This window comes from Balaenoptera ricei, chromosome 13 (genome assembly GCF_028023285.1).
Source record: "Balaenoptera ricei isolate mBalRic1 chromosome 13, mBalRic1.hap2, whole genome shotgun sequence".
NCBI classification, from domain to species: domain Eukaryota; kingdom Metazoa; phylum Chordata; class Mammalia; order Artiodactyla; family Balaenopteridae; genus Balaenoptera; species Balaenoptera ricei.
In genome coordinates this window covers 13,227,765-13,371,943 of record NC_082651.1, presented here as the reverse complement: position 1 = coordinate 13,371,943, position 144,179 = coordinate 13,227,765, and the positions used below count along the sequence as shown (strand labels likewise).

Here is a 144,179-nt window from a genome sequence, read left to right as displayed (position 1 = left end):
CTGACAATCGAACCATCTGTGCTCAGCCAGCAAGGCTGCCGTGGGTTCAGAGGAAATGTTGAGAACTTATTCCCTTTTCCCTCCATCTCCACTCACACTGGGCTAGTCCCCTTGTCAATGAAGCCATTCGTAAAAAGACAACAGGCAGGGGCCCAACTCTCAGTGGCAGGAACTGTGTGTAGAACATGGCCCCTGGCTGATGCTGAGATTTCAGAGTCCTGGGGTTTCCCGGGGGCACAGTGGAGCGCCCCACTGTCTCTCCATCTGAACACCCAGAATGGGTGGGAGGAACTCGAGCTGGAAGTTGGGTACCTGCGTGGGAGCCTGTGCCCTGCTGGATCTGCAGCTGGACCCTGGGCCAGGCTGGTCCCTCGGCCATTGGCTGCCCTGGGTAGCTCAGGAGGAGACATCTGAGCAGGAGGTCTCAGTTCCTTAAGCCCCTGTGATGTAGGACCCTCTTGGGTAAGATCACGCTCTGGACTGAGCAAGCAATTTCAGAAGTAACACCCACGCGGAAGTGAGAGAGGCAGGGAAACTTGCCCTGTCAGCCAGAGCAGCACAATCTCCCAGGCAGGACGCAGGGACGTGAGCCACCCACCCAAAGGCCCTGAACTGAATGACTCTAACTCTCCAGGACCTGCATCCTCTGGAGAACGCGGAGTGAGACCTAAGACGAGAGCCAGAAAGAGTTAGCCATCAGGGACTTGCAAGGGACAGTCTGATCAGTCTCCAATTGAGCAACCATTGTTCATCACACACTCTGGTCCGGGGACACATGTGAATACAACCTGTTTCGATTGTCTGTAGAGAGCAGATAAGAGATCACTGCAGATGGTGAGAAGAAAATCCATGGGAGTAATGGGCTAAAGAGTGGCTGGAACTAGAGGGAGGGGGGTGAGAGATGGGAGGTCGGGGAGACCTTAATGAGAAACAGATAAACCAACTTGGCTCTCAGTTCAGAGCAAGACTGACATAGGCAAGGATCAGACAGGAGACCTGTGTGCTGCATGTACTGAGCAAGAAGAGGGCTGAGCGCTGAGAGCCCACCTAAACTAACCCGCGACATTGCAGTGGAGCGAGCTGAGCTCGTGGACTTCTACCGAGGGTGCCTCCCAAGCCCAGCTCTGAACCCATGCTCCCCAGTTCACAAGCATCCTGCACCCACAGACACGGACAGATCCCCAGCTGGAGGCAAATGATATCAGCCACCTAGACCGGCCTGGGATGAGCCACAAGGCACTCAGGGCCCTTCCGTGATCCCCTGATGCAGAAACCGTCTCTCCCCTTCAAATCCTGTCTCCATGCAGGGGCCCCAACAACCAATTCTTTATGCCTCCCTCTGCATGTACAATACCTTCCAGGTGCCCAACTAAGGCAGACTTCCAGAAGCAGGGAATTTAAAGTCGGGTTCCTCGACAGGGAAAAACCCCGGCGGTGAGGATTCTGTAGGGGCAGAAAATGTCTCCCTTCTTCCCTTCTAGGTTTTTTGGTCTAATAATAAAATTGACATCAGACAGATGAACAGGAGAAAAGCACGTTTAATTTTGCACGTAAATTAAATAAAAATACGAGACTCAAAGGCAGTCAGGCAGTTGAGGCTTCTATGACGTCCTGAGCTAAGGGATGGGAGAGGGGCCTGGGCCTTCAAAGGGGGGAGGGGAAATTCACAGGAAGATAAGAAGAGCACATGACTGGTCAACATGTTTGCCCTGCTACGCAGATAAACCTGTCAGATAAAAAAGTTATTTCTGGCAATATCTCTCCTTTTGATAGATGTCCCCTGTCTGAATTCCTTTACGTAGTTAAGGAGGCGGTGAAACCTTCTCCTGAATCAGCTGGGCCTCGATTGCCTTCAGCTCAAAATAATCCACATGTTGAAGTGGCAAGTTCTGCCGCCCTTCAACTCATTAAATGCATGCACACGCTCGGGGTTTCAGTTGACGGTAAATTTGCCTGACGTCTAGTAATGAGGACAGAAACGTGTCACCAGGGACTTCTGAGAGACCCCGGGACACGGTCTCAGCAGCCTCCCCCTGGCCTCCAGGTCAGGCTGCCACAGCTGCACCGGCTGCAGGTGACCTTCATCCATTCATTCAAGTCCATCAAACTGTCCTGAGCACCGGCCACGGTGGGACACTGCTCTGGCGTCTGGGGAAACTGCAAAGGCACCCAAGTCTCTGGTCTCGGGGATCCTGCATGAGATGGCTGCTCTGCCAGGCATAGGATGACCGCAGCTGCTTCTGCCACATCAGCCCTGGAGAGGGGACCTTACCCGCCCCTAAATCTCTGAGGCCACCTTCCTGCCTTCAACAGAGCTCTTCTGAAGGTGTGAGGATGAGGCGAGGCCACTCCCAGGTCCGCGGTCCACGCCCTCCTTCTCCTCTCCTCCCAGGGGGGTTCCCAGTATGAAAGGAACCAGCTCACCGCCCCCCCCCCGCCCCGCCCCACCTGCTCACCCCCCAGGTGGGCTCCAGGCAGGTCCCAAGCCACCATGAGGCTAACCGAGAAAGAAGTTTCCCCCATGCCCACCAGGGCCCTCCTCCTGCCCCGGCGCGCCCTCTCCCCGGCATGTCTGATGGTACCTCTCCATCCCCTTCAGGGTCCCAAGCCAGTGACTGTGGCCACATGAGGACACCAGGGCACCAAGGCCAGCCCCGCTCTTCCTCACAATCCCTTGCCCAGAGTGAGGAGGTGCTCACCCCACGCCTTTCCTGGTGCTCTCAGGTCCTCAGCTCTGCCCTGCAGTAAACAAGCCTTCCAGCCAGAGCCCACGATTTCCCCCAAAGCAGCCCAGCATGCAGCCTAGAGCACTCGAAGTCCACGGAGAACTGGACAGCGCTGCTCTCCCTCTTCTGGCCTGGCCGCGTCTCCAAGTGTGGACAGGAAAGGGAGACGGCCCCTTGGCGGCAGTTTACGTCTGCCCCGGCACTTGCCATATTCCATCCTAAATTGTGGACGTTTGCAGAAACTCCTTGAGGACAGCTACCATGTCTTGTGTAGTTTTGTTACCCTTCCCCTGCTTGTACACAAACACACACACACACACACACACACACACACACACACACACTCACACCTCAAACTGGGTGCCTGTGTTGAATGAAGGATGGACATTACCTTACCTGACCTGCCCAGCTAACCTTACTTACCATGACATGCCATCACCTCTGACTTTGTCTTTCTAGAATTCCTACATTTTCAGAGGAATTTGGAAAGCCCTCAAGAAACACTTCAAAATTGCCATACTGGAGAGACGGGAGCATCTTTCCAGGAATTTGCCTCCAGGGTATTTCTGGTGAGACCCAGGTCAGGAGAACACCACCCCTTCCTGGTTATAGTGGGAGCCCCTATCACCTCCCTGTCCCAAAAAAAACTTCATAAAAGGCTCAGAATTCCCCAGACAAGCATGTGGACACTGCACTGACTCAAGCCAGTGCCTTCGTGGCAGGAGCTGCGCTTCTCCAAGAGGATAAGACCGCTGACCGGGCCAGAACTACCCTCCTGCTCTAAGAGTCTGGGGAGCCTATTTGCTGCCCAGGAGTTTGTTCTGAGCTGGACCTTGTACTTCTGGTGAGTCTCTGCTTTTCATGCAAAGATATTCTTTTCTAAGGAAACATTTCCCTGTCAGAGGAAGTTAGCTCAAGATGGAAGCGGTGAGAGTGGTGTGGCGTGATCACTCCTGGCTTTCGTGCATGAGGTCAACCAACATTTTCGGAGCACCGTTATGTGCCAGGCACGGAGATCAGAGCTATAAGCCGAAGCCTGCAACAGGTACATCAACAGTAAGGGAGACAAGCAAATAAAACACAATGAAGGAGGTTTGCAGAGGGTGTTAGAGGCACACCACAGAGAGGAAGGGTACCTACCACCCAGCTTGGGAAGGGGCTTGTCATGGAGGAGGCAAAGCATGAGCTGAGTCTTGAAGGACTAGGGGTTGGCCAAGGTACAAAGAGAAGTAGGTTCCAGGCCAGAAACAACAGGTTGCGCAAAAGCACAGAAAGATCTTGGGCTAGGAGAGGAAAGCAGAAGATTCCATGGTGAGACTTGCCTGCCAAGCTCAGGAGCTTGGACTCACCCACAAAGGGGATAGAAAGCCAGTGATGGGATTGGAGCAAGGGCTTGGTGTCACCAGATTTACTTTGTGGAGAGATCTCTGTGGCTGGTGTGTGGGGAATGGATGGATGGAGTTTCCATGGCAGCAAGTGAACCAATTAGGACATGACTGAAATAACCTAGGTGACAAGGCAGGAAGGCTTGAACTGCAATGAAGTATGGGGATGAAAAGAAATATACAGATCCCAGGCATTTAGGAAGCACTCAAGAAAGACCTTTCCACGAACTGATGGTGGGTCATGAATGGATGGAGGGGTGAGTCCTTGGGTGGTAGAGACTGTGATACTTTCTGGTTGAATGCCTTAACCAGTGAGAGAGGGAGTGGGGAAGGGGGAGTGGAGGGCTTTTATTCTAAATACTTTTGTGTTATTTGATACTTTGAAAATGAGAATTATATTAACAAAAAGCCTAAGAAGGGTGTTGTTTAAATCGCTACTAGTTCTAACATATAACTTTCTGCTTGTGCACATCATAAGTTAACTTCATGAGATGTTGGAAGATTTTCTAACCCTCTAATATCAGGGAGAGAAAGAAACTCCAAGTCAGAGGTTAGTGAATTCTGTAATATCTACCCATTGTATTGAAGTTTTGGCAGAATTTTCCTAACACCTTTACACACTCAGGCGTCCTCATTCAGTAACTGGGGGAGATAACCACCCAGAGTCTGGGTACCAGACTTGACCAGTGTACCTAACAAATCCCAGGTGGCCTTGGTGAGAACTTCCTCTCCCAGAAAATAGAAAACTCAGTTCCAGCCAATAAGGAGGAAGTGAGTAAAGAAGTGAAATTAACCAAGCCATGGACGGAAATGGCCAAATCACCTTCGATTATGTAACAACCAGCGAGAAGAATGCAGACACAACAGACAGTTTAGGAGAGAAGCGTTTTATCAGAGATTCTAGGAGAGAAGTATTTTTCAGCATCATTTTAAAAAGCATAAAATTCCAGAGACAGAATCCCTAAAGGGATTCCTTTGACAGTGCTATAACAAAGTCTTAAGGAAATAGGAAAGGGCAAAGGAACTCAGGCAACAGAGCCACCAGGAGCAGGTGAGAAAGTGAAGAGGAATAAGAAAGAAACTCAGAAAAGGGAAGAGAGAGAACTAAGAACCGAGTTGGAAAGTCCCCGTGCTTCCCTGAAAGAAGGAGAAAGAAGCAAACTCACACAGCTTGTCACAGCCAGGTGGGAAAAGGAGGGCAGGCAAGGGAGACAATGTAGAAACGTTTAGGGACAGATACATGATCCGCCAGGCCAATGTCCTTTAGAATATAACCGCATCACTGAGGAAGGAATCTACAGATGGGCACTGTGGACTGCACAGGAGGGGGGCAAGAAACGTTCGTAACAATCAAAAGTGGTTAAAAAAAAAAGGTTCTGGTTTGGGTTCAGCGAACCCATATCTGAGTCATGATTCCAACATTTACTAGTTGCGTGGTCTCAGGTACATTACTTCTGTTGGCCTCAGTTTCCTCATTGGTGAAATGGGTGCTGTTTACCTCAAAGTTTACTGTGAAGACTAAATAAGATAATGAGAAAAAGCTGCCTAGTACTTAGCAGGCGCTCAATAAAGGACAGCCTTTTTTAAAAACACTTTTTTTTTCACATTGACTTTTCTTTGAGTTATAGTTGATGTACAATATTATGTAAGTTATGGGTGTACAATATAGTGATTCACAGTTTTTAAAGGTTATACTCCATTTATGACTATTATGAAATATTGGCTATGTTCCCTGTGTTGTACAATATATCCTTGTAGCTTACTTTATACATAATAGTTTATATCTCTTAATCTCCTACCCCTATGTTACCCCTCTCCCATCCCCTCTCCCCACTGGTAACCACTAGTTTGTCCTCTATATCTGTGAGTCTGTTCCCTTTTTGCTATATTCACTAGTTCGTTGTATTTTTTAGATTCCACATATAAGTAATTGCATACAGTATTGTCTTTCTCTGTCTGACTTACTTCACTAATCATAACACCCTCCAAGTCTATCCATGTTGCTGCAATGGCATCATTTCATTCTTTCTATGGCTGAGTAGTATCCCATTGTACATATATACCATATCTTCTGTATCCATTCATCTGTTGATGGACACTTAGGTTGCTTCCATATCTTGGCAATTGTAAATAATTCTGCTACGAACATTGAGGCTGCATGCATCTTTTTGAATTAGTGTTTTTGTTTTTGTTTTGTTTTTTTGGATATATACCCAGGAGTGGAATTGCTGAGTCGTATGGCAGTTCTATTTTTAGTTTTTTGAGAAACTTCCATACCGTTTTCCACAGTGGCTGCACCAGTTTACATTCCCACCAACAGTGTAGGAGGGTTCCCTCTTCTCCACGTCCTTGCCAACATTTGTTATATGTGTTCTTTTTGATGATACCATTCTGACAGGTGTGAGGTGATATCTCACTGTGGTTTTGATTTGCATTTCTCTGATGATTAGCGATGTTGAGCATCTGGTCAAGTGCCTGTTGGCCGTCTGCATTCCGTCTTTGGAAAAATGTCCAGATCTTCTGCCATCTTTTTCATCTGCTTGTTTGTTTTTTTGATGTTGAATTCTATGAGCAAGGACAGCTTTTTTAAAAATATTGTTTCTAAATTTCTATCCAATAAAAATGGTGTGATGGGACTTCCCTCGGGGTTCAGTGGTTGAGACTTTGCCTTCCAATGTAGGGGGTGCAGGTTCAATCCCTGGTCGGGGAGCTAAGATCCCATATGCCTCGGGGCCAAATAACCAAAACATAAAACAGAAGCAACATTGTAACAAAGTCATTAAAAGACTTTAAAAAATGGTCCATATCCCAAAAAAATCTTTAAAAAAAAATGGTGTAATATAATGGGGTATGACAGGCACTTGACTCCTTCAACCTGCAGGCCATACCCAGTTAAGCCCATCCATTTACGTATTACCCATGGCTGCTTTCTCGCAACAGTGGTAAAGTTGAGTGGTTGCAACAAAGCCTAAATTATTTGCTATCTGGCTCTTTTATACATAATGTTTCCAGGCCCCCGGTACAAGCTGTATCAGAGTACTATGTCTGTGGCCGACTCTCCTATACACATGATGTGTGCGAAAAGATATAGAGCACAAAGCCCTTGATATCCACCTCACCCACCCAGGGCTTTTCTGTTGGATCCAAAGGAAGGGTAAGTTTTCACTGGGCTCTCAGAGGTGAAATAACGATTGAGCCTAAGGGGAGAGGCCACTGGGGACCATATACCTCGCTGGACCAAGCCTCCTGCCTATATATCTAAGCCCTCCTTGTTCTAGACCTAGAGGAAGAATGGAGCCTTCCTGGAGCCTGTCTGTCGCCTCTCTGAGTACCTGGGTCCAGGGCGGGTAGGAAGCAGGCCCAGTTGAGATGATGCTGTGAGAGGAAGAGCAGAGGTCTCAAAATCAGGCTGCCCATTTCCAAATAATCCCCAAAGCAGAAGGAAAAGGAGTCAGGTATTCATGGAGACAGGCGTGGCTACACAGGACGTTGTTTATACTTTCAGATACCAGAAAGACCCGTGGAAATAATGGAAGGAAAAGGCAGACTCTTATGAACAATGTTAGGAAGTCAGTGCCAAGGATGAGAAGGGACGTGGGGAAAATGGGAGGGATGGTTGGGCCTTAGTTCTGTTCTGAGCAAGGGAGTGAACAAGGAAGGAATAGCCCACAGCGGAGAGCAGTCATCACTACATGTATCATGATGATATAAGAGGTAACCCATGATTATTTTGCTGGTCTTCTTGTTCAAAGTGATTGAAGACCATTTGAGTGAGGCCAACCTTGATAAGAGAGGTTCAAAGCCCAAGATCAGGCATAAGATGGTACCAAGGCGCTTGCTGCTCTGAATCAGTGCCAGGATCCTGTCTCAGAGGAATGACCTACCAGGGTAGAGGGCAACTTGCCGTTGAGAAGGGCTTGGGTGACTCAGTAGCTGAAGAATTCCCCAAAAGCTGGAGCTCCCTGTGACGTGCTGGCATTGCCAACCACCATCCCCCCAACTTCTGCTTGGTCCATTTCCCTGGGTGTCTGCATCTCCATCTCCACCGTCGTCCCTCTTCCAGGCCCTCCCTCCATGCAACTACATCTGTAGTGAGATGTTTTCTGTTTATTGGGCACCGGAAAGAAGTGCTGGGGCCTGAGTGGTCTCCTTGGAAAGACAGGGTTTAATACATGCATTGTGCAACCGGCCGGCTTGACACAATAAGAGGTTTCACTTCCTGAGACAGACAGGATGCTGCCAGGTTTTGGGTCTGGGCTACAGGGTCAGGATGAGACATGGCAGAACTGTAGAGACTACTACGTCAAAGGACATTGCCCCATGGCTCCAAAATTTCCCTCGAGGAGAAACAATGAGGACTCATGCACCCTGGATACTGGTGCATGAAGAGGATGAAGAAGTAGATTCATTCCTGACCTCTATCTCGACTCCCAGAAACAGAATGGATTCATTCAGAAATGACACATGAGTCCCTTGCATACCTGCCCTCCTGTCACTGGTTTTCGTTCTCCTTCACTCAGCTTGTAATCACATCAGCGTGATTGAGTGCCTCTCTGTGTTCTCTGTCAGGAGAACTCACAGAGTTACCAGACCGCCGGGTCCTGTGGACCCCCAGCATAAAGAGTCTGAGGAAGGCGGTAGTTCCTTCAGCGAGACTTGAGGACCAGGGGTTGCTTTCCAGGGTGGATCTTATGAAGGCAAAGCAGAGTAATCCACCAGGCTCCCTAGGCAGGGCCTCCGGGGAGTTTGCACAATCAGACACCCAACTTTATGAGGACTTAGGGACAATTGCTCCCCAAACTCCCAAGAAATGGATGCATTGAACAGGATGCAGCTTTCAGATTCCCTCTGAAACATATAACTTTCCAAAGATGGGATTCTTGTGTCTGCCTTCCTGTATCAAGATACTGGAAACCCAATCAGAAGGCTGGTTGGTGAAGGCACTGCATCATCCTTGCCCACAGGAGAGTCTTATTTCCCTCCTGCCTGTGAAAGTCAGGAACTCTCTCCCGTGAACCATGTGGTGCAAGCCCAGGACTTGGTACAGAGTAAGCACATCCTTATTTGAGTAAAAACACTGTCAAATTCCTGCTCACTCTTTCAGGCAGCAAAGCTTTACTGCCTGAACTTGCATGTCACACACTGTGCTAGACCCAGCTCTAAAAGAGTTCACAGCCTCCTAAGGGAACCAGGTCAGTGAGCCAGGTTTCGATTCGGTGTTATAATAAGTGCTATAATATTGATGTGACAAAGGGGGTAGAGAAGGCACCGTTCCCAGACTCCATGCCCCATTTTTGACCAGGTCATTCATTCCTTCTTCTAGGGCTACCCTGGGGCAGTACCCTGGGCAGGCACTCTTCTGGTGTCTGAGTTAAACAAAGTCTGGTGCATTTCTGTACACTAACGGCAAAATACCTAAAAGAGAAATAAAGAAAACAATGCCATTACAATAACATCGAAATACAAATAAATTTAACCAAGAAGGTGAAAGATCTGTACACTGAAAATTATAAGACATTGATGAAAGAAAGCAAAGACGCAAATAAATGGAAAGATATCCCATGTTTGGGACTAGAGTAACTAATATTGTTAAACTGTCCATACTACCTAAAGCCGTCTATAGATTCATTGCAATCCCTATCAAAATTCCAATGGCATATTTCACAGAAATATAACAAGCAATCCAAAAATTTGTATGGAATCACCAAAGACCTTGACGAGCCAAAGCAATCTTAAGAACAGCAAAGCTGGAGACATCACACTTCCTGATTTCAGACTATATTACAGAGATATATATCTCTATGTAGAGATATACAATATGTATATAAAAGAATATTATTTAGCCGTAAAAAAGAAGAAACTCCTGCTGTTTGTCACAACGTGGATGAACCTTGAGGGTGTTATGCTAAGTAAAATAAGTGAGAGAAATACAAATGCTATATGATCTCACCTATAAGTGGGATCTTAAAAAAAAAAAAGCAAAACTCACAAGAACAGAGAAAAGAATAGTGGTTGCCAAGGGCTAGGGGTTGGGAGAAATGGGGAGATGTTGGTCAAAGGGTGCATACTTTCAGTTATAAGATGAATAAGTTCTGGGAATCTAATGTACAGTATGGTGATTATTATTAACTATATTGTATCACTGTATCATATGGCTGAAAGTTGCTAAAAGAGTAGATCTTAAATGTTCTCACCACCATATATATATATGTATATATATGTATATATATGTGTGAGGTTATGGATGTGTTAACTAACTGCATTGTGGTAATCTTTTTGCCATATATATATATACCAAATCATCATGTTGTACACCTTAAACTTATACAACATTATATGTGAATTGCATTGCAATAAAGCTAGAGAAAAAAACAAAGTCTAATAACTCTTGGAGTTACCAAGGGATATAGCCTCAGCTGAATATTCTTATTTGTAAAAATTTTCACTTTTCAGAGTTAACAGAAAAAAAATTCTTTTAGGCAAAAAACATCTCTGCGTCTTAAAAAGAGGATGTGATCACGAAGCCTGACTTATTCACAATCTTTTCAAATATGTTCTCAATCCAGGCTCGTTCCACTGTTCACCAAACACTGATGTAGATTCCATATGCAATTGGCTAGGGTACCAGCACCTGGTCTGAATGGGTTGAATGAGCTTGTCTCCAAGGTTTCCCCAGCCCCATCTGGAGCCTGAACCCCTGCACAACTGTGTTTTCTCTGCTTCATCCTAGCAAGATCAAGTGTCTCCCCGGAGGCTCCGGTAATTGACCCGGAGCCCCCAAGGGAGAAAACAGCACGCTGGGTGCAGAACTGGCAGGGTTACTGTTACTTCATTAGGGCCATTTATCCATCTCCAAGTGGGAAGGTTCCTAAACTTATGTGCAAAGAGTGAGGGAGCATTTGTGTGTGTGTCTCTCTGCGTGTCCTCCACTTTACCCCAGAGATCCTAAATTAAAACGTCCTTCTAACCTAGGAAAACCCAGTATTTTTGATTGACATCATCTGCACAATAGTTGTCAGAAAAAACAACATATATTTGCATGATGACACATTTGCAAAAATGTGTCACAGTTTGCTACCACTTGCCCTTCCAAGGATTAGAGAATTATTTCAGTTTACCCTCTCCCAGAAGTTCCCATCCATCCTCTTTTTTTTTTTTTTTTTTTAACTTTGTTGTGAAATCAGTTAACCAAACAGGAAATTTCTCAGCTCCCGACTTCTGCTTTTGAAGGCCATAAAATGGTGAGGGAGAAACTGGCAGACAGCATACCTCTTGGAGGCACAACAAGCCACTCAGGGATCCTATTCTCTCCAGGCAGCCTTCATTGCCCAGGTACCACTTTAATTCTTCCTTATGACTAGGTCCTAAGGGAGTCTCTCTCTCTCTCTCTCTCTCTCTCTATCCCCCTCTCTCCCTCTCTCCCTCCCTCCCCCTCTCCCTCCCTCCTTCTCTCTCGGCCTGACGGCTGGGCTTTTTGCACAAATGCCAGGTGTACTATAATGCCATAACTCGCAAAATATTGCGGATTACTACTGCTTATCTCGCAGCTGGTGTCTGAGAGCTCAGCATCAAACCTCTGCCGCAGGTCTCCTAATAAATCCACTCCTGGTTTGGGCTTGATTTAGCAAATGCTTTACTCTGGACCCAAAGGATGACTCTTTCGTGCATTCACTCATGCATTCAAAGATCGCTTCTTTGCATGCCTGCCAGGTACTAGATGCTGAGGGCAATTCACACGTGAAGGCAGCCCTCGTGGGGACTGGCGCGGCAAATGGTCACTCATTTTCTCCTCTTTACACAGGTTTCTGAAGCAGCCATGGCAACAGTACCCGAGCCCACCAACGAAGTGATGGCTTACTACAGGTCAGTGGGAAAATTGATACCAGTAATGTGAACAGGGCTCCCCTCTCAAGAGTGCAATGTGTCATCTGTGTTTGAAGACCAGATTTGCCCCCCCAAACTGCCTCTTTCAGTGGCAAGCAGGGTTCCAAGGCAACCTGGTTTAAAGACTGATTTCCCACTCTAAGTCCGGCCTTGGCACCCAGAGGCCATCTAGATGTTGCTGCAAGGACTGCCTGCAGAGGGCAGACAGGAAGGAAAGATGCCAAGTGGACAATACAGGGGATCCCTTGCCACATTTGGCTTAAGTGAGAAGGAAAGCTCAGATTTTAACTGGGCTGGAAGTTAGGTCTCAGCATCCAACAGACAGCAACGGGGGTACCTGCCCTGCCTCATTTGCTTTTCCATTGCGTATCACCACGGAACCTGGAAGCTTCAGGCAGCCCTAAGGAACATGCTGTCTGCAGTTTCCTGTTAACGGTGAAGAGTGTTTGCAGGGAAGGAAAAATAATCTTGTCCGGGAGACGTAATTGAACAATCTCTCTGTTTTTATTACAGTGACGAGAATGACCTGTTATTTGAGGCTGACGGCCCCAAACAGATGAAGGTGAGTCCGTGGGCTTAGCTCCCAACACGTGAAGGGGCTCTGACGTGGGAAAGACTCAAGGAAAGAGGTCCACCTTGTTCCTATGGAATTTTGTGTTCGAATGATTCTCTCCTCTTCCAGTGAGACAGACGCAGGCTGGCCACTACACAGCTCCCACGCCACCACAGTGGTTCACTGAGGCCCGGTGATGGTGGCCATGCTTGCACAGGGTGAGGGGGAATTACAGTGGAGATAGTGTTTGCTGTCTCATGTTAGGAAGACGGTCCAGGCTCCAATGCAAATTTGATTCTCCTTTTAGAGGAGGCTTGTAGCCCTAAGAGTGATGAAACTACGTTAATCACTTAAGTCACACTCTGAGACCCAGAGAAGATGACCTTGAGAATGAACATGTCTGCAACCTTTAAGGGTGGAGTTGTTTTTTGCTCCCTGGGGTGGAGCTTATGATAACAGGGCATAGATGATGTACAGAAAAAGTTTAGTTGGGAGTGGCAAGAAAATTATTCACTTGCCAGTGGGTCTTGGTCAAGTCATTTTACCCCTCTGATCCTCATCTGAAAAATAAGCCTCATGAGCTGGATGATGTCAGAGACCCTAGCATCCCGCAACCTTCAGTTCTGAAATATTGTCAACAGGAGCTAAGTCTATCCCAGCAGAGGAGTATTTCTCTGACTCTTATCTTTACAGAGAGCCTTGTTGATGTTCCAGCTGGCTCTTCTCTTCTGTAAGAGGCCTGATAACTTTCCCAGGGTGTCCAGCCATCAGCCCAGCTAATGCAGTTGTACAGATTAGCAGGCAGCTACTTCTCTCTTACTTTTTTAGTTCATGACAGCCTCCTCCAGCCTCCTCATCCAGTCTCAGTCTTGTTAAAAGCACATTTCTTTAAAGGTTTTAAAACCAGCGTAACTGGTTTTCTCCAGCCCTGGGTGGGGTGCGGCTTCTGTGCCCGGCCCTCCTCCACTGTCTCTTCCAGGAGCCTGGCTTTCCCTCATCTGGGGCCTCTGCTCTGGGCAGGAACTTATCTCACACTCAGCTTTCCTCTGCACTGTTACATGTCTCTTTAGCTGTCCTTCAAGCTTTTAAACCATTATCGTGCCTTGGGGGCAAACTCAGTTAAGCCTTAATGCAGTTAGTTATACAGGTTCTCTGAATAAGGTGGAAATGGGAACCTATTTCATGAATAGTAACCACTTTTAAAGTATTGGCAGGTTATTTATGAGAGAGCATTAGAGAAAAAAAAAAAAACTTGTATAGAATAATTGTTGATTGAGCATAGATGTACTGAAAATATTATGATCATCATTGCCATGAAAGATTAACTACATAGTGTTAGTGCATTAGATTTATAAAAATATCAAAAGTGTGAGAAGGTATAAGTCTATGGTTAGGTGGAGCCTGTGTAAAAGAGATAAGGTAGAAATGGGATTTATTCTAGAAGGATACCATATAGGGCATCAGAAAGCCAACGTTTTAGTTTTGGGTCTGCCTCTCTCTTGCCACGTGCCCTTGGGTAAACCACTTAACCTCTCTGGGCTGCGGAGAGATGAACGTTTATCCTTAGAAGCTCTGTTACCCCCTCCTTCGTCCTCTCTCATGTCAAAACCGGAGTTTTCTGGCACAAGCACCTTCCCACGCTGACCTCCTTATTCTCTCCACAGTGCTGCGTCCAACACCTGGACCTCAGCTCCGTGGGAGATGGGAGCATCCAACTGCAAATCTCCCACCAGCTCTACAACAAGAGCTTCAGGCAGGTGGTGTCGGTCATCGTGGCCATGGAGAAGCTGAAGAGGATTCCCTGCTCACAGGCCTTCCAGGATGACGACCTGAGGAGCATCTTTTCACTCATCTTTGAAGAAGGTACCTAATGAGAGCTGAGGGCAGACACAAAATTGCTGGTCATTTCCTTCTCAGAGGCTGTAACCCAACGGTCAACTAAACTTCCCTAAAGCTGAAACCCTTTAAAAGTAGAAGGCCCAGCAATGAGAGGCAAACAGAGACACCTAGAAACCCAATTAATCTTCTCTTGAGTTGAAACTATTCTTTTTTTTTTTTTTTTGTCTTCCATCAGATTGCTTTATTCACTTAAAAGATTTTTTAAGGAATTCTTCTTTAATGAAATGATGGTGTAACTGGCTAATAGTGCTATTAATCTTAAGAATGGAAGCTTTTCCAGAATATATTTATAGTCATGCATAAAATGGTACCCAAAATGTTACATCTCAAGACACGACTGTATAAAATCCAATTTGGTGATGGTTTTAGTCTCATTTTTAGTTGTTGAAACTATTCTTAACATAGGACCTTGATAACTACTGATATTTGCAAAGCACCCAATCATTCTGAGGGCTTTCACTTATGTATCTCCTGCAAGTCTCAGAATATCCCTGTTGGGCCAGTTCCATTGCCACTGCCATTTTACATAAGTCGCTCCATGGCTCACCCACAGCCAGCAATAGAGCTGAGGCTTGAACCCAAATCTCAGGGTGCCAGGCCCAGTGTTCTGACCCACCCCGGCTTCCTCCCCACCAATGTTATAATCAAACTTCGGCTGTGCATGCTCAGATATCCTCCGAAGAACCAAATTCTGCTGCTTCACAGCGTCAGGCCTGCCCTTCTGAGCTTCTACCTAAACGACGTCTGTGCTCCACATTTTAGAGCCTGTCATCTTTGAAACGTACGCTGATGATTTTCTGTGCGACGCGGGTGTGCAGTCGCTGAACTGCAAACTCCAAGACAAAGAGCAAAAATCCCTGGTGCTGGCTGGCCCATGTGTGCTGAAGGCCCTCCACCTCCTCGCGCGGGACATGAACCGAGAAGGTACCTGGGGACATCCTGCTTCTTTTCTTGGCCCTCTGGTAGCTTGCTAATTCTCTACACTTTCCACAGAGCAGATGATTAAGGCAAATGACCAACAGCAGTGAAATAACATACAATAAAGGATATGTTTTTGTTTGGGTCCTAGCGATGACACCAGATCGAGTCCCTCAGCACATTTATTTTTCAGCAAGAGAGGTGACTCTGAGAAATTAGGGGACTCAAGCACGCTCAGGACCACTGTTCGGTCAAGTCATTGAATGGTAGTGCCATGTCAGTGCTTCTATTAGAAAGGAGTCATTTGATGGACAAGACCTAACTGCCTGTGGGTTCTTTCTTCCTGTTGTTGGAGTTGAAACTAGAATGGTGAGGAGATAATTTGTTCCCCCGCCTCATTCCCAGCCCCGCCCCCCTCGCCCCTAACATCTTTCCCGCCCAATACCAACCAGATGGTTCCTTAGAGGGAAACCTTACTGACAAGCAGGAACTTATATCTCTCTACTGTCACTGGCAATTGTCTCAAGTCCGGGGGGCCCGTGGGTTGTGGGAATCTGCCTGGCACTTTGCCACCATGGCTGAATCCTGTATGCAGGGGTGCGGTCAAGGGGGCAGCTGAGAGAAGCAGGCTGTTCTCTTCCAAGGCTGCTGACCTTGGAGAGAGACATCACTGGGGGAAAGCTTCCTGGTGTCAGCCAAGCCAAGACAGCCCTGTTTCTTTAGAATTGCACTGTGAGCGTGACCTTGGGGCCTCCAAGTGAGACAGCTATGACCGAGGAAGATTAAAATGCATGTCTCTCTTTGGAGTCACTTCTCCCAGCTAAGCTCCTTTCCCAAGTCCTTCCCACTTCCTTCTCTACGTTCCTGAAACAGATCCACGCCCGATGTTTTTCCGGGACCCAGCTTTCTCTCTTTTCTCGCTTTCTCACATTGATCAAATGGTTCTGCTCTTGTGGATGGACACATCACCCGTCAGGGACAAGATGACTTTCTGCAGTTTCTAAAAATCAGACCCCCTGATTCTTCATTGCCACTGTGGTGAGGCTCTGAGAAGCCCCTAGACCTTCTTTGGGGAAAAACCTGATTCAACCAACTGAACCTGCTATGATCTGTGAGATGCCAGATTACCCTGTCTGTTAAGCCATAGGAACCTCGGTGTGGGTTTCCACAGAGGATGCTGAATTGTAAGACTCTCTGCAGTGCTGTGTGTCCCTAACCATAAGACCCCTTTCCTCTCCCCAGTGGTTTTCTGCATGAGCTTCGTGCAAGGAGATGAAAGTGACGACAAGATACCTGTGGCCTTAGGCCTCAAGGAAAAGAATCTATACCTGTCTTGTGTGATGAAAGGCGATAGGCCCACCCTGCAGCTGGAGGTGAGTGGGTACCAGGGGCTGAAGGCCCTTCTCAGTCTCCTCTGAAGGACCCCTAGCCATCACTTTCTTCCAAGACAACTATCTCTTCCCCTTAGAAACTCTGGGAGCAGAGCTACTTGATAATTTTGCATAGATGTAAATAAGTTTCATTTAAGTGTTAAATGCATGCAACTTTCACTCCCACCACAGAAAATTAAATCATTATGTAGACGTTCTTGTGTCTTGCCATTGTTACCACCCAAGAGATTATACATTGTTAGGGTTGCTCCACTTGATAGATGATGCTTTGGGAACTTAATCTGTTCAGGGGACCTGTCACCTGTCATCATTTCCAACCCTCTCCCAAAATCACACCTCCCCTCACCCGCTTTCCCAGCAAAAGCTTCATTTCCAAGCTGAAGTCATTCTAGCCAGGGCCATGAGGAAATATACAGCGAAGTCCCTGGAAACAGATACGCCTAGGAGCTTTAACCTAATTTTCACTTTTGGAAAACTTTCCCGCCTATGTTATGCTCTCTAGCATTTGATGCTAAGTTTCAGAAAAGGATAAGGGGCACCTTCAGTCACCACACAGAAACCTGGGGTCTCAAAGATAACTCAGGAGTCTGGCTCCTGGGCCTGTGACCTGCGTATCCATTTTCTCTCTAGCCGACCCAGAGAACATCTTTGTCCAGATCAGAGTAGAGCGTCTTTGTCCCTGCCCTCATGAAAATGTGTGTTTCTGTTTTGCTGCAGGAGGTAGACCCCAAAACTTACCCAAAGTGGAATATGGAAAAGCGATTTGTCTTCAACAAGACAGAAGTCAAGAATACAGTTGAATTTGAGTCTGCCCTGTACCCCAACTGGTACATCAGCACCTCTCAAGCAGAAGAAAAGCCCATCTTCCTAGGACGTTCCAAAGGCGGCCATGATATAACTGACTTCACCATGGAAATCATCTCTCCCTAAAGGAAGCTGTACCCAGAGTCCATATGGGCTGAATGACCCCGAGGGCTGGCAGAAGGGGAATCGAAGAACATGGCTGCAGCCCGAACTTCACTGTTGTCTAATCAATGCCCAACTGCCCTCCGTATTCGTGCTAGGAGATCTCCTGCCCACCAGCCAGCAGGAATAACCCCATTCTTCCCCCTGCCCGTCCTCAGACCCCATCCACCGAGCCAGCCCTCTCTCACCGCTTCCACTCACTCAAAGCCAGCCTGCCAGAAACCATGGCACACTAGATTCAAAGAAATCCTCTGTCCTTTGCACACAGCTTCTGATGAGCGACCATTTAACTATTTATTTATTTATTTATTGATGGGTTAATCTATTTAATTTAATTCAAGGGGGCCAAGAAGCAGCAGAGTCTGTGACAAATCCTAGTCTTCGATATCTATGGAACCAATTTCATTTGGGCTAGTGTGCCATCTTTATATCAAGTCCTTTCACTAAGCCTGAAAACATTTAAGCTCAGATCATTTAGACAGGAATATTTATGAATGAGGAAGGATGATCAGATTGTTCAATGATTTTGAAATAAATTTCACTGAAAACAAATTTTTTGCCACGTGGTCATTGACTTGTCTTGGATCTGACATAGAAGGGTCAAGGTAAATGGGGCCATGAGCGTTCTCCTTGGGGAGTTAGAAGCCCATTCCTCATCACTGAATGCAAAATACTTAGGAACATCACTGGCCAGAAAAGACCAGCCTTGATACCTCTCCCCTTCGTTTCTATTGTTCATCAAAAGTATATCTGGTGCACAAGCTTCCTCTGATAAACAGGATCAACTAAAACGTTATGGGGAGTAAGCATTGGTGGTAACAGCTGCCAAGTATTTCTCTATTCGTTTATCCAACAAACATGTAGTAAGCAAATGCTATGTATTAGGGGCTGGGAGTACAGAAACCGGAAAGGTAAGGCGTTCCTAGTTAGATAGGAGAGGCAGACATATACAAACAAAAAAAAAGGCAACATAACAAGTAGACAAGACAAAGTATGAAAGGAGCAGCTAAGAGGGGTGGCAAGATCTGCTCTGGGGGATGGAGGGCCAAGTAAGGTGACGTTTCAATCAGGCCTAAAAGGATGAGCAAGAGTTCCCCACACAAAGGAAAGGAAAGGGTACTCTAGGTAGAGGGACCAGTATGAACACAGGCATGGAGGGTGTAGAAGGAATGAGGCCAGGAGTAAATTCTCAGGATTGCAGAAGTCACCAGAAGCCAAGTCAAAACACAAAAACAAGCCAGGGAAAAAAAGAATTGTGTTCTCAGACAAAGAGATAATTTGCTTACTATATAAAGAGTTCCCTCAAAACATTAGAGAAAAACAAGAACAAAAATCCACCAAAACAACAGGCAGAAATTTAACAAAACAGTGTATTAACAGGCTGTCCACAGAAAAAGGAAATACTATCTGATCTTGGACAGAGTAAAATATGTTCGATATTACTTATAATAAGAAAGTTGAATTACCAGCACCTTGAGATACCAACGTTCTCCTATCAGATTAGCAAAAATCAAAAGTTTAACATCAGGCCCTGTTGGGAAGACTGTGGGGAAACCTCCACTCTTTTATTTTTTTTTAACATCTTTATTGGAGTATAATTGCTTTACAATGGTGTGTTAGTTTCTGCTTTATAACAAAGTGAATCAGCTATACATATAACCCCATATCTCCTCCCTCTTGAGTCTCCCTCCCACTCTCCCTATCCCACTCCTCTAGGTGGTCACAAAGCAAGGAGCTGATCTCCCTGTGCTATGCGGCTGCTTCCCACTAGCTATCGATTTTACGTTTGGTAGTGTATATATGTCCATGCTACTCTCTCACTTCGTCCCAGCTTACCCTTCGCCCTCCCCGTGTCCTCAAGTCCATTCTCTACGTCTGCGACTTTATTTCTGTCCTGCCCCTAGGTTCTTCAGAAACTTTTTTTTTTTAGATTCCATATATATGTGTTAGCATGTGGTATTTGTTTTTCCCTTTCTGACTTACTTCACTCTGTATGACAGACTCTAGGTCCATCCACCTCACTACAAATAACTCAATTTCATTTCTTTTTATGGCTGAGAAATATATCTCTGTATACATGTGCCGCATCTTCTTTATCCATTCATGTGTCGATGGACACTTAGGTTGCTTCCATGTCCTGGCTATTGTAAATAGAGCTGCAATGAACACTGTGGTACATGACTCTTTTTGAATTATGGAAATGCCCACTCTTGAACATTACAGGCAGGAATATAAATGGGTACAACTCCTATAGAGGAAAATTTGATAATAACTATGAAAATTACAAATGCATATCCCCTACGGCCCAGCAATTTCACTTCTGGGGATTTATCCTACAAGTGGACATACACCCATGTGAAATAATGACACATGATCAAAATTATTCACTGTGTATCACTTGTAATAGCAAAAGATGGGGAAAAACCCAAATGTCTATCAACGGGAGACTGGCTAAATGAATTATGGGACATCCATGCAGTGGAATCCTCTCCAAAGTATTGTGATAACTCAAAAAGACAGGAGGGCCTTCCCTGGTGGTCCAGTGGTTAAGACTCCGCCCTTCCACTGCAGGGGGCATGGGTTCAATCCCTGGTCGGGGAACTAAGATCTCGCATGCTGCACGGTGCAGCCAAACAAATAAATGAATAAATAAATAAGAACAAGAGGCAGTGTTTATAGGGTGCTAGCTTTTATGTAACAAACAGCAGAAGAAAATAAGGCAGTCTTTTCCAATGTCTTTTATCTGATTTCGAAAATTCTGGAAGATACCTAGGAAATTTAAAAAGTAGCCGTGAGGGGTTGGGGAATAAGATACAAGGGGATAAGGGTGGGAGCAAGACATTTCTCTTAATACTTTTTATATTGTTTGATTCTTGAATCATGTGACTATATTACGTATTCAAATAAAATAGTACTAATTTTTTTTAAAGCCAGCAGGGCCGCTCCCCCAGCTCGGTCTGCTTCCTAACTGCAGTACAAAAGGATGGGATGGCTGTTAGGAGCAAGCATCCAAGTGGTACCCATCCTTAACACGTAATAAGATTCCTGGGAGGCAGGGAGCTGCTTTGGGGAGAAAGCAGAGGTGCCCCTGGGAGCCCCAGCAGTGATACTATCCCCTTTCCTTGGTTCAGTGAAACAATTCCACCCACCTCTCCCAGGCCCAAAAAGGAAGACACACCAGCCAAAATGACAAACTGTGAAGGCATCTCACCTCATGAGGAAGCCAGATTCCGAATCATCCATGTAAGAGAAAACTCGTATCTCCATTTTGGAGAAAAAATTGACAGTGTCTAATTTATTTCTAACATGACTTACTGTTCCACTATTTGGTGTCTTCCCTAAAGAAACAAATTTCAGGAGGTTTACTTTAGAATTGTTTAGGAAAAGTTTAACAAAATAAACTGGAAACAGCCTAAATGTCCTTTGGTAGGAAAAAGTTTAAATAAAACGGCAAATTAAAAAGAAAAAGAGAGCTCTGAAATGGAAAGAGATCCAGGCAAATCACTGTGAGAAAAAGTCAAGTTGCAGAACAATAAGTACAAAATGATACCATTTACATAAAAGAAAAAAACACTGCCCATCCAAAATGCATAGCCACGTGCTTCTAAGAGCACGGAAAGCAGAGAGCTCTGGAAGAGTATGGACTGGACTGAAAACAGTGGTTACTGGAGGTGGGATGGGGCTGGGAGGGGGTCGTCAAGAGGAACTTTAGCTTTATTTATAAAGTTTGAATTTTTTTACGAGAGGACTATATTCATGAATTACATATATATACATTTTAAGCTTTTGCATTAAAATATTCAATTTGAACTGTGTTTCAATTCCTGGACCTGAGCCAAAGACTAAAATAGATCCTCCAAGGGCTGTTCTATTCCTGGTTTGGGGCCAAATTATTTCCCTGGGAACAGCTCTCCTTTCTCTGCACTGGGTAGCCTTATCCTGGAAAAGAAAAAATGGCCTGTTTCTAAATGGAAGGGGTCAGATGGTTGAAGTGAGGAGATGCAGTGCCCTCCTCATGCCCACACTTGACCCAGCCCAGGAAACACAACCAGAAGTATGAAGTCTCTCCAGTGGGCTGGGAAGTCAGTTCGTCTGCACCACACCTGCACAGCTCTGACCAGCTTTCAGGGAGATCCCATCCACGTACTTGGAGAGTAAGAGGTCAACGCTTTTGAATTTGACTTGATGTCTTGGATTCTGTGTCAGGCAGACAGTAGGATTAGGGTGTGGCTCATCCCATAAGCTCGGACTGCAGTAAGCAGGTGGAGAAGGTAAGTGATGCAGTGGTGGGTGGGAGCACACCTTGTCTGAAGGACAGGTTAGGAGTCGCTGGCTGCTACAGCATCCTGGTGAGAGGGTCAAGGGTAAGGATGTGTGCCTTCTGTGCAGACCTCCTCCCCACCCCATTCCTCACTCCCCAGTACAGCCTTGCTGAACCACCTGCAACCATCTGATTCAACTGGACGCCGGGGTGAGGATGACCTAAAAAACTGGTAAGATGCCCGCCCAGGGGTGTGGTGGGACCACAGTTGGAGCCTCTTCCCGGTTCCTATCACATCTGACCCACATCTTGCCTCCTAATTTGGCAGTTTGGAAGCAAGCCAAGTGATTCAATTTTCTACCTGGGAAGTCCAGAAGCACTGCTTTGCTTATTTGTATAAGCATGACTGTTTGCTTACACAAGAATCATGAAAATTCACATCCCTCTCTGAAAGCAGGTCATAAAACCATGAAATGCAGCAAGTGTATCAGGAAAAGTAGGGCTGGAAGGGGCAAGGAGGGTGCCAGGGACCTGGGCCACCTTCTGTAATCAGGGACATCACCGTCTCTGAGAATATTTTCCCTTCTGGCAGATGGGGCAGCTAGAGACAGAGAGGTCCAGGTTGTCCTGGGCAGGTGGGACCCTCTGGGAACTAAGGTGTGAGTTGTGACAGTTATTCGGCCACTCCCTTCCAAGTCTTGAGTTCCCCCACAGGCTGTTTGAAAGGGCCAATGCTTTTCTTTCTCTCCAGCCCCTCACCTCCAGTACTTGCACCCCAATCCCACCAGCCCTCGGAGACAAAAGGTATGAAATCCTTCATCGGCCAGGGATCAGGTGGGCCGAGGGAGTCCCAGCCACTGCCTGAGGTTCCTGAGGCTATAAGTCAACCTGAAGAAGCACTGGCCAGAAGGGGTCACAGTGCTTACGTGTGAAGGTTGGGTTTGGATCAGTCCTTGGACCAGAAGGATGTGTGGAATCCAGGAGCATCTACACATGCTATGGTTTGGCTTTAAAGTAAAATATATCAGGAACACCTGGAAGAGATGTCAAACTTGGAAGGTGAGTCTCACTGTCCTCCCACCCTTGGGGGTGAGACCCTTGTCCCAAGTAGGTAATGTCCTCCTGCTGCACCGTCCACTGTGAGCCTCACTGCCAGAGCAGCAAGTCCAGTTCCCTTCCCAAAGGGCCTTCCAGGGCCGTAATCCTTGTGGAATGTTAGTCTTCTAATATTTTAGCTTACATGCTGAAACCAAGCAGAACCTTTTGGGGCTCCAGGTCACAAAGCCTTTCCATGTCCCCCATTTCTTTTATGTAGGGGCTCCAGCCTCCATGACCTTCCCTGAGTTCCAAAGGGCAGATTCAAACTCTTGCTAATCAGGGAAGGGAGGGGATGCAGAGACAAGGGAGGAACAGTCAAGAAATAAGAGTGCAGCCTTAGGGCAGGGTCCCAGATCACCCCAAGGGATACACATAACAATATCTTTGAGGTCTTTACAGAACTAAAACTCCCAACAAATGGAAGATGTCAGCATTCTTCATTCCAGAGAAGACCACCTGAGGCCAGATTAAAGGAACCAGAGAAGCTCATCAAGAGATTACCTGAGGGGCTTCCCTGGTGGCGCAGTGGTTGAGAATCTGCCTGCCAATGCAGGGCACACGGGTTCGAGCCCTGGTCTGGGAGGATCCCACATGCCGCGGAGCGACTAGGCCCGTGAGCCACAACTACTGAGCCTGCGCGACTGGAGCCTGTGCTCCGCAACAAGAGAGGCCGCGATAGTGAGAGACCCACGCACCGCGATGAAGAGAGTGGCCCCCGCTTGCCACAACTAGAGAAAGCCCTGGCACAGAAACGAAGACCCAACACAGCCAATAAATAAATAAATAAATAAATAAATAATAAAAGTGTTTAAAAAAAAAAAAAAAAAAAAAGAGATTACCTGAGACCAGATTAAAGGAGTGCAGGCCCTGCACACACCCTAATCTTATCAGCAACCCCAGCCTTGAACCATTGCTATAAAACTCCTCAACAAATTCCCCTGGGTTGCGATACACAGTTTTGAGAGAAACAAGCCTGCTGTGTCCCCCTTTGCCTGGCAAAGCAATAAAGTTATTCTTTTCTTTTTCACCCAAAATTCTGTTTCCAAGATTCAATTTGGCACCAGTGCACAGAGGCCAAGTTTTCAGGATCAATGCCACCTAAAAGAATTTTGAAAAATTGTGACCTCACCCTCTGCCAACTTAACATGTTTTATGTCAAAATCTAACATTTTTCATCATAATTTTAAATAGTTAATTGCAAATGTTCTCATTTCTGGAATATTGTAAATTAGACATTTTTAAATATGACATCATTTTGTAAATATATCCAATAAAATCCCAATACCAGAATGACTCTTTCCTACTATCATCCATCTAAAAATTACACTAACAAATTCTTCAACAGTCTTCAAATTCTTCAAAAATTCTTCAAATTCTTCAACAAATTCTAAAAATTTAGAATATTCCTTTTTCTCCTTGAACTGGATATTTCCAATCATATCCTCAATGAAATTTTATACTAATGTAATATATGTTACACTTAAAAACATTTTTCTCATCACCCTATGATACCGCTTTGCATCAACAAAAATATATATTGATCAAAACTTTTTATTATATTTTTAGTAACCACAGGATGCTAAATTTTTTAAAAATTGGTCTAGATTGAGTCATCATTACAATTATTGTTAGTACACAATTGATGAAAATAACATAAATATATAAACATACTACAAATGTTGATTTTTATTAGCAATATACCTTGATGAGATAAAGCTTTTTAAAGTTATTTCATATATTTATATATTACTCATAATTAGAATGAAGGCTCAACATTGATCTTATGCCACTCAATTCTTTGAAATCCTTCTAAGTTACTTGCCAAAGTCACATAGTCATCTATCATCAAAAACTATGTTTAATGATTTATTAACCAACAACTTATTTAGGTGCTTTTTCAGTTTTGTAGGAAATAGAGAAATAGAAACCACCAGAGCTGCAGGAGTCCTTAGGGTCCTTCACTGGACACTGAGAGAGAGCTTCCCTTTGTATGGTGCTTCAGGGGCTCTGATACCCCAGAGCAATGCAACTTCCTAAGATAAGAAATTAGCAGGAAGGGACTTCCTTGGTGGCACAGTGGTTAAGACTCCATGCTCCCAATGCAGGGGGCCCAGGTTCGATCCCTGGTCAAGGGACTAGATCCCACATGCATGCCACAACTCAGAGTTTGCATGCTACAACTAAGGAACCCGCCTGCCGTGACTAAGGAGATGGCGAGTAGCAACTAAGGAGCCTGCCTGCTGCAACTAAGGCCCGGTGCAAGCAAATAAATAAATATTTTTTTTAAAAAAAAGAGAGAGAAAATCAAAACCTAAAAAGGTAGGGGGGTGCACAAAATTTAAAAAAAGAAAAAGAAATTTGCAGGAAGCCTGCTGTTCTCATCTTTTGGAGCCCAGGAGATGGGCAAACACACTACTATATATAAAATAGATAAACGACAAGGACCTACTGTATATCACAGGAAACTATATTCAACACCTTGTAATAACCTATAAGGGAAAAGAATCTGATAAAAGAATATATATATGTATACATACATATATACACACATATACATAACTGAATCACTCTGCTGTACACCTGAAACTAACACAACATTGTAAATCAACTATACTTCGATTTTAAAAAATCTACGAAGGGCATTGTAGGTCACTCCAGCCTCCTTTCCACTTCTCATGGGGCTGCTGCCCTGGTGCTGTGTTCACTGGACTGGTTGAACGATGCCAAGAGTGACAGCCTCATGTCAGGGTGTCAGGTGATGGCAGTGACAACACCTAATCGAGTTCTGCTGCACAGTGAGGGGGAGAAGGCTGAAGTGGAGGCCTGGGGCCACTCTGACCTCTGGCTTCTTTTCTTCATCTGTAACGATGGGGGTGGTCTATGGTCATATTAAAAAAAAAATGATGGGGGTGCAGGGAGATCTAGCATCTGTGGTTTAGTTCATCATCAGTGATAGGAAAGTAGCTTAGCTTTCTTAGGATAGATAATAAAGGGTGGGTGCAATGAGAGGTGCTGTTTTATGTGAGATGGTCAGGGAAGGTGGCTTGAGCAGAGATGTAGAGAGGGTGCAGATCTTGCAAAGATCTGGGGAGACAGCATGCCAAGGGGAGGGAGCATACAGCTGTAAATGGACTTGGTGTGTATGAGGTATAGGAGAGAGAAAAATTTTTCCTCTACCCTTCCAGGTTCTTTTTGGCTGGTCTAACAATGAAATTGACATAAAACATCAACTGGAGAAAAACAACTGAATTTAATTTCACACATACAGGAACTCCAAAGATATGAGGCTCAAAGAAGTGACCAAAGTAGGCAGCTTTTATACCTTTTAGACAAAGAAAATGTGTGAAATTTTGACAAAACCGAGGGGTTTTTGCTTGGGGCAGCAGATTACTGACATAAAATTTGTTTGTTTCTACATCTTTCTTGGCCTTGAATTCCGTATTTCTGGCCATAAAGATGCCCCCTATCCTTCTGCTGTAGGTAGGATGTCTTCCCATGGGAGATTTATTTCCTGTTTTTGAGGGGACAAAAGAGGGTCAGAGCCTTCTTCTTGCACCGGCTGTTTCCAAAGTAACTTTATTTCAAAATAGTCAATATACCAAAGTGGCATATTTGGAGGCAGCCTGCTTTGGACCCCATCAGTTGCAGAGTAAATAGGCCGATGTGGTGGAAGCAGAGTGAGCGAAGGAGAGAGGGCTGGAGAGGCGGATGCGGGGCGGGGCAGGCAAGGGCCAGGTCTCTGTGTAAGGAGTTTGGACTTAGTGTGTTATGCAAAGCATCGTACACACACGGAAAGGATGACCTCATAGAAGTTTTATCACTCTTGCTGTTGTGTGAAGAATGGACCCTGGGGGCAGGAGGAGAGGGTGTCAAGAACGAAAGCAGAAAGACCAGTTAGGAGGCTGTGGCAATGAGCTACACAGGAGACAATGGTACCTTGGACTAGGGTAATAGCAGAGAAGGTGAGAAGGGAGGTGTTCTGGGCATTGTGACAGCAGAACTGGCTGACAGAGTAAATGTGGGAGGTAAAGGAAAGAGAGTCATCAAGGGGCACTCACAGGTTGAGAGCTGATTAACTGGGCAAATGGGGGTATTTAACAGAAATGGGGAAGACTTGGGAAGGAACAAGTGTCCTATTGGGGGGAGGGGATGCTCCAAAAGTCCTGTTTTGGCCAAGTTTCATTTGAGATATATATTAGACATCCATGAGAATATAAAATTGGAATCTCCCTTGAGATTCAGATTCAGGAGTAATTGGCAAGTAGAAGGCATAGAATACCATGGATCACATGAGAATACCTACCAAGAGTGTGTAGCTAGAAAAGAGAGAATGGCCAAAGAATGAGCCTGGGGCACTACGGAGAGAGGTTGGAAGGAAGAAATGGAGCAGCCAAAGGAGACTGAGGGTGAGTAACGAGGGAAGAGAAAAATCAGGATGGGGGGAGGATGGCGGGAAAAAAACAAGTAGAGGAGAAGGAGGTCCACCAGGTCCAATGATGCTGAGAGGTTGAGTACATGAGGACCTGGCCACTGGATTTGGTGAGAAAGAGGTGGTATGTGGCCATAACAAAAGCGAGGACAAAGCTGAGGACAAACGTGTGATTGCGATGGGTTCCAGTGAAAGGCAAGCAAGTGGGGCCAGTGAGTAGACAAGGCTCCTCTGAGTCATTTTGCAGTAAAATAAAAGTGGGAGCGAGGGGGACAGAGAAATGCCACGGTAGCTGGAGGGGACTGTGGGATCAAAAGTGGATTTTTTATGTTCAAGATGAGAGTTGTTATAGTTATATATATATATATAGTGGTTATAGTTAGATATAGTCAGTAGGAGGGAGAGAGAAAGAGGGTCAGAAGAGCCGAAGCCTTGGGTTTCCCGTAGGGGAGGTAATGCTGGGCAGTGATGTGCATGGGAACAGATGCAAGTAGGTCAGTAATTGCTGGGATAGAAACACGAGGCAGCTCTTTCCTGACTGCTCCCATCTTCTGAGTGAGACAGCTCAGAATGCTCGGTGATGTTAGCTGTCCAGGTCCTTGAGGTTGTTAATCCTGCCCAGCCTGCGTTCTCCTCTCCTGAGCAGGGCCATTCTCACTGCTTCTCAGGTCAAACAGGCTGAGCTGCCCCAGCCGCTGTCATCTTCTGCCAAACTCGAAATGCTACTGTGCTTTACCGTCAACCCCTTTAAGGTCCTACTGGCTTCCAGAAGAGTCTGAAAGGCATCTCCCCCTTATTCATTATTACACGACGGCTGCGAGCAGTGGCCATCACAGGCAATAAATGCATAAGAATTTATTCCATTGCAGGCATAAGAATGCTGAGATTTTAAAGCACCTGTTAATCAATACAATGAGTACAGAGTTGCAGTCATCAGTGAACATTAGGGAAAAAATCAGGTAGTAAAGAAACTAGTTGAGTCTGATAAAACAATGAGAGATATTAACTACAATCCAGACAATAGGCAAGATTCTATCTATCTACAACAGGTGGGGAAAGGTTGAAAGCGGTTAAGATAAAAATTGCGTGAGGGTGCCATTTGAAAGACGTCCATGGGACTTAGTTGTGACATCAACTCACAGCTTAAAAGCCCGGTCTGAAGGCTTCCCTCTGACTCAGCAGCCTGCATCCAACACTAAGGGTTGACTAAGGGTGTTACCCTGTGGTTTGCGTCAAGAGTTATCCAAGAGGTCACTAACCCTGTCTCAGATTCTCAAGCCAATAGCCCAAATCAAGTTGCTAAATCTTTGACGCAGGAACCTCAGGGTCAGAATCTCTGACCTAGGAGCCAACTGAGATGGTTCATCTGTGATCTGTGCCCCTGGGTTAAGTGGCTTGATAACACCATGAAAGTATTTAAAGGAAAAAAAAAAAAAAAAAAGCATAGCGCTGATGATGTAAATGAAACCCATAGCTTTAACACTTTTGTGTTTAGCTTAGAAATAAGTTTTGAGAGTCTCCTGGTGATCTGTCTTTGTTATTTAATGTGCCTGAAACAATTAAAGAAACTGAAACATTAAAGAATTTGACATTAACTTTGTAATTCCAATTTGAAATGTGCAATTGATATTAGGCTTCTGATTTTAATTTGAAGGACAGAAAATTTGATTGCGTTTGCATTTTCAGAGCCTGATTTACTACATTTTTTATTTGCTTTCTCTGGAGTTACAGGCATGACTTAGGTGTTTAGAAATATTTTGCTCCTTAGATTTTTTTAATCCACCCTGGCAGGTTTTTGAAATGTTTGAAAAAAAATCACATACTAAATTTGTAGATATATTAAATTTGTAGTTTAAAATATTTAAGGAAAGCACAATTAACTATGCTAGAAAAGAGAGGTATATATTTAGTGAGATTTAATATATTATTCTGTTGACAAAAAAAAATGCACAACGTGAGAGTTGCGAGTTAAGTATTATTATTATTTTTTACATGTTGTTTTTTATTTACTTTCTCATATAATTTTTTTTTAACATCTTTATTGGAGTATAATTGCTTTACAATGGTGTGTTAGTTTCTGCTTTATAACAAAGTGAATCAGTTATACATATACATATGTTCCCATATCTCTTCCCTCTTGCATCTCCCTCCCTCCCACCCTCCCTATCCCACCCCTCTAGGTGGTCACAAAGCACAGCAGCTGAGCGAGTTAAGTACTACTTGGGGCAAAATGAGGACTGCAGCCCGGGAGACAGCATTTCAGACAGCTCTGAGAAACTGCTCCAAGGAGGCAAGGGGGGAGCTAGGATATATAGGAGGTTTTGCACCAAAGGGCAGATAGTCCGGAACATCAAAATATTACTGTTAATTAAAGAAACCAGATATGTCAAGTTAAGGAATTTAGCGCTTTTCTATGTATGGGAGGATGCAAGAGTCTGGGCTCACTGAAATCATTCCTTTGATATGCACCTCAGCTATCTGGGGCCAGTATCCTGTATTTTCACATCCTGTGTTTCCTCAGGGCTCACCGTGGGGAATGACCGCAGTCTGATGGCTGCTAGATGGCAGGTATTCTTTCCTTCCTGAGCTCCCTCAGGGCTCACCAGCTCACCATCCGTGGTGGCTGCAATCGCTGATGACTGTGACATCCTTTGTTTACTGAAATGGCAGGCAATATTCCATTTATCAAAGCAATGAAATAACTGAGCATTAATTTTTAAAAGTGAAAGTGTTTTTTCTCATTGTTGCACCAAAAACTAGCTTTATAAATAGAATAGCAAGATTTGTCATTTGAACTTATTAAGAAAAATCTTGGTTTTTAAATTTATAATTGTAATAGTTTACTACACAAATTTAGGCTCAGGTAACTATAAATGCTTTTCTATGCCCACAAACAACTCTTGAACCTTAAAAAATTTAACTGACGTCACAGGAAGTCAGCCTGCAGAGAGAAGCCGGTCCCCAAGTAGTCTTCAGGAAGCTGTGCAGTGTTCTCCCTCCCAACACGTTAACAGTCCTGGAATGCTGCATCCTCATTGGTCCCTTTGAATCTCTGATGATGGACAGCTCTGCTGCCCAGTCTCAGGGCTGAGTCCCAGTAGAGGAAACATCCACCCACCGCGCACACACACACACACACACACACACAAACAAATATACATTTTGGCAACAAAAAAATCAATTTTCAAATAATTCCGATTTTTGGCTAATTTCCACAAACCTCGTGAAAAGTGCCCAGAGCACAAACACCATTTCTTTTTTTTAACTCTTTCTTTTTTTATTTTGAGAAAGTGCAAATAACATAAAATTTACTATTTGAACCATTTTTAAGTGTACAGTTCAGTGACATTAAGTACGTTTACACTGTCGTGCAACCGTCACCACCATCCCTCTCCAGAACGTTTTCATCATCCCGAAGTGAAACTCTGTCCCTGTTTAACATGAACTTGATGCCCAAAACTCGGCCTCTGCCAAGCACCATTTCTTAGAATGTCCCTTATCTCTTCCCTCCATTTACTTCACAGCTGCCTCCACACTTTCTCTTCCAAGCTCCCTGTTAAATCCCTACCCCTTGTCCCAGACCCCTTGCTCTTTACCGATTGGCATTACTAAAACCTAAACAACTGGACTTACTAAGGTAGAACTGGCCCCTTTGAGGGCAGGGATAAGAGAAAAAGGCTAAAACATTATGTTAAGAAAATGTATCCAAAACATGGTAAGAGGGCAAAAAAACTATTTACACCTTTTCAGTGTCTAACTAGCCTGCTGAAAAGGTGCCGGATGTTCTAAATATTTTTATTTTCTGGAAGAGGCCAGATAGTAAATCTTTTACACCTGAGGGCCATAAGCTCTCCGAGGCAACTACTCAACACCACTGTTACAGCATGAAAGCAGCCGTTGAAAATCTGTGACATGTGGACAGGCTGTGTCCCAATACATTTTTATTACAAAAACACACAGAAGGCCAGATTAAGCCCATGGGCCAATTTGCTGACCCACTTCTCTAGAGGAAAGTACCTTTGTTTGAATTACTATTTACTATTGATCAGGGCCCAGATGCTGTAGAGTTAGATCTTGACCTGCAGAACATAGATGAGTGGTGAGTCATTTTTGTCCAGTAGGATAGCAAATTATTCCTGTCCAGGAGAAATGGTGAACTCAACTGTTACGATATTATTACCCTGGTTTGTATCTAACTTTGCTGTATGTATTTGCATATATAATTATATATGTATATATAGATATAACATATATAATATATACATATGTGTATTATATATAACCTTCATTACATATATACACATGTAATATATGTACTCTGTAGTATAGTGTATATGTTATATGTAACATTTATTTTATATATATAATATCTGCTCTAAGAAGGAGAAAGATTAGACAAATGTGATGGTGAAGACAGGATACATCTATGGTCTGCTCAGCCTGGGGGCCTGGTTTTGAGTCCTCAGAGGAGGAAGGAGTTAGGACCAGAGAACAAAGCAGCTATTTCTTGAGAGTCTTTGTGTTTCATGCTATTTGGGGGAAGACAAAGGACAGCACAACTATTGGAGTCCCCTCCCTACTCAACTTACAGACTGGAGTAGCTTTGGGACTCCACCACCACCACTACCACCAGAGCTCAAGAAAGCCATGTGCAAAGGAGAGGAAGGAAGAACGTGTATGGACCTGCCTGGAGCTCATGGGCTGCACCATGACCTTGGGAAATTCCTGAAACAGTGGAAGAGACTAGGCGAGAAGGCAGAGGCCATGCATCAGAAAGTCCAGGCAGGAGGCCACATAACATAGATGTTTACCTCTCTGGCTGGTGAAGTCTAAGGACATTGGTCCCAACGTTACATACCATGAGAGATTTATCAATACAACCACAGTCCCTTGGCCACAAAAGGAAATTAACTTTGGCTTAGGGGGTGGGGATGCAGGGGGGAGATTTAAGAACGTTTTTGTAGGAGAGGTAGAAGTTAAGCTAGGCCCTGAAAAACAAGAAGAATTTATATTAACAGACATAGGGGTAGGTGAAAAAGAAGCAAAGACGAGGTGGGGGGTGGGGTGTAGGGAGGATGCAGGAGACAAAGTTAGACATGACCAGAGTGGGGTGGGGCATGGCTAGTGTGGAAGATAAGACTGGTGTTTGGAAGAAAGAGAATGCCACAGGACAGTTTGGCTTTAATTGTGGGTGAAATGTCCAATTAGTCACCCCCAAACCTTGTAACATGACTCCAAGACAACAGGGGTTTGTTGAATGTCTAGTTTCATCCCACCATTCCCTCCTTTTTACAAAGAAAAAGAAGGCTGAGGCGCAGAGAATGGCAGTGACTTGTTCCAGTAGCACTGTGATTTGGCACAAAACAAGGGCCAAAGCTCACACCCAAGTGCACTGACTTGGGCTCCCTTCATTGCTAACACATCTATTTTAGCCACTGTGGACTATCTTGAGAGCAATGTGTTTCACCAACGTCAGAGCTTCAGCTTTCTCCCCAAAATGCCCAGCGTTAGTCATGAGGTACAGTGGTAAGAGCACTGGGTTGGGATTCCCAGGTTTTATGCAAAGTAGCTGATTGACCCGTGACCACTCAAGTAACTTCTCCACTCCGTTTTTTCCACTTATGAGAGGAGATCAAGATGGCAGAGTAGGACGACATGGAACTCCCCTCTCCTCCCATGAAACACATCAAAAATACATCTACATATGGGACTTCCCTGGTGGCGCAGTGGTTGAGAATCCACCTGCCAATGCAGGGGACACCGGTTCGAGCCCTGGTCCGGGAAGATCCCACATGCTGCATAGTAACTAAGCCCGTGCACCACAACTACTGAAGCCCACGCACCTAGAGCCCATGCTCCACAACAAGAGAAGCCACCTCAGTAAGAAACCCATGCACTGCAACGATGAGTAGCCCCCGCTCACCATAACTAGAGAAAGCCCATGCGCAGCAATGAAGACCCAACGCAGCCAAAAATAAATAAATAAATAAAATACATCTACATATGGAACAATTCTTGCTGAAAACCAGCTGGAGATTGGCAGGAAGACTCCTGTACAACCAAGGCTGTAAGAAAGATCCACACAGAACCAGTTAGGAAGGGAAGAGAAGTGATCAGATGTGGACCTGTGCCCCTAGGAGAGGACTTAGAAATTACACAGGCAGAGACCCTCCCTGGGGAGTGAGTGATCTGAGCCACATATTGGGTGCCCCAGGCCTGGGGTCCGACCCAGAGAAGACAAGCTCCCTTAGCTAGACTCCACTTGTGAGGAGTGTGTGCACAACTGCTTGCTCCCAAAGCAGGTCAGAAAGGGAAGACTGAAAACTGCACCAGTGGCTGACCACCCCGGTGTGCAGCCCAACCTAAGCCAAGTGAACACTCCAGCTCCGCTTGCTTCGTGACACAGCTCCACACTGGGGTGATGGTTCAGCTTTAAGACACAGAGGTAGCTCAGACCCGAAGCAACATCTGAGCAGGGTGGGGATAGCCATTACTAATGCTTACACAGGCAGAGCATCAGAAGCAGCCCTGATCCTTGTCTGTGACTGGACCACCACAGCCTGGCCCTAACCCACCCCGAGTACCCCGACCAGCCCCTCTTGCTCCAGCACTCCTTCGCTCTGGGATGAGGGTGCTGGTGCCAGGAGAGGGGAGAGACCACACTTAAAGGGAACAAAGTCAACTCAGACCCAACCCTCAGAGCTTCTGCTACATTAGCTTGGGGCCTGACTCCAACCCGGATAGGGCAGTGATGGTCACAGAAGGGAAGCTCCAGCTCACACCTGGCTCTGATCCTAGCCCCTCCATCTCCAGCCCCACCTCCTACCAAGGTGATAGCTGCCAGCACACCCTTTAGAAAGACATGACTTGTGTTCACCTCACATCTGGTTCTCCCACCAAAGCCACTGGGCACATGCAAACTGTATAGGGATGCTCCCACACAAGGAAACCCCTTCGAGACCACAATAGGTAACTGTTTCACCCAATTTCCTAGAGACACAGAAGGTTAAGAAAAATGAGAAGAGAAATTTGATTCAATTGAAAAAGCAAGAAAAGAAACCTGAAAAAACAAATAATGAAACAGAAACAAACAATTTACCATATAAAGAATTCAAAGCATTAATAATAAGAATGCTAACTGAATTAGGGAAAAGAAGATATGAACACAGTGACAATTTTAGTGAGGAACTATAAAACACACAAAAAAGAACCAGTCAGAACTGAAGAATACCATAACTGACATGAAAAACACCCTAGAAGGAATTAATAGCAGGCTATGTGATACAGGAAAATGCGTAAGAGTCCTGGAAAATAGAATAATGGAAATCACCCAATCAGAAGAGCAAAAAGAGAAACAAATTTTTTGAAGTGAGAACAGTTTAAGGGATTTCTGGAACAACTTCAGGTGCATCAACATTCACATTCTAGGGGTCCCAGAAGGAGAAAAGAGAGAGAAGGAAGTTGAAATGTATTTGATGAAATTATGGCTGAAAAATTCCCAAACCTGAGGAAGAAAACAAGTATCCAGGTACAGAAAGTGCAGAAGGTCCCAAACAAGTTGAACCCAAACAGACCCACACCAAGACACATCATAATTAAAATGGCAAAAGTTAAAGATAAGGAGAGAATTCTAAAGGCAACAAGAGAAAAACAAAGAGTGATATACAGGGGAACCCTTATAAGGCTATCAGCTGATTTTTCTGCAGATACTTTGCAGGCCAGAAGCAAGTGGCATGATATATTCAAAGTGCTGAAAGGGAAAAACCTGCAAACTAAGATGCTCTACCCAGCAACATTATCATTTAGAATTGAAGGAGAGACAAAGAACTTCTCACACAACATTGTAAATTAACATTACTTCAATGTAAATAAATAAATAAATAAATAAATAAATAAATAACTCAGACAAGCAAAAGCTAAAAGAGTTCATCAATATTAAACCTACCCTAAAAGAAATGTTAAAGTGTCTTCTCTAAGTGGAAAAGAAAGGGCGATAACAGGAAGTAAGAATCTGTAGGAAAGGTAAAAAAAAAAAAAAGAATCTGTAGGAAAGGAAAAATCCCACTAGTAAAGGCAAATATATATAGTAAAGGCTGAGGAGCAACCACTTAAATGAACTAGTACAAAGATTAAAAGACAAAAAATTGTAAAAATCAACTACAACTACAATAATCAGTAAAGGGATAAACATGAAAATGTCAAATATGACAAAGTGTGGGGGAGGGGAGTAAAAAATGTGGCTCTTTTAGAATCTTTTTGAACTTAAAGGACCTCCAGTTTAAAACAAATAGATATAGTTATAGGTCAATGTATATACATCCCGTGGTAACCACAAATCAAAAACCTACAACAGATACACAAAAGCAAGAGAGGGAGAAACACAAGAACATCACTAAAGAATATCATCAAACCTCAAGGGAAGAAATAAAAAGAAGAAGAAAAGAACAGAGAAGAACTACAGAAACACTGGAAAACAAGTAATAAAATGGAATAAGGACATACCTATCAATAATTACTTTAAGTGTCAATGGACTAAGTGCTCCAATCAAAAGACATAGGGTGGCTGATTGGATAAAAAACAAGACCCATCTCTATGTTGCTTACAAGACACTCACTTCAGAGCTAAAGACACACACAGACTGAAAGTGAGGAGATGGAAAAAGATATTTCATGCAAACGGTAGCAACACTCATATCAGACAAAATACACTTTAAAACAAAGACTGTAACAGAAGACAAAGAAGAGCATCATATAATGATGAAGGGATCAATACAAGAAGAGGATATTATACTCATTAACATATATGCACCCAATACAGGAAAACCTGAATATATAAAGCAAATATTTACAGACATAAGGGGAGAAATTGACAATACAATAATACAAAATGGACTGAATTGAACCAAATGGCATCTGAGGTCCTTTCCAGTTATAAAAATAAATGGTACTAGTGCCTTGTTTTGTGTCTAACTTTGCTATTTTATAAAATAAATTCATTTTTGCCAATTTACTTCTTATCTCTGCTTCCTCTAGCCTTTTCTTAGAAGAAACCAGTATTGATCTTCTTCATTTCTCTCTTAAGAAAGTGCTTTATCTCCTTAATTACTTAGGGGATGAGAAGGGTCCAGATTACAGACTTGGAAAAGCCTGGAGGCAACAAAAAAGCAAGTGAAGTAGGCTAGTTATAATGGCAATAATAATAATAACAATCAACACTGTAAATTTTTTTTACACAAGAAAAATACTATCACTGAAGAGAAAGTAAAAACAAAAGAAAAAAGAAGATTAAAAATCCCCTGTAATGCCCACACAGTCATTGAATAGCCGTATTTGTATAGATTTTAATGTTATTTTTACAAACTTTACATTTTAGTCTTCATGGAGTGAGTTTAATTTTCAATCCAGCATTGGGCACAGTGCCCAGGACAAGAACTTAATTAATGTTCAATGAAAAAATGATCTCACTTTTATTTTTTGTGTGACTTTTCCAGGTTTATTGAGATATAACTGGCATATAATATTGTATAAGTTTAAGGTATACAATGTGATGATTTGATACACGTAGCTATCATGAAATGCTTACCACAATAAGGTAAGTTAACACATCCTTCACCTCACACAACTACCATTTTGTTGTTGTTGTTGTTATGGTGAGAACATTAAAGGTCTACTCTCATAGCAACTTTCAAGCATACAATAGAGTATTGTTAACTATTTTCGCCATGATGTACACTAGATCCCTGAAACTTATTCATCTTATAACTGAAAGTTTGTACCCTTTGACCAACATCTCCCCATTTCCCCCACCCTCAGGCCCTAGCAACCACCATTCTACTCTGTTTCTATGAGTTTGAAATTTTTATTTTTTATTTTTTTTAATTTTGAAATTTTTAGATTCCACAGAAGAGTGAGGTCATAGAGTATTTGTCTTTCTCTGTCTGACTTAGCATAATGTCTTCAAGTTTGCCCATGTTTACATATGGCAGGATTTCCTTCTTTTTATGCCTGAATAATATTCCATTGTGTATAAATACCATGTCTTCTTTATCCATTCATCCATTGATGGACACTTAAGTTGTTTCCATATCTTAACTATAGTGAATAAGGCTGCAACAAATATGTGAGTGAAGATATCTCTTTGAGATAGGACTTCATTTCCTTTGGACATATACAGTACCTAGAAGTGGAATTGCTGGATCATACGGTAGTTCTATTTTTAAAGGATGTTGATTTTTGTCAAATGCTTTTTCTGCATCTATTGAGATGATCATATGATTTTTGTCTTTTATCTAATATTGTGATGTTTCACATTTATTGATTTATGTGGAAACATCCTTGCAAGGCAGGGGTAAATCCTATTTGATCATAGTGTATGACCCTTTTAATGTGCTGTTGAATTCAGTTTGCTAAATTTTCTTGAGAATTTTTCCATCTATATTCATCAGGAATATTGGCCTGTAGTTTTCTTTTCTTGTAGTATCCTTAACTGGTTGTGATATTAGGGTAAAGCTGGCCTCATAAAATGAGTTTGAAAGTGTTCCCTCCTCTTCTGTTTTTTGGAAGGGTTTTAAGAAGAATTAGCATTAATTCTTCTTTAAATGTTTGGTAGAATTCACTAGCCATCTGGTCCTAGACTTTCCTTTTTTGGAAAGTTTTTGATTACTAATTCAATGTCCTTATTCATTATCAATCTGTTCAGATTTTCCATTTCTTCATAATTCAGACTGGTAGATTATACATTTCTAGGAATGTATCCATTTCTCTAGGTTGTCCAATTTGTTGGCTTATAATTTTTCACAGTAGTCTCTTATGATCCTTTGTATGTCTGTGATTTCAGTTGAAAAAGTCTCCTCTTTAATTATAATTTTATTTATTGAATCCTCTCTCTTTTTTTTTCTTAATACATCTAGCTAAAGGATTGTCAATTTTTTTATCTTTTCAAAAAAATCAACTCTTCATTTTGTCACTCTCATCTATTGTTTTTCTAATTTCTATTTCACTTATTACTGCTGTGAATTTTGTTATCTCCTTCCTTCTGCTAACTTTAGGCTTAGTTTATTCTTTTCCTAGTTTTTTGAGGTGTAAAGTTAGGTTATTTATTTGAGATATTTCTTTTCTTTTAATGTAGGCATTTATCACTATATACTTTCCTCTTAGCTCTGCTTTTGCTTCATCCCATAAGTTTTGGTATGTTGTGTTTCTTTTTTTGTTTGTTTCAAGATATTTTTTATTTTCCTTTCAATTTTATCTTTGACCCATTTGTTGTTCAGGAATGTGTTGCTTAATTTCCACACATTTGTGAATTTTCCTTTTTCCTCCTGTTATTGATTTCTAGTTTCATACCATTGTGGTCATAGAAGTTACTGTGTATGATATCAATCTTTTAAAATTTGCTAAGATGTGTTTTGTGACATAACATACGATCTATCCTGAGAGTGTTCCATACATGCTTGAGAAGAATGTCTATTCTGCTGCTGTTGGATAGAATGCTCTATATATCTCTGTTAGGTCCATTTACTCTAAAGCATAGTTCAAGTTCAGTATTTCTTTATTGCTTTTCTGTATAGATGAGCTATCCATTGTTGAAAGTGGGGTATTGAAGACCCTTACTATTATTGCACTGCTGTCTATTATTCCCTTCATATATGTTAGTATTTCTTTAATATGTTTAGGTGTTCCAATGTTGGGTGCATATATATTTACAACTGTTATATCCTCTTGATGAATTACCACCTTTATCATTAAATAATTAGCTTGTGTTTTGTTTCAGGTTTTTACTTAAAGTCTATTTTGTCTGGTCTCTAGGTGGAGTGAAAATGAAGTGGGTCCTTCATACAGTGCCCCACAAAGGGTGATGGGGACTCTTTCTAGATGGGGAGTTCCCTCTTGGTGCTGAACAATGCTGGCTTGAGGGATGGGATGAGGCAAGCTAAATGAAACTGTTCTTCCTTCCCATTTTGTGTAGTTATTCTCAGATTTTCTGTTCCTCTGTGTTGCTGAAGTTTCTTCAGGGGACTCCAGAGCTCTCGTAGAGCTGTTTTTGTTCATGGATAGCTGTCTAATTGTTGATCTTTGCTGGGGGACAGAGGATGGGTTTTCCTATTACCATCTTGGTGACATCACCTCAATGATTCCATTTTAGATGAGGAAATTGAGGCCCAGAGAGGATAAAGAATATAACAAATTTCACCTATTCATTCAATAATGTTTAGTAAGTAACCGTGCGCCAGACCCTGTTCTGGGTGCTGGAGACACAGGAGGCAACATTTTAATGTGTCAAGACAGACGGTAACCACGTAAGAAAATTAATTATTTCAGTTAGAGGTAAATGCTGTGTCAGCAATAAAACAGAGTGATGTGGTAGAGTTGAGAAGGGGGTTCCTCAAGGAAGCTCATCAAGGAAGACGTCTCCCAGGAAATGACTCTGAACTAAGCTCTAAATGATAAGAAGGAGCCAACCATGGAAAGGAAGAACAACCCAGCTAGAGAGAACTGTAAGTTTATCTAAGCATAAAGGCTCTGAGGCAGCAACCAGCTGGATGAGTGCAAGTAAAATCTAGAAGGCCAGTGTGACTGGAGCATCATGAGAAAGGGGGGAATCAGTGGTGTTTTAACAACTGACTCTCTGAGAAAAAAACAAAAAAATCTTGATTTGTAGCATTTCCCAATTTCCAAAGTGTAAATATTTCCACCATGGCCAACTTAAAGCTATCAACATGGTGTCACTAAATGCAAAGTTGGAAAGCCCTGCACACAGCCATCTCATGAGTAGGTATAAGTGGCTTCAGGACACCACTGAAAGTGGTATGAGATGAAATTGAGAAACAGATAAGGGCCACCATCACTCAGGTTTTGTAAGCCATATTGAGGAATTTGGACCTATGACAAGATTATTGGGGGACTTCCCTGGTGGTCCAGTGATGGGACTTCACCTTCCAATGCCGGGGTTGCAGGTTCAATCCCTGGTCGGGCAGCTAGGATCCCACATGCCTCACAGCCAAAAAACCAAAGAAAAAAACCCAAAAAAAAACATAGAGCAGAAGCAATATTGTAGCAAATTCAATAAAGACTTTAAAAATGATCCACATCAAAAAATCTTTTTAAAGAAAACAGATTATAGGGAAACCATTGGAAGATTTTAAGCAAAAGTAACATTACTAGAGTTATATATTTTTTAAACATGATTATAACCACTGTGTGGAAAATGGACTGTCCAGGAGCAGAAGTGGAAGCTGAGAGACCAATTAGGAGGCTATTGCACCATCTAAGGAATGTGGTGGCTTGGACTATCATACATCGAAGCTTCTCTAGTGGAGAATGAAGAAAGAATAAAAATATTTTGGATACTAATTCAGAGGTAGAAGTAATGGTCATCCTAGTGGACTGGATGTGGGAATGAGAAAAATTAATGAATAAAAGATAACTTCTTAATAAACAAACTTACGGTTACCGGGGGAAAGGGAGAGGAGGGATAAATCAGGAGATTGGGATTGACATATACACACTACCATATATCATAGATAACTAGGGACTTCCCTGGTGGTCCAGTGGTTAAGAATCCATCTTGCAATGCAGGGAACGCCAGTTCGATCCCTGGTCGGGGAACTAAGATCCCACGTGCCGCAGGGCAACTAATACGCGTACTGCAACTAGAGAGTCCACATGCCTCAACTACAGAGCCCAAGCGCTCTGGAGTCTAGGTGCCACAACTAGAGAGAAGCCCGCGCACTGCAAGGCAGAACCTGCGCCGCAACAAAAGATCCCGCGTGCCGCAACTAAGACCCAATGCAGCCAAAAATTAAATAATTAATTAATTAATTATTTTTTTTAAATAGATAACTAATAAGGACCTACTTATAACACAGGGAACTCTACTCAATACTCTGTAATGACCTATATGGGAAAAGAATCTAAAAAAGAGTGGATATATGTGTATATATAACTGAATCACTTTGCTGTACAGCAGAAACTAACACAACATTGTAATCAACTATACTCCAATAAAAATTAATTTTAAAAAAACAAAAACAAACAAAACAAAGATAACTTCTTAGATTTTTCACGAGTAACTAGGTAAACCTTGGTGTCATTTACTGAGGAAGACCAGGAGACGAACAGGCTTAAAGTACGTGGTGAGTCAAGGGTTCTTGCTAGGACATGTTTAGCTTGAGACACCAATTAGATATTCAAGTGAAGGTGGGAAACAGTCAGATAGATATACAAGTCTGAAGCTCAGAGAAAATAAACACAGGCTGGAGATATAAACTTAGGAATGAACAGCAAACAGAGGGTAAATGAAACATGGGACTAAATTAGACCTCCTGAGAAGAAGGCAGACCCAGAGCTGAGCCTGGGACATGCCAACATTAAGAGGTAGGAGAGGAAGAGCCAGCAAAGGTGATTGAAAAGGGCAGCCAGGGGCAGAGGAAAAGTAAGAGGGAAACGAGGAAAATTAGGTGTCTTAGAAACCAAAGCAAAGGGGACTTCCCTGGTGGTCCAATGGTTAAGAATCCGCCTTCCAATGCAGGGGATGTGGGTTCCATTCCTGGTCAGGGAACTGAGATCCCACATGCCCCAGGGCAATGAAGCCCGCATGCCGCAACTACTGAGCACTCAAGCCACAACTAGAGCATCCTCATGCCACAACTACAGAGCCCACGTACTCTGGAGCCCACGTGCCAAAACGAAGAGCCCACACACCACAACAAAAGATCCCACATGACAAAAGATCCTGCATGTGGCAAATAAGACCTGACGCAGCCAAAATAAATAAATAAATATTGTCTAAAAAGAAAGAAAGAAAGAAACGAAAGCAAGGAAGCATTTCAAAAACAAGGGAGTGGCTACCTCTGTCCAGTGCTGCTGAGAGATAGGGACAGATGAGGACAGACAAGTGGCTACTAGATGACGGTCAAAGGTTGCCTTTGGCATGAGACTCTCAGTGGATTGGTGAACACAGCAACCGCACTGGAAGAGAATGAAGAAAGGCTAGAAGTACAACCCCCTGGGAAGGAACACAAAGAAGTGGGGTGGTGGCTGGAGAAAGACATGGGGTCAAGGGAGGACTTCTTCATGAGGGCAGACACTTGGGCAAAGACCTGGGAGAGAGGGAAGAGGGGATGATGTAGGTGAGAAGAGAGTCCTGAGCAGGCTGTGGAGGGGTGGGGTGAAGGTGGGGAGTAAAAGCCAGAGCTCAAGATAACTGTTGTCCCCAGGGACACCTCTTCCACTGTAATAGAAGCAAAGGCAGGTGGATTCAGTATTTCAGGGGGAAGATAAGAGATTTCCTGCCCTATTATCTTTGTGGTTTCAATAAAGTACAAAATGACAATTATCAGCTGGGCATGGCGTTGGGTGAAGGTGTAACTGCTCCCTCTATTCTGCCTTCTCCCCCTTACCCTACTAAATGCACTCACACTCAATGACCTGAACTTTTCCCTCATCTTTTTCTCCTGGTCCTTCCGATCCTGCTCTGACTCACCACGCTATCTCTCCTGAGTAAGAAGTCTACATTTTTAAAACAAAGCATCTGGAAATAACACATTAGTTCCCCCCACCCCACCCCCACAATGCTTCTCTATCACAGATACATCTCAGCCTGCTAGGGGAATTTTGTTCCCCCAGAGATGGTAGGAAGACCTTAACCTTGGACCTGATACCACAGCTACTCACATGGACAAATGATGAATGACATGAGATTCTGACATGTAACTCTCCAGGCTCCAGTACAGCTGCATTACTCACATTTAACCACTGACCCTCCATCCATAGAAAGCAAGCTTTGGATTATCTGCCCCAAAGAGGGGAGGGACACCCCAGAACCATTTACAGTCCTCGCCAACGCCTCGGAAGTGGCAGGTTGGGATTCAAATACTGTCTGTAGAATGTCTACAAACTTGACATTTAGCTCTATTTATTGTTATAAGTGGGTGGAACTCAAGCCTAGATCCCCATGCATTTCCCTTTCCCAATAATGACATTAGGGCCGTCTGCCTCTGCCATCACAGAGAAAGGTAAAACAGGCCTCCAAGCCAGCCAGGGGTGGAGGCTCATACCTGAAAAATGAATTCTTTCACCCACTGCTATTATTTTTTTTCCACCAATAGAAATACTTCCAGGCTGAGTTGGCAAATGGGAGCCTGAGAAACATGTGGGGAAATTCTGGTCCCTACTGCAGCTACTGAGTAATCGCTCTGAATTCATTTTGTCTCTCCCAGAACTCTGCCTGCACTTCCTTGGGAATTCCCCCAGAACAGGGAGTTTGCAATAAACTTGATGTCATGCTATTTATTTCTAAGGCAGGAAATGGAATATTTGTGGAACTTCCTTTGCAAGAGGAAATGATGACCTTTAAACTTTCATCGAAAGAAAAGGAAGTATATGCTGTAATAAGATTCCCTCGGTCAATACTATCCAGCAGGGCTAAGAATCTCTTGCCTTTGGAGTGACCTCAGCAGAGCCCCTGAGAGACAGCTGGGCAGTGGCTCCACAGTTCCCAGGACCTAAACCCCAGAGACCCTTCCTCCTCCCACGCACCCTCTACTCACATGAGGCCTTGAATTTCATTTTCTAAGATTCGGAATGAAAAAGACTCATCTATAAGAACTCCATAGTCTCTACCTGAGCTTCTTTCCCAAGCCTGTCCCTCCACACCCCCTTGCCCATCAGTCAGTTGGTGTCCCTGAATGAGGAAGGAACTTTCTACCTGGTCACCAAAAAGTCCTCCTCGGCCTTCAGGCTGCTTCTCATCAGCTGAGTTCCCACCAGGCCGGGCCTCTTAAAACCTCTCCCTGAGACTTCCCTCATAGTCCAGTGGTTAAGACTCTGCACTTCCACTGCAGGGGGCACAGGTTCGATCCCTTGTCAGGGAACTAAGATCTTGCATGCCTCGCGGTATGGCTGAAAAAAAAACAAAAACTCTTCCGGGCTTCAGGCCCTGGAATCCCTATACTCAGAGGCTTATCTTAACTCCCCTCCCCTTCTCCCTCCCCTTTTCCTGGCAGGAAGATCCATCCCTAACTGACTCCTGAGGTGCCTCCTTGACCTTCACACCATCCTGAATTGAACTGCAGCATCTCTTCTATCCTCGCAAGACGTCGCCCTCACCTGTGGGCTGGCACATTCTCCTCCTGAGAAGTTTCCACAAAGCAGCTGCTGAAGTAAAAGGAGAAAAGGATGGATAAATGGAGAGAGTGGGGAGGGAAGGAGGAGAAATGACTTTTTACTGAGTACCAAATGTAACCAATATATCAGGCAGTCTGAACTTCATGAATGACAAACAAGAAATGACTTTGTTCTCAGTTTATTTTTGCACATGGTGTTAGAGAATGTTCTAATTTCATTCTTTTACATGTAGCTGTCCAGTTTTTCCAGCTCCACTTATTGAAGAGACTTGTCTTTTCTCCATTGTATATTCTTGCCTCCTTTGTCATAGATTAATTGACCATAAGTGCATGGGTTTATTTCTGGGCTTTCTATCCTGTTCCATTGCTCTCTCTGTCTGTTTTTGTGCCAATACCATAATGTTTTGACTACTGTAGCTTTGTAGTAGAGTCTGAAGTCAGGGAGCCTGATTCCTCCAGCTCCATTTTTCTTTCTCAAGTTTGCTTTGGCTATTCGGGGTCTTTTGTGTTTCCAGACAAATTGTGAAATTATTTGTTCTAGTTCTGTGAAAAATGCCATTGGTAATTTGATAGGGATTGTAGTGAATCTGTAGATTGCCTTGGGTTGTAGGGTCATTTTAACAACACTGATTCTTCTAATCCAAGAATGCAGTATAGCTTTCCATCTGTTTTCCTCCAGCAACTGCTTCACACATGCTCTGTCAGATCCTTCTGATCCCTCCAGCCAGTGCAGAACTTTCTGTTGAATAACCTTCATATCTGAACAGTCTCAAGTTCCAGATAAAGAGGGCAGATATGAACTCTTTCACTAATTCTGTTCTTTTTCCCAAACCCCACTAAAATAACATTAAAGGGATCTTTAAAGGCACAAACCCACAAGGATGGAGAGAACAGGAAAGGAACCAGCAACAGTGGAAGGAGATGAAGATCAGGCAGCTCTCTGGCATGCACTTTGCTGAGTGCACATTCACAACAGAGATGCAAGAGGTCCTAGCCTCACATAGGAGTTTTTCAAGGAAAAAAATTTTTTTGAAAGCTGGAAAGCAGTAGTTGGACAAGTGGAAGTTGATCTTAAGTGAGCAGTGGAAAAACTGAGAACCAGCCAACATCGAGTATCTCTGAGAGAGGGATTAGAGGGTAAAATATGGGAGACTGCTTGAAAGCTGATAAAGAGACCAAAGAAAAAGTACATCTTGTGCCATTCCATTTTCATAAAACTCTAGAAAATGTAAACTAATCTACAGTGACAGAAAACAGATCAGTGATTGCTGGGAATGAAGGAGGGGAAGAGAAGGAATTACAAAGAGGCCTGAGGGAACTTATGAGGTGAGGAATACATTCGCTATCTTGATTGTGGTGATGGTTTCACAGAGGTATGTCAAAACATATAAAGTGAACAATTTAAACGTGCAATTTATTATATGTCGGTTTTACCTTAGTAAAGTTGTTTGTTGGAAGTACTGACAGGGCTGTGAGGAAATTCTCATTTGTTGCTGACTGGTTCAGTGTTTTTGAAGAATAACATGATAGTAATTTAACATCTGGATAATAATTAAAATGACATTAACAGGGAAAAAAATAAATAATTATATCCACAGATGACTCTTCCCATGTTAAAAGAAGACAACAAGAAGACAAGAAGACTCTGTAAAGGGTGTAAAATAAAGGGTCTTTGAACTAGGGAACACCAGGTATATTTGAAGGTGGGAGAAGTATTACAAACAGAGTAATTAATGACAGCATGCAGCATGATGCTGAGAATCCCAGCCCTTCCCCCACACATACCACTTGCAGAAGGCTGATGGCCAGGCCTTTACCCTTTAGGCAGGAGACTAAAAGGGGCTTCTCTTGGGAATCAAGCCAATACTGATACTAGGGCTTGTTCAACCCAATGGCCCTGCCACGGCATCAAAGGACGACACTCAGAGTCAACAAGCCTTACCCATATTCTCAGAGCTTCCAATCAGCTTTTGAGCACCCACTTTTGCACATAAGCAGAAAATCTAGGATTACTAAACATCTGCAGGAACTTTCTAGCAAGGTGGGTATAAAAACAAACCAACTGAAAAAAAAGCAGAGGGAAAAGAAGAGACTATGCAAAGAGAATGAAACTTTAAAAACAACAACAAAAACTATTATGAATGTCCTCAAAATAATAAGATAGTAGGATCATGAAACAGGAGGAATATACCATGGGGGAACGAGAGAAGGGCTGGGGGAGAATATTCAAAGAAAAAGAAAATATGGTAAGAGAAATGAAAATAATTAAAAAGTTGGGAGATTAAGTTAAGCAAACCTCCCAGAAAGTAAAGCAAAAGAATAAAGACTTAGAAATAGGACAGAATCAATAAGAATATTAGAGGACAGATCCAGGAGACTCAGAAGCTAAAAGTAGAGGTTCCAGAGAAAAAGACAAGAGGAAAAATCAGAGAGGAAAGGCACTTACTCAAATAATTAATAAAGTTTTCAGAACTTAAAGGACAGGAGTTTCCAGACGGACATGGCCCATTGAGTGTCTAGCATAATGAATGAAAAAAGATCCACAGCATAAAATTTCAAGACACTGGGGATGAAGACATAATCCTACAATATTCCAGACAGAAAACAACAGCCACATGGAAATAACGGGCATTTGAATGGTATCAGACTTCAAGCAGCAATATTGGAAGCTAGAAGAAAAGGGAGCAATGCCTTCAAAATCACAAGGGAGAATTAATTCCATCCAACCCAGAATTCTATATCCAGCCAAACTATCAACCAAATGTCAAGGTAGAATAAAGACTTTCTCAGACATGTAGATTCCTAAAAATATTTTTACTTCTTTGGCATCTTTTCCCAAGAAGCCACTAAAGGGAGTAAACCAAGAAGAATACATGGGAAGCAAGGAAAGGGTGGCTCCAGTGCAGGAGTAAGGTGCAGGGAATCCTGATGGTGAAGGAGATCTCAGGATGAAGCTGTATGCAGCAGTAAAGAGAGCCACCAGTCCAAGGTAGAGCAGGTCAGAAAACCTAGGAAATATTCTTTTTCTAAGATAAAAGAAACTGCCTAATACCTCTGAATGTCTTAAAATTTAAACAATTACTGGAAATTTAGAGTTGGATTAATGATCATCAGAGGTGGATTTACTGTGAAGCTAATCAAACTTAAATCTCAAGACCCTTCATTTACAAGGCCCCTTGCAAAGCCTGTGCTTAGTTTGTATTTGTAATAATTTTTTTAATAAATTTATTTATTTATTTATTTTTGGCTGCGTTTGGTCTTCATTGCTGTGTGCAGGGCTTTCTCTAGTTGCGGCGAGTGGAGGCTACTCTTTGTTGCGGTGCACAGGCTTCCCATTGAGGTGGCTTCTCTTGTCACGGAGCACAGGCTCTAGGCACACGGGCTTCAGTAGTCGTGGCACATGGGCTCAGTAGTTGTGGCGCACGGGCTTAGTTGTTCCACGGCATGTGGGATCTTCCTGGACCAGGGCTCAAACCCATGTCCCCTGCATTGGCAGGCGGATTCTTAACCACTGCACCACCAGGGAAGCCCTGTATTTGTAATTTTTATTTGTTTTCTTAAAGAGGGCTGCCAATAGAAACTATATCCAGCACCAGTGATAAGTACATAAAAACTAAGCAAACGAAAAAAAGACAGTTATTAACTCAAGGGAAAATAACATGTTGAACTGGAAAGGAAGAGTTTACTAATTGGCTTAGTTCTGAATAGCACTGACATATTCATAATAATATAAACTCATTATTAATCTATAACAGTTATAAGATATAACTGTATTAGAAGGACTGGGAAGTAGGTAAGGTGGATGGTTGGGGCAGGACAGAGAACCGAAATTCTCATTTTCCAAAGTGGGAAGATCATCGTTAATGCCTAAAACTTAAAGTTCAGGAAAAAGTAAAGCAAGTATCTCATTAAAAATAAAAATTAAGTACCAAATGGTAGAGATGGGAGAAGAAGAACCTGCTATATTTCATATATTTTATATTTATACTGATTAATATACATTAATATCGGGCTTCCCTGGTGGAGCAGTGGTTAAGAATCTGCCTGCCAATGCAGGGGACACGGGTTCGAGCCCTGGTCTGGGAAGATCCCACATGCCGCGGAGCAACTAAGCCCGTGAGCCACAACTACTGAGCCTGCGCGTCTGGAGCCTGTGCTCCGCAACGGGAGAGGCCGCGACAGTGAGAGGCCCGCGCACCGCGATGAAGAGTGGCCCCCGCTTGCTGCAACTAGAGAAAGCCCTCGCACAGAAACGAAGACCCAACACAGCCAAAAATAAATAAATAAATTTTTAAAAAATAAAAAATATATATATATACATTAATATCTATTAATAATAATATATTAATATTTAACAAATCTTCTAGAACTATTTGACTCTTTACATGCAGAACTTTGCTTTTAAAAACACACACACAAAACAATAAAGCTGTACTTTTTTTTTTTTTTTACTGGCTTACGTCAAAGATTCTCTTTTTTTCTTTTTTTTTTTTTGGCCATGCCACATAGCATGTACTATTTTTTAAAACTAGATTTAAAAAGGAGAAGAAAAAGTCTAAACAGTCTCATTTCAGTAATTAAAACTCCCATCCATAACACAACATTGTAAATCAACTATACTTCAATTAAAAAAAAATTATTTTTTAGATTCCCTTCCAGGTTAGTCCACCAATCTAAGTCAGAACTTCAAACTTGCATTCAAAATCAGTCTCACATGTGACCAGTACACCAATTCCTTACTCTGAAAGGGGCAAAGAGAAAATAATTAAACGTTAGCCTGCCTCTGTGTGTGTGTGTGTGTGTGTGTGTGTGTGTGTGTGTGAAGCAAATGTGACAAAACATTGAGAACTATTGCTTTAGGAAGATGAGTGTGCAGATGTTCATTGTGCTATTCTTTAAACTTGTCTGGATGTTTGAAATTTTCCATGGTGAGAACTGAGGGGGAGGAAGGAAGATTACCAATCCCACAACTAATTCAAATTTTCTCGGGATCCCTGCTCAACCTGGCCTGTGGCTCTGGGAAGGGGGGGCGTGTATCTTCCTTCACTCTTTCCTCCTTCCCCTCCCTCCAATGTCCTACCTTCCTCCCTGATTTGGAGCCTAGGAAGAAGTAGTGGCAGTAGGGAAAGTCTTCCATGTCTGGGGTTTGCCAGCCAGACCGAGTCTTCCCTGAGTGGTGGGTGTGCCCCGCGGAGGCCTAGGTCAAGCCAGTAGTTGGATACAACCGGTCCAGGCAGGTCAGATGAGGGGGTCTGGCAAGCAGCAGGAAGTCACTTATTGGCATGAGCTGATTTGAATGAGGGGGCAATCTAATCAGAGGGATCTGCCCGTGAGGAAACTGTGGCATCCTTCTTTAGTAGATGCCTCAGCTCAGGCACAGGAAGTCACGGGGAAGGGGCTTGGGGGCGGTATTTCATCAGAGACTCCGTGAGACGTGGGTATAAAAGTACCCAGGACACAGAGGCAGTGGGTAGGGACGTGATCTCCCCCCTTCTGCACTGATGCAGAAAAGCCTTGGTGCCTGTACACACACGGGTCCTCAGAGGACAGCCGCTCCTGGAGAGATGGGCCTCTGGTGTAGACATCACTTCTCTGCTGGTCCCTGGCAGCAGGGCCGGTGCAATGCCCTCAGGAAGCATCGCAAGCCGCTCCCAACAACAGCAGGGGCAGTGCCACGTGGAGACTGTAGCTGCCAGGCTGATTTACACATGAGATAGTGAGAAAGCTATCTCTGAATCTAAGATAAGCTGGGTGAGACTCACAGGGCGAGACTCTGAGTTCTTGGCCAGAAGAAAACAGGAGCCAGGGAAACTGCTATTATGTTTTTGCAGTTTCTTTTTTTTAATTTTTATTGGAGTATAGTTGATTTACACGTTGTGTTAGTTTCAGGTGTCTAGCAAAGTGAATCAGTTATACATATACATATGTCCACTTCTTTTTTTAGATTCTTTTCCCATATAGGCCACTACAGAGTATTGAGTGGAGTTCCCTGTGCTATACGGTAGGTCCTTATTTGTTTTTGCAGTTTCTTTACGCCCACACAATTGTGAGGCCCAAAGTGTCTTTGTTTTGTTTTTCTATGTCTAGTCTTTTAACAGCTTTATTGAGATGCAACTTACAGTTAAAAAAATGCACACACTGAAAGCATACAGTTTGATAGTTTTGACAAAGGCATACACCAGTGAAACTATCCCCACAATCAAGATAATGAACATTTCCGTTACCCCCAAAAGTTTCCTCATGCCCCTGTGTAACCCTCTCTCCCCCGACCAGCACCCCCCCAACACCAGACAACTGATGCTTGCTGTCCCATTAGTCAGTTTGCATTTTCTAGAATTTTCTATAAATGAAATCATATAATATGTTCTCTTTCACGTCTGGCTTCTTTCAGAATAATTATTCTGAGATTCAGCCATATTGATGTGTGTATCATTAGTTTATTCCCTTTTCTGGCTGAGCAGTTTTCCACTGTGTGGATGTACCACAGTTTGTTTATCCAATCACTTGTTCATGATGTTGAGTTGTTTCCATTTTTAATAATGACAAATAAAGCTGCTATAAATATTCCTGTATGTGTATTTGTATAAACATATGTTTTCATTTCCCTTGGGTAAATAAAAAACGAAGAGTGGAAGGTCTGAGTCATATGGTAGATGTATGTGTAAAGTTTTAAGAAACTGTCAATTTCCCAAAATGGTTGTACCATTTTTCATTCTCACCGGCAGAGTATGAAGGTTCTATTCTTCGACATCCTCATCAACACTTGATATGGTCAGCCTTTTTCATTTCAGACATTCTTGTAGGTGTGCAATGAGACCTAAAGAGTCTGGAGTTACACTGGTATCTTCTTTGGCACCAAGAACAATGCCAGGCCTAGAGGAAATACTTGTTGCTTTATTGATCAGTTTTTTTCAGTAAATGGAATCAGTTACAAACTGGTAGTCCCACAGGTTGAACTGTGCCTAATCAAAGGCACAGACACAGAGACAGTGAGGTACAGAAGACAGAGCAAGGGATTGGTAAGGAGATGACTTGGGCTCTAGTCCTGGCCCATCATCTAGTAAAGTATTAGTTAAGTAGCCATTAGTTAAGTAGTAGTATTAGTTAAGTAACGTATTAGTTAAGTAGTCACTCAACTTCCCAGGGGTTCAATTTTCTTATCTGTAAAATGGGAAACATTAGGATAACTGATTTGCAAAAGTTTATGGGTGGTCAGAATTATGTATATCAGTGAAGAAGTCTTTTCTATATAATAGAAATTTCATTTTTATGAGGGATGCAAATTTCCAAATATTTTAAGGACTACACCAGATGCAAAAGAAGAGAACTTGAATATTTTTGAGTCTTTATTTTTTTACCCGGAAATTCACCTTTTGTTTGATTTCCACAACTACCTTATAAGGAGAGCTACTCCATTTCAGATGCTAGAAAACACCAATCTGTCAGACTCCAAAGCCCAGGTTCTTCTTACTGCAATGAGAAATGAAGCAACTAGTTCCCTACAGATGCATTAATCACTCAGGACCCCTGTGTATGTGCACTCTGTCCCCCAAACTGAATAGAGTTGCAGTTTCAGAATAATCCCCTCAATCATCCTCAACCCAATCCTTAACACAAATGGTTTAATCAGGCCTAGAAACAAAGTTGCTGAGGATTTGAAAGAAGAAGAATGTGTTACAAATGAATTTATACACAAAACAGAAATAGAACCACTGACATAGAAAACAAACTTATGGTTAGCAAAGGCGAAAGGGGGAAGAAGGGATAAATCAGGAGTTTGGGATTAACATATACACACTACTATATATAAAACAGGTAAACAACAGGGACCTACTGTATAGCAGAGGGAATTATACTCAATATTTTATAATAACCTATAAGGGAAAAGGCTCTGAAAAAGAATATATATATACGTATATATATATGTGAATATATAACTGAACCACTTTGCTGTACACCTGAAACTAACACAACATTGTAAATCAACTATACTTAAATAAAAATAAAAAATTTAAATTTAAAAAAATTTTAATTAAAAAAGAAAAGAAAAGAAGAGGAATGCGCTTCACCTCTTCTCCACTGGAGAGAGCAGAGCATGAGAAGCAGAAAGGCCAGCACACACTGTCCTTCACACCTGGAGGATTCAGGGGTCAACCATATTTCAGGAGGGCCATGGACAAGCTGAGTCTTCACTGAGGAGAGCAACCAGCTCAATGAGGGGTCTGAGAGTACAAGCTATGTGAAGAGCAGTTAGAGAAGATTCAGGGGGCACATGATCGATGTCATCACCTTCCTCAAGATCTCTGCTTCTGTCATAACTTCCGTGCATCTTTGTGGATATACATTGGATCAACAGATGGGACTCACAGAGGTGCTTACAGTCTTTGGTTCAGCAAAAGGGAGAACGTTCTAATAACAGAGCTGTCCAGCTGCAGAGTGGGCTGCTTCACAAAGCTACAGGTACCCCCTCTCTTGAATCACTCTCATCTCTGCAGGCAATGCAGCTGAAGGTACTTACTGTCACCCTGAGGAAGAGTCGGACTAGGAAAACAGTTCCAAAGTTCTAAGAAGTAGAAGGTATGGTCACATACTAGGAGTTTTCTAAGGTCTTTGTTCAATGAAACTGAAGAGTTGAGACAGGAAATGCCAAATTAGACATTAATAGAGATTGCATTAAGACAACACAAGTAGGGACTTCCCTGGTGGCTCAGTGGTTAAGAATCTGCCTGCATGGGTTTCCCTGGTGGTGCAGTGGTTAAGAATCCGCCTGCCATTACAGGGGACACGGGTTCGTGCCCTGGTCCAGGAAGATCCCACATGCCACGGAGCCACTACTAAGCCCGTGCGCCACAACTACTGAGCCTGCGCTCTAGAGCCCATGAGCCACAACTACTGAGCCCACGTACCTAGAGCCCATGCTCAGCAACAAGAGAAGCTGTCGCAATGAGAAGCCCGTGCACCGCAGTGAAGAGTAGTCCCCGCTCGCCACAAATAGACAAAGCCCGCGCACAGCAACAAAGACCCAACACAGCCAAAAATAAAGTAAATAAAATTAAAAAAAAAAAAAAAAAAAAAAAAAAGAATCTGCCTGCAAATGCAGGGGACACAGGTTCGATGCCTGGTCTGGGAAGATCCCACATGCCATGGAGCAACTAAGCCCGTGCGCCACAACTACTGAGCTTGCACTCTAGAGCCCGTGAGCCACAACTACTGAGCCCGCGTGCCACAACTACTGAAGCCCGCGCGCCTAGAGCCTGTGCTCCACAACAAGAGAAGCCACTGCAATAAGAAGCCCGCACACCACAACGAAGAGTAGCCCCCGCTCTCTGCAACTAGAGAAAGACCACACACAGCAATGAAGACCCAATGCAGCCAAAAATAAATAAATAAATAAATTTATATATTAAAAAAAAAAGACAACACAAGTAGATGGCAATGAAGTAACGAGTTCTAGGGCCTGGCTCAATTACAGTGGTGAAGGCTGAGTAGGAAGACTTCCCAGAATATTAAGTAATGCTGAGCATGGGGCCAGCTCAGCTGGAGAGCAACAGACTGGAAGAACTTTTATACAGGGGTTTACTGCCTAAAAATCCACCAAGGTGTTCAACAAAAAGAGGCGTACCTACCCCTTTTCAAGAAAAGAAAAGTCCCAAGAACTGAAGGCCAGAGGAAGATCTCTTTGTAAAATTTTCATAAGCCAGTCGGGAAGACTTCCTTTTAATGTGTTAAATCTTTTAAACATTTTTTAAAATGTTTTTCTTATTATAACAAAAGTAATATAGGTTTGTTGCAGAAATTTTTCAAATAAATAAAAGCACAAAGAAGAAAATTTAAAACATCTGTGATTCAAAATGCAAAATATTTCTGTTGTTGACATACTGGCATATATCCAGCCAGTCTTTTTGTTTTTATAAAACAGAATCATAAATATTGCTCAGTAACTGAAATGCAGGCCAAAAGGAAAAAAACATATTTGCTTCATCCGTTCCAATGAGTTTACATTACTATTTTATGAAGAGGTTTTAAAAGCTAACAATAAAAAATCGAAAAGGGTAAAAATCATTAACAGAAAATTAATGAAATTTTTAAAGTGAAAATAGCATTGATGAAAGTGTGGGAAAATGGACACTTTCATACAATGCTAGTGGCAGTGTATATGGACACAACCTTTCTGGAGGGCAATTTGGCGATAGAGTCCATAAACATCTGGACCCTGAATTCCACTTTCAGAAATTTAGCCAGAGGAAAATTTATCCTACGGAAATGTATTCCCAAGATTATATAAATATTTGCCTTTATTTTCTTCTCATAATTTTATGATTTCTTTTTTTTTTTTAATGTTTAAGCCTTTCATTTATTTGGAATTGAATTTGGCATGAGGAAAAAAATGCAACCTTTCATTTTTTATTTTCCAATGGATTGTTAGTTCCCAATGCACCACTTATTAATTAATCTATGCTTTCCACCTCTGCTTGTAAATACTGGAAGTTTGGCTTTGACATGTAATCCACTGCCGTTCAGGCTACACTTCAGGAAATTTTAGACTGAAAGTCAGAACATCCTGTCTCCTCCCTCAAACCTATGAGACAAATAATATGTCACTTCCTCTCTTTTTACTTCGGTTCTATGAATTCCTTCTTTCCAAATTCTGCAAGGAAAGGCCACTGGTTCCATTGTATAGAAATTCCCGGGGCTGCAGACAAAGCAGAACTAACTGAAATGGGGAAATCTGGGAAACGCTATTGGTTCAACCTACCCTAAGTGGTTACTCAAACTGTCTAAAGCCTAAATCATCATCTTTCTCCCCAAACCATTTCCTCCTCCAGACTTCTCCATTTCTATTGTCCAGACTCAAGATCTTGATGTCACCCTAGAGTCCTCTGTCTTCTCTCTCACACACCCAGGACCCAGCACGTCAGTTCCTCCTTCCCCACTCGGGCCTCTCAGATCCGCCCCTTCATCTGGTCCCATCACGGCTTCTCTCAGCCCACGCCTTGCTCACCTTTCACCTGGAGGAGAAGACTCGTCTACCTGCCTCACTCATTTCCTGTGCTAATCACTGTCAAAATTTTCTCCATCACAGTATCGCTGTGCTCCAAACGCTCCAGGGGTTCCTCCTTGCTCATAAACGAAAGTCCGGATATCATATTGTTGCAGCAAAAACAGAAATGAGACTTTTCTGATAAACAAGGAAAATAAGGAAACAATGAACAGGCTGGGGAAACAACATAAACAGGCCTGAAAGAGTTAAGCAATCTTGGTTATTCTTTAGCTGTTACTACTAACAAACACTTGTAGCTAGACTTATCCTTAACAAAGCTGATGACCCTCTGACTCTGTACAAATTACCCTTTGCACCTGGCATTTCTTCTCCCCCTACATTCCCTTGTAGCACTCTTCATTTCAGAAAGAAGGTCACGGGCCAATAACTTCAAGGACACCAGACCAGATAACTTCAAGGATGCCAGCTTTGGCCATGAATTTGCAGAAGAAAAGAAATGCAAGACCTTCACCACTTTGATCCTTATCATATACCCCGGACTACGAACCCCACGTATAAAATCTTCTCCATTTCCCCAAGGAGCGGGGGCACAGTTCTTGAGGTGTTAGCCTACTGTGTCTTCCCTTTGCCTGGCAAAGAAAATAAAAAGCCTCTCTATTTCTTATCTTCCAATTCTCTGTCTCCGTGTTTTTATTCGGCATCAGTGCACAGGGAGCCAGATTTGGCAACAATATCAATACTCAGCCATGCCCGCTGCAATTTGGGAATCCCACCCACCTCTTCAGTCTTTTCTCCTTCCTCTGACACAAGCTCTCTGTCTATCTCTTAAATATTTCATTATTTCTCTCCTCTTTTACCTCCAGTCTCAACTGGATTTAGGGATCTTTATTCAAGTATTGAATAAAGTATGACAATGCCCACTGTTAATTTCTAAAATTTTAAAATACACTGCAGCTTAATGCCCATGTATTTACTTTTCTCAGTGGGTCAGTAGCCCTCACAAAAGCACAGTTCTCAGTCCCAACATAAGGCCTTGCTTTTTCCAAGCTCTTCTTTTAAGAGACATAAATGTCTGCAAGTTGCACCATATTCGGTCCCGGAAATATTGCATCGACAATTTTATCAGACCACTTTCCTCTAAGCCAAGAAAGAGCTGGGGTCAGAATAGGGCACTGGGTGACTGAAATGAAAGGGCTGAAAGAGGTCAGAGCAAGCTGGAAGGAGCGGTAACACCAAAGGTGAGCCGGCAATGGTTTTGGCTGCACTGGGACCTGTATCCTCACAATGGTTTTGGCTGCACTGGGACCAGAGCCAGCAGCTCCCTTGCCTCCCAGGACCCCACACTCTCCATGCTTCTCCTACTTCCCTGGCTTCCCAGTTGCCTTTACCCACCCCCCCTTCCTGGGCACCTGCCCTCTGACCAGTGGGTTTGCCTACCGGGCCCTCTCACCCACTCTCAAGTCTTCCGTTGCTAAGGATTCCACAACACCAGCTCCAGCCCGCTGTCTCTTCTGAGCTCTAAATGCATGCCTGCAACTCCCGCCCTATAAGCTCCTCCCACTTCACAGCCTTTTCTCCAAGTCTGCCACCATTTCTCTCAGAATGTGGTGCCTTGGTATTCCTCGCTGCTCCTTCCAGAATATGGATAACTCAAATACATCAGCCATCCAAGTGAGTAGTTTTCTTGGGGCTGTCTATCTTCCTCACACCCACGTCTAACCAATAACCAAGTCGTGTAGATGCTACCTTCTAATAACTACAGTACATCATTTTCTCTCCACCTCCACTGCCACCACCCCAGTCCGAGCCATCCTCATCTCTCACTGGGAGGATTCAATAGGCTTCTCCCCTCATTTGCTTTCTCCCCTTTAAAAACACAAACCTGATCTTTTAAAAACACAAACCTGATCTTTTAAAAACACAAACCTGACTTTACCTGCTTAAAATATCTCAAAATGCCTTCAGAATAAATCCAATGTCCTTAGTATGTTTACAAGGTTGTCAGTGACCTGGTCCTGCCCACCCCTTCACCCTCAACTCATACCACTTTGCCCCTCACTCTTACGGCTTCTGCCAAACTGGCCCTTTTTCAGTTTCTCTAATACACAATAGTCCTTCTAGCTTCGGGGCCTCCACGCATGCTGTTCTCATTGCCCCAGACATGAATCTCTTTCCATACATCTACCTGCACCTTCATCTGGCTAAATCCTCCCCTTCCTAACCATTAGGTTGCTTTCTCAGAGAGACTTCCTGTGACTTTTCAGAATAGATTAGGTTCTCCCCTCCCACTGCATATATTGATATCTCCATACGACCCTTTTCTTAATAACCACCCCCAACTGTGATCGTGTGTGCAAGATATGGCTTCCCTGCTACCAGAGATGCTCCATGAGATTCAGAACGGTGTTTCTTTTCATCACACCTCATTCTTCAGCTCCAAACATGTCCCTGGACCAAAGATCCCCATCTTCTATGAATGAATGAAAGAACTGATAACTTTAATAAGTATTCCAGTCTACTATACTCACTATAGACAAACTTGCATTCTACTTTAAATTCCTTTGACTGTAACCTGATTTTTGGCAAGCCACCTTTGACATTCCCTGCAGCAAATCTATGCTTTCCATTCTGCATCACGGAGAGACCAGGACTAGTGAGAAAAAGGTCTAAAATTCCATGGATGGAGGAAGGCGGATGAATCCCAAAGAAGGGACAGCCTGAGCAAATGTGGAGAGATGGGAGAGCGTTGGACCTTTGGAAAGAAGGGAAAGGAAACTAACACTAAACTGAACACTCTTATAAACACAACCTCATTTAATCCTTCTAAAATCCTGTGAAGGAAGAATTACCAGTCCAGTTTTACAAATGAGGCAACCAAAGTTCTAAAAGTTAAGGAACTTGCCCAGGGCCACACGGTAGGAGAGACAGACATGAAATGTTACACCTTATGCTTTTCCTCACCCTATTTCCTCAGCCTGGACTATCCATTCTCCACTATCTAAATCTAATTCTTCAAGACACGGCTAAAATGTAGCCTTCAGGAAGCTTCCCTAATTCTTGGTGTTAGCTTCAGTCATTCCCTTCCCTTCTGTCTGTTTCTGTCTCTACTACAGCACTTCTTTTATTCTGCTTGTGCTATTGTCATCTACACGGGTCTTGCCCACAGGTTCCAAGCCTGTTAAGAGCCAGTGGATTTCTTTACCGCCTCTTTCCCATGGCTTCCAATACAATGCCTTACACATGATGGAACCGTGAAGCAGGTTGTCAAGAGGGCTCCAGGAAGGCTTCACGGAAGTAGGATCACCTTTTCCCCTCTGCCTCCAAGTCCTGCTCCTGAGTCCAGGCTCTCTTAGGCTGCACCTTCTCCTCCAGGGGAGCCACAGTGCTTTGACCGGCCCTGCAGGGAATATAATGGCCTACTTGGGGACAGCAATGGATGGAAGACCTCCTGGATGGAAGAGTCCAGAAAAGGGGAAATTAAGATTCTATTTTTTCCTTGGCTATTCCTTTTTTTACCGAAATACTCCAACACTTGTGCAGCCTTTCAGGCTCAGAAACCTAAACTTCCTTTTCTTGAGGGTAATCGAGGGCTCAGATGGTCCTCCATGTATATCAAGCTTTCTAGAAAACAAGCCTGAGTCATCATCACTTAACAGATGGAGTAAAATTGCCATTTCCTTCTAATTTAGCAGCAACTGTAATATATTTCTGTACTAGAAAAGGAACTTTTTCCTATATGTACTCAGAGTGACAAATCAAATTTGCCATTGAAGTAATGAAAAAGCATGTATCTCTTTGTGACTCAACTGTATGTGTGACTGAGAAAGATTCTACAAAGGATAGTGAGGGGACTTCCCTGGTAGCACAGTGATTAAGAATCTGCCTACCAATGCAGGGGACACGGGTTCAATCCCTGGTCCGGGAAGATCCCACCTGCCTTAGAGCAACTAAGCCCGTGTGCCACAACTACTGAGCCTGAGCTCTAGAGCCCGTGAGCCACAACTACCAAAACCCACGTGCTCTAGGGCCTGTGTGCCGCAACTACAGAGCCTGAGTGCTGCCACTACTGAAGCCCACGCACCTAGAGCCTGTGCTCCGCAACAAGAGAAGCCACCTCAATGAGAAGCCCGCGCACCGCAATGAAGAGTAGCCCCCACTCGCCGCAACTAGAGAAAACCCACACGCAGCAACAAACACCCAACACAGCCAAAAGTAAATAAATTTATTTTTCAAAAAAAGTTTAAAAAAGAGAGTGAGGAATGAGTCCAGTGTGGGCTCTATGTAACCAAACATAACATTTCAAGAGCACAGAGGTGCCATGAGGCAGAACATGGTCGTGTTCAGGGTAGTCATGAAATATGGAATGGGCAGCCAGGGCTAGAAGCCTAGTGGTCATTCAGTACAACTTCCTCCCTTTATAGATAAGGAAGGCCCGGGGAAGGTGTGGGAATTGCCAAAGGTCACGCAACTGGTTAGGGTCAGGGTCAGAGTCAGATCCAACTCTCTTGCCTCTCCCACCACACTGTTTGCCACACCTGCCACTCCACACCCTGCCTGGGCCACAATTGCTCTAATCAGGGGCCCATCCTCTCCAGCAGCCAGGAGTTCATAACAAAGGGAGGGAGGAGAGAATCATGCACTGGGCATGGGACTTTTGCAATTGATCGTTTGCATGCATAAGTCAGTCTCACATCATATTAAATGCTCATATTTTGTTTATAAAAAATGCTTTGAAAAATTATAAAGTACCATCTAAACGTTAGAGCTTTAATGGAATTATTATGTGCTTTGATTCTGGGCTGTTACTTCAACTTTATTATTGGCTATTTTGTTTTCACAGTTAATTGATCTTTATATCTGGAATTGGAACTTGGCTGAAATGAAAACATCTGATTACGTTCTTTTTTTTTTTTTTTTTTTTTTTTTTTAAATATTATAATTAGTGTCACCTGTTTCTTTTTACCTTTTTAATTTGGTTAGCAGAAAGTTTGAAATCACATGTGGGGCTCGAATTATATTTATTTTTTTTGTTTGTTTTGTTTTTAATTTTATAGCTACTTTATTTATTTATTTATTTATTTATTTTTGGCTGTGCTGGGTCTTCGGTTCGTGCGAGGGCTTTCTCTAGTTGCGGCAAGCGGGGGCCACTCTTTCATCGCGGTGCGGGGACCGCTCTTCATCGCGGTGCGCGGGCCTTTCACTATCGCGGCCCCTCCCGTTGCGGGGCACAGGCTCCAGACGCGCAGGCTCAGCAGTTGTGGCTCACGGGCCCAGCTGCTCCGTGGCATGTGGGATCTTCCCAGACCAGGGCTCGAACCCGTGTCCCCTGCACCAGCAGGCAGATTCTCAACCACTGCGCCACCAGGGAAGCCCTGATTACGTTCTTGATTGACCTTAGTGGAAAATTCATCTCCCAGAGGGTAAAGAATGTGACCAGAAGAATGCTAATCTAGACACACTTCTGTCCAAGAAGAAATCGATTATGTGAAAGAGGAATTTTGAGAAAAAAAATGCATGTCACTTTGGAGTTTGTGATAAAGGAAGGACAGTCATCCATAGTAGTAGTCAGAATAGGTTAGGCTGTACCAGAGTAACAAATAAGCCCCGAAATCCCAGTAACTTAACACTAATGCAGGTTGTTCTAGTCTCATACATTTACAGCCACACCTCATGCATTTGTAACTACACCCTCAGGAACACATGACCTCTGAAGTTGCTGCATCAGGGGAAGTTGGCAATGACAGAGGCACATACTGACCCTCGATTGCATCAGCCTAGAGGTGTAACATACCACGCCTGACTTCCTGCTCACAGGGCATTGGCCAGACAAACCGTGTGTCCCTAATCTAACTGCAAGGGAGATCAGGAAACGAAGATAGACATTTATCAAGTAATCCCACAAATGAGTAGATGGATATTCGATTTGCATGGTCTACCAAATATATGTTCCTTAGATTTCAGGAAAGCAAATATTGAAATGCTTGGAGTATCTCATCTGTATCAAAACAAATGTATACATGCCTTGGAAAAAAAAAGACTGAAAGGAAATAATAATAGTGAATACTTTTTTGGAATAGTTATTCAATTGTTTGGGGGTTTTATTTTCTTCTTCTCTCTCTCTCTCTTTTTTTTTTTTTTTTTTTTGTATTTCCCTAGCAATATTTAATCAACATGTTTTAGAATCCAAAAAAGTAATACAAGTTTTTTTTTTAATTGAGAAACAAGTTCAGGCCAGGGACAACTATGACTCCCATAAGGAAAATGACTCAAAAGAAAAGGAAATCCCTTAAGAATACACTTCTAATTAGACAGTCAAAATTAGCCATCAAGAAGAAAATGAGAGAGAGGCATAGACATGACTGTACCACACAGGAAGCTTTCTGATGAACTACGATTTTTAAAGTGTGTCCGTGAAAGTGAGAAAAAAGGACACAGAGCCAATGGAGAAGGCAAAGAGGGGGCACAGCCCTATTTACCACCATCTCAAGAGAAGAAAGAGAATTTAGAAACAATAAAAGCACATACATTAGGGAACAAACAAGCTTACGGGAAGAAAGGGGATCACAGCTAAATGGGGATTTGCTGGCTGACCATGAAACTGCCCCTCCCTGATCCTATCAACTTGAATTTCTCCATCTTCTCCAAGCCACAGCCATCCCTATGCTCTCCGAGTTCCCAGAGCACTTGCCCAAAGTTTACCCAAAATTAAACGGGTAAAGACCTTAGTGGGGTCAACACAAGGCGCTGCCCGGCTGGCTCTTGCCTCCCTTCCCACCCTCATCTCACCACCTTCTTAACCGCCCCTCAACTCTGGGCTCCAGCCTCAATGCCCTGCTTTCATTTCATCATTTGACCCCCATGACTTTTTCTCTGCCTGGAATGTTCCCTCTTCCCTTCCCATTGAACTACCCACTCCCGATCTCAGACTAGCTCCTCTGTTCAATGCCCTCCCAACACTTTTAACTCAGTTTGTACATGTCTACTCATATAGGGGATTATTGATAACACTTTTGCTGTCAGCTTCCAGGAGAGCAGAAACCATAGCTGGTTTTGCTCACTGAATGGGGTTTCATTTTTTTAATTCCTTTTTTACTTACTAATGAGGAGCCATAGAGAGATTATAACTTCACCTTACCTTTCTTTTTTTTTAATTAATTAATTTTATTTATTTATTTATTTATTTATTTATTTTTATTTTTGGCTGTGTTGACTCTTCATTGCTGCGCGCGGGCTTTCCCTAGTTGCAGCGAGCGGGGGCTACTCTTCGTTGCGGTGCGCGGGTTTCTCATTGCAGTGGCTTCTGTTGCGGAGCACGGGCTCTAGGCGCGTGGGCTTCAGTAGTTGTGGCTCGCGGGCTCTAGAGCACAGGCTCAGTAGTTGTGGCGCACCGGCTTAGTTGCTCCGCTGCATGTGGGATCCTCCCGAGCCAGAGCTCGAACCTGTGTCCCCTGCATTGGCAGGCGGATTCTTATCCACTGCTCCACCAGGGAAGTCCCTTACCTTTCTTTACTAAAGAGTCAGTGTCACTAGATAGTGGGATATTTTGAACTAGAAATCAAGAAACAGCGAGTTTTCATTTTTCGTTCCCACTCTCATCATGAACTCTCCATGTGACCCTGGGACATCGACACTCCCCCTCTCCGAGCCTACTTCCTCTTTTATGAAGTGTTTAATCTAGATAGTGTCTGAGGTGCATCCTTCTCCAACATATCATTCTAGGTCCTTCGATAGACTAACGAGACAAAGCAGAAGAAATTAGAAATTAACAGGAGCAAAGGAAAGGAAGAGGTCACACACTACGAAAAAGAGAATCCCTCGTGGTTGATTGAGCCTCGGCTCTAGAATCTGAATTCCATTTCGGCAACTTGGTAACTTTGCGATCTTAGACAGATTGCTCCATCTCCCTGGACCTAGACTTCCTCTTCTATAAATGTGATAAGAATACCGACCTTGCAGATTTGATTATAGTATTAAAGGAGATAATGTTTTATAACACCTGGAACCTCAAAGACTAGGTTACCTGTTAGATCCTTTCCTCTTTCCCACTAACTGTCATGGAATTTAAAAGCAGATTATAACTAAATAGGGCATGAGTTGAGACAAAAAATCTCTGCATGTGATGGTTTACGCACACTTTATTCCTCTGAAGAGGGTTTCCACCATCTAAAAAGAAATCATTGCGTTCCCTGAAAATTCACACAGAGCTGTGTTTCTCTCTTCAATCAAGCACTCTGTCACCCTGTCACATCCAACTACATGCAATGATTTTAATGTTGGTTCCCAAGATGTTTACAGATGATTCCTGTCTTCGTGATACAATGACAAGCGCATTACCAAAGTCCCCATTCAGACTCCACCATGATCATGTACTTGATTACGCTGATCGCCTTCACCCCCTTCCTGTATTTCCAAAGAAAAAAGTGAGATTTCATTGGAGAAGAAGAGAGTAAAGCTATTTCAAACCAGTTCTTTTTTTTATCTTTTGTTTTTTTCTTTTTTACAGAGAACCTTAGAATCACTGAATGATAGGCTGTTTGAGGCAGGAAAGACCTTTAAGGACAATCAGTTTCAGCCCTGTCACTTGGCGTTGGTGGTAAGAGACTGCAGCATCTATATGCAGTGGAAAGAGAAGCTTGGACTTGGAATCAGAAACCTGAGTTCAAGTGCTGGCTCTGCCAGTTTTGTGACCGTAGGTTGGTCACTTAACCTCTTCAAGGGTCCTCAGCTGTGAAAGGGCATGGTAATCACGGTGCCTCGTAGGTAAAGTGAGGAGCCAGTGAGACAGTGCGGGTGAGAGTCTTTGTGAACTATGTAAAGCAGTTTTCAAATGAAAAGCACCACCGTGACTGTTAGACCCACAGCCTCCAAGCTCATAAAGCGTATCCAGTCACCTACCAAAATACTACATCCTCTCATCCCGCATACCTATATAATTTTTTTTTTAAGATTTAATTTTATTTATTTTTGGCTGCATTGGGTCTTCGTTGCTGCACGCAGGCTTTCTCTAGTTGTGGCGAGCGGGGGCTACTCTTCGTTGCGGTGCGCGGGCTTCTCATTTGCAGTGGCTTCTCTTGTTGCAGAGCACGGACTCTAGGCATGCGGGCTCAGTAGTTGTGGCTCGTGGGCTCAGTAGTTTTGGCACACGGGCTTAGTTGCTCCGCGGCACGTGGGATCTTCCCGGACCAGGGCTCGAACCTGTGTCCCCTGCATTGGCAGGCGGATTCTTAACCCCTGCGCCACCAGGGAAGCCCCAATACCTGTATAATTTTGTGAATCATGAAAGAAAAATACTGATGCCCAGCAAAACCCCTGGCACAGAATAAGGGCACAATAACTTTTTTCTGAATGATTTAGATAAAAATGACTAAAGAAGGATTTTTGAGGCCTCCTCAGAGTCAAGAAGTGGATACAGGAAACCACCCAAATTCCCAGTCGCAGGACAACCCGCAAACACCCTTGGGGCTCTAGTATGTTCTTCTCTCTGTTCCCTAGAAAGAGGTGGTCTGGTGCTGAGAATTACTTGCAAGTCAAACTTTGTTCACACTCACAGAAAAGCACATTCCCCAAAACAAAGCAAGGACTTCTCACTCTCTAAACCTCACCCACATGTTTGTTCTTCCTTTAAAAACCAGTTTCCAAAAAGGTCATGTGCAGGAAAAAGTTAGGTGAGATTCAACCTGAGTTGACTGGCTAGAAAAAAAGTTCAGACCCTCCTTGAGAAATTCAACAACCACATTTGAGGAATTTTCTATGACAGAGATGTGACATCGGCCAGGATGGGTGTTGCCACTGATGGTGGAACCAACGGTATTTTCCTGGATTACCAAAGAGGTGGTATGTATTCCTCCCAGAAACTGAACCCACTCTGGGTTTCAGTGGAGGCCTTCACCTGAAAATGTCCTCCCTGTTGAAGTTTCAAGTCATTATTTTCATAAGAACTATATTTTCTTCAGTGAACTAAGGCATTACAATGATGACTATACAGGGTCCCAAGTGACAGAAGCCATCATTAGTGCTGTTATTATTTTTGTTTAATTGCATCTCCATAGCAGCCCACATTCACTATGTGCTTTGCAATTGTTTCTTAGTAATAGTCCTCACAAGATCCGTAGGAGGCAGAGGGGGTAATGAGTGTTAATATTTCTGTGTCGCCTGAAAGAGAAGCACAGACGTAGAGAATCAGCTGCCATCACCCTTCACAAAAGGATCTATCCTGAGACACCCAAGCTCATCCCAATCTGGTCCTACATTTACATTGCCTGCATCCAGGATGCCAATTATTCCTGTGACTCTTATTTATAACTATTATAACACCAGGTCTGTGACCAGGAGGAACTGGACTGGACAATAGAATCAGAAGCAGAGATTTTGCACCTAGGACAGACCTTAATGATCACCTAACCAACCTCATGATTTACATTAAACAAGGCCCACACAGCATACTTGACTCAACTCACACCAAACCACTTTACTCCTCGTCCTTTTGAGCTTTTCTGCTTTTTTTTTTTTTTTTTTTTTTTTTTTTTATTTTTTTATTTTATGGCTGTGTTGGGTCTTCGTTTCTGTGCGAGGGCTTTCCCTAGTCGTGGCAAGCGGGGGCCACTCTTCATCACGGTGCGCGGGCCTCTCACTATCGCGGCCTCTCCTGTTGCGGAGCACAGGCTCCAGACGCGCAGGCTCAGTAGTTGTGGCTCACGGGCCCAGCCGCTCCGCGGCATGTGGGATCCTCCCAGACCAGGGCTCGAACCCGTGTCCCCTGCATTGGCAGGCAGACTCTCAACCACTGTGCCACCAGGGAAGCCCCTTTTCTGCTTTTTAATATCATGTTGCATTGCAGTGTCTTGCCTTCCTCTCTTTGCTTTTTATATTCCTCCTCTACCCTCTTTTCCCATCCATTTCCTTTATTTAAAATTATATGGCTTAAACGCCAACCAGGAAACCTGAAACATTTATCTGCTAAGAGTCTGGTGTTCTGCCACCTGAACTGGGCCAGCCTCAGGATACTGAAAAAGTCTTTGATAACAACAGGCAGGCAACACGGAATCAGCGTCGTGTATAAGAGTCCCTGAGTCCCTTCCTTTCTCAATCTCCATTCTTTTTTTATTTTTTATTTTTTTTGACCATGCCACGCAGCATGCAGTTTCTTAGTTCCCCAACCAAGGATGGAATCCAGGCCCCTGCAGTGGAAGCGTGGAGTCTTAACCAACGGACCACCAGGGAAGTCCCCCAATCTCCATTCTTGAATCCAGCCACTGGCTTCCAGCCTTGTCCATACCTCCCTGAGTCTGCAGCTATCCTCATGCATCTTGGGTTAACCCTAGAGAAGACCATTCTTCTCTTTGGGCTCTGGTAGAAGCCAAACATGGCCAGGAACAGAGTTTTCTCCTAAAACTCTGTCACTTCTGTCCGAAATGGATTGACAGTATTCAGAGGAGTAAAAGGATTGACTTCTGTGATTGACTATCATTTTTCTCTCCTCTACCCTGCCCTAACCGGGAGGTTGTCACCCCATGCTCAGAGTGATGTATGCCTGTATGTATGATGTATGAGTGATTGTACTCAAGCAGACCTCCCTCTTCAGAAAAGATGGATCGTCTTCCCTCAAGAGCCACCCCTTAGCTGCCAGGGGGCTGCCAAGTATTCCATCAATTCATACTCAGCCCTGGGGTTCAATAAACAAATTAAGCCAAAACACAAACTACGACTCCTAAGCGCCCCTCCAACTCTAACCATCTACAATTCTGCTTTTAGGAGTTCTCCCTCCAGCCCCCACCAAATACTTTTAGAAACTTAAGTTTCCTGTTCTTCTTCCCTTTTTCTAAGACTACATGTTTATAATTGTTTAGAGCAAAGCAATAAATAAATGAACCAAGTCAGAAACTCCTGGAATCTCTGCAAACACTATGATCAAGTATATTATTTGTCATTATTTTGGCCAGTATAAGGTTGAATGAACTTAAAAAAATACAAAGCAGAATTTTTCCCTGTGAATTTCCAGTGGTGCAATCATGGCCACACCCACTCCAGAGCAGACAAAAGACGAAGAAGGCTGACTGGGGCTATAGTCACCACACGGAAAGAGAGCAAGTCATTCCACTGTCGCTCGCTCGAGTCAGCAAAGGTATCGTCCTTAGCACATCTTTGGCTCTTAAAATATTTTTTTGTTTTTCTCCTTGGCTGTGATCTGTCAAACTGCCTTCTCTGAAGCTAAAGCCTCTTCCTTCCTTTCCCATCCCTCTCTGGTTTGGTGTGTGAGTTAGAATCACAGTCAGATTTCAGAAAATGATTCTCTCTACTGGTGGGAAATTGGGGGACAGAGGAACTGGTTTCATATGAGGGCATTGGAGGGTGCAGCCAAGGCTTTCCTTGGAAGGAATCTCTACAACCAAAAACTATTAGGAGAAAACTGGGAATTTCTAACTCTGTCTCTCTCTTGCATCTGTGTAAGGTAAATATCTCACCCTGGTTGGGGTTTTTTGTTTCTTGTTTTTTACTTATTCAAACTTTCATTGAATGCCTACCATGTGCAGTGCATTGGGTTGGACACATAAGGGTTACCAAGATTCTAAAAGAAGTTTACTGTGTAGCAGAGGAGGCAAATACATATGCAGGTAATTCAAGGGAGTGAAAAGAAGAATGCTGAATGTGAGCTAAGTCATTCATTAAATGTCTCAAGAAACAAAAGGGGAGGTGGTTCTCCTTGCTGGCATCCGGTTCAGAGGCTGGCAGGGCTGACAGCTACTGGTGTTCTCTGTTGCAGAAGTGAAGATGGCCAAAGTCCCTGACCTCTTTGGAGACCTGAAGAACTGTTACAGGTAGGAAAGAGATTCTGTTTCTTGTGATTTAATGAGGGGTTCAAGGCACATTAGAATCCAGCTGGGATTACTGTAACCAGCATGGGGCCAGACCCACAGAGGCTGTAAAGGTGTGTCCTACCTCTGAAGTCAGGGCAGGTTCAGTGAAGACCCAGGGAAACAACATCCAGCATGTAAACTGAGGTGAAATTGACAGGGAGGCAGCCATTTTTTAGAAAGATCACTTTTAAGGGCTGCTGAGTCCTAGTGGTTTTCAACATCTACTTAGACACAGCTTCAGTCTGGTTCACATGCCCTGATACAGTAAGGAGTTTTAATGGATTATCAGAAAGAGAAACCTTTCTCAGGAAAACTTCTTGATCTCAATCTGGAATAGGCAATGGCTTCACAGCAATTTGAGCATATGAAACATACACAGTCAATCTCATTCAGACATAGGAGAAAGATAATGAATAAAAAGTTAAAATTATAGAACACTTTAAACCAACATGGTATTCCCATTACCTATTAAGATACACTAACCACAAACTAGACTATGGAAATGTTGCCTGGATATTTTGCAAAGTATAAATTCTTAAATCTGTTTCAGTAAATACATGAAAGCAAAGTGTAACCTATAACCTATTTGGTTCAAATTTAAATGAGGTGCTTCAAGAGTATTTCTTCTCTCTTGAGGAGCTTAAAATTTTTCCCCGAAATTCAATTACAACTCTTCACTTGGTTAGCCAAGCCTCGTTTTTATAGATAGAGCACAGGTAGAGTTCAAGGCCTGGCCCTATGATTACTAATTCCAAATTATCAGGTACAAATTACTGTATGGGTATGTATGCACAGAGGTCCTTAATTTTCAAAGATGACAGTCATGGCCGTGTGTCTGTGTGTTACCCAAAGCTAATATGGTTATTAAAATATGTTGCCCAGTGACTGTAGTGATATAACAAACAGAATTAAATTCTCATCCTCTTGTTTCACAGTGAAAATGAAGAATACAGTTCCGAAATTGACCATCTGTCTCTGAATCAGGTAAGCAAATGACTGTAATTCTTACGAGATTGCTGTGTTTACGCAGTATTTTCTCTACTAGTATAATAACGGCTTGAATCTTAGATGCTTTTGTTTTACCTTCCCTAGAAGTCCAGAGACATGCATTTCTTCATTATAAGTGAGACCAACTGCCTCTTTGCACTAACAGTTGATGGCATCGTTCATGGTCACCAGATTTTCCCAGAACAGAGCAAGAACTAACCTGAAACTCCAAGAATGGAGTCTCCTGGGTCAGCTTTCAATCAGAATGTTGGTTATAGTATCCTGGGACAGCCCCTTTGGGCCACTTCACCAGGGGTCTGTCTCCTTAAGTGACGTGTTGTTGACACCTTCTCTAACACCAGCTCCAGAGATTAGAGATAGCCCTCTAAGTGCAATAGCCCATGAAGCTGAGGTGGAGGAAGCAGACCAGTTGAAAGTAAAAAATCTGCAGCCATTCACATACTGTGTTATTTTGCTAGGAGACCACAAATAGGTACTGCTTTGTGTGTCTTCGGTACTGGTTCTAAAAGCTATACCTAGAGGAGTATTTCTAAAATATTTGAGCATTGTCAAGTAGATGTTTAACCTCTTGAGGGGGAACTGACTGGAAGACTACCACTCACTGAGATCACTTGTAGACCTGTTTCATGACAACATGTCATTTTTTTTTACTGAAGTATAGTTGATTTACAATACTGTGTTAGTTTCAGGAGGAGAGCATAGTGATACAGTTTTTTTTTTCTGATTATTTTCCATTATAGGTTATTACAAGATACTGAATATAATTTCCTGTGCTATACAGTAAATCCTTGTTGCTTATCTATTTTATGTATAGTAGTTTGTATCTATTAATCCCATATCCCTAATTTGTCCCTCCCCCTTTACCTCTCCCCTTTGGTAACCATAAGTTTGTTTTCTACATCTGTGAGTCTATTTCTGTTTTGTATATAGGTTCATTTGTATTATTTTTTAGACTCCACATATAAGTGATATCATATAGTATTTGTCTTTCTCTGACTTACTTCACTAAGTATAACAAGATCTCATTTTTCAGTCTGTGGTTGGATGACAAAGACCTTCCCAGAGATCACATCTTTTCAGGGAAATCCTGAAAGGAGGGATGGGAGGAAGTGGGTAAAGAGGAAGGAGGCAGAGGAAAAGGAAAGGGGGAAGGAGAAAGCAAAGGAGGAAGGAGGGAAAGACTAATGAAACATGGGTTACCTAAGACCAAAATGGACATCCTTCTCTCTAAGTCTGGTGCATAAAACTCCTATTATAAAGGAGTCTCATTCTATGGCCATGGGCAGCCTCTCAGTTTCCATTTTCCTTCCTCACAGAAGTCCTTCTATGATGCAAGCTATGAACCACTTCATGAGGACTGCATGGATAAATTTATATCTCTGAATACCTCTGAAACCTCTCAGACATCCGAGCTTACCTTCAAGGAAAATGTGGCGAAGGTGGCAGCCAACGGGAAGATTCTGAAGAAGAGACGGTTGAGTTTAAATCAGTTCATCACCGATGATGACCTGAAAGACATTACCAATGATACAGAAGAAGGTAAGGGGTCAAGTGCGATAATATCTTTGTTTTCTATTTTTAAGCAAATGGGGACAGCAGAGTACAGGGGAAAATAAAACCTTGAGTAACAAGAGGGCAACCAACCATTCGTCTGGTAACTATAAGAAAGGAAAATTAGTTTTTATCCTTCTCCAGCGGGAAGAGGTCAGCAGTGGCTTGAGTTTAGCATACCTGCTCACAGACTCACTTGGCGGCCATATTCTTAAGGTCATGTGACTTTTAGCCTTTCGACAGAAAGCAGTTATATACTGTCAGTGGGTGACTTCCACTGTGGAAGTTATGCTCCTCCACGTACTAAATATGTCTCCTTGGGCAAGTTACTTAATCTTTCTGTACTTCAGTTTCCTCTACTGTAAAATGGAGATAATCAGAGCCCCTAACTGTTGTGAAGATTAAATGAGTCGATACTTGCAAGCTTCTGGACTGAAACAATGCCTGGCACATAGAAAATACCTTAAAAATGTTAGCTATTATTGTTATTATTAGTATTATTACTACTACTATTTTGTTAATACTACCAACACTACTAACTTATTAATGGCTGCATTATCTCTAACCTTCACAACAATCCTACATTCTTGTTTTATATATGAGGGAACTAAGCTCAGTGAGATACTGACCTGCCCAAAATCTCACAGTGTGTAACTAGTAAAGTGTTAAACCAAATCAGTTCTATCTGACCATAGAAGTCATGATTTTTCTCCCATGCCTTCACTATACAAGCCTCCACATGAAATATAAACCTAATATTTTTAAAGTAACAGCTAAACATTAACACATGTTCACCTCGAAAACTGGAAAATACAAGAAAATACAAGAATGAAAATTAAAACCACTCATACTACCCCTCAGAGTTTACCACTGCCAGCACTATGTTACTTTCCTTAAAGTCTTTTCTATGTGCATACACACACAGGAATATACATGTTAAACATTATTAGGTCAATTACATACAATTTAATAGCCAACTTTTTTCATTTGTCAATAAATAAAAGACATTTTAGAGCTCCAGTTTTTTACCATTATAAGTAATGTGACAATGAATAGCCATATCAGTAAATCTTCATTTCTATCATTTATTTCCTTAGAATAAAAAATTCCTGGAAGTAGAATTATTCAGAGCCATGAGGATTTGTGAAGCTATTGACACATACCCCTGTTCAGAAAGGTGGTAGATAGAAAAAACAAAATTTAAAAAATTTTTTTCAAAAAATAAAAAGAAAGGTGGCAGACTATGGAGAACAGTATGGAGGTTCCTTAAAAAACTAAAAATAGAACTACCATATGACCCAGCAATCCCACTACTGGGCATATACCCTGAGAAAACCATAATTCAAAAACAGTCATGTACCACAATGTTCATTGCAGCACTATTTACAATAGCCAGGACATGGAAGCAACCTAAGTGTCCATCGACAGATGAATGGATAAAGAAGATGTGGCACATATATACAGTGGAATGTTACTCAGCCATAAAAAGAAACAAAATTGAGTTATTTGTAATGAGGTGGTTGGACCTAGAGTCTGTCATACAGAGTGAAGTAAGTCAGAAAGAGAAAAACAAATACCATATGCTAACACGTATATGTGGAATCTAAAAAAAAAATTGTTCTGAAGAACCTAGGGACAGGACAGGAATAAAGACGCAGATGTAGAGAATGGACTTGAGGACATGGGGAGGGGGAAGGGTAAGCTGGGACGATGCGAGAGAGTGGCATGGACATATATACACTACCAAATGTAAAATAGATAGCTAGTGGGAAGCAGCCGCATAGCACAGGGAGATCAGCTCGGTGCTTTGTGACCACCTAGAGGGGTGGGATAGGGAGGGTGGGAGAGAGATGCAAGAGGGAGGAGATATGGGGATATATGTATATGTATAGCTGATTCACTTTGTTATAAAGCCGAAACTAACACACCATTGTAAAGCAATTATACTCCAATAAAGATGTTAAAAAAAAAAAAAAAAAAGAATGGTGGCAAACATTTAGACCTCCACCTCAGTGACATATAAAATTCCTAGTGGATTCATTTTTTTCTCAGAGTGCATTCATTTGAAAATATAGGTGGAGAATACAAGGAGTCTTCCTGGTTACTTACAAACCTCCAAACAACCAAAAAAGTTGTACAAGTAATCTCTTAAAAAAAAAAAACTATTGCCTGAAGAATCGAAGTTTAAAAAGAAACAAATCAGTAACCACAGGGATAATCCTAGAACCAATTCTGCTGACAGGGTGATTTCACTTCTCTCTCAGTTTCCTCACCTAGACTGGGATATTCTTCATGTCCCTTCAATAGCTTGTATTAGAGCACTTATATCATCTATGTTTGTACTTGGACATTAATCTGAGCTCGTGATAACGGTTTTAGAAATCATCAAGCCCAGATCAGCACATTCCAGCTTCCAGAGCAACACGAAATACAACTTTATGGGGGTCATCAAACAACAATGCATTCTGAATGATGCCATCCATCAAAGTATAGTTCAAGATTCGTCGGGTCAATACCTCATGGCTGCTGCATTAAATAATCCGGATGAGGCAGGTAAATGGACAATTCTGTCATCTTCCCCCACCCTTTTAATTTCTATATTTCTTTTAAGCTTTCTGCTTTTAACGAATAAACCTCTCTAGATTCCTGGCTTTGCACGATTTATCTAGAATAGGATGAAGCACATCACACCCTGTAAAAATTCTGGGCAAGGACAGGAACTTCAGCCAAATCTGGAAGCTTTAACAAGAGAGAGGTGTCTCAGCTATGAAAGCTCTAAGTGCAGTATAAAGCTTTCTGAGATACTATCTCCTTTGGTTCTCTGAGATAGTCTTATCCTTGATTTTAAAGGTAAATAAACGGAGCCTCAGAAATAGTCAGTGACTTATGCAAATGTACTCAGAAGCCAATGAGGAGCCTGTTGATCAAACTTCCAAATAACACCAAACTAGGAAGAATCATTATCTTTTTTTTATTTATTTATTTATTTTTTTCCGCTGTGTTGGGTCTTCATTGCTGCACATGGGCTTTCTCTAGTTGAGATGAGCAGGGGGCTACTTTTCCTTGTGGTGCTCGGGCTTCTCATTGTTGTGGCTTCTCTTGTTGCGGAGCACGGGCTCTAGTAGTTGCAGTATGTGAGCTCAGTAGTTGTGGCACACGGGCTTAGTCGCTTCGCAGCATGTGGGATCTTCCTGGACCAGGGCTCGAACCCGTGTCCCCTGCATTGGCAGGCGGATTCTTAACCACTGCGTCACCAGGGAAGCCCAAGAATCATTATCTCTGATAACATAATTGTGAGACAAAGTAGCCAATAAGCTGCAAATATGTTCTGAAGAATGAAATTTAGGATGCAAGAAATTTTGTCACAACAATCCAATTTCCATGGTGTACATATTTTAGCTTAAGGACATGTCATCAGTAAACAAAATTATCTTCAGAGATCCAAAGAGGCTACTTTGTGATAAACAAGCAGGGCTCTTTCTGATTGGATATATTTCAGCTAACATGCTTTCCACTCTAAGACATTTACAAATTATTTTGTGTTCTACTTTCCTACTTAATATTATTTCACACAATTTTCCCACATATTGACAGAGTATTTGTATTTGCCATTTTTAATGGCACTAGAATATTCGATCATGTTGCTATGCTGGTGCCTTGGGTTTGCTCTAAATAATTCAGTTGCAAATGTCTTTGTTTAAATTATTTCTTTCTCTATGAGCTTATTTCTTTGGAACGTATCCCAGATGCTGGATTTCTAGGCATAAATAATTTTACAGCTCTTATTAAGCATTGTTCTCTAAGGAAAACTGAACTACTTTTCACTATCCTTAGCAACATATGAGTGTATCAGCTTCTAAACCCCTCCATTTTACTCATGACTTCACAAATTCCAGGGTCTTATCCCACTAATATAATTATAAGAGATTCAATAAATATGCAGCCTTCAAGCATTCATTCAACATAGACAATTCTAAAGCCATTAACCAAGTATTTACCTGCTTAGTGAATAAGGCAGACATCGTGAAGGATACAAAGATGTATAAATTCCATTCCTGACCTTCAGGTACTTACACCGTAGTTGGGGACATAACTGCACACACACACACACACAGAGCATCTTTTTTTATATATATATAAATTTATTTCTTATTTATTTATTTTTGGCTGCATTGGGTCTTCGTTGCTATGTGTGAGCTTTCTCTATTTGTGGCGAGTGGGGGCTACTCTTCGTTGCGGTGCACGGGCTTCTCATTGCGGTGGCTTCTCTTGTTGCGGAGCACGGGCTCTAGGCACGCGGGCTTCAGTAGTTGCAGCACGTGAGCTCAGTAGTTGTGGCTCGCGGGCTCTAGAGCACAGGCTCAGTAGTCGTGATGCACAGACTGAGTTGCTCTGAGGCATGTGGGATCCTCCCGGACCAGGGCTCGAACCCGTGTCCCCTGCATTGGCAGGCGGATTCCCAACCACTGCACCACCAGGGAAGCCCACACACAGCATCTTCATAAACACTTGATTTTACACAAATACAATGGATTTACTTTTTTTTTTTTTTTTTTTGGCTTTTCTCTTTGCCAGTGAAATTTGACGTGTGTGCTTATATACCAGAAGAGGATCTTCAATGTCCTGTGACTCTAAGAATCTCAAAAACTCTACTGTTTGTGTGTGCTCAAAACGAAGACGAACCCGTATTGCTAAAGGTCAGTTGTTCTCAGTCTCCAATTTACCTTCATTTACAACCCATGCATTTGTAGATGATCCCGAGAGGCAGACACCCCTAGCAGGATGGCACAGTCCTCTTTTCTTCCTACCACAGTCCTACCTGCCCACCTGCTTTCCCATCCTACTTCTTACCCACTACATTCAGAGGCAGTTCTAGGCAGGATCTGTGAGAGAGCAAGATGGAGGTGGCAAAATTACATAAAAGGTGAACTGCCTTTTTCTTCTTTCTCTTTTGCCTGCCTGGTCCTATTCACCTCCCATCCCTGGACATCTGTTTATTCCATCCCTCTTTGAGCTTTACTGACATCTACTATCTGACCTACGTGACAGTAGGCTTTAGGACAAGGGGGCCTGCCTCCAAGAGTGTCAAATAAGCCACTGAGATCACAGAGGATTAATCACCTGCCAGTGGGTACGAAGCAAAATCTGGGAGCCAAGGCTCAAACCCTGGCCTTCTGACTGCAGTGGCTCTCTCTCTTCATTGGTGCCAGTTTTCTCTCTCATCCCAGCCTCATCTCTACTACCACATTCCCCTCCAAACATACAGACACACACACATGCCCACTAGAGCCAAATGTTTTCTCCACTGATTAGTAGGTGAACCTTATTCAGTAAATGTGTAATCCAACCCCTGCTCCCACCCTAACTAGGATTTATTCGGATGCATGTGTCTCTCTTCCTGCATCAAGTCAGATGAAAGTGATGTCTAGAGAGTAGGGCAGTAGCTTCATTCATGAATTCATTCAACAAACGTTGTTTATTGAGAGCCTTCTATTTTTCGAGCAGTGTCAACAGCTCAGTAGACAGTGGTGAGCCAAAGCCTTATAGAACTCACTCTTCTGAAGGGCACGGACAATAGACGAGCCAAACAACCATCAAAAAGTGCAAGATGCTGTAAAGCCAATGAACAGGGTGCTGAGATAGAGAAAGTGAGAGCATGCTTTTTAGACAGAGCTCCCTAGAGATGAGAGCTGCTGATAGGAGGGAGCATGCCATCAAGGGGGGGGGGGGCATTCCAAACAGAGGGATCTGAGTGCACCCAGCCCTAGAGCTTTACAAGGCCAGCTTCAAAGATCAGAAGGGACACCCAAGGAGCTGAGACACCCTGAAAAAAAGGAAAGACAAGTAGAGGAAAGGACTTCAAACAGGGAAGTATCCTGACTTTACTTATATTTTCTAACTCAGAGAATAGATCAAAAAGGAGGCAATAGAGAAAATCTGATTAAGATGTGGTAGTAACAGTCGGGGTGGGCGGGGGGTGGGAGTTGTGAGACAGGCGGAAAGACGGAGACAGAATCTGGTTATGTTTTGGAGATAGAACCAACAGGAGGAAGAGGGGAAAACTGGGAGAGAAATAGGTTTGAGAAATAAAATCCTTTTTGACATTGAAAAACCCAAGGAAACCTCAAAAGTGTATTTAATTCTTTTCAATTAAAAGAATAGAGAAGAAGCATCTTAAGTTAGAACTTGAATTTTGTTTTTCCATGAAACTACTGTTAAATTTTTTTCATACTCACAAGAGGAACAAGAGGAGTGTCGTCTAAAGGGATCACAATTTTAAAAAAATTGTATTGAAAGGATTCAGCTTCTGACATGTCTGGGAAGTTTTGTGTGTGTGTGTGTGTGTGTGTGTGTGTGTGTGAGATTTGGGTTTCTTTAGTCTTCAATTGTTGACTTAAATACAGAGATAAACATGTCTAAATTCTAAATTTTTTTCCCAAAGTATGTTTTGCACATTTAGAGGTCAAAAGGTTTCCAGGTCTTAGCGTCCCTAGTGCTCATATCTGATGCAAAATGCTCTATTCCCATGTTCAGGCAGGACAAGAAGAATGTTTCACCCTACCTGTCAGGATACAGTGAGACACTAGTGTCTTTGGCAATCTTCATGATGACATTGGATTTCTCTCCAGTTAACTGAGGAAATCAATTATTATGAATAGATGGGGCCATACATCTAACAGGCATGTAATAAATGCTTTCTGAATGAACAAATGAATGAAGAACCTATATCATTATGTTACCTAGTCATAGTCCTAAAGTGCTGTGTTTCTCACGAAGACCAAATGCCAAGGGATTGAGCATCAGTTCTTTTTTTAGCACCTTCCTGTTCTCTAACAGATCTTTGTTTTCCTTACCCTAGGAGATACCTGAGATACCCAAAACCATCAAAGATGAGACCAATCTCCTCTTCTTCTGGGAAGAGCATGGCACTATGTGCTACTTCAAATCAGTTGCCAATTCAAAGTTGTATTTGGCCACAAAGCAAGAAAAACTGGTGCACCTGGCAAGGGGCCCGCCCTCTATCACTGACTTTCAGATGTCGGAAAACCAGCCTTGACTGTGGAGTCTACTTACCTGTGAAGTGTTGACAATCTGTGTGTACCATGCACATGGAGGAGTCAAATCCTGCACTCTTAGTCACTTGCTGAGCATGTGCTAAGCCTTTGTAATTCTAAATGAATATTTACTCTCTCTGTAAGAGAGGACACAAAGTCTAGTAGAACCAACACTAACATATAATGTTGCTTGTTATTTAAAGAACACCCTATGCTTTGCAAACTACCAATCATTTTAATTATTATTATATTATATTATTGTATTATTATACAATCTTGAGAGGGCCAGGGCTACTGACCGTGGCTACCAAAAAGGCTCTACCCATATTACAGATGGGTTAACTAAGGCATAAGAATAGTAAGAAATACCCACAATAGCATTTGGAATGAGAAGCCGTGGGCACAGGATTTCATTCCAACTGCTTAGCTTCTGCTTTTAAGTTGCTGATGGACCCTTTATCAAATACTGTAAGTTTCTGGGACCTCAGTTTGATCATCTTCAAAATGGAGGGAATGATGGCTATATCCTTCCTGCCTCAACAGTATTTTATGCCAATACATGAGCTCGTTTTAGTAAAATACTTCTTGAAGCTGAGCCTGAAGAAGAAGGCAAAGCATGCAATGTTATTTTAAATTATTATTTATTATACTTATATATTTATAAATATTATTTCTAAGATAATTGTAACATATTATTATATTTATGGCAATTCTTTGCAATCTCTGAGTATGCCCGTGTATCTTCAACAATAGTAGACAGTGTTTTCCAGGCTGAGTGAGTTTCAGGTACTAAGGCACTTTGATCCAAGTTGTGCTTTTTCCATTGCTGTGAAACTCTGTATTCTAGTACCTGGGAGTTCTGTAATTATGATAATAAATTTATATTAATTACCTTGTTCGTTTGAACTGATAATTGGCCAAAATCTTTCACTCCTCTGCCTTTGTCACTCTTGTGTCATTCAATTTCACCTGCTCTCAAGTCCTACTAGCTAAAATGAGATGAACCTAACTTTGGCAACCACAGGACAACTGTTATCTCAACTTTCTTTTCTGGAACATAAGCAACATTTCTTCTAGGTTCTAAAAGTTGTGATCCAATCGTAGTGTTACATTACCATCAACAATGTGAACTGATACATTATTATCAATCATAATTGAATATAATTTAGAAAAAAGTAAATCTGGCACATAATTACGTGTTGTCTTAATCATTATTTTACAGCATGGTAATTAGGAACAGATAATAAAAGTAAATAACTATAAGTAGTGTTACAAAACCATACCAAGATTTTATGGTTTTTCTCTCCCCTTTGTTAGCTTGCCAGTATGCATAAAAGGCATAAGAATGATAATATTTCCGGGTTCGTTTAAAGCTCATATTACACACAACACATGTGTTCATATGTCCATACAAACTCACACATTCAGAGCCACATTAAGGACTAATGGATCCTTTTGGAAAGCATGGATACAAAGTATGTTGAGTTGGAAGATGTTGAAATCAAGAGAACTTGGAATTAGATGTGGGAAGTAGTGGAGAAGGAGTAGTCCAAGATGACTCTCAGTTTCCTGCTACTGGAGAGTGGGTGAGCGGTGGTGTCTTAATCAGTATTTTTGGTGGAAATATGGAGTTCTAGGATGAAATATAATGAGTACCATTTTAGACACGTAATTTGAGCTACTGGCAGGACACCCAGGTGCAGATGTACAATGGGCAGATGATGATGTGTCTGGAACTCAAGAGAAGTTAGAACTAGATACAGACTTGGAAGACATCAGCAGGTTTTTAGTAGGTAAAATCCTAAAAATGACATCAGAGAGAGAAGAGAAGAATATGATGAACACTGTTGGTTGTCCACCCAATAACCATCGCCCATCTTCCTTACTGACAGAACCCTGACTTCATGCAGAAGGAAATATGTCTTGAATTGGCTTAGACCAACTGGACTCAAAGAATGAGTCCAATTGGTCTGAGCCAATCATGGTCATTCTGTCCTCCCATGATTAAGTCACGTTGAGTTAGTCCTGTCTAATGAGATGTCTGCCGGGGGCAATTTCTGGGAAAGATTTTCTACTCTGATAAAAGAGCCATGTAGAAGAAAGTCTTTTTTTTCTTCCTTCCTTCCTGCATGAGACATGTTCTATGAGGATGTAGAGCTTGGAACTGTGCTAACCAGCTTGCGCTTGGGAAGACACAGCCACACGCTGAGGATGGCAGAATGGAAGGAGAAAAAGAATCAGCATCTCTGATGATGTTGTTGCACTAAGAATCTACTTACTGCCAGACTTTAAGACCACAAGAAACATTATTGCGATTTTATTTTTTTTATTTTTGGCTGCGTCGGGTCTTCGTTGCTGCGCGCAGCCTTTCTCTAGTTGTGGCGAGCGGGGGCTACTCTTCGTTATGGTGCGCGGGCTTCTCATTGCAGTGACTTCTCTTGTTGCAGAGCACAGGCTCTAGGCATGCGGGCTTCAGTAGTTGTGGCGCACAGGCTTAGTTGCTCCAGGGCATGTGGGATCTTCCTGGACCAGGGCTCGAACCCGTGTCCCCTGCACTGGCAGGCGGATTCTTGACCACTGCACCACCAGGGAAGTCCCATTATTGTGATTTTAAATCATTTATATTTGGTTTGCTATTACTTACAGCCAAACTCAGCCTATTTGGGCACCACAGAATACAGACACAGACACAGATACAGAGCACTGCAGAAAAACAGAGAGAAAAGGAAAAAACCTGTTCTCTTGTTTATTTCACACTGTTCTTTCTAGTTGCCATTACTTTCCTAGGGTTTCTGTACCCCAAGTCTGGCTAGAGTAAGACTAGGTATCAATATTTTAAGAAATAGAGAAATACAAAACACTAAGCAAGCAATACCAATTCAAGAAATCTTAAAAAGCATAATAGCTGCTCAGTCTTTAATAGTGAAATATTGAATCATTCTAGAAATGGCCTCAAATATTATTCTAACAGGATCAGCTATGCATATCCTCTACTCCCTACTCCCCAGCTGCCTAAACAGTGAGAAGGTCACCATGATGAGCTTCAACAATCCTAGCACTGAACTTGTTGGAGTCTATTTCTTTAATATGGTCTTATACATCAGTCTCCAAATTGATGAGAGTAGAGCCACATCACCTGTAAGTCCAAGGTATGGAAGGAAAAGGAAAAGGATATTTCCCTAACCCTCCCCCCAATTAAATCATCCCTCTGATGCTTACATATACCTACACTTGAACTTTTGGGGGATGATGGAAATAGTTGGGATAACAATAAGTACTGTGTTGGATGTAAAATATGCTTGTGTATCTATACCTATTCCTTGATTGTGTGGTGGTTTCATGACCATATACATTTGTCAAAATTGTCCTCTTGAGTCTTGGCCAGTGTTGGCTTGTCAATATCTCTCATAAAACTTGTTACCCAGAAATGAGTATACTATTCAGGATATGGCCAGCCCAGCCCAGCTTAGAGTGGGACCTTGTCCTTCCAATTTCAGACACCATGCTGTTTTTAGAAAGTGACATTAGCTTTTTGAAAGCAAGTGACATTGTTGATTCATATAGGGTTTGTAGGCAACAAAGACCTATAGGTTCTCATCCTAAATTCAAAACTTTAAATATATCCCTATTCAATTTTAATCTTTATTTGGCCCCAGATCTTTCTAGATTGTTCCAGATTCTGATTTTTTTTAATACACTGACTTTTCCTCTTAGTTTTGTGAGATCTGTAATTTGGTGAGCATGTTTTCATTTTGTACATAGTATATCATAGAGTATAAAAAATAGGTTACAAACATTTTTGCAAGAGTGCCTGAACTACAGTGACCAAGGGGAGAGTAGTATGAGCTGAAGCTGTAGAAGTAGGCAAAGGCTAGGCCCTGCAGGAGTTATAGGACTTTAGCCTCAGAGCAATGGGAAGCCATTCAAGCCACAAGGTGGATACTTTGCTAGATGAGTTGAGAATTGTTAAACCTATTTAGCTTTTTTTCCATATTTTGTGTCCTACAAAATAGTTCTTCAAATATCCAAAGAATTTAGAAAAGGGTGCAGAGTCAGCCCATGTTGCTCCAGAGAACAAGGACCAATGAGCAAGAGGCTTATTTGAGCTCTTTTTTTTTCTTTAGTTTTCATAATAATCAGCGTTGTCTAAAAACAGGACAGGTGAAGCAGCTCCCTGACCCAAGCAGTATTCTTGCAAAGATGCAATGCACACATGGGATCTGTAGAATACTCTAGCACCGGGTGGACAAGATGACTTCTCAATCTGCAATCCATTCGATCACTAAGATTCTATAAAGACCAAGAGAACTCCTTTCACTTTTCTGAAACTGTACATGAGCCACTTTCTTACTCATTAACCAAAAATGTTCTTGCCCAGCTGCTAGATTTAACCATTAGGCAAGGATTCATGGCACTAGACAAAGAATCCAAGTTTTTCACTTAAATAATTATCAGTTGTCCTATTTTAAACATATTTGTATACTACTAATGTGTCAAAATATATAAATCCAGAAACCCCAGCACGGCTCCCTCCTGAACACCCTGTTTGGAAACAAAGAGGAGAGCTGCCCCAATGGCTTCATGCCCAGCTGAGCACCCAAATGGTGAAGCAAACCTGGCAAAAATGGGCCCAGACACAGCTCCACCTCTCTATGCACCACCTCTCTGGCACCTAGGGAAGTGGAACCCTAACGCACAGAGTGCCAAAAGCATTTCCCAAACCTCTTCATGAAACTGCAGAATAGCCAAAACGGGGAAATTTTTGAAAGAAAAAGTTTTAGGACAGAAATAAAAGGAATGAGGTGTGCCTAGGGACTCAGGAGGACTGGACCTGCCCCCATTGTCCCTTCCTTGGTTAGGCATACACCCAGCTGATAAGGTCTAATCAAAAATACACATCAAAAAGGAGCCATCTTGAAAACAGTATGGCGGTTCCTCAAAAAATTAAAAATAGTTACTGTATAATCCAATAATACCACTTCAAGTTATATACCCAAAGAATTGAAAGCAGAGGCTCAAACAGATAATTGTACACTCATGTTCAAAGCAACATTATTCACCATAGCCAAAAGATAGAAGTAACCCAAATGTCTGTGACAGATGAATGCATGAACAAAATGTAGTATATACATACAATGGAATATTATTCAGCCTTAGAAAGGAAGGAACCTCTGTCATACGCTACAACATGGATGAACCTTGAGGACTTAATGCTAAGTGAAATAAGTCAGTCACAAAAAGACAAATACTGTATGATTCCTCCTAAATGAGGTTCCCAGAGTAGTCAAAATCATAGACAGAAAGTAGAATGGTGGTTGCCAGGGCCTGGGGGGAGAAGGCAACAGGGAGTTAGTGTTTAATGGGTATAGAGTTTCTGTTTAGGAGGATGAGAAAGCTCAGGAGACAGATAATGGTGTTGACCTGAAATAGACTGCCAGATAGTTTCCCAGCAGAGATGGGTTTATTCAGGATCAGCAGAGAATTGCAATTTGGGATCTGCAACCATGACGAGCCACATTCAAGTCAAGGGAAGGAAAATGCTTTTACAGAGGGGGAAACGGAAGTTGGGAGAGCTGTAATTAACAAAGAGTCCCTGGCTTTTCATTGGCAAGTCCTTGACAGGAAGGAGGAGTCTCTCTTCTTATGACTGGGCTCCCCGTGGTCGCAGAATATGAGAACTCCCCCTTCTGATCTCCCTACTCTATTTGAGGTACCTGTTTATTGATTTTTTACAGTGGTGATGATTGTACAGCATTGTAAATGTACATAATGACACTGAACTGTACACTTAAAAATGGCTTAAATGGTAAACTTTGTTTTGTATATCTTACCACAGTGAAAAACATAAAAGGAGCCACCCTGCAGTACTAAACACTAAGATCCTTTGGCTTCAGAGACCCATAACAAGTGGAGATGTACACTCATGTGGAGCCGCCAAATTCATCATTTGGTTTTATCTTATTTTTATGTGAACCTTAGCATCTAAGGGGGCTGGGGAGGCGTTGTCTATGGGGCCCGGGTGCTCCCCCATCGCTCATCCCCGCAGCCTTCAGCGTAAGTGACAGCACAACAGCCCAGAAACCGCATCCTTAAAAGTGGGACTTAGTCTCCCACTCAATCACCCGCCCTCAATGCCAACTGCCCGCTCACTGTACGTTTTCCAATCAAAGGGCCCCCTGGGTGATTTGACGGGCAGAGCCAACCACAACGCGTCTATTTCCTTTTGTCCCGCCCTCCCCTGCTTCCGACTGGCGGGTTTCAAACCCACGGGAGCCAATGAGAGTGGGCGCATGCGTGACGCGCCGGCCTTGACTCCGGGCGCGGCCTTTGAAGAAGAACTGTAGCTGGGGAGTCATGGTGCTGCCGGGGCCCTCCGCCGCCGCGGGTGAGTATGACTTCGAGCCGCTGTGTCTTACGGGCGGGGACGAAGGGAGACCCCCGAGTGAGTCCTTTAGGCGGAAGTGGCCGGTCCGCTCGCCTGCCTGCCTCTGCCTCCCCGTTGGCCTTTCTGGTCCTGGGGGCGCTGACCCAAGCCCAGGCCCTAGGCTCCGGTGAGAAGTCGGGGCCGGGGATCGGGGAGGGTGTACGCGGGGCCATGTGCCTCCCAGGCATCTTCCCAGTGACTCCCGCAGCAGCTCTGCAAAAAGCTGTCATTGTCACCTCGTTTGGGTAAAGAACCTGAGTCCCCTTGCCCGGGGTGGCACAGTCAGTAGGAAGCCAAGCGCTCCTGCGGCCCATATTTGGCTCCAGGCGGAGCCCGGGTGTGGCCCTCGGGGCAGCGGCGGCCGCCCGAGCTGTGACAGCTGTCAAGGAGGGTCTCACCCCGACGCGGAGCTCATCTCCTCGCAAGCCCGCGCGCCCTGGTGGAAGTTGATGGGTCCCGGGCTCCCTGACCTCTTAGATGTGCCTGGAGCCCTTTGCTGACTTTAAGCATACTCCTGCTCAGGTGCCTGCCACCTGCTCCAAAATGCGCACAGTGTTTTGGTTTCGGTAATAATGTATGTTGACTGGCTCCCAGGGCCCGGGCACTGTTCTAGGCACTTGACACAGCAGCCCTTCAAGATGGGCATTTCTGCCCCATTTTATAGGCTCAGCAGCAGCAAGGTTTGGTAACTTGCTAGAAGTCACAGAGCTGGGATTCCAGCCCCATCTCTCAGCCTCCAACAGTCCTCTTGACACAGCTGTCTCCTAGGGATGCATCAGAGGCAGATATCAAAACACAGGGCATAAATACACTACCACGTGGAAAATAGATAGCTCCTGCTCTGCGATGGCCTAGTTGGGTGGGATGGGGGGGCCGGTCCAAGAGGGAGGGGGTGTGTGTATGCGAATGGCTGATTCACTTGGCTCTGCGGCAGCAGCTAACACAACATTGTAAGGCAATTATACTCCAAAAACGAAAAACAAAAAAACCCCAAAAAACACAGGGCAACTCAGTTTAAATGAGGTTGGGTTGTTTTGCACCCCTATAGCTTTTTTTTTTTTTTTTAAACCATTACTGAATTTTCGCCTTTTCCAACCACCCACTCCACTCACTCAGTGTCTGCCTCTGGACTCCCGTAGTTCTTTCTTTGACCCTATTTTATGGCACCTAGATTTTGCCTTATATTGTAATTATTACTGTGTTTATTTTATCTCCACTACTAGATTGAAACTTCTTGAAGATGGAAATACTGGCTTTTCATTCCCTCACAGATGCCTTGCTTAGAAAGTCACCATATGGATAGATGTTTGCCATGAACCCCCTAACCTGGCCTGTTTTGTCCTTAGTACCAAAGGAAACCGTGTAAAGGTTTGGGGGCAAAAATCATCATTCCTGTTAGAAGGGATTAATAAAACAAGGCCCGGGCTTGCCAGCTTAGGTGGGCCAGTAACAGAATTTCTTCATGCAAAGCTTGATGTGTTGGAGCTGAGAACAGTGGCTGTGAGCAAGGGCTTTGGGTTTGGATAAACCTGGTTTCAAATCCTGGCTTAGCCACATGTTATATGGGTAACTTTGGGCATATCATTTATCCTCTTTAAATTTCGGACTGTAAAATACCTCATAGGATTGTTGTGCAGATTAAAGGAAGTAACACAAGTGTGAAGAGCTTTGTACGTGGCATATAAATGATATTGTCGATGTTGATGTTAACTTGGAGGCACATTTGTAGGGCTAAGGACTTTATAGCTTTATGGTCCAAAGCCAAAATCATTACAGAAAGGTGTCATCTTTTAGAATATAAATGAACTGGTTAGAATCTCATGCGTTTGTTTGCTCGCCTGTTTTGCAGAAGAGCGGCAGAGAAAGCTCCAGGAGTACCTAGCAGCCAAGGGAAAACTGAAGTGCCAAAACACCAAGTGAGTTTGTCTCCCACGGTTATGCAAAGTTCCGTTGCCCTGGTTGCTAATAGCAACTTAAAGCCTTTTCAAAACATAGCCCTTTTGTTTGCAGTCTGCTCAGACTTGCCTTGGGATCCTATGATTTTTCAAAAAGGGCATTTCCAGTCCAGGCATGACAAAAATGTTGGCAAAGATTTAAGCATTACTACTGTGACAGTCTCCAAAGGCGGGAGAGGAGGGTCTACAATATCACCAGCAATGCTGCAAGCTTTTCCTCTCCCTGCTGTGTTTCCTGGGAGAGTGATTCTCGGTGAAGGCAGTGTTTGGCCAAGGAGTTGAATGATCCTGGTTCTGGTGCTTCTCTCTAAAGCAGGAGAGCCGGTTCAATCCATCCTCCATAAGCTGCACACCCACATCCTCCAGCCTGACAGGGCTCTTTGGTCTTCCTCTTAGCACTTACTCTTGAGGCGAACAGAATATGACTGCTTCACTTTGATCTTTTGTCAACATCTTGTCATCTAAATGGTGTTATCTCACTTGCCTTAGCATTGATATGTTTTTCTACCCAACATGTTGCTAAATTTTTATGTGAAAATCAATTTTTACAAAGTTAGCTTTCACCCTTTGTTTTAGTTTCTTGTTACTTTGGGTTTTTACTCGACTCTTATTTCCTTGATTAAATAAACCTAATTCACGTAGTCAACATTATTTAATACCTATAATGTATCAGTCATTCTTGCTTCTGAAGGTATGCGGTCCCTGCCTTCCCAGGACTTATATCCCAGATGGGAGAAACAAGCATCAAGTCATGATCAAAGTCTCTGTTAGTCTGGCAGTTTATGATCTGTGAAGATTGAGTCTAAATTCTCTGCTTTTCTCTTTTTTTGCATTTTCTCTCTCACTACCTAGGTTTCATATGTGCCTCAGTATTTTTTATTTATATCACTTTCCCCACCTGAAAATTCACTATTTGAAGATACGTAAAAAACAAGCAAGTTTTTTCTTAATTATAATTGATTTAATATAAATGAATTTACAAAACAGAAACAGATTCACAGACATAGAAAACAAGCAAGCTTTTTAAAGAAGCATTTAATTATCTTATTTGGCATTGAGTCTCTAGCGCCCAGCACATTGCAGTGTTCCCGGAATGATGTTCCAATGAGTAAGACTATGCAGATATGAAGAAAACACGTATTTTATTAATACTGTTAGAATGTTATGTTTATGCATAGGACATCTATAAAAGGATCACAGAAAAAAATGGGCAACGGTTGTGGTCACTGAGGAGTAGAATAATAGGACTAAGGAAGGGATGATAAGGAGACTTTCTATCAATCATAATTTTTGAATTTTCTTTTTACCATATATGGAAATTCTAATGATTTAAAATTCTAACCGTAGACATTTTTAATCACTGTACTGTTAATCACTGTACTTCCCAAGCCTTGCTGATTCTTCTGTACCAAGAACTGATCTTATTTCATCTTTTATAGGCCTTATCTAAAAGCCAAGAATAATTGCCCGAAGCCTCCACCTTCTAAATTGGTAAGTAGAAATTAGTCTTTTAAAAAATATCCGTTTTGGATGATTAGCAATAAAAATAATAAACATGTTAACAACCTAAAGAACATGTTTTGCAAAGGTATTTACATAAATATAAGAACAGTTTGGTTTAGTAAGCAATAGTATCATTTTTTGAAAAATACAACATACTATAGTTCAGTTTATTAACCAAAAAAAATCTTTAAGTGTACTTTGGTCCTCTTAACGTTTATTGAATACTTACTATGTGTCTGGCACTTTTCTGACTTGCATTAAGTCCTTGAGTCCTTACAACCTTATGAGGTAGGACTATTAGTAGCCCATTTTACAGATGAGGGAACTGAGTCACAGAAGGGTTAAGTTCCCAAGGTCACATAGTTATTAATCTCTTAATAGGTTGATAGGATGATAGCCCATGGTCTTAACTACTTTGGTATGCTGCCATGAAGTTAAATAGCTCAGTAGTCGTTAAAAGAGAACATCTGTGTTGGATCTTCCAAGCTACTTAACAAGCCTATGCTTCCCAATCAGTTCGGCTCAGCTAGACTGTGGATGGAATGATAAAAAGATCCTAACATACTTAAGGTTTAAATGGGAGAAATTATCCTCCTGAAAATGGCACAAATTCTTCATCTGCAATAAAATTATCAATAAAAATCCCAACTTTAATTTTTAAAGCCATAGTTTTATCTAAGTTCAAAAGTGTAATTGAAATAATGTTGCCCAAAGTGTGACATTGGTGCCAATTTTCATAAATTTTAATGATTCGGTCATTAAATGCACACAGACACACACACATATACATATATGCCTATATGCATAGGCATGTATAGATCATCTATAGACTATATATGTTATGTGTACACGTGACATAGTTAGACACTGTGGAGGATAGAAAATGCATAGAAAGCAGAAGTGGTGCATGATGATGTGAACAGTTGAGACTTACTGGGTAGACTTTTTTTTTATATATAGATTTATTTATCTTTTATTTATTTATTTTGGCTGCATTGGGCCTTCATTGCTGCACTGGCTTTCTCTAGTTGCGGAGAATGGGGGTTACTCTTCGTTGTAGTGCGCAGGCTTCTCGTTGAGGTGGCTTCTCTTGTTGCGGAGCACGGGCTCTAGGCACGCAGGCTTCAGTAGTTGTGGCATGTGGGCTCAGTAGTTGTGGCTCACAGGCTCTAGAGCACAGGCTCAGTAGTTGTGGCACACGAACTTAGTTGCTCTGCGGCATGTGGCATCTTCCTGGACCAGGGAACGAACCCATGTCCCCTGCATTGGCAGGTGAATTCTTCACCACTGCGCCACCAGGGAAGCCCCTGGGTTAGACTTCTGCTTTAGGAAGATTGAACTGGTATAGCATGCAAGGCTTAAAAACTCTGTTGGAAGGGGCCCTCATTAAGAGCTCCCAGAAGGTTTGCTTGAAGCTGACAATACTGATTTCAGTAAATCATCTCTTAAATGAGGTGATACCTACCCTTTACGGTAGGTATCACAGTAGTGAAGATAAAAATGAAGTGGGGAAGGCAATTATGGAACTTGGGAGAAACTCAACATACTAGGCAGATAACTCATTACAATTGTATAATGCTTCACAATTTATAAAACATTTTTTATATATAACCATAAGAGTTAACATTTGAGTACTTATTATTATCCAGATACTGGATGAGACACTTTACATACAATATCTCAATTAATGTTCAAAACAGTGCTGTAAGCAGGGAGGTCATATGATTTAATGTCCAGAGACTTTTGAGAGTAAAAGGAAGTGCTATTAATATGTTGGGCCAACAGGCATAAATCAAAACTATCTTGAAAAAACCAGGACTTTATAGCACCTTCCCTAGTTTATAGATATCATTATTATTATTATTATTATTATTCCCATTTTACAAATGAGAGGACTGAGGCTCAAGGAGACTGGCCACATTTATACAGCCAATAGGGGTCAGACTCAGGACCTGAACAAAGCTTTTCTGGCATACTCTTAGTGTACTGTTACCATGCCTCACTAATTGAAATTAACAGCCCTCACCATAACTGTTTCAGGTTTCATTCTGGCACACAAAGGAACACACAAAAGAAGTTTTTCATTTTCTGTTCCTATCAGGAGTTTTAACATATTTGAAAAGATTCCTTGGAGCCATCCTCTTAGATTTATTGAGAAACAGTAATGTATAATAGTTAAGAAACTGCCTTGGTCCAAATCCTGACTCCTTTGTTTTCTAGCTCAGGGACCTTGGGCAAGTTACTTAACTTCATCTGTGAGATGGGAATAATAGGAGGTTTCTCATAGAGTTGTTTGAAAGGATTGAGTTAATGCAGATTGAAGTACATTTAGAAGTGTCTGCATATTGGGATATATGTTCCTCTGGAGGTGCATAAAGCATCTCCAGCAGGTACATATTTTAACAGAACCAATTTCCACATCCTCAACTTCCATATGTGCTTTTGCCCAAAACTGATTTGTCGTCGAATGTACTTCAGTTTCTCCTTTCCCACTTTCCTTGACACTGTCATCCTTCTTCCACTTTTCAGTTCTTTCTCTGCTTGTTTCGCTCTGGGATGGAATTATGTACCTCCAAAGTACAAAATCAAGGGACAATTTGAAATAATGGTGGTGATGTTCAGAAAGCCTTTTGCAGTTCAAGCAGCTTCTAGTTCTTTGCATTCAACATTGTCATGTGGAAGAACATTAAAAATAATTTTTTGCTGAGAGATCACTGTATGATTTTTAGCATATGCCTCTGGATGAGTTCAAAGAATTGACTGTAATTGCTGTAACAAAACATCTTCTATTCCCATCTACCTGATAATGTGAACAAATTTTCTGTGTTTTTATTTAAAAAGCCAAAGGAATAAAACTGATGAAGACCTCTGTCTCATTCTAGCAATAAATAATATAATGTCTTCCAGTAAATACATGAACTAATTGTGGGGGGGAAGCTCCAGCCAACTCATTAAGAGACATTTCCATTTCTTTATGAAAAAGTATTTTACTCTTTATGTTTAATAATTATTGATCAAAATTGGTAACATTTATCTTCTTTTGCTGAATTATTTATAGTTATGGTAAATACAGATTAAGGTAAATTTATAGACATGTATTTGTTGAGAAGTATGATAGGGTAATGGATTATAAACTTCCAAGCACAAATATCTGGTATAAAAATTTTGTGGTGAACTGCAATGAAAACAGACCAGGAGAAAAAAGAAAGGTATTATATTTTCAGTTGTTAAAGAAGAGTGTGTTTGTATAGTTTCTAAATGGATTATAGTGGGTATCAAATTTCATTTCATCTTGAAATGTCAATATTGACAGTGTGCCTGAAATTACATATTTGCAGCTATTTAAACTAACAATGAAAAAATGTTAGCTATTAACTTTCAAAAGTATAGGAAGGTACAGAGTTTGTCAAAATTATTTTGGGAGTATATGAACAAAAATGCTTGAAAACCACCAATCAGATGAGCTCTACAATCCCTCCCAGCCCTATTCAGCCCTCATGTCTTTGTATCACAATTTTCTGTTAGCACTCCTCAGGGGCATGTGTCATCTTCTCTCATCTTTGTATCCCCTTGCAGTCTAGCACAGTGCCTAGTATAGATGCAGTAAATCTCTCTTGATTTAAACCCTGGTCATATCCTTTGTGAATTTTCTCCCTTCTCTGGCTTCATATGTACAAAATGAAGTGACCAAATTCAGTTTGTGTCACTTGTTCCTTCTTGTACATTCTGTCTTTGTTTTTTTGTTTTTTTGTTTTTTAATCAGATCTATCTGACGTGAGTTGTCTGAGGCCAGGAATCAGAGACTGAAGTTCTATCCCCAACCCTGCCTCTTAACACTCTGCCTGACCTTGGGCAGCTCACGTTCCCTCTCAGATGAAGGGGCTCAATTTAATGATCTCCAAAATCCCTTCCAGCTCGAATGGTGTGTATTTGCCTATTGATTGCAGGCTATTCTGCTAGCCTAATGACTCTTCTAAGCCTAGTTTTTCTCTCAATGAAGTGCTTGAAACTAACTGCATGACCAGTTCTACCACTTACAGTAAGTTAGCAAGGCCAGGCTGATCTAAAATAAAGATATAGAAACTGTACAAGAGAGAAAATATTTGCAAATCTTGTATATGATAAAGATCTAGTACCTAAGATAAATAAAGAACTCTTACAACTCAACAATAAAAAGACAGCCCAATTTCTAAATGGACAAAGGATCTGAATAGAAATTTCTCCAAAGAAAGTATACAAATGGGAAATAAGGACATGAAAAGATGCTCAACATCAGGGAAATGCAAATAAAAATCACAGTGAGATACCACTTCACACCCACTAGGATGGTTATAATCAAAAAGACAGATAATATGTGTTGGGGAGGATATGGAGAAATTAGAACCCTTATGCATTACTGGTGGGAATGTAAAATGATGCAGTCACTTTGGAAAATAGTTTGACAGTTCCTCAGAAGTTAATCATAGAGCTACCATATGACCCGGGAATTCCACTCCTAGATATATACCCAAGAGAGTTGAAAACAGATACACACACAAACACACAAAACTTATAGCAAATATTCATAGCAACATTATTCATAATAGCCAGAAGGTAGAAATGACCCAGATGTCCATCAATTGAATAGATAACCAAAATGTGATATAGCCATAAAATGGAATATTTATTCAGCCATAAAAAGTAGTGAAGTGCCTGTGTGGGGACAAGGAATATATGGGAACTCTCTGTACTTCCACTCAATTTTGCTTTGAACTAAAACTGCTCTAAAAATAAAGTTTATTATTTAAAAAATAGAGTAATGAAGTGCTGATACATGCCACAACACGGGTGAATCTCAAAAACATTATGCTAAGTGGAAGAAGCCAGATTCGAAAGGCCACATATTACATGATTCCATTTATATGAAATGTCCAAAATAGGCAAATTTATAGAGACAGAAAATAGATTACTGGTTGCCCAGATCTGTGGGGAGGAGGAAATGGGGAGTGACTTCTAACAAATGTGGGATTTCTTTTCTGCAGTGATGAAAATGTTCTGGAATTAGGGGCGATGGTTGTACAGTCTTGTGAATACACTAAAACCCACTGAATTGTACGCTTTAAAATGGTGAATGGGGTGCAAATTATATCTCAATTTTTTTTTTAATATACAAAAAAGAACAAGTAAGGAATAGCACATAATTGGAAAGCTTATACCAACATCCCTGCCTCTTCAGTAAGCAGTAATGAGCAATAATGGGAGAGCCGAGGTTGATGTAAACGTTGGGGCTCAAGGAGTAACCCAGCTGTCGCCGCGTGAGCACATCATCTGTCTCTCTGCCTCCCACTCCCAGTGCCCCCTGTAGCACCCATGAGCAACAGCGCACACGCCCAGGCCATCCTAGGGCGGCCATCTCTTCGCTCTTAAGGCCGAGTGGTTCTAGTTACAGACGTCCTTTACACGTTCACAAAGCTTACATAGTAATTATTCATCATATTATCAAACCAAAAATAGAGAATGGTAACTCTAGCACTGCCATATCTTTCCCTGGATAGTCTACAAATCTCTGCCAAATTCTCCTTTCTGAGTAACTGCGTTCAATGCGGATGCTCCAGAATCCACAGTGGCCTGTCCCTATTATTTACCATATTAATTCTAAACACCACTCCCTAGTTTTAAAAGTTCTCTGCAACCTAGTCCTACCTTTCTTATCCAAAATTAAATCACATGACTGAAATATTTACTTGTTAATAATATACAATCTAACCTTAAAACCCTTTCCTGACTTCACAAATATGACTGACTTTCTGCTGAGATGTTAGGTACTTAATCAGAACTGTTCCAAAGTATCTCAGGCCTCCCAGCATCTACCACATATCCATACCACTGATCTCCAGGATGAGACAAAGTTTCTTGAGTGACACTCTGACCTTTACAAAGGCAGTGTTGTTTTAAGAAAATTAGTGTAGCAATACAAAGTACTAGGAAGAACTTGGGAGGCACCCTAACATAAGTTTATTATGTATGTATCTTTCCAGAGTCCCTAGAAGGACACTTCCTTTGGATATAATGGGCATTCAGCAAGTACTTGTTTGATGGAGCCAAATTTATTTTTTTAAACAGCAATTTTTTTTTAATTTATTTATTTTACTTATTTTCTTTTTGGCTGTGTTGGGTCTTCATTGCTGCACGCGGGCTTTCTCTAGTTGCAGAGCACAGGCTCTAGGTGTGCGAGCTTCAGTAGCTGCGGCACGTGGGCTCAGTAGCTGCAGCACGCAGGCTCAGCAGTTGCGGCTCGTGGGCTCAGTAGTTGTGGTTCGCAGGCTCTAGAGTGCAGGCTCAGTAGTTGTGGCGCACGGGCCTAGCCGCCCCGCGGCATATGGGATCCTCCCAGACCAGGGCTCGAATCCGTGTCCCCTGCATTGGCAGGCGGACTCCCAACCACTGCGCCACCAGGGAAGCCCTAAACAGCAATTTTTATGTGTTCACTGCATCTCTGCTGAATTCTATCAAGCTAAAAGATTCTAATATATTTCTAATAGGAACTCCAGTTATAAAAATCATCTATTAGTGAGTCTTTTTTTTCTCAGGATTCAATTTTCTTAAATGCAATTATAAACAAAATAGCTAGTTTTTTTTATTTTAAAAACAATGGACTGTTGTTATGAGTTTACTTTTTTTTATATCTTTCTCTGTCTTTTTAGACTATTAGACCTAAAAAGGATGTTACCAACCATGTTGCTTTGCCTGTCAAAGCTACAAGACCCATCAGCATTAAACTTCAGTCCAGACCTGCCAGTATCACAGGGTCCCAGAGGCCAAAGTTGGAGCCACCAAAACTTCTGGGCAAAAAAAGGCTCACTTCAGAATGTGCTTCTTCTAACCCAAACTGTAAGCCTTCCGGAAGTAGTCAACAACAGCATGAATTTGGATCATCCACTACTGGAAAACTGTCAAGAAAAACCATGGGGTCACTTAATATACAGGAATTGAAAACTACGAAGCAGCAGGTAACACAACAAGGAACTGCTAAATGTACAGACTCTGTGGACAATACTCATGTTGAAAATGAATCCTTGGGTAGCTGTCTAAAAGAGATGAATAAAGAGAACTTGCCCCAAATCTTACCAGACTCTGAGAGGAAGCCAAATCCTGAATTAGGCACTGTAAGAAAGCCAAAAACTAATCAAACCAAGAGCAGTATGGCTCCTACTAAAGAAGTCTTCGGCAAAAGGTCAGTGAATAGTGCTGTTCTGAAAGAGAGAGTTAATAAACAATTTGTTGAAGAAACACAAATCAGGATTCCACCAGAGAAGTCTCAGCAACTCTCTAGAGGAACAGATCTTGCAAGACCAGGGGGAAAACCCCCAAAAACAGTTTCCTCTCACTTTGTCCAGACACTTAACAGGACTCAAGCATCAAAGAAAACAGTGGTTAAGGACATAAAGAATATAAAGGTTAATAGGGGTAAGTATGAAAGACCAAGTGAAACTAAGTTACAGTCATGCACTGTTACTGAACAGAAAGTAAAACATAGCAAACCCAGCACATACCCCAAAGTGCTTCAGAGAGGATGTAACAACAGACATCCAAACACAAAGCAAGATCATAAACCCACGCAAGCTTGTTGTAGACGTCGGACATCATATGTACTGCAAAAATCAAAAGCCATAAGCCAAAGGCCTAATTTGACAGTTGGCAGCTTTAACTCAGTCATTCCAAGCACCCCTAGCATAAGAGCAAATGGAGCCAAAGGGAATAAATGCAACAACAGCTGTCAACAAAAAGCACAGACTTTGGACTCCAAGTTGAAAAGGGCTCTTCCCCAGAACTGTTTTCTAAACAAGACAGCTCCCAGAACTCAAGCTGGTGGCACAACCATAAATGGAAGAGGACTCCCAAATGGGACCCAAACTAATCCAAATAAGAAGACCACAGCAGAGGATCGAAGGTACTTTATTTTAATTCCAAAATTTTGCAAATTAAGATGACTAGGCAAATTGACCATCAGGAGTGCGAAAGTCAGGAGATGGGTCATGAATAATGGCTCCTGAGTAATTTTTAGATATAACTCTGAAAAAAAGACAAAGCAAATATGAAGACTTGATAGAGCTGGGTGGTACATACATGTGTTCAAATTGTTCTCTATAATTTTCTATATGCTTGAAATAATTTATTTTTTAAAAAAGAAATTGAAACAGAATAGTTGAATAAGAAGTAGAGGTTGCAGAGGTAGACCATTCATGCAAGAAGTGCCCTGCAGGGACTGAACAGCAACAGAAGAGGCAGGGTAGGAGGAGCCAGAGTAGTGAACTTACACGGCTAGGAAGTGTGGAAATGGTAGTCCCTTGTCAAGCCAACTAGTGTGAAATCTGAAAAGTTATCAGAGAAAAAGGAGCAGGAAACTTCTATGAGTCTGAGCAGGCCAAGTTTTGGAAAGTACGCTAAGGCAGAGAGAAGTAATCAGTTCACATACAGAGTTCAGATGTTAGAAGTCAGGATCTCAGGCTGCTGGGAGTTAACATTAACATGTGTGATGCGTGAAACTGAGCCAAAGGATTTCATACACTTTCTGCACAGGACCAGACATATTCTCATGATGTGGTGAACCTCCCAGGAGAAGCACATCTGTACACCTGATTGGAGTAGAAAATAAGGAGATTCCTGGCAATGGCAAAAGGAACATGTAAAATTAGATGGTAGCTAAAAGGTATAGCAGAGTGAAGTGAGGGCAGGATTTATTCTCTGAATACAGCCCTGAGCACCACTGACAAGCTCTCTGCCCTCCTGAAGAGACAGAAAATAAACAACTTAATTCAGGGTGATGCGATTGAGAGAGGGAGGCTGGGATGACTTTAGATAGAAGGGTCAGGGAAGGTACTTTCAGCAGTGACATCTGGGCTGGGAAAAGGGCAGTGACAGGAAGAAGGACGAGTCTTCTGAGCAAAAAGAAAACTGAATGCAAAGACCTTGAGCTGGTGAATGAGGAGGTCAGGGTCCCTACCCTGGAGCTTGCAGTGTAGACCAGATAACAGACAATGGATCCTAAGACAGATTACAGTTGGGCCAAGTTTGGTGACAAAAAAAAGGAGGAGTCTGTGGAGAAGGATAGATCACTCTCCAATTCCTCGAGTGTTCCTTTAGCACCTACACTGGGAGATACAGTGGTGAGCACACAGTCATGGTCTACTATTATGGAACGTTTTTTCTGGTGTATATATGGAAAGTACTAGAATAATAAAGCCAGGTCCTAGGAATACGTTAGCTTTAGAAAAGGCAAGTTCCCTCTTCATTTATGATTAGAAGCAAGGCTAAGGAGGTAAGAAGAATGCCGGGAACATAGGGGAAACACATGCCAGATGACTCAGCTTCTATCATGAAGCCGGTGAAGGGAAAGGGGAAGCACTTAGGGCTAATATAAGCACTGTATGGACTGTGCTCAGAAATCAAGGGAGAAACAAGAGAGTTAATAGTTACTGATTTTCTCGGGGGCTTCGCTGGTGGCGCAGTGGTTAAGCATCTGGGGACACGGGTTCAAGCCCTGGTCTGGGAAGATCCCACATGCCGCGGAACAACTAAGCCCGTGTGCCACAACTACTGAGCCTGCACTCTAGAGCCTGTGAGCCACAACTACTGAGCCCACGTGCCACGACTACTGAAGCCTGCACGCCTAGAGCCCCTGCTCCGCAACAAGAGAAGCCACCACTATGAGAAGCATGCACACCGCAACGAAGAGTAGCCCCCGCTTGACGCAACTACAGAAAGCCCGTGTGCAGCAACGAAGACCCAACGCAGCCAAAAATAAATAAATAACATTTTTTTTTTTAATAGTTACTGATTTTCTGGAAAAAGCAAAGCTACAAGGACAGCAAACTGCTCAGTGACTGCCGGGAGCTGGCATGGGTGGCAGGGTTGACCACCGAGGAACACAGGGGCATTTTTGAGGGTGTTATATCTTGATTGTAGTCACAGTCACATGCTTTCATGCATTTGTCAAAACTCACAGAACTGTGTACCAAAAAAGGTGAATTTTACTGTAATTAAACACTTACGTCTTCTAAACACTACGCTAGGCACTGGGACAGCCAAGGTTTCTGTCTTCATAGATCTTGCATTCTAGTGGAAAAGACAGAAAATCAACCTGTTGATTAAGACAGAATAATTACAGAAAATTACCTCTTCAAGGAGGTGTCATTTGAGCAGAGGACTGAAGACAGACAATACAAGACCCTGAGGGAGGAATGAGCTTGGGTCAAGTAACGGAAAAAATGCCTGAGCTCCTGGAAGGCAGTGAGTGAGGGGGAGAGTGGTGTGACATGAGGTTGGAGAACTAGGCAGGAACCAACCTGCACTGCACCTCCAGCCACAGAGAACATTTTGAATTTTATTCCAAGAGCCATGGAAAGTTCCTGGCCGTGACTCTGGTTTACATTGTAAAGATCACTAGCTGCTGTGCACAGGATGAATTTGAAAGGGGTTAGGGTGGAAGGAAGGAGATGAGTTAGGAGGCTGCTGCAGCATTTCAAGCAGAAGGTGACAGTGATCTGGACAAGAATGGTGGTAGTGGAGATAGAATCAATACTGATTATATGATGATGTGTTGGACGTGGGGAAAAGAAAGGACTACTCAAGACAACTCCTCGTTTTAGGCCCTAGCAACTGGGTAGATTGGGGCACTGTTTACCAATGTAGGGAAGGCTGTTTGGGAAAAGATTTGGAGATGAAAATCAAGAGCTTTGTCTTGAACAATATTAAATTTTAAATGCCTGCCAGACATCAAATAAAAGATATCAGTTAGGCACTGGAGTTTACAAAGTTTGGGACCCTAGAGAGTGATCTGGGCTGAAATGTACGTTTGTGAGTCATAAACATGTAGTTGTAATTGAAAGAAACTGAAGAGCCTACATTCAGACGCTTGGGCCTACATGTCTTGGTGCCTCCTTCAGCAGTAGTCTATGGACTGCCTCAGAGCAGGAGTGGAGAGTGAACAGTGTGGGGAGAGCGAGGGTTAGGACTTGGCACCGTCAGAGACCAGCTGCTTAAGAAAAGAGCCCTGAAATTACTGATCTCGTTAGGGGAAGAGGGGGTCATGTGTGGTCAGGAGAGAGCGAAGGAACTGGGCAAAGTGGGTCGCTTTGAGTGGCCAAGACCCTACTGAGGGCAGGATACAGGTTTGGTGAGTCTGGTTGAGTGGCAGATACAAAGCTTATGATAAGAGAAATGGAGGGCTTCCCTGGTGGCGCAGTGGTTGAGAATCTGCCTGCCAATGCAGGGGACATGGGTTCAAGCCCTGGTCCGGGAAGATCCCACATGCCACGGAGCAACTGGGCCCGTGAGCCACAACTACTGAGCCTGCACGTCCGGAGCCTGTGCTCCGCAACAAGAGAGGCCGCGATAGTGAGAGGCCCGCGCACCTCGATGAAGAGTGGCCCCCGCTTGCCGCAACTAGAGAAAGCCCTCACACAGAAACGAAGACCCAACAGTCAAAAATAAATAAATTAATTTAAAAAGAAAAAGAAATGGAGTGCTGAGTTAGTGATCTCAGAGATGGAGGGATGTCTTAGGACAGCAATTGTCAGGAGTAGCATACAGGTAAAATACAAATTTTCAGAGAAAAATATTGAGGAATAATCAGGAAATTAAGGAGTTTGAAGATGGAGATGCTAACCACCTGTTGTAATCCGACCAATCCATCTGGCGTCTGCCTTCTGAAGGGTGGGGGCAACCACTGCTTCCAATACCAATTAGTAAATTATTTTTAAAACATTCTCCTGACTTTCCAGTTGAAGGTGTTCAGTGATAATCTATGCATGTCATACTTTAGAAGCTTAACCATGTACCAGAAAAAACCCCTAAAACCATCCCCCTCTTTAATTGTATAACAGGAAACAATTGGAAGAATGGCAGAAATCTAAGGGGAGGATCTATAAACGGCCTCCTATGGAACTTAAAACAAAAAGAAAAATAATAGAGGAAATGAATATTTCATTCTGGAAGAGTATGGAAAAAGAAGAGGAAGAAAAGAAAGCACAACTTGAACTATCCAGTAAAATTAACAACACTCTGACAGAATGTCTGCAGCTCATTGAACGGGTGAGTGTGAACAGTAAGCTCCCAAAGCTTTGCTGAATCTTAGAGTTTTTTTTAACATTTTTGTTAAATATAGTGTAGGGGAGATAACCTCTGTCTAAGCAGAAATTTAGCTCCTCCTTTTAATAGAGAGGAAGGATAGTAATAATAATAAACATGTACTTAAATAATGACTCTTGTATGCCAGGTACTGTTCTAAGCACTTTACTTATATTATTTCATACAATTACATAATGACTATTACTATATTCACTTTACAAATGAAGCTGAGGCACAGAGAAGTTGGGAAATTAACCCAAGTAGTCTGGCTCCAGAGGGATCCAAAAGGAACTCTGCCTTCTTCATGTATTGAGGTCCAAAGAGTAAACATTTGACATTTAGATATGAAGCTAAAGTCAAAAGGCAAGGCCTCATGTAGAATTAGATTATCCTAAAGACTCTAGGTAGCTATGAATGGCATCTAAATTGTATCTTGGATTTTGCAGATAAGGATAAAATAAATGGTAAGCAAAGGGTATGATCCTTAGGATATTCCTTGAAGGAAAAATATATTAATAAAAAATAACTGGATAGGCTTCTATACTAAGGTCCTTGCCTGAAGCAAACTCAGTTCTGTCGTTTGACTGGTAGTATTGTACATCAGCAAAAAAGGGAAACCTTCAAATTAGGTCTACTCTGGGCAGTTTTTTCATTAGATTCAGTTAAACATTAACTACTTCTCTTTTGTGGAATTAAACTTCAGTTCTTTGTTTGTTCTTTCTCTTGTTTTCATTGCATTAAAAAAATACCTGAATACATTTTTATTATTAAAAGCATTTCAAATAATACAGGTAAATTACTCCCAGCACTTGCGCAGGCACACATGCACACACACAAGGTACACATCCCAGGCTTCTCCCTGGAGGTGACCACTATTGCCCATTATCCTTCCAGACAATTTTTATGCATTTACTTAACAGTATAGGTATGTAGAGAAATGAAGTATATGGTTTTGTGAGTTGCAGTTATTTCAGATTTTTATGTGTGTTCTTTGGTTGTCTTTTCTTGTGTTTTCCTAGTATCAGTATTATGCTGGCTTTGTCAAATGAGTTGGGTATTTTCCTTTTTTCCTGTACCCTGAAAATATTTTATTTGCAATTGAGATTCATTAGAATTATTTTGTTCTTTGAAGGTTTGGTAAGAACTTACCTATAAAATCATCTGGACTTTGGGGGATAATTTTCTATTTTTTCAGTTTTTTCCATGGTCATTGGTCTGTTTAGGTTTTGTATTTCTTGAGCCAATTTTAGTAATTCTGTGCCTTTTATTTAAATCAGACTTGCTAAAGATTTCTCTATTCATCTTTTTAAAAGGCCATCTTTTGGGTTTTATTTTTTTCTCTTGCATCAGTGTCTGCATCTATTTTTATGTTTATTTTTCTTTTTCTAGCTTTTTTAGTTGAAAGCTTAGAGCATTTATGTCAGTCTTATTTTATTAAAAATATTTTTAGTGCTATCAATTTGCCTCTGAATTTAGCTTTGGTCATATCCTTCATGTTTGACTAGGTAATGTTATGTATCAGCTAGAGTCAAGTCAGAAAAACAGAAACACAAGGTATCTCAATAGAAAGAATGTAATATGAAGGTTGTTTTCACAGTGTCTTATGTGAGTTTCCTTGAAGCAGACCCTAAGAGGGGAATTTGTGTGAAAGTAATTTATTAGGAAGAGACTCCAAGGGACAACTGGGAGGGGAGTTGGGGATGTGGGACCAGGAGGGGAAAGAGGGCAAGCAGGGTTGTGGTATCAAGCAAAGTTCATGGAGGATAACTGTGGCACACTCCCGCATGGGAGCTCTGGAGAGAGTGCAAGTCACACCTCTCAGAGTTGTGGGGGCAAGGGGACTGCAACATTAGTAATTCCATGATCATTGATTAATGGCTGCCCCTGGGGGGTCAAAAATGCCCAGGCATTTCTGACTCTGTGGACACATACAAAGAGGTACAGATGCTGGCTGTTGGACTTGAAAGTACTTTGTGAGCCTGTGTGCACAAAAATGATAAAGGAATCATCAAAGGGGATATGGGTGCGACACACAGGACTGACAGCAAAAATGAATCTCAGGTAACAGTGGCAATAACTTTAGGAAGCAGCTAGCGCCCACTGGGTCTAGGGGAACAAAGAGAGGTTGGGGATATCAGAACCTAGCAGCGAGGAGAGACAAACCCTGGTGGAAGTGGGACTCCAACTCTAAGGAGGGCATACTACTAGCAATGCTGGTGCCACCGGAGCTGGAGGAGGGGCCCTGCAGGGCTCGGATTCAGACCTTGAGAAAACAATGCTAGCTACCCGGTTGGCGCTTTTGCCTCTGAAGGAGCACAGTGAGGCAGAGTCCGTGAATGCCAGGGAAAAAAGGTAGAGGCTAGAACCAACTGCTGCTGCCAGAGTGAAGGACCATTGCTGGGGTGATGAAAGCAAATGGGAAAGAGGCAGTCCCCTCCCTTCTCCAGCCCTGCAACCTCCCTCTAGTGCCCCATACTGGCCGAGCCCATCAGAGAACTGCTGTCAAAACAGAAAGTGATTTACAGAATTCCAGCACATTTACAGAATTCTGCACAACAAAGCAGAGGATAAAAGGGGTTTAGAGCTAAGAGATCATAGCCTAATAACTGACATGTTCTCGTTTTCGTTTCTAGTTTGAGATTTCCATTTTGAGTTCTTCTTTAATCCAAAAGTTATCTTAGAAGAGTATCTTTTAACTCCCAGATATGTAGTTGGTTTTGTTGGTGTTGGGTTTTGGGGGGTTCTTTTTTTGTTTTTTTCTGGCTGTCAATTTTTAATTATACTGCACTGTGGTTGGTGAACGCTGAAATTTTCTTTCTGGTCTTAATGTCTGATCAGTCTTGGTGGATGTTCCAAAAGTGTTTGAAAAGGATACGTATTCTCTGTTGAACAGAAAATTCTACATGGGTATCCATTGCTCTCTGAAAGAAATATGCCAGAGTCCCTCACTGGCACTGTGATTTGTGATTGATAATTTCATTTTGTATTTCTGTCAATGTTTACTTTCTTATTTTCAAAGTTATGTCGTTAGGTACTAAAGATTCATGACTTGCTTTGATTTTTCTTTTGTCTGATATTAATCTTGCCACACCTGCTTTGTTGTTCTTACAATTTGTCTAGTAAATTTTTTTCTATCCCTTTATTTTTAAAGGTATGTCTCATGAATACATACAGTTTAATTTCTCTAACCAAATCTGGAACTCCCTGCTTTTAAAAAGTGCATTTAGCCCATATACATCTATTGTAATAATTGCATATATGTTTAACTTTATCTCTGCCGTTTTATTTTGTAATTCAATTTACATGAATTATTTTTTGGTTTATTTTCCCTCATCTCTTTATCCAGTTTTCTTTATTTCATAAAGAAAGCATATAAATTGAAATCACAAAAGAAAGTGGTAAGTGTGAGTTCAAACATGGTATGCAAGTTATATATGCTTCTCGTGGTTACTTTTGTTTCAAGTCTTCCACTTGAATTCTAAAGTTTGTTCACTAGTAACTTTATGTTTTTGAATGGTAAACTTTCTGAGTTGTTATGCTTGTAAAAATGTCATTTCACCCTCCTGCTGGATTCATAGTTTGGCTGGGGGAAATCTCTAAATTCACATGGTCTTCTCTGGAAAATTTGAAGTTACTCTTTCATTTTCTTGCTTACATCTGGAATTGTTGATTTATTAAAGTCTCATGTCAATCTAATTCTCATTCCCGTATAGGTAATCCTTTTTTTCCCCTTTCTGGAAGGATTTAAGATTTTCCTTTTATCCTTTTTTTTTTTTAATTGGCCATATCATGCAGCTTGCAGGCCCTTAGTTCCCCGACCAGGGATCGAACCCATGCCCCCTGCAGTGGAAGCATGGAGTCCTAACCACTGGACCACCAGGGAATTCCCTCCTTGGTTTTCTAAGTATGGGTCTTTTTTCATCCATCTTGCTTAGCTCTCTGAGGACCTTGCAGTCTGAACACTTGTTTCTTTGTTCAGTCCCTGGGAATTTTCTTCTACAACTGCTTTGAGTGTATGTTCTGCTTTGTTCTTTCTCTACTTTTTCTTCTAGAAATTCTGTTACATGGATATTGGAATTCTTGAGTAATAGATGTATCCTCCAGAACTCTTAACTTTTCTTTTATACTCTTCATTTCTTTGTTCTGTTGCACTGGGTTCTGGAAGAATTCCACAGCCAAATTTTCAGCTCACTGATTTATACTTCAGCAGTGTCCATGCCACCGTTCTGCCTTTCTGTTGGTTCTTTTTCATAACATTCATTCTAGTTTTGTGATTTTATGATGGCAATATTCTCTTATCACTCTGAAGATATTGACTACAGGTTTTTTTTTTTAACATCTTTATTGGAGTATAATTGCTTTACAGTGGTGTGTTAGTTTCTGCCTTATAACAAAGTGAATCAGCTATACATATGCATATATCCCCATATCTCCTCCCTCTTGCGTCTCCCTCTCCTCCTCCCTATCCCACCCCTCTAGGTGGTCACAAAGCACCGAGCTGATCTCCCTGTGCTATGCGGCTGCTTCCCACTAGCTATCTATTTTACACTTGGTAGTATATATAAGTCCATGCCACTCTCTCACTTCGTCCCAGCTTACCCTCCCCCTCCCCGTGTCCTCAAGTCCATTCTCTACTTCTGCGTCTTTATTCCTGTCCTGACTACAGTACTCTTAAACTGTATTTCTCTTTGCTCCCTCAACTGTTTGCTCCAGTGTTCATTCTTCTGGTTGTTAAGTTTTATGCCTCTTTCATGTCGTGTTGGTTTTCTCAGACATTAGTGATTCTTGACTGTGAACTTACCCTTATGTCTTTCCCATCTCAGGAGAAGTAGGAGGTGCTGCTTGGCTGAGTGTGCCAGTGCCCGGGTTTCTGGGCATGGTAGCTCTTCATATTCCTCCTGGCCCACGTCACTGCGCTGCTCTTGGTACAAGGCAGAAGGGGACCAAACCAGTGAAGCCATTTTAAAGTTCCTTTTTGTGGGATTTAACCCTCTTTATATACACCTGTGTGGATCCCCAACACACACACATATACACCCATGACCCTTGCATACCTTTGCCATCCTTCATTCTTCTGTTAGGGTCAAGTGGAAATACTGGTCACCATTCAGTGTTCACATTATTATGAATATGTAAGAAATACATGAATGGCTGATTACTCCAGGGTTTGGTTTGGTTTGGTTTTGGTTTTGCATAAAAATGTGGAACATATTTCTTACTTTCAACTATGATAAATATTTTTCTATTTGGTCTCAACTTAAAATTTAATGATCAGTGTCAAAATTCATCAAAACATACTATTTAAACGGGTGCATTTTATTATATAAACTACTTCAATAAAATTGAATTTTTTTTTTAATTCAAAAAAATATTGATCAGACTGATTTCTGCATACCTTCTATGATAAGTATTAGGAGAGAATAACAGCAAGACAGTAATAATTACCTCTGGGTATTTTTCTTTTTTCCAGGGTGTACATTCAAATGAAATATTTGCCATTTTGTCCAGTATTCCTGAGGCTGAAAAATTTGCTAAATTCTGGATCTGCAAAGCAAAGTTGTTGGCAAGTAAAGGCACCTTTGATGTTATTGGGCTATATGAAGACGCCATTAGAAATGGGGCCAGAGTAAGTATCTGTCTTGAGTGGGTGACTTCTTAAAACTTCTCTTTCATATGAGTTCTCTGTTGTTTGCAAAATGGCGGTTATGTAATGTAATGTTAAAGCTTCTAATTCACTTCATAAAGTTATACGCAAAATATGAAGTACAATATGTCCTTTATGAACATTTTACTTAAAATATTTATTTTGTAGAATATAGTGTTAATGTAAACCAATAGAATCACTTTCTTGTCAAGCGAATATGTCTCACTTTACACTCATTGTAGAAATAAGCACTTGTGGGGCTTCCCTGGTGGCGCAGTGGTTGAGAATCTGCCTGCTAATGCAGGGGACATGGGTTCGAGCCCTGGTCTGGGAAGATCCCACATGCCACGGAGCAACTAGGCCCGTGAGCCACAACTACTGAGCCTGCGCGTCTGGAGCCTGTGCTCCGCAACAAGAGAGGCCACGATAGTGAGAGGCCCGCGCACCATGATGAAGAGTGGCCCCCGCTTGCCACAACTAGAGAAAGCCCTCGCACAGAAACGAAGACCCAACACAGCCAAAAATAAATTAATTAATTTTAAAAAAAAAAGAAAGAAATAAGCACTTGTGAAAAGTAATAGCATAGAAAATAATAATGTAACGTCAATAGCCAATACTAAGAAAGTCATACCTCACCATAAAGAACCTAAAAATATATTAAACCCAGCACATCAATGTCCATAAATCAATAATTCAGGGCTATTTTATGAAGTAACTTTTAATCCTAAAACCTAGTAAAACCACTGTCTATTATAATTTTTTTTTTAATAAATGTATTTGTTTTTATTTTTGGCTGTGTTGGGTCTTCGTTGCTGTACGCAGGCTTTTCCCTAGTTGCGGTGAGCAGGGACTACTCTTCGTTGCGGTGCATGGGCTTCTCATTGCGGTGGCTTCTCTTGTTGCGGAGCACAGGCTCTAGGCACACGGGCTTCAGTAGTTGTGGCTCGCAGGCTCTAGAGCCCAGGCTCAGCAGTTGTGGTGCACGGGCTTAGTTGCTCCGTGGCATGTGGGATCTTCCCGGGCCAGGGATCGAACCCGTGTCCCCTGCATTGACAGGCGGATTCTTAACCACTGCACCACCAGGGAAGCCCTATATATAATTTTTTTTAACAAAGACTGCATTAAATAGTTTCATAACTCTTTTCCCTGTAATACCACTTTCCATGTCATCATATATTCTACCATACCTTTTCCATGATTGTTCAAAATCAGACTTGTACATGGACATAGTTTAAATAAATAATTTGATAAGGTCTGTTCCATAAGGCCTCTGTTTCCCTCCCCTCCCATTTCCCACTTCCCAGAGCAAACTGAGTATTTTGTTACCTTGATAGTTTCAGATAACATGCTTATATTACTATTTCTTGATTTTTTTCTCTTTAGACATGATTTGTAGACATCCAACTATACAGCATGAGGATCTAACCTTCTTTCTCACACACACCCACACAGATCCCCAACACACACACATAGACACCCCTATCACCCCTGCAGACTTTTACTGTCCTCCATATTTCCATTAGAATCATATGGAAATTCTGGTCACTATTCAGTGTTTACATTGTTATGACTGTGTGAGAAATATGCATTGAGCCATGTGGTATACACTATGATTACTTTGCCTTTCAAGTACGGTTTTCTAATTTTCCTGAAATTATTTTCTTGTTTTCCCTTTGCTTAGTTTTCTGAGTATTTATTATATAATTGTCAAACGCTTCTATAATTATCTAAATTTCTCCATACTTTCAAAACATTATTCTATTGATTTCTTTTTCTCAGAGACTTTTCTTCCAGACCCTTCTTGATCTGTTCCAGGCTCGACAGGTTGTTCTTTACCCCTGTCTTTATTGGCTGTCATTCTGGGATCTCCTTTCACCAGAACCCTCAGATTCCCATTTCTTCCTGCATTGCCTGATCCTTCTCCAGTATTTTTCTTCTCTCACCATTTTTCTTTTTGGTGGGTAGGGCGTTGTTCTCTACTGTTCATTAAATGCTTTACTCAGATGCCAGTGAAACTGGGCTGTTTCAATATAAGAGGTGGATTTTAAAAAGCTTGTTAAAAACTCTGGGCACAGATGAGGCTTTACCATAGGGTGATTTGGCTGAGTCAGTTGACTGAAGAACCCTCAATATCAGTGTCTTCAGGTCTTCCTTCTAAGACTGGTTATATTCTCTGAAGAAGCCTCATCCAGTCTTCTTCCCAGGAACTAGAAACCAGGCTACCAGGTGTTATGGGGGAGGAGAGAGCTGGGTGTCTCAACCTTCAGCGTGGAAACTTTCACTTATCCCTTTTTTCAGTAGGCACTCCCACCCTCAATCTTGCATGATATCCCCCAGAGACTTGGAGGATACATGCCCAGTTTCCTGTTTGGATGAAGGTGGGAGGGGCACACTCACCAGGCTGCATGGAGTTTAGGGATGCAGGGTGGATTTGGAGGTCTGACCGTTTTTATTTATTTACTTGCTTACTTCCCGAGCCACGCAGCTTGCGGGATCTTAGTTCCCCAGCCAGGGATTGAACCAGGGCCCTGGCAGTGAAAGCGCCGAGTCCTAACCACTGGACCGCCAGGGAATTCCCAGGTCTGACTGCTTTTTGACAGATGCTCAAGAGCCCTCCTGATTTTGACCCCTCCATCCATTCCTCAGCCTTTCAGAGGCTCTGGGGTTGAATCAGGTTCTTTCTTAGCCACACTGCCGCTTAGAATTTGGCTCTTTCAAGTTGGTCAAACTGCTTACCTCTTCCTTCTGCATTCGAGCTTCCAAAATCTTGTTGCTGTTTCTTCTATTCCCTATGGTTATTGCCTCCTTTTTAATCCCTTTATTATAATTTCAGTAGAGTTTCAAGAGTGATTAGAAATAAATGTGTAAAAAAAAAATGTGTACTCAATGCATCGTCTTTAGAAGCCTGTGAAAATACAAAATATACTTGATGAGTGTTTTATATAATTAAGACCTTTTGCAATATATTCTGTACATTTATTCCCATTTCTTAAGCTTACAGCATTTTAGATTTTGTAAAAATGTATAGGTACCTTTGCTTTTATGTTCTGTTGTCAGTTTATATCTGTTATTTACTTGATACAAAGTCCCAGGTCAGGAAAACCAGGCTCCAAATATTATGTTCCTATGAGAACGTACAGTTCATTTATGATGTTCTGCTTCATGGCCTGGTTAACATGCTTTAAAAAGGATGACTATCTCAGATAATTTTATCAGAAAATTACTTTTCTATAATAGTTTTTTTTATTGTTTTTTATGTTATTTTACCAAGTAAAAGAAGAAAGAAAGGAAGGGCTGGGGGAAAATTGCCCAAAATGCTAACTAAAGGTTATATTTAGATGATGGGATTATGGGTGGTTTTTCTTTTCAAATTTGACCTATTGTTCAGTTTTCTGTGATAAGATATATGACTTTTATAATAAAAACAAAAATTCAGTTAAGACAACGCTAAAAACATATGCCAAATTTTCTGTACGTCTCGCTTTACATCTTTGGATTAGAATCTTTATGTGGGAACACATCTTCAATGGGATTATATAAGTCAATAAGAAAATTGATTTAGAGAAATTTTATTATAGACAACGTTCCATAAATACCTCTCTTCATTCAAGTCAAGCATGCCAAAAACAAGATGGCGGCGGCCACGTGAGAAAACCCCCCACCCCACCAGGTCTCTGCTGTCGCGGTCACTGCCACCCCTCGCACTCGCATATAGTGCGCCAGCCTCGCACCAACCAAAAAGTGTCTGTCACCTCGGAGCACGGGACCCACCCACCCCGGAGAAGCCCAAGCCTGCACGTCAGAAGCCGGTACTCCCCCCACTCGCACACCTCGCTCTCGCCCGGCGTGGCACACGTCAGTGGGGCGAGGAACGGTCGCTCCACAGGATGCACACTGCTTACCTGGCAATTAAGGAGAAAGAGACAAAGAGACAGCTACCGCCAAGAGGAGAGACTGGGAAGGGCGCCGCACGGGAAGACTCCTGATAAAGACCTCCTGAAGCCAGTTTCTCGAATTGCCCACCAGTAGACCGTCTGAGGTGCCTTCTACAGAATAGGATGCTTCAGTCTTCAGAAGGAGTAAATCCCAATCCAACAGAATGATTATTTGCTGTCACTCAGAGTTGCTGAACCCTTGCTCCACAGAAAGGACTTCCACAATACATCAATGCACTTATCCAAAGCAAGCAGTGTCTGAGCCCACTCCGCAAAGGTTGTTTCGTACAGCCTTCTGAGTGTGTGAGCTACCTTTCCAATGAACAGATTTGACAGACTTTTCGTTTCTGAACTCGCCATCAAGGAAGAATGGGTTAGTTTGCCCTCAGAGACTCTAAATATGTCATCCATAGAATGGACTTGTCCAGCCTGCTAAGGGTCAGCACCCCAAACACAGACTAGATTTAACTTCTGGAGTACAGTATGGTATGCATCCACAAAATGGACTTGTCTGGCTTTTGCCATATCCAGACTTCCATGCCCAGGATGGACGTGAAGAGATTTCACATTGTCCACATACGTACTAGTCTTAGCCCTCTGAGAATGTGAGCCCCCATGCAAAAATAAGAGGTACCTATTTACCTCTCAGAGTGTCGGAGGTCTGATCATCTTTCACAGTTCGTGACACATCGTCATGGTTGTTCTATGCGAAGCCTCTCATTTTATTTATTCTTTTATTCCTGCACCCAACTATCATTCTCTTCCTCCCACAGTTAACTTTATTGAGTTTAATGTGTATCTCTTGGTGTGATTTCATATAAAATCTGCATTTTTGTGTAAAAAGAAAAAAAAAAAAAGTCAAGCATGCCAGCATTTAACCAACATTTTCTTTGTTCCTTTATTTTTCCTATAAAGCTAAAACTGAAACCTTTTAAATGTTATTTATAGTTAGACAAGAGATAAAAAGGGAAATGTTTTTGTTATAAAAAGTCTGTTTGATGTTGAACAACATCATAAGTTCCTTAGATCATTGTTTTCCATGAATGTTTTTAATACTGTTCATGTATTTTCTTCCTTCCAGCCAATACAAGAGTTGCGGGAAGTTGTCCTTAATATTTTGCAAGACCCAGACAGAACCACAGAAGGTACTACTATTTTGTATTTAAATTCATTCCCTCCAGCCACTCAAGTAAAAGTCATTGAGGAACACATAGGGGGTACAAAAAGAGTTGTAATTGTAAGTCCCCTGAAACGCCTCTTGCTTCTTGGTTTCCATGGCCTGCCCTTTTGGCCTTCATCATCAGCGGATTCATTTCTGTTCTATTATTACAAGTAAATATACTGCTCAACACCAAACAAGGTTTCCACCAGAGCAGCCTAGACTAGGGTGTCTTGCTTCCCTGGAGAGAAGGTGAGAGAAGGCAAGTGACTCTTTACCAGAAGAGACTGAGGCATATGGGAGAGGTGCTTTGGTTTAAGTTAACATGTTTCATCATAACAAGCCCACCAACACGTATACATCCAAATTCATGTTATACCTTTAAATCATACCCATCTCAGGAATCATTTCACTTAATCCACCATTACTGTCATTGGCCAGACCTTTAGACAACTCTTCTATGAAAAATGTGCCAAATACAATGAGTGGCACATTAATTATAATATTTGTTATATTAGTGGAAAAAAAAAAGCTACCTTGAGAAAATAAAATGGATTATTTTTATAATCTTAGAAGGTGACAAATCTTTTTCCTTTAAGTGTAGGTTTAGGGAATTCCCTGGTGGTCCAGTGGGTAGGACTCCGCGCTCTCACTGCCGAGGGCCTGGGTTCAATCCCTGGTCGGGGAACTAAGATCCCGCGTGCCATGCAGCCAAAAAAAAACAAAGGGGTAGATTGACCTTTGGGGAATAATCAAGTCATGAGGAATTACAGCCAACTAACCCGTTACTTTTGGGAATTAGGTTGTAGAGTACCTATACTCAGTGGTCCTCTTACTGAGAATGATGCTACAATTCAGGTACTTGTTTATAATGTGTGGCAGTGTTCTTCAAAGGGATAAAAAGAGGAGACAGGAATCCATGCCTTTCTCACCTCTTGGCCCCTGTTGGCCTCTCTTGGGGTCTCAGCCTCCAGCCACAGTATCTGTCTGTCTCAGCCTGATTTCCTTCCCTTAATTTTGGTTGTTATGGTTGGGCTATCATGCAAATTGTGTCAACACAAGACATTTTTTCACCTACTGTCCAAGGTGATAGCCATATGGTCACACCTGGATAGGGAGGGATCAGAAGGTCAAGTGAATTAACCCTAATGAGTCAGGAAAGTTGATCCAAGGTGTGATGTAAGGGTAAGAAGAGGCCAATGATTAGTCACTAAGGGAGCTCCCTCGAGAGTGAATAAGAGATTGGGGATGTGTTCAGAATGTTGAAAGGGTAGCAGGGATCCATTCTTACAGGCCCCAAGGCTGCCTGGAGGGCTGGTTAGGAGGACGGCCTGATGTAGCAGGGTGTTACTACAGGGCTTAGCAGGAAAAACTAGTTATAAGTCCCACTCCAAATCAATTACTCTTTATTTAGTATATGGAATCCATAAGGATCACTGAGAAATCATTGTAGATACTGCTGTTTCATTTTATTGATTTTTTAGCTTCAGTATTAAGTTGCTAAATCTTTTCTTTTTGACCGTGTATACACAGGAATTACCTCTGACTCTTTAGCTGCTGAAACTAATATAACATCAATAGAAATGCTGGCCGAGAAGATGGAGTCTGGGACGTCTTGTCTTCCTCCAAAAGAGAGGGAACAGGTTTCAGCAACACCCCAAATAACCAAGTCAGAACAGGATAATCATCCTGGTATCAAATTACAGATCGCCCCGATCCCTAGGTAAGCAAACTCTAAAGCAGGCTTGTGTTCACAGGTCTAATTCAAGTCCAATTCTCAATTTCTCCTCCACAGATCCAGGATACCATCAGATTAGTGATACCTTCTGCCTCACACGAGGACCAGGTGGTCTAATCCATCTTTGGTGTTAAGCGAAGGAGCTGAGGGTGAGGGGAGGGTTGGAACCAGTGCCAGGCAGATCTGTGTCCTTTCTCTGTACACACGCCATCCCCCCTCACAGCACCCCCGAGGAGACCTGACCTGCAATGAGGAAGGAGCTGCCAGAGTCAGGAGGGCTGCTGGAGTGGAGTCACCCCTCCCTCCTGGCATTGGTCCTCCCTCTTCACCCTCATTTGTGCTGCACTTGCAGATCGCACCCACCTTTCCGGCCAGTCCTGGGGGGCAGAAGCAGGGGTGCTGCACACACTGCCAAGCAGGGCACCCTCTGGAGCTGTGGGAAGGAAGGAGCTGTGAATAGCCCTGTAAGAACAGGGAGGCAGTCGGGCATGTGCTACTTAGAGACTGCGCATAGTATCAGAAGTGTTTGGTTTTGAGACAAGTGTAAGTTTAAGAATCCATAGTAATTTAAGCAACTGTGTCAGGGTATCAATGTCATTTTCTAAAACATTAGTATAACGTCAATCTCTGTTCACGCTCTTGAAAGGAAAATTCCAAACAAAAGCACCAGGACCACAGTTCTGTATCTTCGTTCTCTGGAAAGCACAGCTGGGCCTCTTCCAGTCTAAACTCCTGTCTCAGACCTGTCATTTCCCCACTGTAGTCAGCTCATGGGTGGATGAAGGCAGGCAGCGGACGTGAAGACCACCTCTTACTGTCTCCAGAATTGATGATGAGCATTTTCAGCAGACTGGCCACGAGTTTTGTGAGGCTAATGTAATCAGTGGTTTTGTGATGTGTGACCACGATTCACTGCGTGGAAAGGTCTCTGCAACTTACCCTCCAGGCTGCCTGTGATTGGAATGCATTCAAGTTTACCAGGAAGATGCCTAATTTGTTCCAGTTTCAATCTGTGGTTTGGTCCACCATCTTAAAAGATGTTTTTTTTTTGAATAGTTTACTGTCAAAGTTAGAAAGAATCTTAGAATTCATTAGTCCAGCCTCATTTGGTGTTAGGCCCAATTTCCTCAAAACCTGTCAGCTCTTTGAAAGCTTATGGAATAAACAAACACCAACTGCCAAGTAGCTGACTTCAAATAAAACCACACTTAACACTTCATTCAGTTAAATCCCTGTGCTGACAGCATCTGAGAGCAGGTGGACACCACCAAGTTCATTCTGACAATGAGGGAAAGTCCATCTTAGGACGAGAGCTGCGATAGACACGTCTCTTGTGTTTTATTAGGGAATAAGAAAAAAAATAAAGACTAACAAGTAGAATTTTGAAAGAAGTTAGAAGGTTTTGAATGCATCTCTTGCTGTCTCTCAGAATAAACGGAATGCCGGAAGTGCAAGACATGAAGCTTATCACTCCTGTACGGCGTTCGGCCAGGATCGAGCGAGCAGTGTCCCGCTACCCGGAAATGCTGCAGGAACATGACCTAGTGGTGGCTTCTCTCAGCGAACTCTTAGAAGTGGAAGAGACAGAGTGTTTTATATTCCGCAAAAATGAGGCTTTGCCGGTAACATTAGGGTTTCAAGTCCTTGAGTCGTAATTTCTTGATTTTTTTTTTTTTTTAAAAGAGAGACGTTTCAGAGCCTCCACGAGACAAGAAATGCACTTACCTAGGTGGCCTGGGCTTGGAAAGCAATTCCCTGGGCTTACTCTCAGATTTTACATCTCCATGGGAAAGTTTGGTTATTTAAGACTGCAGTTTGCCACAGCTTTACAGCATACCTAAATTTCAAACTTTGAAAATTAACTTACCCCACAAGTATGGTAAAAATTTGAATTTTATTGACCTACCTTAATCCCAACATAGTTATTTTTTACATCAGGAGGTCAATTCCGCAATATGATACACTTTCCTTCCTGCATCCACCTTAGCAGAGAGGGCATGTCCTTCCAGCATGGAAGATCTGAGCGTAGAAACTAGCCTTCCCCGCTAGGTGGGACGTGACAGACCATCTGGTCAAATCCTCTCGTTTTGCAGCTGAGTTTATGCTGGCTGTGCCTTTCGCTCAGAGGTCACAAAGGACTTTTATGTGTGATCTTTGACTTCCGTCACAGATCCTTGGAGATGAGAGGTAATTCACATCCTTTCTGGGCCTGGCCTCCTTAATGATACACAATCCTGAACTGGGGTTGGTCATCTAGCTTTTTATATTCAAACCTAATTTTGCATTTGTTATTGAGAAATGCTTCAAATAAAAACAAAAGGGAATAGCAGACGGGTGGGGAAAGGACCCTTGCCTCTTCAGTTCTCTGCTCTGCTAGGGGACACCTGGCCTGAGAAGACGTCTGAGCCCCAGAGACTCTCATAGGTCGCCTTTCCTTCCTCCTGGGCAACTGCTTTTGGAAAGGTAAAATGAGAATTGTTGTGTAAATATAATGTATAGAAAAACCTAGTCAGCGTATTTTAGGTTTTAGTTTTCTTAATATTTATGTATCATCTAAAAAACAATTAACTTTTGTTCATTCCTGGTTATTCATTTATCATATTTATTACTGAAAACAGGGATGGTGGCTTGGCCTAGAGAATTAGGGGTTTGTCTGGGGAACACCAATAGGCTATCCCAAGAGGCCTCACAGGGAACACCCATTACCCTGGAGGACTCACCTTGATGTGGATTTTTCCATTGCGAGGGAAGCAGATCCATCTCTCTAAGTCAGATTTATAAAAACGAGGTTCCTAAAACTGAGGTATAAAACCATAATGCTACTAGACTAACTTTTGATGAGAAATAGATTGTCACCACAACCAGAATGCAGGAATCCACACAGCTAGGCTTTCCCTTCCCTTTAGACAGACTCACTTTACCTCTAAAGCCAAAAAATTCCCCGGGGGATTGCTTAGAAGTCCTGGAAGCTGAAAATGGGGCTTGGGGAAATCAAATCTTCAAAATCACGAGACAAAAAGAGCCTGAAGCTCGTCCCTCCTTGTTAGGAACGTCCTTGCCTCAGACCTCAGGCCCTCCATCTCACGTCCATGGACCAGTCCTCTTGACTGGGCCTGCACCGCCGCCCTTTGTGCATTACCTGTTCTTTGGCTTCAAACGGTTCATCCTTGCCACCTAATGCCCACATCCCCCACCCAGACCGGGAATCAGTGTCTATAGTGATTTTACGTCTCTCTCCCCTCAGAGCATCGTCTCAGTATTACAGCTCAGTTCTCAAGAGAACAGCTTCGCTATTGCCAGTTCCTAGCAGCACGTCTCACAGTACCACCCTGGGTACTAACAATGTAGGCTGAACCACTGGCATCAAATAACGTGTAGTTTTCAAACTGACAAATTGGAGGTTTTAAACAGCCTGATTGGACTAAGTAGCATCTTCGGGATATAAAAGGATGTGGAAGTGATGGGGATGGTATAGCAACTACAGAAAACTGCACCGTGATTCTGGAGCTCTCTGTAGATTCTTAGTAACCCTCTTGTTTAGTAAATAGCTCTTCCTAGATACCTGGAGCAGGAGGGAGGGAGAGAGGGAAGGTAAGAAGCAGGCCCTTAATCACTTGGGAGGAAGATTCATAGGGAATTGCAGGGGAGGTACGGGCCTCAGCAGAAATTAAGTCTAATGTTCAGCTTCTTAGAAGGGGAGAGTGTAAAGGGAGTGTTAAAGGAAGATAAATAAGGATGGTTATACACTGGCATCCGGGTGCAGAATGACCATGAACCCGAAGACGAGGAGAGGAGGAGGCATGACAGTTCACATTTATTACTGTTTACTGGGTACAGGTACTTATGCTGTAAAAGACATCTGTTGTGCCTGCCTGGCATGTAGTCCTTCTTCTAATAAGCGTGCCCTAATTTCCTTAGGACCACCTCTTTCCCGCTCACAGTCTGTCGCTTAACAGGAACGGACTCCACCGTTCTGTGGAGGCACACCCTCTCCTTTTAAGGTCACCTGGAAGTTGGATGCATTATCTCTGCTTAGGATGGGAGGGACCACAACTTGGTCACGTGTCCCCACTCATCTTCAAAGAAGGCTGGGAAATGTCTTCTGGGTGGCCACATGCCCAACTAAAAATTCTTCCAGAAATGGGATATGACTGTCGGTGTCTACCACAGTCTTAGGAGTAATGGAGTACATCTCTAAGGTGCAGATAAATGAGGACAGAGGTGACACAGGGTTAAAAAAAAAAAAAAAAAATACATCAAATGAACAACCCCCAGCTAGAAATATCTCCCACCCTACCCTGCCTCAGATGAGTTCCTAAGAGTTGAGGAGGGTCTGAGCAGTCTTCCTGGTAAAATACTATTCTCTACCCCTTGAATAAAAATCTAGTGTTTAAAGACAAAAGGCCAGGGATACCCGGTTCTTGCCTGGAGAACCTACCCCTGCAGGACTTTGAGGCCCAAAAGTCAACCCAGGAAGAAGCGTGAAAGGCCTGGAAGCTTCTGAAATGCACAGAGGTTAAAAAAAATGACTGTGAACTCTCTGAGCACGCAGCCGGTTGTCCCTTATTTATCCTCAGATATTCCAAATGTTTCCCTTGTTTATCCACAGAAAATAAAACTAGTGAACTGTGCCACAGACCAATTCCTTCAAGAGTTTGTTTTGTCATTTCAAACATGTAAATATATTCCTTCTAAGCCTCCAATATTAATGCCAGACGATACCACTAACATGAAAAGTGAACTCAAATCAGTGACATCAGAACAAGAAGGGCCAGGGCTTAACACCGCAGAGGAGCTCCGACTAAAATAAAGAATCAAGTTTTTAAATCATGAGTAGGACTTTTTAATGCATGTATACATCAAGTTCAAAGATGTCTGGGCATCTCTCTGTCTTTCACAGTGACCTGGAAAGAACAGTTAATGAGGTCATCTATAGCCGATTAGGTATTATCGTTACTAGTAACGGAATCAAAAGTGCACAGAAATCTTATTTTTATTTATTTATTTTTTGATGTGGACCATTTTTTTTTAAGTCTCTATTGAATTTGTTACACTATTGCTACTATTTTATGTTTTGGTTTTTTGGCCGCAAGGCGTGTGGGATCTTAGCTCCCCCACCAGGGATCGAACCCACACCCCCTGCATTGGAAGTGCAGAGTCTTAACCACTGGACCGCCAGGGAAGTCCCGGAAATACTATTTTTAAAAAGAAATGGATAGGGCTTCCCTGGTGGCGCAGTGGTTGAGAATCTGCCTGCCAATGCAGGGGACACGGGTTCGAGCCCTGGTCTGGGAAGATCCCACGTGCCGCGGAGCAGCTGGGCCCGTGAGCCACAACTACTGAGCCTGTGCGTCTGGAGCCTGTGCTCCGCAACAAGAGAGGCCGCGATAGTGAGAGGCCCGCACACCGCGATACAGAGTGGCCCCTGCTCGCCGCAACTGGAGAAAGCCCTCTCACAGAAACGAAGACCCAACACAGCCAAAAATAAATTAATTAATTTTTTTAAAAAAAGGATAGAAATAAAATTGGATGTGAAATGATACACTCAGGGGAACTGGGCAAAATAATTCCACTTGTTACACACAAACGGCCCAGAGGCCAGGGAGGGTTGCCTTCCAGGATGAGAGCAAGACACCTTCCTCCTACCTAAAAGAAGTGCTCTTGGGCTCCAAATCTGTTACGTTTAGGAGATTCCAATATGGTTGCTTTTTCTCTCTTCCGTATTTTTCCTGTTATCTGAAAAATATTTCAAGTGGAAGATGACCGTGATGCCGGCCTGTGTCCTGGGTTCAGTCTGCCTCCGTGCAGCCCTCCTGGTCCTCGCCTCTCTCTCTGCCCTCAGCCTTCTAAGAAACAAAGAAAGCTGGTTATGGAACCTTCCCAGGTTCACACAGTGACTCCCAACCAGGGGTAGAAAATATGTCAAAATGCCCTAGTCTGGGCTGGGATGGAGATGAAGGGGTAGAGAAACCAACACATCCCCTGAGAACACGTAGTTGCAGATGGGAGTGGGTCCAGCCCTTTGGTGGGCTGGGAGGGAAAAATAGTTGCAAAGCAGTGATTAAAGTATTGATGTGCTTGAATTTTGAGCTTCTCCTGGGCAGGAGTAAAGTGGCTTACAATTCAGTTTCTACCTTGTCGGGCATGCGGGAGGTGCTTGGTAAAAAAAAAAAACGGTGGGAAGAATGCACACTGAGCTCAAAGCCACCAATCTAAAGGGAACCGATGAGACGGGCATTTTGAAAATCAAGGCCCAGGAACGCCAGGCTAGAAACAGGAACCCTCCTGCAGGGCTTGGGGCTGGAGAACCAGGCTAGGAGCTGAGCCTGCCACCCAAGAAAACTCGAGTCTGCACTCAAGGGCAGTCAGGCAGCACAGAGTAACAGGGGTCAAAGCAGAATCCCCTACACATTGTGTCCATAAAAGCTGCCTGGAGAGGAAGCCTGGCCAGGGAGAGCCTGTGTTCTGCAACCTCTCCCAGGGCGGAGACGGATCTGTCAGAGAAATGAGCCAGAACTGGTGTGGAGAGGTGCAGGGCCCCAGTGCAGTCAGCTGACCCCGCTGAGCAGAACCTGTGAGTCTGGGCTGACAGCCAGTGGTTCTCGGCCCCCTCGGACCCAATGCCTCATTTTAAATCCAAATATTTTCTAATACAACATTGTAAATCAACTATACTTCAATTTAAAAACTAAATACATAAAACAAATATTTTCATTTCTTCTTTCCTATCCTGAATTGAAATTCATAGATAATATAATGATTGTCTCTATAATCTTAAAAATCAATATAATACCCTAACTATAACATAGGAGAAATGAAAAGCAATGTATAGTAAAATAATGTGTATTTCTATGTAAATACTCAGGAATGATTGCAGTTGAAGGCAAAAGAGCTCCTGCAAATCTCCCAGATGCCCGCTCGGGTTGATACTGCTCCATTGGGACCCCTGCTCTAGCCCCGGGGTAGCCCCTAAGTCGCTGAGCTCCTGGGCCAGCCAGGTGGCTCCTCCCACTTCCCAGCAACTCACCCTCTGGCTGCAGGAGAGGAGGTGGGAGGCGGGACCCAGATTGGCCCATTCTGGCTCTGCTGCTGACTCATGGGGCATCTGTAGGGACCGATGCAGCAGGAGGTGGAGGAGCTCCGCCAGTGGTGAGGCCTTCCTGGAGTCCCGTTATGCATAGACACCGCCCCCCACCCCCGCCAGCTGCCAGCTTCCTGCCCAGTGATGCCACAGAAAAGGGAGCCCAGGAGGGTCAGCAGGAGAAGGAAGGTTCTGGCAGATGGACTTCACTTCCTCAGAAATCCCAGGCAGGGCTTCCCTGGTGGCGCAGTGGTTGAGAGTCCGCCTGCCAATGCAGGGGACACTGGTTCGAGCCCTGGTCTGGGAAGATCCCACATGCCGCGGAGCAACTGGGCCCGTGAGCCACAACTACTGAGCCTGCGTGTCTGGAGCCTGTGCTCCGCAACAAGAGAGGCCACGATAGTGAGAGGCCCGCGCACCGCGATGAAGAGTGGCCCCCGCTCGCCGCAACTGGAGAAAGCCCTCGCACAGAAACGAAGACCCAACACACCCAAAAATAAATAAAGAAATAAATTTTAAAAAAAAAAAAAATCTTAACTTAAAAAAAAAAAAGAAAGAAAGAAAGAAATCCCAGGCAGCACAGCGGGGTAAGGGCCAGGTTTCTTTAACTGCTTCACCTGGGTGCTCGGGATGATTTTTCTCCACCTGTCTGGCCTCTACTTCAGCAACAATGTCTAACGGCACTGTAACTATGCCTCGGACCCCCAGCTTTGCCAGCAGGAAATCGCCAGCCCTGCTCATCTAAAAGCCCAGAGAAGAGACGAAGCTGCATGGTGAGAACTCGGTTCCCCCAGCATGTGGCAGTGTGATGCAGGGGACAGAGCGTGTCCCCTGAGTTCAGCAGCCCTGGGTTCAAATGCCGACTGTGCAGTCTGTCTACCAGTGTGACCACAAGTTACTTAGGTTCTCTGCACTTAAAATTCACCAGTGGTAAAATGAGGAGAAGAAAACCTACTTTGCCGGGTTATGTTAAGCATTCAGAAGAATCGATTTAAAAAAAACAGCAAACACCCAGCCCAGAAACATAAAATAGTTTTTCCTCCTCTCAAATATCAGGAAGGCAGCTGAGAGTGACAAGAAAAGCAGGGCTCAGGGAGCCGCAGAGAACTAGTTTCAAGTCCAGATGCTTGACTGCAGATGGCACACCATCTACGACGGACAGAATGACCGCCTGTTGGGAGAGGGACGGGTGTCCTCCAGGGAGCTCTGCACTGGTCAGTCCCACGGCCCCCATGAACTCCGTGGCGTCTTCGCCACCTCCACTTTCCTGCTCTTGCCCCAGAAACATCTCCAGGGCTTCCCGAGGAAAACCAGCTGGAGCGTTTACTGTATGGACTGCTGTTTGGTCCACTTCCTCTGCGATCACTGTATGTGTACTGAGGGTAGGGAGACCATAGCCTTCCTCCTTCAATCCAGTATCATATGTGCTAGGGAGATAATGTGGTCTCAGTTTAAAGCAGGAGGGCAGGAGGAAAACTTGCCAGCAGAGGCATCGTATCTATACAACCGCAAACCCTCTAGAGCTTTTTTTTTATTATTATTTTTTAACCGTGTGGACAGTTATCTGCAAGGGTTTGACCCGCTTGTGCCTAGAGGTGGGAGCGTGGGTCTGGTGACCTCACAAGCTCTTGGCAGGGCTGGGGACCAGTGGATCCTTCTGGGACGGAGGGTCAGGGATGCCAAGGGGGGTTCTGCAGGGACCCACCAGCTCCGGGGCCGCCCGGTACAGAGAGCTGAGCGGGTGGTACAGGAAGTTGAGGCAGGTGGCTGTGTAGAGGTCGGCATAGCGCATCAGCTGGCTGGAGAAGAGCATCTGGCAGAAGCCGCAGCGGAACAGGCTGCCCATCGTGATGTAGCACTGGTCCAGCTCCAGGGTGACTCGCTGGCAGAGATCCCATCCCCACCCACCCCCCCTTCCCCCCTACCCCCCCCCCCCCCCGCAGCCCACTACGGGGAAGGGGCCGCCGTGTTGCCCGGCCAGCCGGGGTCTTTGGGAAGTGGGGCAGCTCCCCGCTTTGCCCCGGACTCCACTTCCCGCTTCACAGTTAGTTTCCTGCCTGGCCCTGGAGAGCGACCACCCTGCACTAAACTCTCAGCATCACTTACCTTCTGATGCCTCCTCAGAGGGCTTTGCGGGAGGCCCACACGCCCAGTCCCCACTCCGGCCCCCCCCCCCCCATCACAGGCCCTTCTTTTAGAGTCTAGAAAACCGGTCCAGATGTTACTCCCAGAGTGACTGAGCACATGCTAGTTCCCCTCTCTGTGCCTCAGTTCCCCCGTGAGTAAAATAAGGGTGACGATCCCTGCCCAGCCCACTTCGCGGGGCTGTGGGAGGATCAAATACCCTATAAGAGGCTCAGCAAAGATCCTTCACTATTGGTCCCCGCTGGGCCTGGGAAGCCCAAGTGGCCTGAATCCCCTTGATGTGGCCTGTGGGACTCTCCCAGCTTTGGTGACTGGTCAAGTAATACCACAAGGGAACATGTCCTTTCCACCGGCCCTAGATCCCGTCTTCTCAGGCCCCTTGTCTGGCTGACCCCAGACGCTAGCCAGGTAGTCGGTCACATGAGGACCCAACCCAGGAGGCCGGCACTTCTCAAGGTTAACGGTGGAGATTGAGGAACAGGCTAAGCCCCACCCATCACCCCGCAGGCCCTTTTAAGAGCATACTTCTGTCATTCGGAACATGGCCAGCAGGGGGCGCTGGCTGACAAGGCCAGGTGGCGCTCCTGGAGACGGGGGGAGTCGTAATTGGGCTCTGGGGTCTGGGACGGAGCGGATCCGGTCAGGCAGCCCGGAGGCACAAGCCCTACCTTCAGCCCCGCTGGGCCCATCCCCTCCTCCCTCGGCACCCCACTCTTACCCGAATCTCCCTCTTGGTGGAGCTGATGAGTGGCAGCCCGGAACTGCTGCCATCCACGTGCCTGGTGCAAAAATGGCCACATGACCCAGGAAGAGAAGAGCTGGCCCCCCAGGCTCCAGGCACAACTTCCCCAGATCGAGTGGAGGTTGGGGACACCCTACGGGCACCCACTGGGGGTACTGGGCTGGGTGTGTGCCCGTGAGGGTTCAAGCCCTGGTCCGGGAAGATCCCACATGGCACGGAGCAACTGGGCCCGTGAGCCACAACTACGGAGCCTGCGCGTCCGGAGCCTGTGCTCTGCAACAAGAGAGGCCACGACAGTGAGAGGCCCGCGCACCGCGATGAAGAGTGGCCCCCGCTTGCCGCAACTTGAGAAAGCCCTCGCACAGAAACGAAGACCCAACACAGCCAAAAATAAATTAATTAATTAAAAAAAAAAAAAAAACCACGTGGTACGTACAGATCTGGTCATGAAAATGTCCATTTCATTTGAACCATCCCGGTCCAAGAATCCGTCCTTAAAGAATATAGAAAATAGAAAAAGCTAAATGCAAGAAGAGGACTCATGAAAAAACAGAGGCCCTTTCAATGTCCAACTAGAGAAGAGTGAATCTGTTATTTTTAAACGATTACACAAACTCTGCTAATTGTGGTTAAGAAGATCAACTCAGAAAATGCTTTTCCCACATGGGGGGAAAAAAGCAGAACCCAAAATTGTATTTGCACAGGTGTGTCAACCGTTTACAAAATGCATACACAAAGGATGGAAAAAATAACTCAGGTGAACAGTGACTTAATATGCATATGAATCACCCAGGGATCTGGGTGAAATGCAGGGCTGTATTTAACTTCTTATCTTCAGTATCTAAATTTTCTGACATGTGGTTAAATAATGAAGATTCAAGTACATAAAATGACATAGAAACTTCAAAAAATGTTTAAGCTATAGACACAATGGAATACTACTCAGCCATAAAAAAAAGAATGAAATAATGCCATTTGCAGCAACATGGATGGACCTAGAGATTATCATACTAAGTGAAGTAAGCCAGAAAGAGAGAGACAAATACCATATGATATCACTCATATGTGGAATCTAAAATATAACGCAAATGAACTTATCTGTGAGACAAAAACAGACTCACAGACATAGAAAACAGACTTGTGGTTGCCAAGGGGGAGGGGGGAGGGGGAAGGTTAGACTGGGAGTTTGGGATTAGCAGACACAAACTATTACATACAGAATGGATAAACAACAAGGTCCAACTGTATAGCACAGGGAACTATATTCAATATCCTGTGATAAACCATAATGGAAAAGAATATGAAAAAAGAATGTGTATGTGTATATACATATATAACTGAATCACTTTGCTATACGGCAGAAATTAACACAACATTGTAAATCAACTATACTTCAATAAAATAAATTTTTAAAAAGAAATGCTTATGCTAACTAAAAACAGCAGAACACAAAATGATACATACATTGATTCATTTTTTTTTTGAGTAAAACTTTTTTTTTTTTGCATTTCATGAGCACCTGCCCTGCTGAGCCGGGCACAGGGCACTGAGGGATGAGCCCATCGGTGCTGACTGTACCATCTCTCACCCCCTACCCCCATCTCACCCCCACACAAGCTGATACCTCACAGGGTGTCCTGAGCACAGCAGGGCGCTGCCCGTGATGTCCAGAGGCAGCCAGCCAGAGGGACAGGAGAGCACAAATGCTGGGGAGTGAGCGCAGCTCCAGGAGAAGGTGATGCCCACCAGCCTCTTTTGAAAAGTGAACAGGAGCTCCCCGGAGACCACATGAGGAATTCCTGGCAGAGCAACTGCAGGTGTGAAAGGGAGAAGGGGTGTAATGAACACACAACTGTTCCTGGGGCCCAAAGGGAGTGGGGGAGGGGAGAAGGCCAGATTACAAAGGCTCCTGTGTCCTAATAAAGAGCTTGACCTTGACCCAGCAGGTGGTGGGGAGCCCTGGCAGCATTTTGAGCAGGATGAGGACGTGATCCACCTGGTGTTAAAGCTGCCTCTGGTGTCAGGGCAGGGAAGGCTCGGCCGGCTAGGACAACGGGAGCTGCCAGCCATGGCCCAGGAAGGAGCTGTGAGCGCCTGAATTCGTGGGGAAGGGAGAGCGGAGGGAGGGCCAGAGAGTCACTAGGTTCTTCAGGACCTGGAAACTGATTAACTGGAGGGGATCCCGGAGATGAACGAGGCTGAGATGATGAGAAGCCAGAGGAGTATGTGGCCACCAACCCAGAGACACGGGAAGGGCAGGGGCTCGTTGGGAGAGCGAAGGCCTCATCCACGAGCTGGAGAGAGAGTTCCAGCTCCACCGACGTTAACTTGAAACCCTGGGGGCCAGATATATTTCAGAATTCAATATTTTCTAAGTTTAAGAAGGCAACACATGATTTACCATATATATGCACGATCACACCTTGGGTGGAGTCTAGGGCAACAGCCCATAATCAAATCCATTGACATTCGTGCAGGCAACCCATGAATGTTCATTCACACAAAGTGGGTCCACAAAGACAATAAACAACCTCATGTCTGAGACGATCAAGGCTGCCACCAAATAAGTTTGGAATCCTTTGGGTCTGGGGACCTGGGATTGAGGAGAGGGATGGTGCATCAGCACCCGTGGTAGCTGACGACCCAGTGGCAGGAGGGCCCCTCGGAGAGATGGGAGCAGGAGAGAGCTGAGAACAGAGGCCTGGGAACGACCATATAGGGACAGAGGCAGGAGAGGTTCCAACAAAAGAGGCTGAGAGGGAGCTGCCAGATTTGCAGGGGAGAAGTAGAAGGAAGAGCTGTCCCTCCAACCCAGGGTGGAAAGCGGGAGCTGTGAGCAGGGACATCACCACAGAAAAGCCAAGGTCAGAAAAGGCCCAAGGTCACAGGAGACCTGGACCCGCAGGGCATCAGTGGCAAGAGGGGACAGCAGTCGAGTGGGGGCAGAGGGCAGGGAGGTGGGAGCAGCGTGTGAAGCCCTCCCCTTGCAGGAGCCTTGACCATAAAAAGCAATGAGACTGGGCTACAGAGCCAGACTGACCTCGGGGCTGCAGGACCAAGGGTCTCAATAAATGACAGAGAAGGCAAAGGATAGAAATCAGGTTAAAAGACATAACGTGCGTCCACCAAAAGACTTGTATAAGAATGTTCGTGGCATCTTTATTCACAATAATCCCAAACTGGAAACAATCCAAATGCCCATCAGGACCAGAAAGGATAAATACATGGTGTCCTATCCATCCAATGGGGTAAGAAGGAGAATAAACTGTACTACCCACGATAACATGGGGGAATCTCACAGACATAATATCAAGCGTAAGGACTCATGTAGTGGGACTTCCCTTGTGGCGCAGTGGTTAAGAATCCGCCTGCCAGCGCAGGGGACACGGGTTCGAGCCCTGGTCCGGGAACTAGATCCCACATGCCGCGGAGCAACTAAGCCCATGCGCCACAACTACTGAGCCCACGTGCCACAACTACCGATGCCCGTGCACCTAGAGCCCATGCTCTGCAACAAGAGAAGCCACCGCAATGAGAAGTCCGCGCACTGCAACGAAGAGTAGCCCCCGTTTGCTGCAACTGGAGAAAGCCCATGCGCAGCAACGAAGACCCAATGCAGCCAAAAATAAATAAATAAATTTATTTTTAAAAATAAATAAAAATTTTTTTAAAAACTCATGTACTTTATTATATGTACATTAGACCTCAAGGAAAAAAATTAAGGATGATGGATTTGAAGATTTCAGATGGGGAGCAGTCTGGGAGAGGACCAGGCCCTGTGGTGCAGGGTAGAAGCAGATCCCAGGGAGGTTGATGGAGTCTGGAAGGGGAGGGAACCCATGCCCCATGGACAGGAAAGTCATTCAGTTGTGAATAATTGTGAAACAGTTAAGAAAAACTATTTTGGAAAGTGGATGGTGCTGTGCTAGTTTATTCGCAGGCCCTGTTCCAATAAGGCTGCCGGTCCCAGCCGCCCTTTCCCTGTCTGTCCCCAGGTCTGGTCCCCAAATCCACGGTAGCATCTGCTGGGCAACACTGTGGACACCCACTCGCCCACACACCGCACACACTTACAAGGGCCAAACCTGGAAAAAGGCTTAGTGACACCACAGGAACGGAGTGGCCCTGGCTGGCCCACTGACACCTGAGGCCCTGGTTAGGGTCAGCCTGGTCATACGGGTCTCCTTTTCCTTTGGATTGAGCTCTTCCCTAGGAGACTTCTGGCTCTCACACGTGAGATGTCCCCCATCCGCTCACCAGCCTCTCCAGGGCCTTCATGTATGTGACACGGGACAGACCTGGAAGGCCACAGGGGACAGTGCACAATGGCTGCCGGGCACAGCAGCTGTCCTCACCAAGATTACAACCAACCCAAAACGGGTAGGATGCTTACTTCACGAGTCTTCGTTTTCTCTTCAATAAAACTGCTAGGGGGCTTTCCTGGTGGCGCAGTGGTTGAGAATCTGCCTGCCATTGCAGGGGACACGGGTTCGAGCCCTGGTCTGGGAAGATCCCACATGCCGCGGAGCAACTGGGCCCGTGAGCCACAACTACTGAGCCTGCGCGTCTGGAGCCTGTGCTCCGCAACAAGAGAGGCCGCGATAGTGAGAGGCCCGCGCACCGCGATGAAGAGTGGCCCCCGCTTGCCGCAACTGGAGAAAGCCCTCGCACAGAAACGAAGACCCAACACAGCCAAAAATAAAAATATAAAATATAATAATAATAATAATTAATAAAATAAATAAATAAATAAAACTACTAGGTCTCAATTAATTTTTAAGGGAGAGAGGCATCAGGGTGACAGTTCATAAATTTCTCAAATTCAGACTAAGCGAAAGGCAGGCAGCAGTCCGGCACCTGCCTGTGAGGCTCCCAGCTCAGACAGGGTACGTCCCAGGGGTTCGGGGCAGCACAAGCTAAGCCCTGTGCAAAGATTCTAGGTCGGCAGGAGAGTGACCTAATTAAACACACAGGCTTATTCTTAGACAAGGAGCCCCAATTAAGGCCCCTGGGCAGCCACAGCGCAAAGGCACAGCTCTAGAAGTAACCAGAATAATTATTTTTAAACAGCAGTTACTTACTTCTGATTATTAAAGTAGCACATATTCATCATAGCACGTTTGGAAAATACAGAAAGTACAGACAAGGAAATGCTACCCAGAGATAACCACTGTTTTTGCTTATTTCCTCATGGTCTTTTTTTTGTACATATTTACATGTTTGACCTTCGGGGGAAATGTTTATTCACATAAGGTAAGTGAAAAAAGATACAAAATTATAAGCAGTGTGATCCCAAATTTGTTAGGATTGTCATAAGGATATAGTTCTGTATCCTGTTTCTTTCACTCAGTATTAAAACACAAACATATCCTCCACCTCATTAAATATTCAGCTACTTGACTTTTAATGACTGCACAGTGTCCATCATATTGGATAACATATACACTCTTCCATTGTGATGGGGCATTTACATTGTTTCCAATTTTTTAAATAACTTTACAATGGACCTCCCTGTAGAGCTCTGACTTTTTTTCTTGGGCTAGATTTCCAGAAGTAAAAATTATTTAGGACTCTTATTATACATGACCAAACAGCTTTCTGAACATTGGAAGTGATTGGCACTGCTGTGAGCAAAGTATGAGATATCATAGTGCCCATGGCATATCTTAATTCCTGTAATAACAACCAGAACTCCTTTACCTACTGGTGGTAGATCCAGATCCAACCCAGAGGCAGTGTTACCAGATACCAGTTCCTCAGAGCCACCTGGACTTTGTAACAAAGCACAGCCCCTGCATGAGTCAGCTTTCACGAGGCGAGGCTGCTGTAACAAACAACCCTTCAACGAGGAAGCTTTCTCTCTCACCCACATTACTCATAAGATATGGATCAGCTGTGGCTTTACTCCAAATGCCTACTTGTTCTGGGACCCAAGCTGAAGGAACAAGCCCTTTCTCCATTCTCATGACCAAGGACAAAGAGACAGAGCAGAAGCCCACCCTGGCTTTTAAGGCTTTGATGTCGACGTGGCAGGAATCACTCCCACTCACTTCCGTTGGCCCAGGGAGGTGATGTGGCCAATCCAGTGCCAGTGAGGGGAAGAAGTACATTCCTCCCACGGGGAGGCACCACTGGTCACAGCCGGGTGTGCAGAACCCTCTACGGAGTGGACAGAAAATAACTGGGGGCAAGAATACCACCGACCACAGCTCTGAGCCCTCAGAAACAATGCTCAGTGTTTGTTATCACATCCTGGGACTGAACCTGACATCAGGAATATTTGGCAACAAGAATCCCTTTCATAATGGAAACTCCCGTGCCCCAGAAGGCTTCCCCGCTGACAGATGAAGGAGGTCACCTAGGTTTGCCTTTTGTGCAAATACAAGAAAATATTGATATATATGTGTTTCTGTGTGTGTATTTATGTACATATATTTATAAGTAGCTCCATTTAAAATAGTAAAGATATATTGTTATATTTTCAAAAGTTAAAAGAAAAGCCTTATGTATAACAGGCTACTATTTCTTGTTAAAAGGGGGAGAATACTTACACCTAATACATATAATTTATGCTTATATATGCATAAAACATTTCCCAAAAATCCATACGAAGCTGGTAACAGTGGTTATTTCAGGAAAGTGAACTAAAGGACTGAGGGCAGAGAGGGGAGGTTTTTCACCGTACACTTTTTTACAATTTGAATTTTTTTCCTTGTGTTTATATAGCTTCCCCGCCTCCAAATTTTTTTAACTAAAAATTTTTTAAATTGTCCTTTTTCAATCTGCTCTCACCCATGTCACACAGTCTCTCTGTCTGTTCTTCCTTCATTGCTGCCACACTGGGACATGCCCTGATTCCCATACCTCGCGCCTTAGAAAGCAGAGTTTCCAGAAAGCACTGGAAAACCCAGGAAGAGCAAATAGCAGCAGACACCACCCCCCCATATGGTTGTACAGGCCATGCTCTGTTATGGCCGGCAGGTAAGCCCCTCAGAGTAAGGTAAGACCGAAGGACAGGGATAATTCTCTTGCAGGAGTCAGGAGTCTTGCCCCCGTGAGGAAGGTGGAGAGATGGGGAGAAAAAGAGACAAAAGGAAAGCAGTAACGTGTGCAAAGAAAGCTAGTGGTGCCCCCGAGACAGGACACTCTAAAGACAGGGCTGCCTGCTGTGCCACCGGCTGCCCAGACCCCTGCTCCATCCTCCTTACATCCCCATGTCTGCTCCAAATCTTCAGAAAAGCCTCCTAGGGCTTCTCTGGTGGCGCAGTGGTTAAGAATCCGCCTGCCAATGCAGGGGACATGGGTTCGAGCCCTGGTCTGGGAAGATCCCACATGCCAAGGAGCAACTAAGCCCATGCACCACAACTACTGAGCCTGCACTCTAGAGCCCGCAAGCCACAACTACTGAAGCCTGCATGTCTAGAGCCCGTGCTCTGCAACAAGAGAAGCCACCACAGGGAGAAGCCCTCACACTGCAACAAAGAGTAGCCCCCGCTCACCACAACTAGAGAAAGCCCGCATGCAGCAACAAAGACCCAACATAGCCAAAAAATAAAATAAATTAAATAAAAATAAATTTTTAAAAAAAACACTGATGAAAGAAATCAAAGATGACACAAACAGATGGAGAAATATACCTATACCATGTTCTTGGATTGGAAGAACCAATATTGTGAAAATGACTATGCTACCCAAAGCAATCTACAGATTCAGTGCAATCCTATCAAACTACCAGTGGCATTCTTCACAGAATTAGAACAAAAAAATCTTACAATTTGTATGGAAACACAAAAGACCCTGAATAACCAAAACAATCTTGAGAAAGAAAAATGGAGTTGGAGGAATCAGGCTCCCAGACTTCAAACTATACTACAAAGCTACAGTAATCAAGACAGTATGGTGCTGGCACATAAACAGAAATATAGATCAATGCTACAGGATAGAATGCCCAGAGATAAACCCACACACATATGGGCACCTAATTCACAACAAAGGAGGCAAGAACATACAATGGAGAAAAGACAGCCTCTTCAATAAGTGGTGCTGGGAAAACTGGACAGCTACATGTAAAAGAATGAAATTAGAACACTACTTAACACCATACACAAAAATAAACTCCAAGTGGATTAAAGACTTAAATTTAAGACCAGACACTATAAAACTTTTAGAGGAAAATATAGGAAAAACACTGTTTGACATAAACCACAGCAAGATCTTTTTTGACCCACCTCCTAGAGTAACAGAAATAAAAAGAAAAATAAACAAATGGGACTTAATTAAACTTAAAAGCTTTTGCACAGCAAAGGAAACAATAAACAAGACAAAGACAACCCTCAGAGTGGGAGAAATATTTGCAAATGAAACAATAGACAAAGGATTAATCTCCAAAATATCCAAACAGCTCATGGAGCTCAATATCAAAAAAACAAACAATCCAGTTAAAAAATGGGCAGAAGACCTAAATAGACATTTCACCAAGGAAGATATTTAGATGGCCAAGAGGCACATGAAAAGATGCTCAGCAACACTAATTATTAGAGAAGTGCAAATCAGAATTACAATGAGGTATCACCTCATGCCAGTCAGAATGGCCATTATCAAAAAAGCTAGAAACAATAAATGCTGGAAAAGGTGTGGTGAAAGGGAACCCTCCTACACTGTTGGTGGGAATGTAAATTGATACAACCACTATGGAAAACAGTATGGAGGTTCCTTAAAAAACTAAAAATCCCACTGCTGGGCATATATCTTGAGAAAACCATAATTCAAAAAGAGACATGCACCGCAATGTTCATTGCAGCACTATTTACAATAGCCAGGACACGGAAGCAACCTAGATGTCCATCGACAGATGAATGAATGAAGAAGATGTGGCACATATATACAATGGAATATTACTCAGCCATAAAAGGAAACAAAACTGAGTTATTTGTAGTGAGGTGGATGGACCTAGAGTCTGTCATACGGAGTGAAGTAAGTCAGAAAGAGAAAAACAAATACCATATGCTAATGCATATATATGGAATCTAAAAAAAAAAAAAAATTGTACTGATGAACCTAGTTGCAGGGCAAGAATAAAGAGGTAGACATAGAGAATGGACTTGATGACATAGGGTGGGAGGGCAAAGCTGGGGCAAAGTGAGAGTAGCATCGACATATATACACTACTGAATGTAAAATAGTTGGCTGGTGGGAAGCAGCAGCATAGCACAGGGAGGTTGGCTCAGTGCTTTGAGATGACTTAGAGGGTGGGATAGGGAGGATGGAGGGAGGCTCAAGAGGGAGGGGATATGGGGACACGTGTATGCATATGGGGACACGTGTATGCATATGGCTGATTCGCTTTGTTGTGCAACAGAAACTAACACGGTATTGCAAAGCAATTATACTCCAGTAAAGATCTGTTTTTAAAAAATCAATGATATTGAAAAACAATGTCAACAGAATGACAACACAAGCCACAGACTAGGTCAAAATATTTGCAAGACACATCTGATGAAGGGCTGTCATCCAAAATATACAAATAACTCTTAGAGCTCAGCAATAAGAAAACAAACAATCCGATATAAAAATGGGCAAAAGACCTGAACAGGTGCCTCACCAAAGAAGACATAAAGATGGCAAGTAAGTATATGAAAAGATGTTCAACATCATATGTCATTAGAGAATTGCAAATTAAAACAAAGAGCTACAACTACACACCAGTTAGAATGGCCAAAATCCAAAACACTGACAACACCAAGTGCTGGTAAGGCTGTGGAGCAGAGGGAGTTCTCATTCATTGCTGGTGGGAATGCAACATGGTACAGCCACTTCAGAAGACAGTTTGTCAGTTTCTTACAAAACTAAACATACTTACCATACAATCCAGTAACCACGCTCCTTGGTATTTACCCAAATAAACTGAAAACTTGTGTCCATACAAAAACCTGCACATGGATGTTTATAGCAGCTTTATTTACAATTGCCAAAACTTGGAAGCAACCATGATGTCCTTCAGTAGGTGAATGGATAAACAATCTGTGATACATTCAGACAATGGAATACGATTCAGTGCTAAAAAGAAATGCACTATAAAGCCACGAGAAGACATGGAGGAAACTTAAATGCATGTTATTAAGTGAAAGAAGCCAATCTGAAAAGGCTACATATTGTATTATTTCAACTAAAAACATTCTAGAAAGGGCAAAAGGGAGGGACGGATGGATGGAAGGGAGGGAGGAAGGGAGGGAGGGAGGGAGGGAAGGAAGGAAGGAGGGAAGGAAGGAAAGAAGGTAGGAAGGAAGGAAGGAAGGAGGGAAGAAAGGAGGGAAGGAAGGAGGGAAGGTAGAAAAGAAAATGTGTACATATTATATGGGTTAGTATTTTCTAGCTCCATTCACTGAGGGACTGGAAGTGATGACACCCCAGTAGTTAAGAGCACACCTAACAGGGCTTCCCTGGTGGCGCAGTGGTTAAGAATCCGCCTGCCAATGCAGGGGACACGGGTTCGATCCCTGGTCTGGGAAGATCCCACATGCCACAGAGCAACTAAGCCTGTGTGCCACAACTACTGAGCCTGCGAGCCACAACTACTGAAGCCCGCATGCCTAGAGCCCGTGCTCCGCCACAAGAGAAGCCACCTCAGTGAGAAGCCCACGCGCAGCAACGAAGACAAATGCAGCCAAAAATAAATAAATAAATATATATATATTAAAAAAAAAAAAAGAGCACACCTAACATCCAGATCTTGGTTTCTAATCCCATTCTGCAGTAAAAGGAATCAGGGATCCTTGGAGAGTAATTCCAGGATTGAGACAGAGAATACAAACAAGTCTGAAGCATCTTGTGCTACCAGAAGGTAAGGAAGTACTAAAAAAAAATTAAAAATAATAATAAAAGATGGGGCCATATTAAAAGAACACAGGAGCCGATCTGAAAGAGCTCCCAACAGCCAAAGCTGAAACAATTTGAGCAGCAAAATGAACAATCGTATTGGCTTGTAACTCAAAGAATAAAATAAATATCCATGAATTCCTACTGATATAAATAAATGACTAAATAAATAGGGGAGTAGAGACAGCCTTTCCTTACAGAAGAATTCCTATTAATAAATGTAGAAGTAATGAGGGAAATATAAAACTCATAGAACTCCACAGTAATAATTGAAGTCTCATGCTTAGTTTTATGCCCTGCTGTCACTATCTTGAAATTCTTAATAATTTTTGGAAAAGGGGCTCTGCGTTTTCATTCTGCTCTGGGTCCCACAAACTATGCAGCTGGTCCTGGCTGTAGGCAATATCCACAGATGAATGATAAAATTAGTGGGTGTAAGTTTAAGGAAAAACAGGAGGGAATTCCCTGGTGGTCCGGTGGTTAGGACACTGGGCTTTCACTGCCCAGGACCCAGGTTCAATCCCTGGTGGGGGAACTAAGATCCCACAAGCCACAAAAAAAAAAAATTAAGGAAAAAAACAGGATATTTGCATAGCCTGAAAGTATCTCCCCTCAAACACTTGTTAATTATGAGGGGGGAAATAGCAACTTTACAATGGCGAAACCAGACAGACACTATCTTAATTAAATGATCAAAGTTAATATCATGTACCCCATATGGTGCACTGAGAAAGACACATTACTTCTGTGTTATTCTTCCCCAAAATCCATAACTTTAACCTAATCATGAGAAAACATTAGATATACTCAAATTGAGGGTCATTCTATAAAATATCTGACCATTACTGTTTTGTCAAAGTCATGAAAGACAAGACAAGGCTAAGAAGCAGATGGGAGAAGTTTAAGATGATATGGCAACTGAATGCAAAATGGGATCCTGGCACAGAACAAGAACATTAGGTGAGAAACTAGGGAACCCTGAATAAAATCTATAGATTTGTTAAAAGTACTCAGTCAATATTCATTTTCTGCGTTCAGTAATTGTACAATGATTATGAAAGATGTTAGCATTAGAAGAAGCTGGGAGAAGGGCATAAGGGATGTCTCCGTACTATCTTAGTAACTTCTTCAAGCCCAAAATTATTTCAAAATTTAAAAAAATTAAAGTCATGACAATAAAAAAGCCACAATGGAATACACCATGTGCAAAGCCAAAAGACGTGACAAACTGCAGGGAAGGGGGCTTGCTGCTCATATCACAGACAGAGGTCAAACCTCCCTACTACAGAAAGAGCTTCTAGAAGAATACCCATAACCCAAAAGAGAAAAATGAACAGATAATTCAAAGAACAGAAATACAAATGGCTCTTAAATGTACATATTTAAAAAAAAGATCGTCAACATAGCATTGTAAATCAACTATACTTCAATTAAAGATAATAAATTTTTAATTAAATTTAAAAGATCATCAAGCTCACTCACAAGAGAAGTGCAAATTAAAACTACAGATACCAATTTTCACCTATCAGATTGGCAAAACTCCAACAAGATAATACATGCAGTGAGGCTGTGGAGAAAGAGGAACTTTCACACGTTCTTCGTGATAGTGCAGATTGGTACAGCCCCTTCAGGAAGGCAATTTGGCAGCATCTACAAAATTCAGAGAAGTCCTTTGACCCATCGGTTCCTCATGACACTTCAGAATGACTTGTACACATCCAAAATGACCACATGGGCAAGGACATGGACCACACTGCAACACTGTTTATGATAGTAAAAATAAATAGGATATACTCATCAGTAGAGGGCTGGTTACGTAAATAAGGTCCCTCCATAATGGCATATCATATATATATATATATATATATATATATATATATATATATATATATATATATATATAAAACCATGAAAAAGAATGAGGAAGCTCTCCATCTACTAATAAGGAAAGATCTCCAATGTATGCCAATAACTAGGAAGGAAAAAAGGTTGCAGAACAAATAATGCACTACATTCGTGTAAAAAGAGAGGGAAAAGAATCCATATTTGTTTGCTTGTATTTTCATAAAGAAACACTGGAAGAATATATAAGAAACTAAAAACAAGGTTTCAGAGGACAGGGAAGGCGGTAGGAACCAGAGATGGAGAATAAGGAAACGAGACAGACTTTTCACAGGACACCAGCTCATATTTTTGGATCGTGAGCCATAAAATTAAATTAAAAACTACAGGGCAGGGGGCTTCCCTGGTGGCGCAGTGGTTGAGAATCTGCCTGCCAATGCAGGGGACACGGGTTCGAGCCCTGGTCTGGGAAGATCCCACATGCCGCGGAGCAACTAGGCCCGTGAGCCACAATTACTGAGCCTGCGCGTCTGGAGCCTGTGCTCCGCAACAAGAGAGGCCGCGATAATGAGAGGCCCGCGCATCGCGATGAAGAGTGGCCCCCACTTGCCGCAACTAGAGAAAGCCCTCACACAGAAACGAAGACCCAACACAGCCATAAATAAATAAATAAATAAATTTAAATTAAGAAAAAAAAACTACAGGGCAATTTTCATATAAAGAAAGTGTAATTATAACCAAAAACAAAATCATACCCTGAACCCAGCACTCATTCTTTAGAATGAAAGATGTATTTTTAACTTTATGTTGACAAGACAAAAAGCATACATAAGACCCAAACATTTCAAGATAACTTATTCCTAGAGTAATAACATGATGTGAATTAAAGCAAAAAGATGAATATTGTCAATAGTTGGATGCCAGAGAACCAGCTGGACCAACAAACTATGAGAAACTGTAATATATGTTTTATTTTCATTCCTGTCATGTTACTATGGAAAAAGTAAAGTTTTTGCTTGTCTGTTTGTTAAGTGGAAGGAAGGGGGACGGGGAGGGAGAAAGAGAAGGGACGGAAATGAGGAAGGGCAAATGGAGGACCAATGAGTCTACGGATAGGAATGTAATTTGGTGCACCCTTTTTGCAGGGCAATTTTGCAATATCTATAAACACTTTTAACACACATGCCCTTTGACCCAGAATTCCCTTTTCTGGGAATTTACCCAACAGATATATTCCCACAGCTATGTAAAAGATAATTAATGTGGCATATAAAGATTTTTAATGCAGCATAGTTTATAGAGCAAAAAAAAATGTTCACCAGTAGAAAACTGGTTAAATTATGAGGTGCCCTAAAATGCAACCCTCTACAGAATGAGGTAGGTGTGTCTATACCAAAACAAAAAGATGGCTGTGATATTAGCAAGTGAAAAAACAAGTTGCAGCATAGTAAACACCATAATTCTATTTGTGTAAAGATAAAATATGATTAAGGACAAGCATGTCTATAAAAATTGTCTGGCGAGAATAAAGACATAGACCTACTAGAGAATGGACTTGAGGATACGGGGAGGGGGAAGGGTAAGCTGGGACAAAGTGAGAGAGTGGCATGGACATATATACACTACCAAATGTAAAATAGACAGCTCATGGGAAGCAGCCACATAGCACGGGGAGATCAGCTCGGTGCTTTGTGACCACCTGGAGGGGTGGGATAGGGAGGGTGGGAGGGAGGGAGATGCAAGAGGGAGGAGATATGGGTATATATATATATGTATAACAGATTCACTTTGTTATAAAGAGAAACTAAAACACCATTGTAAAGCAATTATACTCCAATAAAGATGTTAAAAAAAAAAATTGTCTGGAAGGATCCACTGACATCTGCCAATAATGGGTCACTCAGAGGAGTGAGACCGAGAACGGGGAAAAGGGGAAGAGATGGGGAAAAGGGGAAGAGATGGGGAAGATCGACTGGAAAACATTAGTCTTTTGAACAGATTATGCTTACCATGTGCATGTATTACTTTGTTTTCATTATGGTAAAATATACATAATATAAAATTTCCACTTTAACCATTTTTAAGTGTACTGTTCAATGGCATAAAGTACATTCACAGTGCTGTGCAATTATCATGACCATCCATCTCCAGAACGTTTCATCTTCCCAAAATGAAACTCTGTACCCATTAAACAATAATTCCTCATCTCCTCTGTCCCCCAGCCCCTGGTAACCACTATTCAATTTTCTGTCTTTATAAATGTGTCTATTCTAGGTACCACATGAAAATGGAAACATACAATATTTGTCCTTTTGTGTCTGGCTTGTTTCATTCAAAATTGTTTCAAGGTCCATCCATGTTGTAGCGTGTGTCAGAATTTTACCCCTTTTTTTTTTTTTTTTTTTTTTTGGCCACGCTGTGTGGCATGCAGGATCTTGTTTCCCGAACCAGGGATCGAACCCATGCCCCCTGCAGTGGAAGAGCAAACCCTAACCACTGGACTGCCAGGGAATTCCCTATCCCTTTTTTTTATACTGTAAAACTTTATTCATATGACTATGCCTGAGGACATTGTCATAACACTTTTTTTTACTAAAGTATAGTAGATCTATAATATTAGTTTCAGGTGTACAGTACAGTGAGTCAATATTTTTATAGATTATACTCCATTTAAAGTTATTTTAAAACATTGGCTATATTCCTTGTGCTATACATTACTACCTTGTATCTTATTTATGTTATACATAATAGTCTGTACCTCTTAATTCCCTACCCTTATTTTGCCCCTGCAGCACCCTTCTACCCACTGGTATCCGTTAGTTTGCTCTCTATATCTGTGAATGAGTTTCTGTTTTGTTATATTAATTCATTTTTATTTTTTAGATTCCAGAATTTCACCCCTTTTTATGAATGAATAGTATTCCATTATAGGGATATGTCACATTTTATTTATCGATTCATCTGTGGATGGACATTTGGATGTTTCCACCTTTTGGCTATTATGAATGATACTGCTATGAACATGGGTATATACCTGTCTATTTGAGTCCCTGCTTTCAAATCTCTTGGCTATCTACCTAGAAGTGAAATTGCTGGATCGTATGGTAATTCTATGTTTAATTTTTGAGAAACCTCCATACTGAGTCCCAAAGTGGCTGCACCATTTTATTGATACATTCCCACCAGCAACACACAAGGATTCCAACTTCTTCACATTGCATGTCTTACTTTTATAACTAAAAATGTATTGAATTTTTAGAATCCCACCATTTTACTTCAATAAGAAAGTCTCTAATTTTTTTCCTCTCACTAAAAATATTGTTAGATTACAAATTCCTGGAGATCAGGGATCAACGTTTTTTTTAATGCATTAACCATTTGTTTAAAAAAAACTGCAGTCAGTGGAGGCAGAAGCAAAACAAGCCGCAGTAAACCTGCAAAGCATGGGCACCTCGGGACGGCGACCCCCCACCCTGGAGCCAACACCCCCAGCGATCCTGTGCATCCGGGTCTCACGGGGGCCCGGCGGGTGCTCCAGAGCCCAGGACACTCTCTGATTTGGAAACTCAGGGCGCACAAAACCCAGCCGGCTGCCGGGGCCCCGCTGGGATCTGCCTGAGCAGCCTGGGGTCCGATGGGTTCAAAAAGGGACTCCGCTTGGGGCACCAAGAGCCGAGTGGATTTCCCAAGCCAGCGGCCAGATTTCTTATGAAGTGGGGCATCTTTTGGGCCCTTTTGGGTCGTATGAGGGGATGAGCAGCTCTCTCCTGAGGCTACCGCATTTGACCTATTTACCTACCCCCTACTTTACCGCCAGGCTGAACTTCAGGAGACGTTTTGCGAGTTTGCTGGGTCTTTACTCTCCCTCTAATCAACGATGACAGAGGCAGAGGAAGGAAAACCCAGAGCGCCTGCGCAGGGTTCGCTGCCTCATTTCCCTGGAGACCCAGCTGGGGCTTGGAGGCTGGGCCCTTCGGGGATGGGCGGTGGATGAGGGGCTGCCTCTCCCGCCTTTCCTCCCGGCTTCGCTTCCAAGTCACCCCGCACAGCCATTGCTCCCTTCACCTGCCTCGACCCATTTTGCAGATGGAGCCGCAGAGGCTGCCAAAGCCCAGGGAAGAACTTGTTAGAGCCTCACCTCCGTAACCGGCCTCAGCCCTTTCCAGCCGGGCCCCTGACCCCTCTCCCACCTCGTCTCCCCTCTCATCACCCCACCTCCCCTTGCTCGCGTTGCTCCAGCCACTCAGGCCTCCTGCTTATTAAAACCACCTACTCCTTCCTGCTCCAGGCAGGGATCTCGCCAGCCCTCCCAGATCTTCGCCCGCGCTCTGCCTCGGGACAGGCAGGGTTGCTCTGCGGTCCAGACCAAATTCGGAGCAGAGGGGGGCCTTTCTAGGCCCTTCCAATCTCAACACTGTGGGCGCTCCCCTTTTGGACCTGAGGGCCCGTTCACAACCCTTCGGCCTCAGAATGGACTTACGTTTGGAAACAGAACAACCAGAGACAGTCTGGAGAGCCTCCGACCCACACAAAACACTGGTTTCTGTGAGCCCCGAGTCTCTTCACAGGCTTCCAGTCTGAATACACACCCCAGTTCTTCTTCCTCAACCCTGTCGGAAAATCCTGCCCAGAAATCCCCCTCCTCCACCCTTCTGTCCCCCTACCCCCAGCCACAAGCCCAAGGACCAGGGCAGGCAGTAAAGGGCTGACACGCACCCACTCCTGCGGGGATGACAGAGAGTTTGTGTCTCTTCCCAGGAGAAAAATAGCAGCGATGACTAACCTCGCTGTGCGGTTTTAAGCTGCTCAAAGCTCCTGTGCCATTTGATCCCCTCCACCTCCTCCCCAAGTATCCAGTAAGATAAAGAACACACATAATTATCATAGCCCTGGTATGGCAGGGAAGAGTGGTATCCAGAAGGTTTAAATACCTTGTTAAGGGGGCTCAGTAGTAAGTGGGGAGCTGGGTCTCAAATGCAGATTTTCTGATTTTTCTTTTTTTTTCAAAACACCTGTGTCTCATCCTCTTTGTGCTGGCTCTTTGCTAGGTCTTAATGATAAACAAATGCAAATGACAGTGTCTGGAGTTTAATGGGTTCGCCATTTCACTATTTTCATTGGCATGAAGATCCTGTATTAATCCAGGCTAGTAAAAGAGTGCTAAAGGTCAGGGAGATCAGCTCGGTGCTTTGTGACCACCTAGAGGGATGGGATAGGGAGGGTGGGAGGGAGACGCAAGAGGGAGGAGATAGGGGGATATATGTATATGTATAGCTGATTCACTTTGTTATACAGCAGAAACTAACACACCATCGTAAAGCAATTCTACTCCAATAAAGATGTTTTAAAAAAAAAGACTGCTAAGTAAAGAGAGATTTCTGGGACCCTCAAATCACAGAATCCTGGTGTTCACCAACGTGTATACACTCATTTCCTTCCTTAAGGGCTCCGCCCCTCTCTCCATGACTCACTCTCCCTCCATCTTCCCTCTCCACAGCTCTGCCCTCTGCTCCCCAAGTAGCCTGACCACAGTAGCCTCAGGGTGCCCAGAGGAAAAGCCATAGCTTCGGGGAGAAACTGAGCCCGATCTCGGGGGGTTAGATAGTCCCAGCATCTAATCTGGGGGAGGGCCAAGAGACTGAGGCTCCGGAGGGAGAGCAAAGGCGGGCACAGGGGGTCGCAAGAAAAAGGTCAAGGCTGGCTCTGACCGCAGTCCCCAGGTTGGGTGCAGGAGTGAGGGAGGCATGGGACGGGTAAAGGAGGGCCTGCTGCGAGGAGGGAGAAGCTGGTATGATGGAGGGGCGGGGCAGGCAGCAGAGGTAGAGTGTGGACCAGGCTGGACCAAAGCGGGAGAAGCTGGGCGGATACAGACTGTGGGGAGGTGGGGGAAGGGTGCCTGTGGTCACTGTTGCTGCCTCCCTGCAGAAGCCAGAGGTCAAGTTCAGACTTGCCGGTCCTAGCAACAGAGCGAACAGGGGCAACCTCAGCAAAAAAAAAAAAAAAAAAAAAAGCATTGATGAGGAGGGCTCACAGAATGAAGCAGCAGAAACTAAAGTCAGAAAGGCAGGGGTAAGGGCAGCTGCAAGGGCCAGCTCAGGGAGCCAGAATAGGGTGCCTCTGGCATGGGCCAGCACCAGCCACGTTTCTCCGGTTCTCACGTCACCCCACGCAGGAGTCAAAGTCCAGGAGAGATGGTCTCGTTGGCCCAGATGGAGTCATATGGCCTCACACCTTGGCTAGAGATGATTGCTTTCCTAAAGGCACCTGACCTTGGACATGTATTTCCCCAGAAGGAAATGGGGCTGCTGTATCCAAAATAAAGAGTGAATGCCAAGAGGTCAGGCAACCAAAAATCTTCATCCCAGTCTGATAGTGGAAGGACGAACCTCTGAATCTGTCCCTAAAATTAAGAATTTGAATTGCTCAGTGGCTATCCAAATGTTCAAATGATATTTTGCCAAATTGCCAACAAGTTCCAACCACTTCCTCTAGCCATTTCACTCAGTCTTTTAGCTCCGGGTAATGGCAGCTGGTCACAGTGGAACAAGAAATGTAAAGCGTTGTGCATATAGTTACTGTTTGGGTTGTGACATTTCTCACTAGATTTCCTGCCAAGCCTCACTCAGGTTTCTACATCCACCCACAAGGCATATGGAGCCCTCGCTGGAAGCAACCCCTGGGAGGCCCACCCAGCCCACCATAGCTTCACACCCCGGGGGTGTGAAGGGCTAAAATTCTTCCCCAGCTGGACTAAGCAATGCCCCTACTTACACAGGGGAGTAATATACAAGCACAAGGACACAGCATTGTTTGAATTCTGAAAGACTGACAACTTAATGCCCATCAGGAGACAACGTATGAAATTAATCATGGTTCATTCACTATTCGGCCACCAAAAAGCAACAAGCAGTTCTCTATTTGTATTGAAATGGAATGATCTCAAGCTGTGCTATCAGAAGCAAGGTGCCAGATATACAGAGTACGACACCACTTTTTGTAAAAAATGCACACAACTTTTGTTCCTCTCATATGTGTGTGTAGCAGGAACAAAATTATAAAAGTATAAGCATTCGGAGTTTCCCCAGCACCCCCTAAGGAAGAAGGGAGCCCCACAAAGCAGTAGAAGACGGATGAGCGAGATGAAGAATCAAGGAGACAGTCTGGCTTACCTGCAATAATGCTGTACCGCATTTTTAAGGAGTTTTGCAGGGTGGTACTATAGAAGGCAATTTCCATTTCTTTGGGCCATTCAGCATCTGAACTTCTGTCTATGATAAGAAAACCTCCTCTTTAGAAGGCAGAATCCCGGGAATCCCCTGGCGGTCCAGTGGTTAGGACCCCGTGCTCTCACTGCCAAGGACCCAGGTTCAATCCCTGGTTGGGGAACTAAGATCCTACAAGATGCGTGGCACAACCAAATAAATAAATACATAAACATTTAAAAAATATAAGGCACAGAATCCCCTTCACAATAGAAGCAGAAGATGGCAGAAGCTCACTTTCCCAATTCACCTTGCAGGTAGGGTGTGGACCCATGCATGGCTCCACCAATCAGACAGACTCACCCAGTGTTCGAATCAGAAATTAGGAACATAAAGCAGCCGTGATGGCAGGACATTCACTCTCCAGGGAGGCAGTTGCAACCAGGGTCCAGAGTGGGCATTGGTGGTGTTGCCAGCTGTAGTCAACAGCACCCTTGTCAGTGGTCATTGTACTTTAACCAGACCAACTCTGGGACATGATTTGGGGGTTGGTCTCATCTGCAGAGCCTCCCAGCTGTGAGCTATCCAGAGATTACATGAGCACCAAATACTGTCTAATAGAAAACAGTGATTTTTTTTTGGCTGCGTTGGGTCTTCGTTGCTGCATGCGGGCTTTCTCTAGTTGCGGCCAGTGGGGGCTACTCTTCATTGCGGTGCACGGGCTTCTCATTGTGTTGGCTTCTCATTGTAGTGGCTTCTCTTGTTGTGGAGCTTGGGTTCTAGGTGCATGGGTTTCAGTAGTTGTGGCATGCAGGCTCAGTAGTTGTGGTGCACAGGCTTAGTTGCTCCACGGCATGTGGGATCTTCCTGGACCAGGGCTTGAACCTGTGTCCCCTGCATTGGCAGGCGGATTCTTAACCACTGCACCACCAGGAAAACCCAAAAACAGTGATTTCTCTTGCTTCCAATCAAGAATCCTGACTGAGGTGGAACAAAAACCACATTCACAGAAAGATAGACAAGATGAAAAGGCAGAGGGCTATGTACCAGATGAAGGAACAACATAAAACCCCAGAAAAACAACTAAATGAAGTGGAGATAGGAAACCTTCCAGAAAAAGAATTCAGAATAATGATAGTGAAGATGATCCAGGACCTCGAGAAACAAATGGAGGCAAAGATCGAGAAGATGCAAGAAATGTTTAACAAAGATCTAGAAGAATGAAAGAACAAACAAACAGAGATGAACAGCACAATAACTGAAATGAAAAATACACTAGAAGGAATCAATAGCAGAATAACTGAGGCAGAAGAACGGATAAGTGACCTGGAAGACAGAATGGTGGAATTCACTGCTGCGAAACAGAATAAAGAAAAAAGAATGAAAAGAAATGAAGACAGCCTAAGAGACCTCTGGGACAACATTAAACGCAACAACATTCGCATTATAGGGGTCCCAGAAGGAGAAGAGAGAGAGAAAGGACCAGAGAAAATATTTGAAGAGATTATAGTCAAAAACTTCCCTAACATGGGAAAGGAAATAGCCACCTAAGTCCAGGAAGTGCAGAGAGTCCCATACAGGATAAACCCAAGGAGAAAAACGCTGAGACACATAGTAATCAAATTGGCAAAAATTAAAGGCAAAGAGAAATTTTTGAAAGCAGCAAGGGAAAAATGACAAATAACATACAAGGGAACTCCCATAAGGTTAACAGCTGATTTCT

General features: G+C 43.1%; 3 protein-coding genes across 3 annotated transcripts; all 3 read left to right on the top strand.

Moving 5' to 3' along the window:
- Positions 1 to 11,387: 11,387 nt before the first annotated feature.
- IL1B (interleukin 1 beta) lies at positions 11,388 to 18,219 on the top strand. The gene is made up of 7 exons (XM_059942463.1): positions 11,388 to 11,443; positions 11,913 to 11,974; positions 12,509 to 12,557; positions 14,213 to 14,411; positions 15,210 to 15,371; positions 16,608 to 16,738; positions 17,474 to 18,219. Exons 2-7 carry the CDS (start codon positions 11,928 to 11,930, stop codon positions 17,684 to 17,686), a joined length of 801 nt encoding a protein of 266 aa, XP_059798446.1. The 5' UTR covers positions 11,388 to 11,443; positions 11,913 to 11,927; the 3' UTR covers positions 17,687 to 18,219.
- Positions 18,220 to 67,683: 49,464 nt separating this feature from the next.
- On the top strand, positions 67,684 to 78,912 carry IL1A (interleukin 1 alpha). The gene is made up of 7 exons (XM_059942442.1): positions 67,684 to 67,756; positions 68,396 to 68,450; positions 69,425 to 69,473; positions 70,814 to 71,036; positions 73,428 to 73,601; positions 75,624 to 75,745; positions 77,908 to 78,912. The coding sequence occupies exons 2-7, from the start codon at positions 68,404 to 68,406 to the stop codon at positions 78,103 to 78,105; spliced, it is 813 nt and encodes a 270-aa protein (XP_059798425.1). The 5' UTR covers positions 67,684 to 67,756; positions 68,396 to 68,403; the 3' UTR covers positions 78,106 to 78,912.
- Positions 78,913 to 84,434: 5,522 nt separating this feature from the next.
- CKAP2L (cytoskeleton associated protein 2 like) lies at positions 84,435 to 114,432 on the top strand. Its single transcript, XM_059942733.1, has 9 exons — positions 84,435 to 84,488; positions 86,377 to 86,443; positions 87,922 to 87,973; positions 94,669 to 95,915; positions 99,850 to 100,057; positions 105,564 to 105,719; positions 110,754 to 110,817; positions 112,365 to 112,554; positions 113,999 to 114,432. Exons 1-9 carry the CDS (start codon positions 84,458 to 84,460, stop codon positions 114,222 to 114,224), a joined length of 2,241 nt encoding a protein of 746 aa, XP_059798716.1. The 5' UTR covers positions 84,435 to 84,457; the 3' UTR covers positions 114,225 to 114,432.
- Positions 114,433 to 144,179: the final 29,747 nt, after the last annotated feature.

Excerpts from the sequence above, each read along its gene's own strand:
- CKAP2L (XM_059942733.1), top strand. The coding sequence starts at position 84,458 with ATGGTGCTGCCGGGGCCCTCCGCCGCCGCGG. Across the intron at positions 86,444-87,921 it reads CTGAAGTGCCAAAACACCAA|GCCTTATCTAAAAGCCAAGA; the intron begins GTGAGTTTGTCT and ends CATCTTTTATAG. Across the intron at positions 100,058-105,563 it reads GTCTGCAGCTCATTGAACGG|GGTGTACATTCAAATGAAAT; the intron begins GTGAGTGTGAAC and ends TCTTTTTTCCAG.
- IL1A (XM_059942442.1), top strand. The coding sequence starts at position 68,404 with ATGGCCAAAGTCCCTGACCTCTTTGGAGACCTGAAGAACTGTTACAG. Across the intron at positions 71,037-73,427 it reads TACCAATGATACAGAAGAAG|AAATCATCAAGCCCAGATCA; the intron begins GTAAGGGGTCAA and ends TAACGGTTTTAG. Across the intron at positions 73,602-75,623 it reads AAATAATCCGGATGAGGCAG|TGAAATTTGACGTGTGTGCT; the intron begins GTAAATGGACAA and ends TCTCTTTGCCAG.
- IL1B (XM_059942463.1), top strand. The coding sequence starts at position 11,928 with ATGGCAACAGTACCCGAGCCCACCAACGAAGTGATGGCTTACTACAG. Across the intron at positions 11,975-12,508 it reads GAAGTGATGGCTTACTACAG|TGACGAGAATGACCTGTTAT; the intron begins GTCAGTGGGAAA and ends TTTTTATTACAG. Across the intron at positions 15,372-16,607 it reads GCGGGACATGAACCGAGAAG|TGGTTTTCTGCATGAGCTTC; the intron begins GTACCTGGGGAC and ends TCCTCTCCCCAG.